General features: G+C 38.0%; 2 protein-coding genes and 1 pseudogene across 2 annotated transcripts in view; 2 read left to right on the top strand and 1 right to left on the bottom strand.

The window, feature by feature from the left end:
* The window catches only part of CCDC172 (coiled-coil domain containing 172), a 56,595-nt gene extending 10,823 nt beyond the window's left edge, over positions 1–45,772 (top strand). Inside the window, exons 4-9 of the mRNA XM_023224209.1 lie at positions 5,769–5,885; positions 7,050–7,215; positions 22,326–22,427; positions 23,100–23,202; positions 44,170–44,257; positions 45,071–45,772. Of these exons, the coding sequence (XP_023079977.1) occupies positions 5,769–5,885; positions 7,050–7,215; positions 22,326–22,427; positions 23,100–23,202; positions 44,170–44,257; positions 45,071–45,106 (612 nt within the window). The 3' untranslated portion in view covers positions 45,107–45,772. The remainder of the gene's footprint in view (positions 1–5,768; positions 5,886–7,049; positions 7,216–22,325; positions 22,428–23,099; positions 23,203–44,169; positions 44,258–45,070) is intronic.
* Positions 45,773–80,333: 34,561 nt separating this feature from the next.
* PNLIPRP3 (pancreatic lipase related protein 3) lies at positions 80,334–128,381 on the top strand. Its single transcript, XM_023224407.2, has 12 exons — positions 80,334–80,549; positions 89,280–89,434; positions 95,623–95,742; positions 96,842–96,973; positions 106,470–106,578; positions 111,734–111,853; positions 111,937–112,059; positions 116,765–116,883; positions 119,861–119,993; positions 122,440–122,551; positions 127,070–127,237; positions 127,508–128,381. Exons 1-12 carry the CDS (start codon positions 80,501–80,503, stop codon positions 127,587–127,589), a joined length of 1,422 nt encoding a protein of 473 aa, XP_023080175.1. The 5' UTR covers positions 80,334–80,500; the 3' UTR covers positions 127,590–128,381.
* Positions 91,975–92,553, bottom strand: LOC111550806 (annotated as a pseudogene).
* Positions 128,382–144,179: the final 15,798 nt, after the last annotated feature.

The following is a 144,179-nucleotide window of genomic DNA, read 5'->3' as shown; positions in this document are numbered from 1 at the left end:
ATGTGTATTTACCTATTTCTATCCTGTTCTAGTCTTTTCTGGTTGGCATCTAGCTTTTTATTACAGATATTCTTTCTTTATCATTTGTTGCAAACTTTATTATTTGTATCTTGGCTTTTTATGACGTGATTTCTAGTAAAAGTTTAGAGTTTTGTGTTGCTAGAATTTTTAATGTTTTAGTTTGTTTCTGAATCCATTCTAGGCTTGGGAAAGCCTGTCCCATTCCAAGATTTTAAACAATATCTTTTTCTAATACTTTTATAGTGGTTTTCTTTTTTTTAATATTTTAAAGAAAAATGTTGTCACCTGAGTAAATGTCACATGTTCGCCATTGATCAGACATACACTGTCTTTATGATACAGTGGTGTGCATGTGCATGCGTATGTCTATACTTGTATCTGTGTTATATATTCTATACTACTTTATCAATCTATTTGTTTTGGCACCAGTGTATTATTGGCTTAAATATATTAGCTTTAAAATATCTTTGACTCTCTGGAAGGGTAATTTCTTTTTCAGAATTTTCCTGATTCTTTTCGTGGTTTATATTTCTGGATAAATTTGAAAATCATTTTGTCAAATTAAAAAAGAACCAAAATCATTGGAATTTTCATTAAGATTGCACTAATTTCATGTTGTAATTTATGAAGAATTGATGTCTTTATAAGTCTGAGTCACATTTAAGAATATAACATATTTTTCTGTTTATTCGGGTTTTCTTTTATGTTCCTCAGTAGAAGTTTTTCATACAGGTCTCAGATATTTCTTATTTGTGTATTTTGTTTGTCTTGGTTTTGCTGTCACGAATGGGATATTTTCCATGCTTTTTTCTGTTTGTTGTTGTTAACTAGAATAGATTTTGGTATTTATTTTGTTAATAGCTTCTTTACGAAACCCTTTTTTTAAATTTCTTCACAGTTTATCTATACATTTTCTTGGATTAATATATAATAATGGGGCCAGGTGTGGTGGCTAACACCTATAATCCCAGCACTTTGAGAAGCCTAGGCGGGTGGATCACCTGAGGTCCGGAGTTCGAGACCAGCCTGGCCAACATGGTGAAACCCTGTCTCTACTAAAAATACAAAAATTAGCCAGGCATGGTGGTGTGCCCCTGTAATCCCAGCTACCCTGGAGGTTGAGTCAGGAGAATTGCTTGAATCCATGAGGCAGAGGTTGCAGTGAGCCAAGATCGTGCCACTGCACTCCAGCCTGGGTGACAGAGTAAGACTCCATTTCAACAACAACAAAAATATTTATTTGTATACAATATTTAATATGTATAAATATATGCATTATAGTTTGTATAATAGTATGTAGTGTATATTGTATGTGATATTGTATATATTATATATGATACATATGTAATAATAATAAGGCCACTGTGGCTGGAATGGGGCAAGTGAGGAGGTGACTGATAGGAGAGGTGGCTGGAGGGGGAGTGAGGAGGTGAAAATCAGGTAAAGCCTTATAAGCCATTGTCAGGCGGTTATTTTCTTCCTTGCTAACTATATTAGGATTACTATGTCATAGTAAGTTATTCTTTAAGCATTGCCTTTGTGATTTGGAAAAGTATAAAGAGAGATCTTTTTTATAAAAACCTTAATGTCTGCTATCAATACAATATTCATTAATGTACCTTAGTATTTAGAATGTCTTTTATCATGTTGTCATAATAATGATATATTTTCCCCAATTGTTATGATTTTAGGAATATGAAATTTTCTACATAACTCTTAGTTTTTTTTAAATGTAAAGTTGCCTATTATGCTATGGGGCAGAGTATTTAATCCGCAAAATGTCAGTTCCTCAAGGCTGAGGTTATTTTTAACAACAGCAACCACAACAAAGAGGACCTATGTACTTTGCTAGCTTGGACCCTAACATTAATTTTAAATCCTATGTCATTTTCAATCTTTAAGTTCTCCTGGCAGAAAAATACCTAAAGGCACCCAGACAGCAAGAGTAGTGAAAAGTCACAAATCATGGCTTTGCTGGAAACTGACCTAGTTGACCAGATAAGTCAGCTCACTGGGAAAACTATAAGTTCCATTAAAAAATCAAATATCCCAAGAGGAATAAAACAAGGAAAGGAAAAACAGTCTTTATTGCTGAGAGAAGCAGAATTAACCAGGGAGTTGGCATTACTATAAATTAGAATTTTCCAAAACAGTAATATTTTCTTACAAAGCTTGGCTATTTGATTCCAGATTCTAGAATATAACTTTTTTTTTTTTTTTTTTTTTTTGAGACAGTTTCACTCTCATTGCCCAGGCTGGAGTGCAATGGCACAATCTTGACTCACTGCAACCTCTGCCTCCTGGGTTCAAGAGATTCTCCTGCCTCAGCCTCCTGAGTAGCCAGGATCACAGGTGCCCCCACTGACCTGGCTGATATGTAGAGGGGGGTTTCACCATGTTGGCCAGGCTGGTCTCAAAACTCCTGACCGGGTGATCCGCCCTTCTTAGCCTCCCAAATTAGAGGTGTGAGCCACCGCACCCGGCCTATCACTTTAAGGCTATATGCAAATGTATTTTTTCATTTCTAGTAGGAGATCAGATAGAAATGAAAAAGAGAAAATTTTATCACTGCCATTAGGAACTTCTCACCCTTTTCTTTATATTGTCTGTATTCTTTTGGGATCTTAGTGGATAACTTAGGACACAGAAGCAATGGATTTTTAAGTTTTTATTTACTATAAAATAAATGGTTCAAGCTACATAGACATAAAATATGTCTCAGTTCAAACCTGACTCAGATATGTTTAGAAATATTTTTATATCACACTCTAACATTTTATGTATTATCTCCCCAACTCTGATCTCCACCCATTACCTTTGTAACAAAAAAGAGGTAAGAGGATTTTCTGATGATTATTTATTCATCTTTTGATCCTATCAATACATTCAGGGTTATATTTGGAATATTTACTTAAATTTTACATATCAGTATATTTAGTTTTCAAACACAGGAACATAAAAAATAAGTTAAATCAGTTGGGACAACAATAAGAACAAAAAGAACCATCTGAAACATTCTACGAACAGGAGACTATGAAAAGCTCTTTTATTTCTGAAGAGTTAGTAACTTATACTTAACAATGAGGAACTGGGCAGATTCAAAAGCTTTTTTTGTTGTTGTTGTTAGTTCCACTAAAATATAAAGTCAATATATTAACAATATAGGCCTTATCTAGCTTCTGCAACCTTGATCTATTGATGTCCTTAACAATGTGAAGCAGTATATTATAGGCCTCTATTCTTGTCGTTCCTGACTTTAACTTTCCCAAACTCCTGCCGCTTTCTCCATCATTCTACTTCTCATACTTACCAAGACTTTTTGTATTAACATTTTTTAACCATAGATCCTATGTAAATTTGAAGATTAATGTACCATAATCTTTCTGTAGTTATTGACTCTCTGGGCCTCTTTAGATCTGGATTAAAAGAGGCAAATATGGAAGTAAATGATAAAGACGGAAGGTAAGACAAAAAGGGAATGAAGAGGAGATAAACTAATACTAAAAATAAAAACAGAAGGAGAGAACTTAAAATGGATGATTTACATAAAATTTTAGGGAAGACGAAAATTATGGATGTGCCCTTTTTATAAATCTTTAGAACAGCTGTCTACTTTTTAGTTTTTGGTATATAGATTTCATTTTTTAGGTAATGGTAAAATATTCTGGTTAAGTGCCAATATGTCGCCTAGCTCTTCTTAATACTGGTTATTCTCCCTTTTAAGAAAGAAGACATGGGCTCAGTGGTAATTTAAGCTCTTAATCATTGATAGCTGAAACATAGCACCTTAATTTCTGAGTCCTTAACATAAGGCTTTTCTGAATTTGAATAATAGATTTGCTTAAGTCCGATTTAGAAATTTGTTAGTTTAGTAAGTAATATTTTCCTCATTTTTGAGTTCTGGGTTTGACATAGGTCTTTTACAACAGACCAGTGGTATACATGGACTTACAATTCATAAATTGTGTTTCTAAAGGGTACCATACTTGAAATACCTCAGTAGATTAAACCCACATTTATCCAGCTCATTATTTGGTCTTTAAAGCATTTTTTGTGGACATTCCTGGGCAATGTCAACAACAGTAACTCAGAGTTAGGTATATACTGCAAACACCCTTCTCAGTAAGCTCGGGTGGATCTAGGATTTGGTAATTTCCTTAAATGTGTATTAAACTTATATATTTTCAACTCATTATCACACCTTGAAGTCCCTTTTTAGCTCTAGAATTACCTTTTCATTACTTTGAAATAGTTCTGACATTTCCATGTGAACATCATGATTTAGAAGAAAGAAAGGCAGAAGACCTGGATTTTAATCCTGGATTTGCCTCTAATTAGTTATACAGCCTTTGTTAAGGTGTTTAACTTCTCTGGACCTCATTTTATTCTCATTTACTTAATAAGTATTAAATAGTCACGAAATATATTTTATTCTAAAAAAATGTGGTGGATTTCAAGATCATACTGTAGTTTACCCTTGTTACAAATTTCTACATTATTTTATAGATTTGGCCGTATGTTTTCTAATTTCTGTCTTCTGAGACAGAAAATACTAACCACCCTATTATTCCTTCCCCTAATCTTTAAAATGTGATCTCAGTTCCTTTGATTATGTGAATTGTACCTCTCTAATCTTTCTCTGTCGATGCCTTTCTTAAAATCGGGTTGATGAAAACAGTACCAAGTACTGAAGATATGGGCAGATGGGCTACGATTTTACATAAATGTAAGATCATATTTTCTATTTTATTTCAGCTACTTTTTAAATGTCAATATTTCTAGGACATTTTAGCCATAGTATTTCAAACTGTCTCTTAAGCCAACCCTTTTGCCTCTGGACTAGACTATTTCTAAGCTCTTTACTATTCAATATCTTCTGGGACAGAGATTTCACAACCTGTCTCTCACCTTGAGGAAGTTCTTATAACTACCATAAATCTTGCTTTCTGCAATTTAAGTTGAATTTATGTCCTTTTTCTTTTCTCTATAGAGATGGGAACAGCCCCAACCTGGAAATGATGCTTTCTTATGAGGGCTAGTACTGAACATAGTAGAAAAATTACAGTATTTCCAGTCCAGCATCATTTTTAGCTTTTATATATTAAAGCTTCCTGACTTCGTTTCAATATTCATCTCTCAGGAGATGTTATTTTTTAAGGTCCAAATGAAATAACAGTTGCATGTCTAACATTAATGTTTATTATACCTTTTGCTACTTAGAACCAAATGAAGTATTAAAATAAAAAATGAGTTCTCAAAACCCATTTGATATAACTATAATCATGGGACTGGGTTTTTGCCTCTGCTTTGTAGAGTTCATCTTATTATTTTATTAGTCATATTATGTACACGATTTATTCATTCATGTATTCCTTATAAGCTGTGAAAATAGAAACTTGTTATTTAAAAACAAACAGTCTTAAAGCAGATTTCAATGTGTGTATTGAAAAGTTTTAGTACCTAAGCTAAGAATTTTTCTAGGTATCGAGAGGAAAAAGAAAGCACATTCTCTGCCCTTGAGGAGCCTATAGTCTTATTGGGGGAAGAGATTATAAAATTGTAACTATAAAGTACTTACAAAATAATACAAGATAGTGTATATAAAATAAGATGTTTGATGCTGATTTTATTTTGCATTTTAAAGATTAATAGAGAATATATTTTATACTAGACAAATCTGTTACCTAAGGCACTCTAAAATGTCTAATGAATTGTTTTATTCTGATTTCTGTTTTTGTACTTTGAAGGTTCAACAGTTTTTTGAAAAATCCTTCCTCTTACAGCTTTTGAAAACTCATGAAAATGCCTTAGAAAAACAGTACAGTGAAATTACAAACCATAGGAATATGCTTCTTCAAACCTTTGTAAGTTTCCAGTCACCTAGAAAAATCTATTACACTAATTATGTAAAAAAGTTTTCAAATATACTTAAGTATGCTTTTAGAAAATTATCCATGTGCACATTAGCAGGTAGTCCTGCTCAGATACAGGAAAGTATTAAGTGCTATTTAAAACCAATTGGTAGAGTAATACAGTTTGAAAGAAGTGTATGGGCAGTGATGTAATATAGCAATTATTTGCAGTTGTAATAAGCACAAAAGAAACAGTGGAACTGATTTGAATTGCTCAAGCATTGAGACCTTGGATAAAATCCTTTTGAAAGGCAGAAAGTTTCACACTTTAGGCATATTTATGGATGTGGCTAAAAGGATGGATATTGTTAATATTTTTCTATTAACTCAGAGCCAACAGCCTGAGCAATAGTTTTGAATGACAGTGCCAGTTTAGAAATATGACTTATGATTAATTGACATTTTAAAGAAAATACACTTAAAGATATTAAAAATACATATCTGAAGTCAGAACCAACACTTGGTGGTTTGAAATGACATGGCCACGTTGAAAATGTGGCTTAAAATTGATTGACATAGCTTAGAAAAATATGGTGATGTTTAGATTCTAGCATTGTCAAAGAGTTTAGGTTTTTGCATTGTCCACAGTTTTTGAAAATTCTTATTTCTCTGCCATGTTGATACTCCATACAATGTAAACTATTATTTAAAACTGATTTTGAAGTGAATATATAATTTTGCCTTCATCATCCACATTTTAAAAGGTTTTCTTGGCTATCCTTGTTTGTTTGTTTGTTTTCCTGTAAGGTTTAGTTTTTCAATTTGGCCATTTAATTACTTTACTCTCCAGTTTTATGTTATAATTATATAATGTAATATTATTCTGAATTTTAATATACAAATAACAGATATAATGATGAGTGGTAGGATATCTACCTCAATAATTCTCCCAAAACTTTAAGGTTAAATCTTTCATCTGAAGATTGTTGTTACTATATAATAGCTTCAGTTTTTTATTAATAGTACTATGAGAAAAAAACATTTTTGCCAAAATACCAGGAAGTATAATTATATACTTTCATTGTTAATAATTCCAAAAGATTACATTTTAAATTATTAAGGAAAAATATAATTACAACTAACACCTGTATTTCATCTTTTATTTGTGTTTTTCAGGAGGCTATAAAGAAACAAATGATAGAGGAGGAAGACAGATTTTTTAAGGAAATTACAGACTTTAATAATGAGTATGAACTAACAAAGAAAAGAGAGCTTTTGATGAAAGAAAATGTCAAGATTGAAATATCTGACTTAGAAAACCAAGCAAACATTTTGAAAAGTGGTATGAATAAATATTATCACCTCATTTGTCTTGCATTAATGAAAATAACTTATTTTGAATGAATGAATTTTCCAAAAATTTAACTTTTTCATGAGCAAATTGGGTTACTGCATAGCAATTCTTTTACTTTAATTGATCTAATGAAGAATGTATCTTCTATTGTGAGCAGTTTCAAATGATTTAGAAGTAAATGTGACATGAGCATTTGGTCATTCATTTAAGAAATAAATATCTATTATGTGATAGGCACTGTTCTAGGTCTTGAAGATATAAAAGTAAACACTGGAGGAAGAAAATATGTAAGCAGACATTTACAGCACATTGTGATGGAAGCTACAGTAGGGGTTAGGATTGGCGCCGTAATCCTCCAGCAATCCAGTATAAGCTAGGAAATAAGTTTACACAGTGGAGTGCAGAGAGTTTTATTTCAGGAACACTAGTGGTCACGTTTGGGTCTGTGTCCCCAAACAAATGTCATGTCAAATTGTAATCTTTAATGTTGGAGGTTGGGCCTGGTGGGAGGTGATTAACTCATGGGGACGGATTTCCCCTTTGGTGCTATTCTCATAAGAATGGGTGAGTTATCATGAGATTTGGTTCTTTGGAAGCATGTAGCACCTCCTGCTTCTCTGTGTTCTTCCTACTCTGGCCGTGTAAGATGTTCTTGCTTCCCCACCACCTTCCACCATGATTTTAAGTTTTCTGAGGCCTCCCCAGCCATGCTTCTTCTGTAGCTTGCAGAACCGTAAGCTAAGTAAATCTTTCTACTTCTTTTTTTTTTTTTTTTTTTTTTTTTTTTTTATGAATTACCCAGTCTCAGGTAGTTCTTTATAGTAGTGCAAGAATGGACTAATAGAACATACAACTAGTATGTGGGTTATTGCAGTCTTTGATGAGATCCTGAATAAAAGCAGTTGCCAAGTAGGGAAAGTCAAGGATAAATCAGTTTTCAAACCTCAGAGATTCTATTATAACATTAGTTTAACGTCCAGTATTTCCTCATCTAAACTAGGTTCAATTGCACATGAGGCTCCTTGGATGTAGTTCTTTATGTAACTCCTTGAGTACATGTCCTCTTGATCTGAAGACCTTAGCCAAAGAAACAGTTGCCCTTCACATTCCCAATATACTATGGTGAGATAGGCATAGGATAATCACTAGCGATACTTCTGTTCAGAAAGCGGAAAAACTGGAGTCATTGTTACATAGCAATTCTGAAATTGAGCCAGGCAAGTACTGGACATTCTTTGATTAGGACTCAGTCATCCTCCCGCCTCGGAATGATTCCCCATGACTCTTGGCACCACTCTTTGTGCTCCTATTTCCCTTCTCTTGTCATTCCTTTTTTTTAAAAATATACATATTATATATATATATATATATATAAAAGATAGCTTGCATTTTTATATATATATTAAATATATATATAAAAGATAGCTTGTGTTTGCAATTGTCCTTCTCTGCATGCTTCCATTCTGTAAAAGTTGGGTATCATTCTTTTTTTTTACTGCCTTGTCCATTTCAGTCCAAGCTCACTGTGTTTTTATATAAATATGGTTCTCTTAAAAACTTTGTGGGTCTCACATGAATCCTACTGAGGCTCACTTCATTAGGGAAAAGCCACAACTACAAATCTCTTTGAGATAAGCCCTTTTATACTTTGGCCTTCTGCTAAAATTACTGAGACAATATTCTTAAACTTATTGGCCCTATATGGCTCTATAGTTTGACTGAATGGCCCTATCCTTTGACTGAATGGTTCTCTGAGGCATCACCTTGGATTTTTCTGAGGTCTTAGGAAAGGGTTTTTGATTTACATGCTAGATTTAGTCTTTATGATTTCTTAAGAATATTGGATTTTTTCTTTACCCTCAAGACATTTCTTAGTCGTGAGAATGAAGGCAGGGAAGGCATCTTGTAGAAAGGCTACCAAAGTTGTTTATTTTAATTCCAGAACAACCATTAAGGGAATAATCCAAAAACAAATAGCTAAAAGGACAATATAGAAATTAAAAAGACAGCCTAAAATATACATTTAATCTGAAAGACAGTGGGAAAGGGAAAGAGAGGAACAAAAACACAGAGAACAGACAGAAAACTAATAATAAAATGATACAGTTGAATCCATTTACAATCGTGCATCACTTTAATAATGGGGATATGTTCTGAGAAATGCATTCTTAGTCACTATCATCATGTTAGCATCATAGGTTGTACTTATACAAACCTGGATGGGATGACCTATTACACACCTGGGCTATATGGTATACCATATTGCTCCTAGGCTATAAGCGTGTACACAATATTACTTATACTGAAGACTGTAGGCAGTTGGAACACAATGGCAAGTATTTGTCTACCTAAACATATATAAGTCTAGAAAAGGTACAGCAAAAATGCAGTATAAATGATTTTTAAAATCTCTGTAGGGCACCTTTATAGGGTATTTACCATGAATGGAGCTTGTAGAACTGGAAGTTGCTGTGGGCGAGCCAGTGAGTGAATGGTGTGTGAATGTGGAGGCCTAGAACATTACTGTACACTACTGTAAACTTTATAAACACTGTGTATTTAGGCTACACTAACTTTGTAGAAAGAATTTTTCTTCAAAAGTAGATTAACTTCAGCTTACTGTAACTTTTTTACTTTACAAACCTTTTATTATTTTTGACTCTTCTAATAACAGTTTAAAACACATTGTATGAATATACAAAAAATTTTTTCTTTATATCCTATTCTATAACTTTCTTCTATCTTAGAAATTTTTTTTTACTTAAAATTAAAAAAAAAACCTGAAACACAAACATGCACATTAAGCCTACACAGAGTCAGGATCATCAGTATCGCTGTCTTCCACCTCTACATCTTGTCCCACTGGAAGGTCTTCAGGGACATGGAGCTATTATCTCCTATGAGAACAATGCCTTTGCATATAGAAATACAAATGACTTAACAAAAGTCAAAACAATTTTTAAAAGAATAAAATTTAAGGATTTATATTCTGTAATTTCAAAATAGACTAAAATTCTATAGTAATCAAGATAACGTGTCACTGCCTTAAAAACAGGCATATAAATAGCTGGAACAGAAGAGAGTCCAGAAATAGAAATGCATGTTGTCAACTGGTTTTCAACAAAGATGGAAAAGGCAGTTCAGTGGGAAAAGGAAAGTCTTTTCAATAAGTGGTGCTAGAAGAATTGGACATCCATTGCAAAACAATGATCCTTAACTCTTCACACCATATTATAAATTAACTCAAAATAGGCATACACCTAAACACAAAAGCTAAAATTATGAATTTCCTAGAAGAAAACATAGGAGAAAATCTTTTCCATCTTGGAATAGGCAATGATTTCTTAGATGGGACACAAGAATCATGAGCCGTAAAAAGAAAAACAGACACTTAAGAAAATTAGAAGACCAACAACAGTCTTGGAGAGAATATTTGCACTAATATATCTTCCAATGTACTGTTACCCAGAACATAATGAACTCTAACAACTTAAAAAACAGGAAGGGCAAAAAGCCAATTATAAAAGGGAAAAAAGTTGAACTTCACAATAGAGTACTAATGACCAATGAACATGTGTAAAGATAATATCTTTAGTCATTTGGAAAATACAAATTAAAACGGCAGTGATATATCACTGTATATCCACTTAATTAAAGTTAAAAAGACTGACCATACCAAATGTTGATGAGAATGTGGAGCATCTGATACTCATATGGCAGTGATGGGAATGTAAAATGAATGGTACAGTCACTTTAGAAAATTGTTTTGCAGTTTCTTAACAAGCTAAATGTACATTTACCAAACAACCCAGCCACTCCACAATGAGATACTCCAGAGAAATGAAATCTATATCCTAACATTTTGGCAGTTTTATTCACAGTAGTCAAAACCTGAACATAACTTAAATGACCATTAAGAAGTGAATGGTTTGGGAGGCTGAGGCGGGCAGATCACAAGGTCAGGAGTTCAAGACCAGCCTCACCAACATAGTGAAACCCCGTCTCTACTAAAACTAAAAAAAATTAGCCAGGCGTGATGGCAGGTACCTGTAATCCCAGCTACTCGGGAGGCTGAGGCAGGAGAATGGCATGAACCTGGGAGGCGGAGGTTGCAGTGAGCCAAGATTGTGCCATTGCACTCCAGCCTGGGCGACAGAGTCAGACTCCATCTCAAAAAAGAAAAAAAAACAAAACAACCCAGAAGTGAATGGTTAAACAAAATTGACATATCTGTGGAACGAAATACTTGGCAGTAAAAATGACTGATTCTACTGGCACACTACATGGACCCATTTCAAAATAATATGGTGATTAAAAGAAGCTAGACACGTGCAAACTAATCTACAGTAATAGCAAGTAGAACAATGGTTGCCTGGGTCAAAATGGATGAACTGTGAAGGGTCACAAAGAATCTTTTGGGGTTGATAGAAATGTACAGTTTCTTGCTTGTGGGCATTTCATAGGTGTCAGTGACTGTCAAAAGTCATGAAATTGTATGCTCTAAATGAATATACTTTATGTAAGTTATTCCTCTATAAAATTAAGGAAAAAACAGTCCCTGATATCACAAATACTATAGGAGCCCTCTAGTTTGGTTCCCTTTTTCCAGAAATATGGATTTATTTTAAAAGATTTGTTTTCAGAGTACCTGATATTGTTGGATTTTATTCTTTCAGAAAGTCTGTTTCTAGGTATTTCATAACATTTTCATATAAAACTTTAATCTCCTTAATAGCAGGGACTTTTATTTTGATTAATGTGCTGGCCCCAACAATATGAATGAGATAATAATAAATTGATGACTGCTTCAAAAGGAGAAGCACAAGATGATATGAGAACACATATAAGTAGACTTAAAACTGTCTAGGAAGTTAAGGAAGATTTCCCTGAACAAGTTGCCTTCAGACTGAGGTCTGAAGAATGATACTGATTGGCCAAGTGAGAGATTTGAGTATAGACGTCAATTAGATAGTTGTAATTTAAGTCAAGAGCTCAGAGAGAGTTCTGGGCTAGAGCTATTATTACATTTTGGGACTCACCTAGAGAGAATTTATTGAAAGAAAATGGACAGTACACTGCAGAACCTCAGGATTTTCAAAAACGTGAGTGAAGAGTCTGAGAAAGCTTCATGAAAGATGGGCGGGAGCTGACGTTACCTAGGGAGAGAGTATTTGAGGGCATGATCAGCCCATGTTGATTGCTGCTGAGCTGTCAACTAGAATAAGGACTAAGAAGCAGCAATCGGAGGTCACTGGTGGCCTTCAGGAAAAGGAGCAGATTGAGGTAATAAGCAGGGCAAAAGCCAAATTATAAGGAGTTGAACAGAAAGAAGAGCAGAAATGGGATATCTATTAATAAAATTCATTATATTAATAGATTACCGTTGGAAAAGCATGTGATTGTTTTAAAAAAGGCGATGTTGGGGGAAGGAGGGGAAAATGGTGGAGGAGAGGTGAAGGGAGAAGAAGGAGAGAGAGCGAGCTTCAAACTGGCATCATGATTAACAGTGAAACTCTAGAAGTATTTCCATAACAGTTATAAGGGAGGGTATCCAATATCATCACTATTACATAACAGTGTTCTAAAAGTATCAGCCTATAAAATTAGATACACAGTAAATATTGGAAAACAAAGACAAAATTGTCATTAGTTGAAGCTGATACAACTTGATTTCACTGGGTTTTGTATGTGTAGTTGTATCCTCCACCATTCTTCCCTCCCTCCCACTACATCTCCTTTTTGAGATGTTCATATTTCCAGCTGTCATCTATTAATGTAATGAATTTTATTTATATATATGCTATCACTAACCTTACTTAGCTGTGCACTCTTAGTCTTCTAATGTATTACTAAATTTTATTTGATAATATCTTGTTTAAGATTTTTGCATCAGTATATGTGAGATTAATCTTTGTGTGTATATTATGTTGATTTCACAAAAAGCATACCGATGCTTTCTTCTTTCTCTGCTTGGAAAAATGCACATACTATAATTACCTATTCCTTCAAAGTTCAAAAAATTTAACCTATGAAACTGTTTGTGGCAACTCTTCTTGGTGGTGGTGGTGGTGGTGGTGGAGAAATAAGTTGTTCAAATTTTAAGCAGATATTAGAGCTGTTGACTTCCGAGAGCAGTTTAGCTTCCATTTGTCTTCTTACCTGTCAGTGTTTGCTCTTCCATTCCCACTTCTAATTTGTGCCACATCTGTTATTTTCTGACACTTGACTTTTCTCCTCTTTCTTCCTTCATTCTGACCTTGCCCACTGAGCTTTTAGCCCACAACTATGATTATTAGTCAGCCAGTTTCATTGGTTTTGAATAATCTCCATTTTTAACTTCATAGCTATTTTTATATTAATACTATTTTCTGCTACTCAGTGGTTTTTCCCACTGCCAGATGTTATCTTTGATTTACTATTTTTTAACTACAGGATTAGTACCTGTTCTTACTCCTTGAGGTTGCCAAAATGTGAACATCCAGTTTTTATAAAGATATTATTAATACTGTACTATTGTATTAAGCCTCTTAGGTTATGTTCTGTTTAAATATGGCAAACCAAGCTTTTCAACCTGTTTTGCCATCCCTGCAGCATCTAGTACCTCTCCACCTTCCAGCCTCACCCAGCAGCTTCTTTGTGCTAAAGGCATGCTGCCCTCTTTTGTGTTCCTAGATTGTACCCTGTTTCTTCCTGCCTCAGGACCATTGACTGTGTCTATTTGGAATACTTTTTTAATCCTTTATCTAGTTTATGGGTTCCCAACCCCTGGGCCAGTACTGGTCCATGGCCTGTTAGAAAGCAAGCCACATAGCAGGAGGTGAGTGGTGGGTGAGTGAGCAAAGCTTCATCTGTTATTTCCAGCAACTCCCCATCACCCGCGTTATCACCTGAGCTCTGCCTCCTGTCAGATCAGCAGTGGCATTAGATTCTTGAGTGTAAACCCTCTCGTGAACTGTGCATGTGAGGAATGTAGGTTGCATGCTCCTTATGATAATCTAATGGCTGATGATTTGCCACTGTCTCCCATCACCCCCAGATGGGACGGTCTAGTTGCAGTGGAACAAGCTCAGGGATCCCACTGATTCTACATTATGGTGAGTTGTGTGATTATTTCATTATAGATTATAATATAATAAAAATAGAAATAAAGTGCACAATAAATGTAATGCAATTGAATCATCCTGAAGCCACCCCCTCCCCTCCCCCCAGTCCGTGGAAAAATTGTCTTCCACAAAAACTCCCTGGTGCCAAAAAAGGTTGGGGACTGGTGATCTAGTTAACTTCGTCATTCTTCTGATCTCATCTCAAATGTTACATCCTCAGGAAATCCTTCCGTGATACTCCACCCTCCCAATTCCATATTAGGTCAGCTCCTCTGGTTATATTCTCTCATTGCCCTCTGTGCTTTTTCTTCGAAGCATTGTAATTACACACTTGTATGATTATTTGATTCCTGTCTGTTTCTTCCACTAAAGTATAAACTTTCACAGAGAGAGGAACTACATTTGCTTACAAATGTGTTTCTGAAATGTGCTTAGTTTATTCACTCATTTGGTAATACTTGTGCACTTCTTGTGTATCAGGCATTTTTATAGGACCTGGTGTTACTGTAGTGACCAAGAAAAGAAGAAAAAAATCCCTGCCATCGTCCAGTATGAGACATGGAAGAAAGAGAGGGAGGGAGAGGAGAAAAATAAGGGAGGGAAGAGGGATAGATAGATAAGGGGTGGGGTGCAGTGGGGTGTGTGTTACAGTTTTACATAGCTGTCCAGGGAAAGCCTCATTGATAAGGCAAGTTTTGAGTAAGACCTGAAAGAGGTAACGGAATAAACCAAGTGAATACCTGGGGGAAGAACATTTCACCGAGAAGGAATAGCTGATGCAAATCACCTGAAGGGAGATTGTGCGTAATCATTTTTGAGGAAAGGCAGAGCCTAAGACATTTAGAGTAAAAAGAGAGGTCATGAGATCAGAGAGGTGACAGGAATCCAGATATTTTAAAACCTTGTGGGTCATTCTAAAGACTTTAACCGAAGTGAGATCAGAAGCCATTGGAGGACTCAAGCAAAGGAGCGAAGGGTCTCACATTTGAATAGGATTACCTTGACTGCTGTTGAGAACACACTTAAGGGAGGTAAAAGCAGAAACAGAAACCTAGAAAATGGTGGCCGTAATCCAGATGAGAGATGGTGAGCAGCTGGATCAGGGATGCAACATGGAAGTGGTAAGTGGTATTCAGGTTCTAAATATGTTTTGAAGGTAGCAAGCAGGATTTCAAGATGCACTTGATGTGGAACATGAGAGAAAGAAGTGTTAAGGTTGACTTTAAGGTTTTTGACCTGAGAAACTAGAAAGGTAGAATAATTAATATTCAATATATCTGTTTGTAAAATGACTGAATATTTATTTTAAACATCTGGTAATTCATAGATAAAAGTTCACCACTTTTGGCTTCAAAATAATGGTGGTCATAATGTTTTTCTCAAAATGTTCCTCTTACTCATTTCTCCCAGTTGTTGAATTCATTTTTCTTAGATGTGAGATAAGCAATATATGACACTTTTTCCTTGCTTGGCAATATCCTTTAATGATTGGCAATGAACATATGAGAAAAACAACTTACATGTTAAAAGATGTAAATTAATTTTGATTGTCTTAGTTGGTTTAATATTCATAACCATAAAAGCTAGCTGTTGATTGGAACATTGTGGGTTTTAGGCCATGGAAGGAATTAAAACGTGATTACCACGTGAATTATACCTAAATAAAGCTGTAAATAAAAATAACAATAAAATAATAGTGAGACAATAAACAAGTGGGAAAAAAGTTATCAGCACAAACACAGTGTTTATTCTTTTCTGTTCTATAAGCCTCATAAGAAATTGGCATATTTGTTTTATTTTTTTCCTTAAAGGGTTAATCTTTAGACTTACCTTTTTCATGTAGCCTAAAGTGTCAGGATTAAGAAAAATATATTTCAGAAATATTTAAATCTAGTATTTCTCCATTATTCTTGCCTAAGTTTTAGAAAGATATTTTTGTCATAGAATGTCTGATAAATCAATTAATAATGAATAAAATATTGTATCTTTTTTAATCTGTTGAATATTGTGTTATGGTATTCTGGATTCCCTCTATTAAATATTAGTGTGTAGTTGTATTTTAAACTTTTGTTTATTAAGGGAGCAGAAGCATAAACGTGAATGTATTTTCTTTTCATTGAATTGTCCACTTTCAGTTACCTACATTAGTGGACAAAAACATTGTGAATAATCAAAAATATTTGAAGTCAATTATATGATTTATTTTAGTGTTGTTCAACATGCTTTCTTGAGCATCTACTGTATATACTACATCAGGCACTGTACAGAAATTGAGATTTAAAGTTGAATGAGGCATAGTTCCTGTTTTCAGGGGAGCTTGTGATCTAATGTGGAAGAGAGACAAGTAAAAGGATAATTTAAATATTATGTGGAGAACTTTTACTTATCGTTGTGAGGAATAATTTTATGGAATTTTCCCTTCTGTTGCAACTGAAAGACTGAAGAAAATAATATGAAAAACTACTTTTAGATATTGAGGACAAGAGAGTACAGGAGCATGATCCCTGAGAGAAGGGAAACAAATGAGGTAAGCCCTAATTGTCCAAGCCTTCTCACTGGATACAGTTTTTGGACAGTAGCACTGGGAGGAGGAACTTAAGCAATGCAAAATGGTCTGAGTTGCGGAAACAAAGACTGAAATTTAGGGAGGCCAAGTTAGCTAGAATTTTCGGGACAATGTACTTGAGAGAACAGATCTACACAGAGAAAAAGCTCTGGAAATCTGGATTGAGATCCTCTTGAGTCTTTGGATATACTTGAACCTGCATATACAGATGGGAAACTCCACTGAGCTGAGTAAAGAAAAGCTACTGGGGAGCAATAAGGTGGACAATTCTAAGAGCTCGTATGGGAATGGAAGACATTCATGTTCCATCTTGTCATAATAGAAATATTTCATTAAACAGAAGAGCTCTGCCTTAATAGCAGGATTAAATTAAATTAAATATTCTTCTAGACCTACCCTAAAAATCTCTTATAAACAAGATTTGCACATGACCCATAAGTAGCTTACCTGCCTGCTAAAACAAACATAAACATCCTTTATGGGAAGATAACAAAACTCATTTAACAAAATAGTAAACACAACGTCTGGTATACAGTCAAAAATTACTAGACATGTAAAGAAGCCGCAAATTATAACTCAGAGCAAGGAGGAACTTTGTTCAGTAGTAACATACCTAGAAATGATATAGATGATGCAATTAGAAGGAAAAATAATTAAAACTTCTAGAAATATTCTAAATGTACTCAAGAACATGAGCATAATGAGGAACTAAATGGAAGATACAAAAATAACCAAAGACACAGAAGAAACATTTGACAAAATTCAACGACTTTCATAATAAAACCACTCAATAAACTAGGGATAGAAGGAACTTTCGTCAACCTGATAGACGGCATCTATAGAAAAACCCACAGCTAATGTCGTTCTTAATGACAATGGAATGAATGTTTCGCCTCTTTAAGATCAAGAACAAGACAAGGATATCTACTCTTACAACTTCTAATCAACATTATAGTGGGGGGTTTTAGGCAGAGCAATTAGGAATAAAAAAAGAAAAAATAAATCCATGTTGGAAAGGAAGAGGTAAAACTCTCTCTATTCAAAGATAACATGATCTTGTATATAGAAACCATAAGGAATCTACTGGAAAACTATTAGAGCTAATAAACAAGGCCAGGTGCGGTGGCTCATGCCTGTAATTCCAGCACTTTGGGAGACCAAGGTGGGTGGATCACTAGGTCAGGAGATCGAGACCATCCTGGCTAACATGGTGAAATCCCATCTCTACTAAAAATACAAAAAAAATTAGCCAGGTGTGGTGGTGGGCACCTGTAGTCCCAGCTACTCAGGAGGCTGAGGCAGGAGAATGGCATGAACCTGGGAGGTGGGGCTTTCAGTGAGCCAAGATCACGCCACTGCACTCCAGCCTGGGCAACAGAGTGAGACTCTGTCTCCAAAAAAAAAAGGAATAAATGTGTACATCCACCTCTAGCATACACGAAAATTAACCCAAAATGGATCAGACACCTAAATGTAAGAGCTAAAAATGAAAAACTCTTACAAGAAAATACAGGTGTAACTTTTCATGAACTTGGATTAGGGAATGGTTTATTTTAGATATGCACAAGCAATAAAGTGTAGATAAATTGGACTTCATCAAAGTTAAAAACTCTTGTGTTTCAAAGGATACTATTAAGGAAGTAAAAAGACGACCACAAAATGGGAGAAAATATTTGCAAATCAGATATAAGGGACTTGTATCCGGAACATATTAAAAACTCTTACAACTTAATAAAAAGATAACCCAATTTAAAAATGGACAAAGGAATTAAATAGACATTTCCCAAAAAAGCTATACAAAGCCCCTTCCAGTAGGGGCTTGTCTTCCGGGACAGTATGTGGAGGAGAAAGACAGTGGCATTGATAATCATGACCTTGTGTAGGCCTAGCCTAATTATTTACAACAAAGTTTAAAAAGAAAAACATATTTTCATACAACTGTACGACATATTTTTTTGAGCAACATGAAAAGTTGCTCACATTATTAGTTATGAGGGAAAGGCAAATCAAGACCGCAGTGAGATCCCACTAGTGTGGCTATAATAAAGGTGGACAGTAATAGTGTTGGCAAGAATATGGAGAAATTGGAGAAATGTAAAATGATGCAACTGCTTTGGAAACAGTTTGGCCATTTCTCAAAGCATTAAAACTAGAGTTACTATATGATTCAGTGATTCCACTTCTAGATATTTAAGACAATTGCAAACTTGTCCACACAAGACCTTGTACAGTCATGCACCACATAACGGCATTTCAATCAATAAAAGACCATGTATGACAGTGGTGCAATAAGATTATAATGGAGCTGAAAAAATTCCTATTGCCTAGTGACATTGTGGCACAACATATTACATGTTTTTGCGATTGTAGTGTAAACAAACCTATTGTGCTGCCAGTCATATAAAAGTATAGCACATACAATTATGAACAGTACATAATATTTGATAAAGATAATAAATGACTATGTTATTAGTTTATGTATTATTACACTTTATAATTATTAGAGTATATTTCTCCTGCTTATTAAAAAAAAGTTAACTGTAAAACAGCCTCAGGCAGGCCCTGTAAGAATTATTCTAGAAGGCATTGTTATCATAGAAGATGACAGCTCCAGGCCAGGCTTGGTGGCTCACGACTAATCCCAGCACTTTGGGAGGCCAAGGCAGGCAGATTGCCTGAGCTCAGGAGTTCGAGACGAGCCTGGGCAACATGGTGAAACCCCGTTTCTACTAAAATACTAAAAATTAGCCAGGCATGGTGGCATGCACCTGTACTCCCAGCTACTTGGGAGGCCAACACAGGAGAATTGCTTGAACCCAGGAGGCGGAGGTTGCAGTGAGCCGAGATCATGCCACTGCACTCCAGCCTGGGTGACAGAGCGAGACTCCGTGTCAAAAAAATAATAATAAATAAAAGAAAATGACAGCTCCATCCATGTTATTGCCCCCGAGGACCTTCCAGTAGGGGCTTGTCTTCCAGGACAAGATGATGTGGAGGTGAAAGATAGTGGTATTGATGATCCTGACCTTGTGTTGGCCTAAGCTAATTGTGTGTATTTGTGTCTTAGTTTTTTACAAAACAAAAGTTTCAGAAGTAAGAAATACTATATTTTACACCTGTACTGTATATTTGTTTTAAGCTAAGTGTTATTACAAGTCAAAATGTTTTTAAAAAGTTTCTTTAAAAAGTTAAAGAAAGTGAAAGTTAATTTATTATTGAAAAAAGAAAAATATTTTTAAAGTAGTGTAGCCTAAGCATAGTGTTGGTAAAGTCTAGAGCAGTGTACAGTAATGTCGTGGGCCTGTGCATTCACTCACCAGTCACTTATTGACTCACTCAAAGCAACTTCCAGTACTACAAGCTCCATTCATGGTAAGTATCTTACACAGGAGTACCATTTTTTATCTTCTATACTGTATTTGTGCTGTACCTTTTCTAGGCTTAGATATGTTTAGATACACAAATGCTTATTACTGTGTTCCAGTTGCCTCTAGTGTTCAGTACAGTAACATGCTGTATAGGTTTGTAACCTAGGAGCAATAGGCTATGCAGTATAGCCTATGTGTGTAGTAGGCTATCCCATCTAAGTGTGTGTGAGTACACTTGATGTTGTTCTCACGACAATATAATCACCTAAGGACTTACTTCTCAGAACATGTCCCTGTTGTCAGACAACACATGGCTGTACGTGAATGTTCATAGCATTATTCATCGTAGCAAAAAAGTGGAAACAACCCAAATGTCAATCACCTGGGGAATCCAAAAACAAAATATGGGCATATCTATGCAGTGGAATTATATTCAGGCATCAAATAAATGGAACACTGACACATGCTACAAAAGAAAGGGTAGTCCTTACAATCATTATGCTAAGTGATAGAAGCCAGACGCAAAAGACCACATATTGTGTGATTCCATTGTTGTGAAATGTCCAGAATAGGCAAATCTGTATAGACAGAAAATAGATTGGTGGTTGCCTAGGGCTGGCAGAGCTAGGGGAAATTTGTGACAGATATAGGGTTTCTTTGGTGGGGGGAGTGAAATGTTCCAAAATTGTATAATGGCAATTGGATGCACATATCTGTGAAAATACTAAATCCCAATGAATTGTACACTTTAAAAGGATGAATTATGTGGTATGTGAATTATATCAATAAAAATTGTTTGTAAAAGGAACCAAAGGGGCTCTAAAAGTTAGAAAATACAATATCTGGGCCAGGTGCGGTGGCTTACACCTGTAATCCCAGCACTTTGGGAGGCCAAGGCAGGCAGAACACGAGGTCAAGAGTTCGAGACTAGCCTGGCCAACATGGTGAAACCACATCCCTACTAAAAAATACAAAGATTAGCCAGACATGGTGGAAGCAGGGAGGAGGAGGAGAAGGGGGGAGGGAGGGGAGGGAAGGGAGGGAGGGAGGAAGGAAGGAAGGAAAGAAGGAAGGAAGGAAGGAAGGAAGGAAATCAATCTGATATGAAAAATTTCCTGAAAGAGATTAAGGGCAGATCAGAGGCTGCAGAAGAAGAGACCAGTGAATTTACAGATAACTTAAAAAATTGAAACACAGAGGGAAACAAAAGACTTCAAAAAACTACAAAGCTCCTCAGAGACATGTGGAACAATATAAAAGAATCTAATAGATGTGTAAGTGGAGTTCCAGAAATTATGGCAGAACACAAATAATATTTGAAAATTTAGGAAATGAGTCTTAAAGGATGAATTGGGATTTGTCATGAGAATAAAGGGAGCAAGGGCATTTTAGGTAGAAGAAACAATATTAGCAATATTGTGAAAGCTTGTAGCCATATTGTGAGTGCTATGCAATGTCATTTTAAATGGTTTTAGTTATGAAGGATAATTTTCTTATTTGGAACTTTATTTCACTAAGTAATATTACATATTTTGAATTCTCTTTTGGTAGACTAACCATCTACTAACTTATCTTTTTGTATCCAGCTGGTGATTAATAAGTTCTGGTCAGTTTCTTAAAAAGAGTTACTAGTTGGCCAGCAGAAGCTAGTTGGGGCTTAAAATTAACCATATGCTGCTTAGATTTTTACTACATGAGAAAATGTTAATAATTGCTGACATGTAAGGCAAAGCCTAAATGCTTAAAATAGATTTTTTGCATTTGTTTATTTTTCTATTTCTTTTTAGAGTTTTTAGGATTGATTTTTTTCTATTTCTGTGAAGAATACCATTGGAATTTTCATGAGGATTGCATTGACTCTGTATATTACTTTGGGTAGTATGGATATTTTAACAATGTTAATTCTTCCAGTCCATAGACATGAATATCTTTTCACTTATTTGTGTTGTCTTCACTTTCTTTCATCTATGTTTTATAGATTTTAGTGTACAGGTCTTTTACTTTCTTGGTTCAATTTATTTCTAAGTATTTTATTTTTGATGCTTTTGTATTTGTTTCTAGAAATGAAGTCAATGGAACATGATAGTAGTCAGCTAAATGAACTTCAAAAACAAAAGAGTGAATTGATACAAGAATTACTTACTCTCCAAAGAAAACTTAAAGGTATTACCTTCGTGAGTTAGCTTATTTTGCTGATGAATATAGTTATATACACATGGTAAGGGCATATTATTATTTTAAAATATATTAACCTGTTGTGATATAGTGCTATTGTTGGTACTAAAAAAGAAATAGATAAAACAGTCATCAGTGTGAGATCTGGTATTTTTAATGTCGCAAATCTTTTTTTTTTTTTTTTTTTTTTTTTGAGACGGAGTCTCACTCTATCGCCCAGGCTGGAGTGCAGTGGCTGGATCTCAGCTCACTGCAGGCTCCACCTCCCGGGTTTAAGCCATTCTCCTGCCCCAGCCTCCCCAGTAGCTGGGATTACAGGCGCCTGCCGCTTCACCCGGCTAGTTTTTTGTATTTTTTTTTAGTAGAGACGGGGTTTCACTGTGTTAGCCAGGATGGTCTCGATCTCCTGACCTCGTGATCCGCCCGTCTCGGCCTCCCAAAGTGCTGGGATTACAGGCTTGAGCCACCGCGCCCGGCCACAAATCTTTTAAAGATCTTTTTTGTGCATGTAATTGCTACATTAAAGTAGAAAATAAAAATCATTAGTATATAAATTTTATATGAACGCACCAAAAATTAGAGTAGTTTTCTTATGAGTGAATAAAGGTAATCTTTATGTTTAATTTTCAAAAGATTGCAACTGTTTTTTAATTTGTTTAGTTTTTGAAGATGAAAAGAATGAATCCATTTGTACTACCAAACATCTAGAGGCAGAAAAAATAAAAATCAATGAAAAGCCTCAAAATGACGCAGAATGCTTAAGGTAAGAGTTTCCTATTATATTTTGGCATAAATCAGGTAATTTTTCAAGTTAAATAGATTTCGGTATAAAGCTAAGTGCGTCAATTATTAATTTAAAGTTCCAGATGAAGACATTATTTTCTTCTGTGTGTATTCTGACGCGTGCTAATAAGGAAACACTTGAGAGGCTAGAAAGTGCTACACATAAGTTCATGATGCATTGGGTTGATGATTGATAATAGTGAAATTAATTTTATCTTTTCTTGAGACTCAGTATTTTTCACATCCCAAGAGATAAGACAACTCTCCTTTCTGTTATTCCTAACTGTTGGCGGCAACTGATTGAAATTACTTTTCATCTTTCTAAATTCCAGCAATGTGAGGAAATCAGACTGCTATTTTACTTGACATTTGTTTCTCTGGTTTTGTTCTTAAAAAGTGAAAATGTATTTTCTCTATGAATTATTTAGATGATTTTTGTGCATTTGGATAATAAATGTATGATATTTGAAATGACATAGTCATAAACACAAGGAGAAAAGACCTCAAGTTTTAAAATTTGACTCTCATTAATTAACAGTTTAGTGTTACCTTTGCTGGCTTAATTTTAAAGAAGTTCCTGTACTTTGTAGGTTTCATATAAGAAAAGAAACCTCATTACTGGATCTATGAAGAAGCAAAAGAAGGCTTCTTTCACATAAATTGTATAGGAAATATGTCCACTAGAGCTGAACGAATGCTTCATATTAGCAGTGTATTACCTTAGGCAATAATTTTAGTAGATTGTGAGAAAATATTTGCAATTTAATTTTATATTAAGTTTTATAAGCATAAAATTTCAATCTCTTGGGTGATATGTGTGATGCAAAATGGGTTTCGATAATGACAATCTGCTCATTGATTTTTTTTGCACTTCTAAACATGGTGATGCCTACTGGTATCATTAAAGTTAGTAGTGTGAGGGCTTCCAATCTGAACTCCAGTTTTGTGGGTTTATCACTCAGTCATAAAAATGTGCTCTGGGTTAAAATTAAACACACAAAGTCTGTTAGAGAATGCTTTTTCCTTCACAAATGACGACTTAGGAAATTTGGATAGAAAGAAGTATCAGTGCATGTATTTAGTCCATTAATTGCATTTTAGCATTTATTAAATTAAATGCCAATATTTATCAATTCCTACTTTTCATTTATTGATATGTATACGTAGTTTCCCAATTAGCATGTTTCATAAGTTTTCCCAAGTGTGAAGAGTGAAGTCAAAGTACTGAGTATAAATATTTTAGGAAAGAGGACTATCAGTCTTACAATTAATGCAATAACAGGAAACTAATGATGTCAAAAAACAATAAGACATTCAGCTTCATCATGAAGGCCAAAATTAAGTTGACTTTGTTATTGAATTTTGGGATAGAATAGTCTTTTTCATCTCTATGTTCAAATGTACATGGAATTCCATACTAGTTGCATTTCTCTTAATTTCTCAGGTTTGACTTCTAATGGAGTAGATGTTATTTTTATAGCAGGATTTCTCAAACTTGGCCTTGTTGACATTTTAGACCAGATTATTCTTTGTTGTCTGGGGCTGTTCTATGCATTGTGAGATGTTTAGTAGCAACCCTGTCCTCCACCCGCTAGATGCAGTAGCACTCTGCATTCACCAGTTGTGGCAACCAAAAAAGTCTCCAGACATTGCAAAATGTCCGCTGGGGGAGGGAGTGGCAAAGTCCCCCCAAGCTGAGAACCGGCTTTATTTTAAGGTTATTATGACTTCTATGTTTGTTAACTTTAACCAGTAAGACAGCAATTACAGAGGAAATCTGTAATATTAGTTCATCTCTATGAGCTTATTGTTTCTAGTTTTAGTAATTAGACAACTTTAATACATGTTTTATTTTGTGTATATTGAAATTCTTTTATAATGATTATGGTTCATATTTTAAAGCTTAATATGCCATGTTCAGGTTATTTGTTGGACTCTATCTTGATGTTATCCATTAGTGTAGAGAACCAGTGTTTCACAGTTTAGTGGTCTCTGCTTTAGGTAACCTCTGCATTCACAATGGTTTAATGGTGCACATTCAGAATGATTTAATAGTCTCTGCTTTAGATAATCTGTCTTTATTTATAAGTATCAAGATGTTTGTTTATTTAAAAATTCTGTTTTGAGGCGTAAATGTGTAACTAACACACATTTAAGCAGCTAACTTACAGAATATTGCTATGATTAACACTTAAGCCATAGATTAGGTTAATTCATCAGAGACCTCCCAAAGAAGTGTGACTGATTGATTATGACTGATCTGTTTTTTTTTCATATAGTGTAGGGAGAACAGAAATAATAAAGATCAGAGTCTTAGGAGGCAGTAAGCATAGTGGTTAAATCCTTTTGAATCCCAGCTCTCCCTCCACTTCTGGTTCATCTTTCTTTCAGTCTTTGCATCTTGCACAGTCCAGGGCACATAGTGTTCAATAAATATTTGTTCCGGTAATTGAGTCTACGTGTAATTGAATTTTCACTACGAAAAGATTAAAGTTCTTCTTCATATATTTTCAGTGTTACTTGCAAAGACATGGTGTATTCTAACCACTGGGATAGTGCCACTTTGGAAGGGATTATTTTCACTCCTATGTTTTTCTTCAATGTGGAAAAAGCTTTACAAGTTTAATCATGCTGACCTCCCCTTACTCCCTCATTCTCTTATCCTAATATGGAGAGGAGTGACACAGTCTGATCGGTGAATTTGGAAAGGCAAACTGGGAAATGTGGAGCCCTGCCCCTTTCTTTTCCCTGTCTCTTTGGAACATGGCCTGCCTCAGAGCGTGTTTTCCCACTCTGCTTCTCCATCTCTTAAGTTTTATCGTTGCTGGAATCTACAAGAGAAAGCCTGTGGAGTCACTGCTACCTTTAATGGAGTGAGTTAAGTTAGTCTAATACCGGGGGTTGATATTAGCAAACCCTTTCCTACATATTTAAGCCACATTTTCCAGTGTCTGCTATTTCAGTAATAAATGTGGAATTTTTGCATGCTTTCTGCTTTTCTTATTTTTTGATTGGGCAGATTTCAGGCAGGAAAGAAGAATGTTATATATTGGGCCTCAGTAAACCCCGAAACGTATTCTTCTTATTATTATTATTTGAGACAAAGTCTTGCTCTGTATCCTAGAGCAAGGGATTACAGGCATGCACCACCACGCCTGACTAATTTTTGTATTTTTAGTAAAGACAGAGTTTCACCATGTTGGCCAGACTGGTCTCGAACTCTTGACCTCAAGTGATACACCTGCCTCGGCTTCCCAAAGTGTTAAGATTATAGGCGTGAGCCACTGCGCCTGGCCACAAACCTATTATTTTTTATTACTACCCAACACCAGTGTTACCAAAATGCACAGTTCTTGATCAGGATTTTTTTTTATTTACTCCAAATTATAGCATAACAGGCAACTTTAAACATTTCAGGAATTTTCTTTCACCACAAAACTTCTTTCTAGAATGTTTGTATATCTTGTATTACTGATATTTGCTGATATTTGTGTTTGTTTAATGCATTAGGAAGCTTGTTTTGGGAATAAATCTGCATAGGCAACAGCATGAGATTTTCTTTCTGAGCACTTAAAGATAGTGTGGTTTTGTTTTAGCACCACAAGACAGGGCAACAACAACAAAAAGAAAAGAAAAAAAAGATAGTATGGTTTGTGAAGAGCATATTTGCGATGTAAACTGCACAAAAATTAATATACACCTGCTACAAGAGACTCTAAATGCATTAATGTCATGTGGTAAAGCAGTGCAGTGACCTCTTCAGTGAAAAAGTCATCTAGTTAAGTTGGTCACAGAGGTCACACTGTTGATCCTTAGACCTGTAAGAAGGCATAAACTCAGTATGGTATTAACATGTTTTCAAACTCTTTCAAGGATACATAGATAAATATGTATGTTTACACATGTATTTATTTTTTATTTTACAAAATATATATATATTTAAACTATGAGAATAGCCTATGTTGATTGAATAAAAATTTAAACACTGCAAAGATGGGAAGTGTCAAAATCTCCGTTTTCATACCCTTGCTCTGACACCCCTAAGTGTGACCACTGTTAAAAGTTTGATGTGTATACTGTCAGAATTTATTTCTGTTTGTGTGACATGTACATAGGTATGTGTGTGTGTGTTTAGCAAAAATGGGATTATGGATCACACTTACTGGTCTGCAGTTAGTTTGATTATTTATCAAAATGTAAATGTTTTCGTTTTAGTTTGTACTAATCTTCATTCTTTTTAATGCTATTATATAGAGATGCCATATTTATGTAACCAGTCTCTCATTAATAGATGTACAAGATAGTTTCTAAATATTCATAATTAGGCACACTTTTATAAATGTATCCTTAAATACTTGCAAGAGTCTTTCTGTAACATTATTTAGAATAAGCAGCATTCAGTAGAGTAATATGAATTGTTATCCAGTCTCCATTTGTAAAATAGTCTACATTATCTTTGCTCTTTGTTTTCATCAACAAAAAAGCTCAGAGTAGACAAGAGCAACAAGATCTGAGTTCTACAGTGTCTTCAAAATATTCATCAAATAGTTGTGTATCTGTGCCCTACCTATATCATCTCCATCTTTTTTAACATTTATAAAATATGTGAATCCCCATTTAATTAATTCCAGGATTGTTTTTTAGCTCTATATTTTGCTGAATATTTCTGTTGACTCTGCATCTTTTCTGGTAAAACTTCATCATTTATTCACTAACAGAAGTGTCTCTACAGCATTGATTATGTAGCCTTCAAGCTAATAGAGATCCCCTGTTTTGTGAATCCTTGGCACATACTATAGTTATTAAGCTTCAAAGCAAATACAGAGGAAATTTTTACGGTAGACTCAATTGATTATTTTAAAAGTTATATTCTGATATAAATGTAACTTTTCCCCTAAATTGTGAAATAATTTTATGATACAAGCCATACAAAATGTTACAGTGATTATTTTCTAAATTCATTGATATCTTTAATATCATACAGATTTCTTTTTTCATTTTCCTGTGTTTGTCTTTATAAATCAACCCCTTTTGGTGTGGGTTTGGGAAGATGACAGAAAATATGTGGTAAAAAGAGATGCCTACCCCAACGAACCCAGGATTCGGAGGAAGGGAGATGTTGGCAGGACCGCTCCCTCTTCTAGCCGTTTTTCTGCAGATTCCTCTGGTCTAGCGTTACACACCTGTGAAGGCTCTTACCTATCGGCTGGTGGCCTGGACTGAAGGAAAGCAGAATTAGAAAACTGATAATTCTACTATCACACATTCAACTTTCATACCCACTTTCAGAATAAATTATATATGAAATTGGATTACTGATAGTACTTTAAAAAGAGTAATTTTGTGTTTAAATGCCACTAAAATAATTTTATATGAATTAATATAGATTGAGAAATAATATGTAAAAAGTCAATCCATGGAAAAACCAGTGGAAAGTAGAAAGAACTACTTATTAAACCTCTAATGTGATTAAGAAAACCAAAAAGGACAAGATTAATAAATTTAACATACAAGATTTAAAATTCCAGCTGGACACAGTAACTCACACCTGTAATCCCAGCACTTTGGGAGGCCGAGGCAGGCGGATCACGAGGTCAGGAGATCAAAACCATCCTGGCTAACACAGTGAAACTCCGTCTCTACTAAAAATACAAAAAATTAGCCGGGTGTGATGGCGGGCACCTGTAGTCCCAGGTACTCGGGAGGCTGAGGCAGGAGAATGGCGAGAACCCAGGAGGCAGAGCTCCCAGTGAGCCAAGAAGGTGCCACTGCACTCCCGCCTGGGCAACAGAGTGAGACTCTGTCTCAAAAGAAAAAAAAAAAAAAAAATTAGCTGAGGGCGGACGCCTGTAATCCCAGCTACTCAGGAGGCTGAGGCAGGAGAATCTCTTGAACCCAGGAGGCGGAGGTTGCAATGAGGAGAGATCACGCCATTGCACTCCAGCCTGGCGATAGGAGCAAGACTCGGTCTCAAAAATAATAATAATAACAATAATAATAATAATAATAATAATAATAATAATAATAATAAAAGATGTAACGTTTCATGTGTCAATAAAAGTCATCAAGATTAAATGGTAAATTGGAATAAAATTACAGTCATTATGATAAAGGATAACAGCTTATTAAAAAAAGCAACTGATAAAAATCCATTAGAAAACATTAAAGTAATGGTTCTTTATCCATGCCTTTATCAAACATGCATTAAACACCTACTTTGTACCGTATAATATGCTAGTTGCTGGGGATACCAAAATGAGTAAGACAATGTAATTGAGCTATGCTATCAATGAAATGCAAATTAAAACCACTAAATATTATTTATTCTGTCAGTTTTTGAAAGACCAAATGATCATAATCAAAACTGGCAAGTGTGTGCTACAGAGATGACTTATACATGGCTGGTAGCAGTATACATGCTTAGATGTATTTGGAATGAAATTTAATACATACAAATTATTATAAGCATCTTAAAATGTTTATGCCATTTGACCCAATAATTCCTTTTATGAGCTCTATTCTAAGGAAGACAATGCTAAGTACAGAAGAAGCTTTATGCTCACAAAGGTGTTCATAGTGATGTTATTTATGGTAAAAAAAAAAAAAAAAGGGAACAACTGAAATGCCCTACTGTAAGAAATGATTATTGTTAATTAATGGTGTAACCACTGGGATTACTACATATTTATCTTAAATAGTATTAATTGGTATGCAATTAATGGTTAACTGGGGGAAATCTATAGAATAGCATTGAGCACACACACAAATACACACACACAAAACCAAAACTAGGAAGCAAAATTGTATAATCACTTCTATGAAAACTAGAGACTGCAATGAAATATACATACATTTTAACAGTATTGCATCTGAGCACTAGGACTTTGGGTGAAATCTGTCCTTTCTACTTTAAATAGTAGTGTGTACAATTCTGTAGCTAAAATGAGTATGTTGTTAGTTAAGGGTTTCCTGTATCTCTGAGAGATAACTGAAAAAAATTTATAATGATGCAGGAAATTATAAAAATACATGGAACACAAGTTTTTCTAAACTAATTAGCAATGTTGGCCTATCATGGTCATTTCATGAATCAGAGAAAGGTGACAATAACCAGTACAAAGTGCCCTTAGTTCGGTAAGTGAGGGAAGTCCTTCTTGACTCCTGTAGGCAATCAGTCTATGCACTGAAGCATGAGATCTACTTACCATTATATTGCTTTGGCTAGCTGCAAATGTATTAATATTCATGCTATTATCATCTGGCCTCTTTTGAAGCTAGCAACAGCAATCTTTTCTTTAAGTGCAGATCTAAATTCTACAGCTTGATTATATGCTAAATAGGGAAATACTTCCTATAATTTGCTCTGAATGCCCTCCTTAATTTCAGCAGTCTCTCATTCTTATTTTTAGTTAACTAAATGGGTGAGTGGTCACCACCTAATTCTGATAGGCATGAGAAGTCGCACAGAACCTGTAGTCAATTTGAACTGAAGAGGTGGATGAGCACGTGTTGATGGAATGGTGGGAATATCTCTACCATTTTATTTGAAAAATAAATTTATTAAAATGAAGGCTTATGTACATTTCAGTAGCAGCATCCATAGTATATTGTAACTCTCCATTTAACTTTCCACTTACTCTTTAAAAATATTTATTACAAGGGTTTTTATACATATGTAAATATCTGATGCTTAAAATTAGTTACTTGTTATCTTTCCTTATTAAGCATTCCTTTAGGTTTCTCATTTACTATTAAATTCCTAAAAGTTCAGACAGAACACAATGAACTTCAATATACATATGTGCTGCATAGTGATATTTCAGTCAGCAGCATATCACGTATCTAACAGTGGTCCCATAAGATTATAAGACTGCACTTTTTATTCCACCTTTTCTATGTTTAGATACACACATACTTGCCATTGTGTTCCAGTTGCCTACAGTATTCAGTACAGTAACATGCAGTACAGGTTTGTAACCTATGAGCATAGGCTGTACCCTATAGCCTAGGTGTCTGGTGTGCTATCCAATCTAGGTTTGTGTAAGTTCACTCTATGATGTTTATACAATGACAAAATCACCCAACTATGCATTTCTCACAATATATTCCTGTTGTTTAGCGATTATGACTGAATAGGGTATTTCACCATCCACCCTTATTATAAATATTATGTTTTTATTCCCCAGTGGTCCTCAAAATAATATATGTAAACTATATGTAATTTCTTTTTTTTTTTTTTTTTTTTTTGAGACGGAGTCTTGCTCTGTCGCCCAGGCTGGAGTGCAGTGGCTGGATCTCAGCTCACTGCAAGCTCCGCCACCCGGGTTTACGCTGTTCTCCTGCCTCAGCCTCCAGAGTAGCTGGGACTACAGGCGCCCGCCACCTCGCCCGGCTAGTTTTTTGTACTTTTTTTAGTAGAGACGGGGTTTCACCATGTTAGCCAGGATGGTCTCGATCTCCTGACCTCGTGATCCACCCATCTCAGCCTCCCAAAGTGCTGGGATTACAGGCTTGAGACACCGCGCCCGGCAACTATTTGTAATTTCTAAAGTATACAAATATAATGAGCACCTGTGAACTAAATATGAGCTAAATATGAGCTAAAAATGATTGTCCATGAAATAAACTAGAATATTACCAATAACTTGCATTAGCTATGGCTTCTCCTTTATCCCATACTCCCTTCATTACCCCAGATATCGTTGATGTCCTATATTGTATTTCATGTTCTTGTGCGTGTCATTCTATAATGTGAATCATTATATAATTTGAATTATTGTGTATATATAATTTTCTTTATTATATGACTAACTTTAGTTTACAGTATGCATTTATCATCTGTATATACATGCACAATCTATTGGTTATTTTTATTTGTTTTTGAGTTGTGTAAAAATTATACTATCTGGGACTTGTATTTTATTCAATGTTTTTTCTAAGATTTACCCACGTTGGTGAGTGTAGATGTGTGCTCTGGGCACACATCTAGTCTCTTTTTAATGGACATTTGGTTTGTTTCCAGATTTTTGCTGTGACCAGCAGTGCTGCTGTGTACATGCTGGTGCACATATGCAACAGTTGTTCCAGGATAGATGCCTGTTGAAATTGCTGAGTGTAGGGCATGTGAATGTTGAACTTCACGAGATGATGACAGACTATTTTCCAGTGTGATTAAGCCAGTTTATATTTTCATTAGCACAGTATGAAATTTCCTGTTGATCTCCACCCTTGTCAGTGCTTTTTAAAGACTTTTTAGTTTTTGCCAATCTTGTGGACATAAGATGGTATTTCATGGTCTCTAATGGCCTTGCACTGACTACATATGTGATCGAGCATCTTTTGTGTTTGCTTATGACCCATGCATTTTTTTTTTTTTTTTCTGGAAAGTAACTCTTATTTTTCTACTAGATTGTTTGAGTAATTTGTCTTTTTCCTATTAATTTCCAGAAGTTTTAAATATTTGGTCTTTCAATAGTCGTGAATTTTGCCTGTTAACGAATTAAAAATATCTTCTCCAAGTTTATGGGGTTTTGTTGTTTGCTTTAGGCTGTTGTAGTTGAAGAGTTCCTACTTTCGCTGTGGTTGAAATTTTTAATCATTTTTTATAGTTAGCATTTTTGTTTCTTGGTTAACAATATTCTATTGTGTATTTCAAAATAGTCACAAGAGAGGATTTTGAATGTTCTCATACATTGATAAAGTAATGATAAATGTATGAGGTGACGGATATGCAAAATACCCTGATTTGACTGTTGCACATTGTATACATGTATCAAAACATCATACTGTATCCAAAAAATATGTGCAATTATTATGTCAATTAAAAACAAAATTAGAGGCTGGGCACGGTGGCTCATGCCTGTAATCCCAGCAGTTTGGAAGGCCGAGACAGGTGGATCATGAGGTCAGGAGATCGAGACCATCCTGGTTAACATGGTGAAACCCCATCTCTACAAAAAATACAAAAAAATTAGCTGGGCATGGTGGCGGGCGTCTGTAGTCCCAGCTACTGGGGAGGCTGAGGCAGGAGAATGGTGTGAGCCCAGGAAGCGGAGCTTGCAGCCTGGGCGACAGAGTGAGATTCTGTCCCAAAAAAAAAAAAAAAAAAAAAAATTAGAAAATTAACAAACAGGAAATTTAACATTGGTACAGTACTGTTACCTAATAGTCTATATTAGTATTTCCTCTGTTATCTTAATAGTGTTCATTGTAGTTACTTTTCTTCTTTCTTTTTCACTTCTTTTCTGTCTCTTTTTTATCTTCTTTCCCTTCCTCCTCTCTCTCTCCTTCTTATACCTGGGAACCAATTGAGGATTACAAGTTATGTTTTCTTCTAAGCTCTTTTATTCAAGAACAATTCCTCTCCTTTCATTAAATTGACACTTTTTCTGAGGTGTCAAGGCTGGTTGTTCTATAGAATGTTCTTCAATTTGTACTTATTTGTTCCTTTGAGATTATACGCAAGTTAAATTTTTTTGGAAAGAATATCATGTAAGTGATATTGTGTCTTTTTCAGAGCGTTATATCAGGAGGCACATAATGTCAGTTAGCTTCATTTTTGGTAATGCTAAGTTTGATCCCTTACTTGAGATTGTGTCTGCCAGATTTCTCTGGTGAGAAAGCACTATTTTTCCATTGGTAGTAACAAGTAATATATAGAATGATCCTTTGATACCTTGTACATATCCTTTCCCCAATAACCCTTCTCTCTATCATTTATTATCCACTAATGATTCCTCCTTGAATCAGTTATTACAGTGGTGACTGCAAAATGGTAATTTCTAATCATGGCATTCTTTATTTATTTATTTATTGGTAAAATTCTTTTAAAAAGAGGTTTCCTTTTCCCCTCCTTCCCCCACCCTTTTTATTTCTCCTTTTAAAAAAAATTTTCTATGTACTCATGCACCTTTTAAAGTTACATGTGTAACTGTAACATTACTGTTATTATTATTTTTGATACCCCAATTGTCCCAAATTTGGCCAGAGGCAATCCCTCTGAAATTGATTTCTGTGTGGTTTTTTAAAAACCACGTTCTTTCTGGTGCAAGAAGGGGTTCCAGGCTCTTCTTATACAGACCTCCCTCAATCCTGGAACCAATTATTTTTGTCAAGAAGCCCTATTATCTTTGAGTTGGGAGTAGTATTTAGAAACTCAGACCACCTTACTAGATGTGCTCATTGCTACTGAATATCATTGCTTCTAAGCAATTTAAGTGGACAGAACTAAAATTGCCATTTTTAAATGGTAAATTTACACAATCTCCTCCAACTCAAATCCACAATGACTGGTTTTTCTTCTCCTCCCTCCATTCTGTGTGTATATCTTCTTTCTAGTTAAAACTCTGGTTCTCAATTATATCAATGTAATTATTAATATCCTAACTCCTACAAATATCACAAAATAATTTTAGAATTACTAGCCGTGTACCCCTACTAACAACAATCCTACTAAATAAAATATGAGATTCCTCTGTAATTCTTAGTGCCTTACTACACATCCCACTGAGGGTGTATAGACTATTGTGTTCAAAAAAATCACTTTAATTCTTTTTTATTTTTTCCTGTGATTACAAATTCGAAATGCAGTTAGGTTTATGCATTTCTATTTGTGTTTAACTCAAGTGTTCTTTTCATCTAACTTTAGGGCTCTTTTTCTCAGCTTTATTGATTGAATTTTACTTGATAAATAAGTAAAACATCAGCATAATTCAAGAGCAAAAGTATATAAAAAGATACATCCAGAGACGTTTCATTCCATTCTCTATCCTGCTGCATTTTCACTCACTGCTGTAGGTTACCGTTTTTCGTAGTTTTTGATTCATCCTTCCTGTGTTTCTTTTTCCAAAAATAAACCGATATTTAATAATATATTCTCATATCCCTTTCTCTTTCACAAATGTTAACACATTGTATATAGTCTTTTGTATCTTTCTGTTTAACAATATCACCTGTAATTCATTTATAATAGTTGAAAGAGATTATCTTCACTTTTATAGCTATATAATACTTCATTGTAATAGATGTACTACAGTTTATGCAACCAGTCTCATATGAATAGACACATTGTTTCCAATATTTTGTGATTACAAATAATGCTGCAATAAATAATCTTGTGTATATGTTGTTTTGTATTTATACAGTATCTTACTGGATATGGAGTGGCAGTGTCAAAGGGAAAATGCAAATGTAGTTTTGTTGGATCTTGCCACATTCTCCTCCATTGAGGTCTTACCATTTTGAATTTCCTCTGGCAATGTTTGAGCACAATTTTTTCCCGTAATCTTGCCAAAAGCGTTTGTTGTCAAGTTTTTGAAGTTTTGCCAGTGTGATAGATGAGAAACAACATTCCTGTGTAGTATATTTGCAACTCTTTATTATGAGTGAATTTGAGTGTTTCTTTATGCCTTTAAGGACTATTTGTAAAAAAAAAATTTTTAACTACCTCTGTATGACTTTTTCCTATTTTTCTATCAGGCTTTTGGCCTTTTTTTGTCCCTGATTAGAAAATTTATTTATATATTATGGAGGTTAGTCCTTTATCTGTGATATATGTGGCAAATATTTTCTTATGGCTTATCATTTATCTTTGAACTTTACTTATGGTGGTTTTTGCTACACAACCTTTTAAACATAATTGAATTTAATACTCTTTTCTTTTATTGCATTTGTGTTTTGAGCCATAGTTTAAAAGTCTTTACCTACACCCAGTTTATCAAATAATTTATTGATGCTTTCACTTTGACCTTCTATGGTTTCATTTTTTACATTTAAATCTTTGATCCATTTCTAGGGTATTCTTATATATGCTGTGTAATGTAGATCCAATTTTAGCTTTGGCAATCCATTTACATCCATTTGCAAATGACTATCCAGTTTTCTCAACCCAATTTAATGAAAAGTCTATCTCTTTTTCCCAGTGGTTTGAGGTGTCACCTCTATTATCTACTAGATTTCCATTTGTACTTGACTCTGTCTGCCTTCTACTATATCCCACTGTTCTATTTATATGCCAGTATTACACTGTTTTAATTATAAAAGATAAATAGTAGGATTTAGTGGTTGGTGGGGCTAGTCACTTCTCTTTGTTTTTTCTTTCTCAGGGCTTTCCTAAAAAGAAAAATGTTAAAGAACCTTACTTGAATGTTTATTTTTTCCGTATAAACTTTAGGATCAATTTGCCTAGCACCAAGGAAAAAATTTGTATTTTTATCAGGATCATATTCAATCTGATGTAATGTAGAAATAATTAAAATTTTTATGATGGCCTATGAAACAAAAAGTCATGTTAGTTATTATTGATGAAAATGAAGGCTATGTTTGTATGCTAATTTTATATCTTGTCACCTTACAAAATTATTTTATTATTTGAATTGCTTTCTTTCATTGATATTTTTGAATTTTCAGTTATGTCATATTACCTGAAAATTAAAATAAGTTTATTTTGTCTCTCAAACTCTTGTGCCTCTAATTATTTTCTCTAGACTAATTTTAATGACCAGTTTTTCAAACTTAATACTAAAAAGTGATAAAGGTAATGGGCATCCTTATTTCTGACCTTAAGGAGATTGACTCTCGTGTTTCCCCAGCAATAAGATGCTTACTTTGAGATTGACATATGTATTTTTTTATTGGGTAAAAACATATCTATTAATTCTGATTTTATTGAAAATTTTTTTATCAGGGATAAGTTTTAATATTTTAAACACCCTTTCAGCACCTCTGAAGATAATCATTTTGTTTTTCCCTTGGAAATATTAATATGGCCAATTATATTAATGAATTTCTAATATTTAACCATACATTAATTCCTGGAACAAATCCTAATAGATTGCAGTATATTATTTACTTAATGTGGTATTGGATTCTTTTTACTAATATTTTACTTATAATTTTTGCATTAGTATTCATAGACGTGTATGTGTATATGTATTCACTATCTTGATCAGGTCTGGTATTAATGTTATGCTTGCTTCAGGAAAAGAAATTCACTGTTTTCCTTGTATCTTTATATTTTAGATCAATTTATATAGTTTTTGGATTATCTGGTGTCTCAAAGTATTTTTGCTTTTTGTTCATAATACAGTTTTTAAAAAACCTCATCTGCAAAACAGAACAAAAACTTTCTTCATTTCAGCTATGGTTATTGGGTGAGAAATAGACAAATTTGCAGGGGCTGTGAATTTAAAGACAAGGAGGAATCAAGAAATGGAAATGAAAAGCACTGGAAAGACAAAAAGAACATCATTAAACCACAAAACACCACAACTGTCTCTCCCCAAGAGATAAGAGAGCCATTGATTGAAACAAACTTCTTCCGCCCTGCAGAAGCCATTACTTTCAACTGTGAGGCCTCCGACCTTTTCTCAGTGTTTCCCCACATGGGGAAGGACTTTCACTTTCTGAAGGTCATTTAATCTGTATTTCATCACCCTTAGGCACCCTTTTTCGGTTCTTCTCTCTACCATTGAATTCTTACTTAACTCTTTCTGCATTGGTGTAGGCTTCAGAGCTTAAGTTGGATGTTTATTTCCCTACTTACACGTAATTTCAAGTTTTGCAAAATCCTCTATTTCCTTCTTAGCTTGTATACATAACTTATAGGTGGTTTTATTTGGTTTTCATATTGAGAGGTCTTTTTTACATTATTTTTCCTTTTGGAAACTTAAAAATTTTTAATTAAAAAATTTAATTGTTATTTTATAGGAAATTTGACTTCTGTCATTGCCTTTTTAAAAACTTACATACAGTAAATTTACCTTTTAGTATACAGTGAATTGGCAAAAATATTCAGTTATGTAGCCACCACTGTAATCAAGATATAGAATACTTTGATGACCCCAGAATGTACCCTTCTGCCTGTTTATACTCAGTGCCTGCATTCCAGCCCCAGCCCCTGATCTGTTTTCCTAGTTTTGCTTTTTCCAATGTCATACAAATGGAATAATATGCTATGTATCCTCTTTGGTCTGGCTTTTTAGGTTTAGCATAATGTATTTGAGATTATATTGTTTCATATGTCAGAAATAATGTTAGAGAATTCTACAAAAATAATGAAATACTTTAGAGCACAGATACAAGAAGCTCAGAGAGCCCCAAGCAGCATTAAAGAAAAAAGGCAAACATCTATACACATCATATTCGAACCTCTGAAAAACAAAGATAAAGAGAAAATCTGAAAGGAAGGCAGAAGGAGAAAAGACAAAAAGACACATTATATATACAAAGGAATGAAGGTAATAAATATAGAAGACTTCTTATCAGAAATCATGCAAACCAAAAGACCAGGGAATGACATCCCAAAGAGTGAAAGTAAGAGCTGCCAGTTCAGAATTTCAGTGAAATCTCCTTCACAAATGGAGGCAAATACAGATATTTTTAGACAAACTCAAGTTGATTGAATTTCTTGCCAACGGACTACATTACAAAAAAGGGCTGTGTAAGTTTTTCAGAAAGAAGGACTATACCAGATAGAAATTTGGAGTTATGCAAAGAAATAATAAAACTTCAGAAATGGTTCAAATAGGTCAGCCATGGTGGCTTACACCTATAATCCCTGTACTTTGAGAGGCTGAAGTGGGCAGATAGCTTGAGCTCAGGAGTTCGAACTCTGGAGTTTGAGAACACCCTGGGCAACATAGAGAGACCCCATCTCTACTTAAAAATAAATTATTTAATTAATGAAGATAAATATAAAATTGAAAATGAAAATGAAGGTAAATATAAAGGCCCCTTTTTCACTTTTAATTGATGGAACAAATAAGTGATAACAGCAAAAAGGAACATATTTTAGGTTTATAGCATATGTAAAAAGAAAAATATATGATTATGACTGAATAAAAAATGGGAGGGAGAAATTGGAAATAAACTGTTTTAAGTTTCTTATCCTGTAAGTGTAGCAAGTGTTATTTTATTTTTATTTTTTGAGGCAGAGTCTCTCTTTGTCGCCCAGATGGGAGTGCAGTGGCACAACCTCGGCTCACTGCAACCTCCGCCTGTGGGGTTCAAGCTATTCTCATGCCTCAGCCACTTTAGTAGCTGGGATTACAGGCGTGTGCCACCATACCCGGCTAATTTTTTAATTTTTAATAGAGACGGTTTTTCCCCATGTTGGCCAGGTCAGTCTTGAACTCCTGGCTTCAAATGATCTGCCCACCTTGGCCTCCCAAAGTCCTGGTATTACAGGCATGAGCCACTGTGGTCCGGCCAAGTAAAGCAGTGTTATACTATTTGAAAGTATACGGTAATAAAGTGAAGATGTGTGTTAACCCAAATGCAAGCATTACAACTTTTTAAAAATACAGTAGTCCCCTCTTATTTGCAGTTTCTTTCTGCAGTTCCAGTTACCCACATTCACCCATGGTTCCAAAATATTAAATGAAAAATTTCATAAATAAACAATTCTAAATTGCACACCATTCTGAGTAGCATGATGAACTCCTGTGCAGTTCTGCTCCATTCTGCCCTGGACATAAATCATCCCTTTGTCCAGTGTATCTGCACTGTGTATGCTACCTGCATGCTAGTCACTTCATAGCCATCTGAGTTATCATATCAACTGTTGTGCAATCACAGTCTTTGTGGTAACCCTTATTGCACTTAATGATGGGCCCAAATCACAGGAGTAGTGATGCTGGCAATGCATATATGCCCAAAAGAAGGTGTAAAGTGCTTCCTGTAAGTGAAAAGATGAAAGTTTTTGACTTAATAAGGAAAGGAAAAAAATTGTATGCTGAGGTTGCTAAGATCTACAGTGCAATAAGATATCTTGAGAGAAAGAGACTACATTCATACAGCTTTTAGTACAGTATATTGTCATAATTGTTCTATTTTATTATTAGGTATTGTTGATAATCCCTTTCTGTGCCTAATTTTTAAATTACAGTTTATCATAGGTATATATGTATAGGCAAAGTCATAGCATATAGAGGGTTCAGTACTGTCTGCAGTTTCAGGTGTCCACTGAGAGTATTGGAGCATGTAGCCCCCATGGATAAAGGGGGACTACAGTAAGTATAAATAATAAGTCAATAGAGGAGATAAAATGCAATTATTAAAAAAATCCAAAAGCAGGTAGAATGAGAGGGAATGAAAAGAGCAAAGCACAGATAGAACAAATAGAAAATGATTAGAAAAATCTTATATTTTAAATTCAGCCATATGAATAACTATATTAAATGAAAATTGTCTAAATATACCAAGTAAAAGACAGATTATTACATTAGATAAAAGAGTAAGACACAACTATATGGTTTCCACAAGAAACCCACTTTAAATATAAAGATGTAGATAGGTTAAAAAAGAATGGAAAGCAATATCCTGTGCTAGTGGTCTGGAAGTTGTAGTTTCTTCATATCCTTATCAACACCTGATATTGCCTATCTTTCATTTTAGTTATTCTGGTGAATGTTTAATGGTATTTCCTTATGCTTTTCTTTGTATTTCCCGGATTTAGAATGAAATTTAATACCATTTCCTATTTTTATTGGCCATTGGACATTTTATTTTGTGAATAATCTGTAGTTTTGTGAATAACCTGGGTGTAATCTATTGCTTCCTGTCTCTGCTTTTACTTTATAATGGCTTTCTTTGTTGGGTGCTTCACGGAAGTTTGCTGCAAACTCATTGTTCACAATCTATGAGAGGCCTGTGGGTCTAAATTTGTTAAGGTTTCCTTTAGAGAATATTTTCTTCTTATTACTATACTTTTAGGTTCTGGGGTACATGTGCAGAACGTGCAGGTGTGTTACATAGGTATACATGTGCCATGGTGGTTTGCTGCACCCATCAACCCGTCATCTACATTAGGTGTTTCTCCTAATGCTGTCCCTCCCCTAGGCCCCCAACCCCTGACAGGCCCTGGTGTGTGATGTTCCCCTCCCTGTGTCCACGTGTTCTCATTGTTCAGCTCCCACTTATGGGTGAGAACATGTGGTGTTTGGTTTTCTGTTCTTGTGCTGGTTTGCTGAGAATGATGGTTTCCAGCTTCATCCGTGTCCCTGCAGAGGACATGAACTCATCCCATCTGACAAAGGGCTAATATCCAGAATCTATAAAGAACTTAAATTTACAAGAAAAAAACAACCCCATCAAATAGTGGGCCAAGGATATGAACAGACACTTCTCAAAAGAAGACATTTATGCAGCCAAGAAACATGAAAAAAAGCTCATTATCACTGGTCACTACAGAAATGCAAATCAAAACCACAAGGAGATACTATCTCACACCAGTTAGAATGGTGATCATTAAAAGTCAGGAAACAGATGCTGGAGAGGATGTCGAGAAATAGGAACACTTTTACACTGTCAGTGGGAGTGTAAATTAGTTCAACCATTGTGGAAGACAGTATGGCGATTCCTCAAGGATCTAGAACTAGAAATATCATTTGACCCAGCAATCCCATTACTGGGTATATACTCAAAGGATTATAAATGATTATAAATAATTCTACTATAAGGACACATCACACATATGTTTATTGCGGCACTCTTCACAATAGCAAAGACTTGGAACCAGCCCAAATGCCCATCAGTGATAGGCTGGATAAAGAAAAATATGGCACATACACACCATGGAATACTGTGCAGTCATGGAGAAGATTTTTCTCTTGCATCTGCTGGTATCCAGGAAATGCCACTAATCTTACAACGCCTTCCACTTCCCCTTGAGGGTCAGGGCTCAGCAAAGGTTCAAATCGATCTATATTTCTCACCTTGTTGCTGGCCCAGGAGTTGCTTAGGTTTGGGAGAGCAATGTTCCTCATATCTCCTCTCAGGGCAGCTTTAACCTTCTAGCTGCCCAATTTCAGCCTCTAGCTTTGTACCTCTTCAATCACAGCTCCTAGCTTTTATGTTTTTCTTTTCAGGAAAAAACGTTAGTCCTAATGCCAAAAATGGAAGACTTATTTTTACTATTTTCCACATTAAATACAGGCATAAAATAATTTTTTAAAAATTCCTCAAAGTCCATGCTGATTTGGCAATAAATTTCCAGAGCACATTTATACTCATCAAACTTGTATGATATTAGTACAATTATTGACTCTTTGTTTAAACTTATTGTTTCTATTGCCTATCGGAGCTGCTTTGAAGGGACCAGAATATACCACCCTGAAATTATGCCGCATTTTCTTAAGGATTATCTTGGCAATTGATATTCAATAAATACAGGAAAAATTCTCTACCCTTTTAGGCCTTATCTGCTTAAAAGTAAGGCATGAGAGGGTGACACTCTAATACCAGGCAGAGAGGAAGTACTGTTACCATAGAAGACAGAGCCAGTACCAAGATGAGTATGCATAAATAGATTTTAATAAAAATAGCCCTTATCTTCCATTACTACACCCATATATTTCCATATAGTGTAGTTCCTTTAAAAGTCTGATAAAAAAGAAAAACCGAAAATACAAAAAAATTAGTATAAACATTTAATTGGATTTTTCTAGAATCATTTCAAGGTTAATTTCTTTTTTTTTTTTTTTTTTGAGATGGAGTCTTGCTCTGTCGCCCGGGCTGGAGTGCAGTGGCCGGATCTCAGCTCACTGCAAGCTCCGCCTCCCGGGTTTACGCCATTCTCCTGCCTCAGCCTCCGGAGTAGCTGGGACTACAGGCGCCCGCCACCTCGCCCGGCTAGTTTTTGTATTTTTAGTAGAGACGGGGTTTCACCGTGTAGACCAGGATGGTCTCGATCTCCTGACCTCGTGATCCGCCCGTCTCGGCCTCCCAAAGTGCTGGGATTACAGGCTTGAGCCACCGCGCCCGGCCGGTTAATTTCTTATAGTCATAATTCAGAGGAGACTGCCTTATATTGGTTCAAGGCCCCTTTGATTGTTTGCTATGAATCTCCTATGTTTTGGGAAACTGGCCCATTTTCAAGATAGATCACGTGACACCTAGCTCCAGAAACTCCATTTTGGTTTGATCATGTCAAACGACAGTCTCTTGTAAACTTGACCAACTCCAAACCCTCTTTCCTTCATTAAGAGGGTAATAAACCTGAATCTAACCTCTTCAGTTCTAACCAACCTTTTCTTTTGTGATTCCCAATGCATGTTAATAAAATTTATGTGCTTTTTCATGTTAAAAAATTCAACATATTCAAAAAATTAAAGACTTAATTGGGGAAAAGAAACTTAATTGGGGAAAAGAAAGATGTTGCTTTCTCACTCCCAAATTAAGGTATGTTTTAATTATGCATGCATATTATAAAGTTATAGTTTAATTTTACATCAAGAAGAAAGCTCAAGGGTCGTTTTTTTCCCTACACTTAAAAGTTTTCAGGTGAGGTTCAGAGAAGCTAAATGTTTCAACTAAGCTTATTCAGTTTGCTAGTGGCCAGGACTCAAACAGATGTTAAGACATAGTACTATATATTTGCTATCCACCAGCTCATGTTGCTCTTTTAGTTATGATAAAATTATTAAATGTCAGCTGGGCATGGTGGCTCATGCCTGTAATCCCAGCACTTTGGGAGGTTCAGGCAGGTGGATCACTTGAGGTCAGGAGTTCAAGCCCAGCCTAGCCAACATGGCGAAACCCCATCTCTACTAAAAGTGCAAAAATTAGCTGAGTGTGGTGGCAGGTGCCTGTAATCCTAGCTACTCTGGAGGCTGAGGCAGGAGAATTGCTTGAACCCAGGAGGCGGAGGTTGCAGTGAGTAGAGGTCACACCACTGTACTCCAGTGTGGATGACAGAGCGAGACTCCATCTCAAAAAACAACAACAACAAAAATATTAAATGTCTATTAGTCAGTCTACCTTAATTTCTTTATGAAAATTTTTACCACAAAATTTTATATAATCTTTATGGAATTGTAGACAATTAAAATATGCAAATTATTTAGTCCTGAAATTCTGATTATAGAAACTATAAGCTTGTCCCTCTCTGTACAGTAATAAAATTATAGTTTATTATTAAACTAATAGGTGAAATTTTCTTTTAAAATAGACTTAAAAAAGAATTAGAACTTTATAAGGAAGATGACATGGAAAGTGTTTATGAAGCTCTCCAAACAGAAATAGAATTTTTGGAGTTGGTAAGTTATCATTGATTGTTTAACTTTTGTTCAGCATTTTTTTACCTACTGGTAAGACTGGTTTTACTGGTGTACAAATCACTGAACTAGTGTTTCATCCCGCTGCAAAAAAACAAAAAAGCAATAATGAAGATAACTAAGATCAGGATATAAATCTAAGAAGTGTTTTGAGTTCCTGGAGAGTTAGGTGCTACACGAAGCAAATTATATTCAAAGAGAATGTGTATGATTTCAAACCAAGTTAAAAAAACTTCAGATCTGACCTCATAACATTTCCTTGACTGAAACTGTTATTAGAGGATTAATGCACTGAAGGAAATTTAACTATCATAATGCCTTAAAAGCTTTTTGTTTTTGATAGGCATAAATTATACTTTTATTATATTTGATCCTAAAACTTTCTTATTGCATATTTGTATGATCTCAAAAACCTTGAATTCAATTATTGGAAACGTATTTTCAGATTGTGTAGGAGCACTTTAAATTGCTTTAACTTTGGTTGTTTATAAAATGAACACAGTATTTGCTATACTCTATTTTAGTGAAAGGCACAAATATGTTTAAACTGTCTTAAAATGTAGTTTTAATTTGATACATTGCATGTTGTTACGTGTTTATTTTATGTAAACATTTTCTTGTTCAAAAATGTTTCAATAAGTTATGTTCAAATTTATATTTTTTATAAAAACATTCAAAAATATAATTAAGAAATGCCCAGAATTTACTGTCATATTAAATGTAGGTACATTTTATGTAATTCTTTTATTAAGAATTTACTTTTCCTCATGAGTAATTACTATGTTTTCTTTTCAGACATTGGCACAGAAATGTCTTCAGGAAAGCAAGTAACTTATAGAGAATTGAGATTTGATCAGAATATCTTAGAATCAAATCTTAGTGATACATATGTGAATGGTACACATTACAACAGATCCTTGTGGAAAATATGTTTAAAATATTCAAATTGTTAATATCTAGAAATGGTGTGTTGCCCTTTAAGATAATTTTTGTCTTGTTACTCAAATTTTAAGAGTTCTTCTGTGGTTTGATTTTGTTTCTAAAAGGAAGGAAAAGGAGAAGTAGATACTGTGCTCCCAGGCTTCTTATATGACCCTGAACCTCAAGCTGTCCTGTTCTTTCTAATCTATATGATTTGGTTTGGATCTGTGTCCACGCCCAAATCTCATGTTGAATTGTGATCCCCACTGTTGGAGGTGGGCCCTAATAGGAAGTGACTGGATCACGGGGTTGGGTTTCTCATGAATAGCTTAGCACCGTTCTTCTTGGTACTGTCCTTGCCATAGTGAGTGAGTTCTCCTGAGATCTAGTTGTTTATTAGTGTATAGCACTTAATCCACTTTGCTCCTGCTGCCACCATATGAGATGTCTCACACCCCCTGTGCCTTCAGTCATGATAGGAAAATTCCTGAGGCTTCTCTAAAAGCAGAAGTCACTATGCTTCCTGTTCAGCCTGTGGAACTATGGGACAATTAAACCTGCGTTCTTTATAAATTACCCAGTCTCAGATATTTCTTCATAGCAATGCGAGAATGGACTGATAACACTATGCTTTTCATTTTTTGTTGTAGCTTAGCTTGGGTCCAATGAAACACACATAGGAAGAAACATTCAGTTTATTGGCCCAGTTATGTTGGTGCCACTTCCACTAACAAAGGTGCTTGCTTTCATTGTAATTCTTTTATAATCATAAAATGTCTGTTGACAGAGTTCCTCTGAGGACCTTCATATATAAAAGTTTTCCTACTTTTCACTGTGTGCCCATAAAGTCTGGGGCACCTGAAGCCATTTTCTGGTTAATGCCAATGTTGGTTATAAGGAAACAAATTATCCATAGGGATATGAATCCCCAGTGGATTATGAGGTATATAATCTCCTTAACAGCCATCAGGATTCATTTTCTCTGGTCGCCTGAAACACTGCAACTGAAAACAGTGTAGTTAGGGTTAGATCATACTTAGTGTTGCTACCAAATTTCCAACATCACTTATCTTTCTGCTGTTACCATTTCTGACTAGACAGAAAGTCTGTTGTCTAAAAGTGTATTGACTGATATAAGAATAGCTACTCCTGAAGTCATTGTATGAAAAAGATACTTGCACATGCATATTTATAGCAGCACAATTCGCAATTGCAAAAATGTGGAACCAGCCCAAATGCCCATCAGTCAACAAGTGGATAAAGAAACTGTGGAATATATATATATGATGGAATACTACTCAGCCTAAAAAGGAATGAATTAATGCCATTCACAATGACCTGGATGAGACTGGAGAATATTATTCTAAATGAAGTAACTCAGGAATGGAAAACCAAACACTGTATGTTCTCACTCATAAGTGGGAGCTAAGCTATGAGGATGCAAAGGCATAAGAGTAACACAGTGGACTTTGGGGACTCAGGGAAAGGGTAGGAAGGGGGTGAGGGATAAAAGCCTACAAATTGGGTGCAGTGTATACTGCTTAGGGGATGGGTGCACCAAAATCTCACAAATCACCACTGAAGAACTTACTCATTTAACCAAATACCACCTGTTCCCCAATAACCTATGGAAATTTTTAAAAATCACAAATAAAAATAAAAGTGTATTGCAACAATTCAACAAGGCCCTAGATTGGAGTAGGTTAGGGAAAGGAAGAAAACTTACTTGGGGACATATTTCAAAATACTGAGGGCTAATGTTAGAACCATGCTTTCTTTTGTGGTTGTAGTTGAATTCATTTATCTATTAATGTTAAGGTAGAATACTTAGGTTTATCTAAATCTCAGAGCAGAGCCTCAGCAAGTCTTATTTCAGAGCAAGTCTTATTTAGACATAGTTTTTTTTTGTATATGTTAACACCCTTATTTTTCAGAAATTAGCAAAGTTGAAATACTCTCCTTCAGGATATATAGCAATTGCCATGTGTTTAAATAATTTGCAATTTTCAAAAGTAATTTCTAATTTTATTTTTTTATATTGACATTAGTAATCAATTATTTTTGCTTAGGAAGAAAAAAATGAATGGTGGCAGAGAATTGCAATCTATTTTATATGCAAATACAGAGTGGGAAATGGTTATTGGGATTTGTCATGACCTCAGTTCTGTCTTATTTTAGTCTATCTGTCTACCCTCATTCTAAGTCCTGTGAATCTCTATTGTTATATATATTTAATATGCAGAATTTACACATAAAACCTTTTCCACTTACCAGTAATTTTTGCTCACTATTGGTTTCATAACTAAAATATTAATGCAAACTAGAGATCGGCCACCTATTTGAATTACTAACACAATGGCATATATGCAGACTAAACTGATACCGATACAACTGTTCTTTCACATGTGTGTCATATAGAATATCTGGATTAAATATTCAGTAACAGAATCAGTATTCAAATGCATTGAATTTGAGAATAAAACTGAAGGTTCAGTACGTTTATTATTTTAAAATGCATAATTTAAGATTTAAACTCATTTTCATATAATCAAATAATTATTTTAGCACTGCATGGTAGAGTAATAGAAAGCAGTATCCGTATGATACCAGTCAAAATAACTGAACTATTAGACTCAATGTAATTAAAGGAACAAGTTATCTGAAACAAAGGAAGTACAGCAATCGATATAAATCACAGTGTGTGAAACTAAACTGCACATCAAGATAAAACATTAGGAGTAGATTAAGTCTGTTTTTAGGTTTTTTTTTTTTTTTTTTTTTTTTAAGAATTAGTAAGTCATAAAACTCTTAAGTAGGAAAATTAACTGAACTTATCTGGGTAAAAATATGTCTCAGACTGAATTCAGTTACTCTGGAAGTAAGACTTTGGCTATACAGAAAGGCAATTTTTAAACGAATGTCCGTTCATTAAGTAAAGTCATTAAATTTTTTGTATACTTAACTATGATCAAAATGCAAACTAACCCAAAGTAACACTGATACTGCTCTGAGGTTTGTGGCTTGCCACCATAGTTCTTTAATGTAACTCAAGTTCTTTGAGAAGCAACTTTCTAACTCTCAGTACTCCACTGAGGATAATATTAAAATGTATAGATAGTTTGCTGCAGAATTTTCTGCTGATTAATGGAGCTATTACGCTAGGGGAAAAACAGCGACAAAAGCATAGGATGTGGAGCATGACCACTGGCCTAGAAATTCCTTTCTTCCTTCCCTGGCCTAATTATTGAAATGGCAGGAAAAGTAAAGAAAAGCTTAAAATATCTACAGTCAGAATGATTTCTATTCTATCATTGTTTTGTCAATAGTAGTAGTTTCTCGTTTAAAAGAAACAAAACAAATTGCCTGCCTGCCTTTTTTTTCTTGGAACTTGAAAAACCATGATGAGATTCTGAAAAGGCTAAGATAAGGTAGAGGTCATTGTATTATAATGAATTGGAATCTAGAAATGCCTTAAAACAGAATCAATTGGGATTAGTAATTTTTTGTAGAATGGAAATTATGCTGTGAAAAATCCACGGAGTCCATTCCCAGAAGGGCAAGCAGTAATTTAGCTGGGTAGCCCCAGATGGACAGACAGCATGCACTGGACAGGCCCTGTTCAAAACTCCCGTGGAGGACAAAGTCCCTTTCTATTTTATACCAATCAATCATACATAACTGTGTCACACTATAATGAATAAATCATTTATTTGCAGCCCAGGAAACAGTAGCAGTTCAGTGACATGATTAGAAATAAATATGAGACTATTTTAATGCCGGGTGTATCAGGGTAAGGTGTTCTGTGATTCAAGTATTTATAGTATAAAATTTGAAATTTAAAAGCTGTTTAATGTACTAAAAAGTATTTTAACATTTGAAGCTGATCTATTTTAGGTGAGCTTTTATGTTTCTTTTTTGACCCCTCTTCTCTCCTTTTGTCATCCGGAAAAACTTTAGTAAAGAAAATGTTTGCCTCTCAGAATCTAGTTCAGAACATTTTCTGTCAAGGGAATTTTTTTCAGGATGTGAACTAAAAATAAAAAATATTTTTTTGTCATTAGCCCGAAGCAGGGATTACGTCTTGGGGTTTTCTGGCTCTTTTATCTTAAGACAATAGATTTTTTTAAATGTAAGAATGAAAAGGATGAAGTTATCTTTGAAAATATTTGAGGTCGGAATGTATAGTCAGTTTCTGTTGTGCTTTCTAAACATTATATTTTCAAGTTAAGTAAGTTTTTTCTTGGTTTGCTAATGGTCAATCAAATCATCATAGCAGTAAAGAAGCTTTATTTGTTATTTTACTGACACTTGGCAAAAGACTAACATCAAGACAGCATTGACTGCTACACGAGGGAAATCAAGTAATAACTTTCCCCTGCTTTAAAAGGGAGAAACAGGATTTTATCTGTTTGTTTTTAATCATATGTAAGATCACATTTATTAAACATGAGGAAAAAAATTTGCAGGGCAATACTTATTGTAGGACATACATTTTGATTGGAGGAAAAAAAAAAAAAGCCATGACTGATGGTAAAGTGCTCTCCCAGCTGCTGCTATGAAAAGTATCAAGAGCAAAGCTGTCAGAATTGAATGCTGATTTAAACAACTGCTTTTGATACAGAGTGAATTTGTCTTTAAAAGGCCTCTATGAAATAAACAGCACTAGAATTCTAATGTCTGGGAAAAGAAAGAGTAGGTGAATATGTGAAATTAATAACAATGTCTGATATAAGTACCTGTTCCAAACAAGGCCCATTGATTGAGTGGGAGAATGATTTTATTTTTGTCTTACAACCAGAAGAACTGCAGTACTTGAATAATTCTAAGTTAATTATTTTCATACTTGTAATAAATTGTCATTCTAATTAGTTGGTAAATAAAACCTTGTTAAAAGAAAATCCTCTTAATCTACATTTAATAGATGCAAATACAGCTACTAATGATATTTCTGGATATGGCTTTGTGATTACTGAGAGAAAGTATTTACAAATTTAAGCCACCATTAAGTGATGTGGTTGTTGAAACAGTTTTGTAGATGCAGAAGCTCCTGATTGGGAATGGGTGACCTGAGGGTAGTCATAGGGTCAGCATAATGTCAGCTCTACAATCTGGAGCCAATTAACATTAGTAAAATATCAAGATTATATTTATAGAAGTCTTTTTATTCAATAAAATCCAAGCTCTTTATCAAGATTCTAGTTGTAGACCAATCAGATATGCCATTTTTAGAGGGGGAACTGAGGTTTTGATTGATGATCTGATTTGCGTGAGGTCACATAGAGCAGAGGGCCTCTTAATTTACAGTGTAATTGCTTGGGTTTCATTTCTAACATAGCTTAAATATGTGTTGCTTTTGAAAACTTGCTTACAATAAAATCTTACACAACAGGTAAATATTAGAAGATAAGAGAAATTTAAAAATTATTTAAATCACCCTTTGGTACCAGAAAACATTGATTAATCAGAACCAGCAAATATGAATCTTTAATTAACTAAGAATATCTTTCTACACTCCTTGAGAAGAAAGGGGCACATCAGAATAAACAGACTCAAATCAAGTGTTATTGAAAATTCACCTTCTGGCTATCTCTTGAAAGTAACACCTATTCATCCTGCTTTATTACACTTTCTACAGATGTGTTTGTTTGTTTGTTTGTTTGTTTCCAGCACTACCCTGTGGTCATTGATATTTAAAGTGATAATCTGAGGAATGGCACCTTTTTACAATATCAAATAATAAAGGTTATATTCATTCTTCAGTACTTGCTAAGGCAGGTACTGTAGACTAATAGAAAACATCCAGAAAGATCAACATGTAAAAGAATCTCTGATTAACCTAAACTTAGCGCTCTTGCTCATTTCCTTTCTCCTTGTATTCTTCTTTCTATCCATTCTTTCATCCGTCTCTCCATCCATCCTGGCTCATGCCTACCTCTCGGAACTCATGCCATACCCGCTCTCCTCCTTGTAGACTCCTCTCCAGTCATACAGATCTTTCTGCCCCCCAAATAGGCCTGACTTGTTCTGGTCTTAAGATCATTTCATGAGCTGTGTTCCCTCTGCCTTGGTCGCTCCATCCCCTGATCTCTGTATGGTTGTCAGCTTCTGTCATTCAAATGTCAAGTGAAATGTCACCTCCTCAGGCTTTCCTTTAAACAATCAATGTAAAGTAGTCATGCAGTCACACTATCACATATCCTAGTTATAAATTCTCTTCATACGTCCTATAATTTCTGACATCTTTCTTGTTTTTCTTTTCTACTTACCACCACTAAAACAGAAGTTCCATGAAAGCAGGATATTCTTTATCTTGCACATTACTTATCCCTTAGAGCCTGGAACAGTGTGTGGTATATAGGAAGTGTCCAATAAATATGTGTTGAAATATGGCTTGAATTAACGTGTTCATTTAACCTATATTTATTGCTTAAGGATTTCAGTATAAATTATTGATTCTCTAGTTAAAGAAACTGGATTCATTTATTGTTGTTTATCTTTCTTGGGTGAATTACCCTGTCTTATTTCTTACTCTTTCTGAGCATGTTTACTTAGCTGAAAAATGGTAGTTATGTTTGCTAATTTCAGAACCTCTCTATGTTGAACAAACAATAAAAACATTGGAAATAAACCAGAAGCAAGTAATGATCCCACATCCCATCATAGAAAAGTTTGTAGGTCTCTCAACGGTCACTTATAGCTTTCTGTTATCAAACTGTTGATTGGCAGATAATGGTTATGAATGCTAACTTTCCACCACCTGCTAGAATAGGAAGTGAAAATTGTAAGTTACTTGCAAGCTATGAATGTGCGTTAGAGTACCTTAAAAGCATTATCTCTCCATGGTAACAGAAAATTTTGAAATGTGTTTGCTTCTGTGGTTTATTCAGTCTTTCTGGTCTGAAATACAAAGTGTAAGCAATCCTGTTTTTAATTCAGCATCATATGTAGAAAAATATATGAGTGCCATCTTGTGGATTTCTCTGGTACCACATTGAAGAGAATGACAAATCCTTACAAAAATGTGACCCTTCCTTCCTTCCTTCCTTCCTTCCTTCCTTCCTTCCTTCCTTCCTTCCTTCATTGATTGATTGAAAAAAATCATTAGTAGTTCATGATATTTTACTTTTTATGATTCTCTGGCCCATCTACGGGTCTGAAATAAAGTTAAAACATGATGTAGTTGAGTGATGTCTCCATTTCCAGGAGACAAGGGGACTACAGAGACCTATCACAAAGACAAGGCACTTTACGGGGCACTTTAAGTTAGTGTTCTCTGCCCTCATCTCCTCCACCACCTTCTAATTGTTAAAATCTCTCTTTTTCTTTCTGAGCTTCACCCAAACACATTTTTGTGATTTTTTTTTCTTATATTTTACTTCCACTCATCTTATCTGTTTTACAGAATTTCTTCCACTCTTGGTTAGCAAGTAAAGCTGTGTTTCCTTTCTTTTTAAATGTTAAAACATGATGATTACTCCCTAGCTGAGTATCCCCTTTCTGGTTAAAAATCTTTATTCAGAAGTCTCCCTAGAGAATCCAAAACCTCAGAGTGGTCTATATAAACTAAAGCAAAAATATGCACCCTCAGCGTATCATTTGGGAAAATCATCTTGTGGGTTCAAATGTTCAGAATCTGCTTTTATTTTAAAAGATGGGATATTGTGAAATAATACTACTTCTCTGTGTCTCTGATGTGTTTTTTGTGGTGTTGAATCTCTTGGCAGAAATCCATCTAGTGACTTACTCTACCTGTCTATAGTAAACTTGAATGAATTTGTTCTTATGCAGTATTCACAAACTATTAAATATAATAGTCTTCTGTTTAATGAGTATTTGTTGAAGTTTTCTTCTGATAGATGCTGTATGAGTCACAAATAAGAAGAAAAAAGAAGGAAGGAGGAGGAGGAAGAAGAGGAGGAAGAGCTGATGAGCAACAGTAATTCCACCTAGAACTTTAATTTCATTGCCATGCAATATAACATATTCGTAGTTTTGGAGATTAGGAGGAGGAGAAGTGGAGGAGGAAGAAGGAAGAAGGGGGAAGAAGGAGGAGGGAGGAGGACACAGGAGGAGAAGAAAGGAGGAAGAGGAAGGAGCAGGAGGAAGGAGAAAGGAAGAGGAGGAGGAGGAGAAAGGAGGAATAAGAAGAAGGAGAAGGGGGAGCTGAAGGAGAAGGAAGGAAAAGAGAAGGAGGAGGAGAAGGAGAAGAGAAGGAGGAGGAGAAGGAGAAGGGGAAGGAGGAGAAAAGAAGAAGGAGAAGGAAGGAGAACAGGAGGAGGAAAGAAGTTGTCCATATCTGTAAAAAGCTTAAATTGTATTATGAAATCCTCTTGAGTTTTGCATTCAAAGTTAATATATTTATTTGCTGTTGCTTCACCTTATTCAAAATGGTCGTATGGTGGCTTTCGAATGAGGCAGACGTACAGTTCTATTCTGGCTCTGCCTTTCCTGTGTGGCCTTGGGCTGGTTACTTAACTCTTGGATTTCAGTTTTCTAATTGCTAACAAAAAAATAAAATGACACCCATTGTGTTGGGCTGTAACAGCTCTTGCACAATTCTGAAGATGTACATATGCTCAGTGAATCATGACCATTTTAATTATTGTTGGGCAAAGACAGTATGGAATAGATAAAGTACCTTAGCATACTATTAGCTTTTTAGTGTTGCTCTTTATATACAAAATGAACTTACTAGTTCACATACTTTGATTTCTTGCTTTGAATCACCAGAATTTCATATGTGTGGCTTGTTTCCTAGACCCATCATATACTTGGCTGTGGTGGAGGTGTACTCTCCAGCTGTGAAACAGCGTTTCCTATGCAAACATAATTGGCATATTTTGCCAGGCATAAAACAACTGAACTGACCAGCCTAGAGGAACTTTTAGAAATGGTTCAATTTTCTTTCAAGACAATCCTATTTGTTTTATACTCTGAGATATAATCAGAATCTGGGAACATGGGTTTTTGGAAACTAGATGCTCTTCTAAATTCTAGTTGAAAGTGGCAGAAATCTTTACCTCAACTCCTTTCCTCAAAGCCCACTACTATGATAGTAAAATTATTTCATTTTAAAGACCTAGAGTGCAAAGAGAAAATGATACAGAGGAGTTGATAACGATACAATTTTGGAAGCTGAGTAGTAGAGGGATGAGTGGGGAATGACTTAGCAAACTTAAAAAAGTGGATCCCAGGCAGGGTGCGGTGACTCACGCCTGTAATCCCAGCACTTTGGGAGGCCAAGGTGGAAGGATCACAAGGTAAGGAGATCGAGACCATCCTGGGTAACATGGTGAAACCCTGTCTCTACTAAAAATATTAAAAAACAAGCCAAGCATGGTGGCAGGCGCCTGTAGTCCCAGCTACTTGGGAGGCTGAGGCAGAAGAATGGCATGAACCTGGGAGGCGGAGTTTGCAGTGAGCCGAGATTGTGCCACTGCACTCCAGCCTGGGTGACAGAGTGAGATTTCGTCTCAAAAAAAAAAAGAAAAGAAAAGAAAAAAAAGTGGATCCCAAACTGGCAGAGGGAAAAAGAAAAAAATGTTTGATTTGCCCCTACAGAACCCTGAGAATTACAAGAAGTGGCGGTACTAGAACCTCTAGAAGTAAAGATGAAGATAGGAATGAAGACTAAGGGACTGGTTGGTTGTGCATTTAAGAAACATTCAGGCCAGGCAAGGTGGCTCACACCTGTAATCCCAGCACTTTGGGAGGCCGAAGCAGGTGGATAACAAGGTCAGGAGTTCAAGACCAGCTGGCCAAGATGGTGAAACCCCGTCTCTCTAAAAATACAAAAAATTAGCCGGGCATGGTGGCATGCACCTGTAATCCCAGCTACTCCGGAGGCTGAGGCAGAGAATTGCTTAAACCTGGAGGTGCGAAGGTTGCAGTGAGCCAAGATCGCGCCACTGCACTCCAGCCTGGGCGACAGAGCGAGACTGTCTCAAAAAAATAAAAATAAACATTCTGATCCTCAGGCCCTATTCCCCACTCCAGCTGGGGAACAGCCTCTTCCTAACCTTGGCAGAAGATTTTATGTTTATTTTCCATAGAATATAAAACAGAAGGTCTCTGGACAGAGAACAGTAGGTACTGCTGAGGATGGTAAGAAAATAGAGAAGAAAAATTTATATTCTGAATGTTGCAATCCCAACTGTACTCAGGTCTCATTTGGAGCAATCAAATTTATATCCTCAAGGCCTCTCAAATTAATATCATCTAGGAACTAGTTAGAAATGCAAATTTTAGGGCCTTATCCAAGACCTACAGAATCAGAAACTCTATGGGTAGGGCCCAGCAATCGGTGTTTTAACAAGTCCTCCAGGCATACCCTACTCTGAAGAGGCTCACAAGCTGAAAAGAAACGACTTATGAAAAGGGAGTTTTCAATGAAACAGTCCAGCCAGAGTGAAGCCCAGAACTGACAAGTATCATCCATGTGGAACTTTTCACTTAACTTAGCCTCATTCTTAAATAGAGGCAGTCAACATTGATAAGACATGCCTTTAGCATGAAGAAGACCTATCCAAAAAAAAAAAAAAAAAAAAAGGGTTGGAGAAGCAACTTAGAAGAAAGACATTTTGCAGGGAGATTAAAACTTTGGAAAAAAAATCATTGATGTCCTCAGGAAGATAACAGAAAGTACTTGCCATTATAGGCTGTTAATAAACTAAAATATGTTAGTAGAAGTTTTTTTAAAAACCTGTAAAAGACTTAGAAAGTTGAGGGAATCTCCCACAAAGTAGAGCAAAAAGACAAGAGTAAAAATCGGAGAAAAAGATAAAAGAATTAGCTCATTCTGCCCAATGTTTGAATAATACTAGTTTAGAAAGAGCAGAAAAAGCAGAGAAGAGAACATTTTCAAGAATTAAAGGACAGGTTTTTAGATTCAGAAAAACCATTAAGGACCCAGTGGCAATGATGCATTGGTCCTCTGTGCAAGTGACATCATCACACAATTTTAGAATGTGGAAGACAATGAAATGGGAAAAGTTCCCTTGTCCGCCTTTCAGGGCATGTGATGGGGATGTGACTCGCTTCTTCAGAGCCCTACTGCTCAAACCTCTAGAAGAGCATACAGATGGGTAGGCTGTGGGGCTCTGACCCCATGGCATTGTCTAGGGGTGAATGTTTACAGCTGAAGCCCCAGTGGGCGTGTGTTACAGGTTGCTCTTTTAGTTTAACTGTCCATAGGCAACTTGTGTTAACCAGCTCAATCATACCCTCTACCTTGCCGCAAGGACAGAGGACTTCCCGTGTCCCGGGTTCTTGCCTCGGTGTACCAGAAGAATCGGATCACACCAGGGCTTGGAGAATGAGTGCAAGGTTTTATTGAGTGGGATTAGCTCTCAGCACATGGGGGAGCCAGAGGGAGATGGTTTTCCCCTAGAGTCGGGCTGCTCAGCGTCTGGACTGTCTCTGACTGCCCCAGCCAAACTTTGTATTGTTCTCCTGGTCAGTGGCCTGCAGGAGTCTGTCTGTGTGCTCTTCCGCTGATGTGCTCCTCTGGACGTCCTCTCCACGTCCAGCCGCTTGTGTCTTCTTCAGACGATGTGTTCCCCTTGATGTCCAGCCGCTTGTGTGTCCGCCTGCTAGGATCTCGGGAGCTTTTATAGGCACAGGATGGGGGCGTGGCAGGCCAGTGGAGGTCTTGGAAAATGCATCATTTGGGCTGGAAAACAAAAATGCCTGTCCTCACTTAGGTCCGTGGGCACAGGCTGGGAAGTGGAGCCCTATCCAGGGACCACGCCCTTCCCTTCCCCCTTCCGTATCATTTAAGGGACCATGCCCTTCCCAGCACTTCACTTCTGTATCAATAAGATCCTATAAACTTCTGAAAGTAGGTCACCTCTAAAGGATCAGGAATCAGAATAGCTTTGATCTTCCTAACAGCAATACTTGGATGAGCAGTCCAACAACTGGTTTACCAATTCACAAGGGAGGTGCTGAGAATCTCCTAGATACAGGGCAGATAAATCCCAGGATCATAGCTTGGCACCAGGCCTAGAGAGCAACCAATCCAAACAAGAGCAGCTTCAAGGGAGATGTTTTTGAGAAGGTAAAATAGCTAGAATACATGATATGTTTGAACTATTGAGAGGAATTTTAAACAATTGGGATAGCGTTTTGGTATGAGGCTGTTATAAGTACGTAGCAAACTAAGGAAATGAAAAATAAATAAATAAGAGTATCAACTCCAGAGGAAACAAAAAGTTGTGCAAGGAAAGAAAAGTAATCCTAATATTAGGATGGCTCAGCTGCTACTTTTTTTGATACCGAACCAGGTTCTTCCTGTGCACAGTAAGTCAATCACTGTAATGACAGGTTTGCAAAAGAAAGCATTTTAATCACAAGGCTGCCAAGCAAGGAGATGGAAGAACAAATTTCAAATCTGCCTTTCTGAAAATAGGGCTTGGGGGACTTACGGGATAAAGGAGTGGTGTAAAGCATTGGGAAAGGTGCTTAGCGGGTAGGAAAGGTAAGGTAGTCGGGGTTCTGCACAAGTGTAATCTAGCTACATGGCTCTTTATAATGGCACATCAGCATGATCAGAGGGAGGAATTTCTGGCATCAAAAGGTCACTCTTCTTTAGGCACCCTGGCAGGTCCAGTTGGAGGGTTGGTAGTCGCAACTGGTTTGAACCGGACAAGAGCTGCCCCCTAGTTCCTGAAAAACAACTTTAAGCAATCATTACTATAGTGACCCACAGTCAGAGCTTTATCTGTAAGGAAGCTAGTGGCAGATTAGTTAGGTTTTACTTGGCTACATGACTTTTAGCTATCTAGGTTTTAAGATCAACTAGAAGTAAGCACTTAAAAGCAAGCAAGGCAGGTTAAGTTTGGCGGACTTAATCAGGTTAGCCCCTGATTTCATTTTCGTCGTCATAATATTGCACACTGACTGTGGATTTAACTAAAAGCATAACACTATATTGGAAAGATAGAGTTGCATGAGAGGTGTGTGTGATGGTGGCATATGTTTTATGGGAAAAGAAACTGAATTCTTATCTTTCATAATGGGAAATTAGTAGATAATGCCAAAACTGAAAAAAATAAGTAGTAGCGTGAGCATGCTATTTAGTGACATGAAGACAAATTTAAAAATAAACAGGTAAAGGGTTGAAATTATTGCTTGGGAGTAGGGGTGATGGAGAGAAAAGGGAAGTAGAAAAGGAGGTACTGATAGTGTTCATTAATACAAATAATCTGTGTAGAACTCTTTTTAGAATGTTTGCTGGTTTATTAGCAATAACTTTAAACATGACATAATTTTCATCCATCTATTGAGATCTCACATGTTGGGTATGTATGACTGACTAAATTTTTCAGCTCTGTTATGATTTTATGAGACCATGATTGTCCATGTGGTTCATCACTGACCAAAATGTCTTTATGCAGTGGATGACTGTGTTTGAGTGTTTATATATGTACCAATATATATACACATTGTTTCTGTACTAACAAGGTTTATTTTTAGGGGGGAAGATAATAAAGAAGGAATTACAAAGTGTGTGTTGAATGTTACAATACATGTTTTAAAAGGGTACTGTGGGATGGAATGATTCCTGAAGGGAGTGGTTTTTAAGATGAGGAATGAATGAGTTAGCATGATGAAGGAGGACTGGAGGTAGGTGGTGGCTGTTTCAGGAAGAACAAAGGGTATCTGGGGAACCCACCCCCAGTAGTTAACGTGGGTTCTTTTCTATTTCCCTAAGTGTCAGCTGGTTTGAGAAATAAAGGGAAAGAGTACAAAAGAGAGAAATTTAAAGCTGGGGGAGACATCACATGTCGGCAGGTTCCGTGATGCCCCCTGAGCCGTAAAACCAGCAAGATTTTATTAGCGATTTTCAAAAGGGGAGGGAGTGTACGAATAGGGTGTGGGTCACAGAGATCACATACTTCACAAGGTAATAAAATATCACAAAGCAAATGGAGGCAGGGCAAGATCACAGGACCACAGGAGGGGGTGAAATTAAAATTGCTAATGAAGTTTCGGGCAAGCATTGTCATTGATAACATCAGGAGACAGGGTTTGCCAGCACACAACCTGTCTGACCAAAATTTATTAGTTGGGAATTTCCTTGTCCTAATAAGCCTGGGAGTGCTACAGGAGACCGGGGGTTATTTCATCCTTTCAGCTAACACCATAAAGGACAGCCACCCCCAAGGGGGCCGTTCATAGGCCTACCCTCAGGGGCGCATTCCCTTTCTCAGGGATGTTCCTTGCTGAGAAAAAGAATTCAGCGATGTTTCTCCTATTTCCTTTTGAAAGAAGAGAAATACGGCCCTGTACCACCCGGCTCCCGGCAGTCAGAGTTTAAAGTTGTCTGTCTTTTTCCCTGAACATTGCTGTTATCTTGTTCTTTTTTCAAGGTGCCCAGATTTCATATTGTTCAAACACACATGCTCTACAAACAATTTGTGCAGTTAACACAATCATCACAGGGTCCTGAGGTGACATACATCCTCTTCAGCTTACGAAGATGATGGGATTAAGAGATTAAAGTAAAGACAGGCATAGGAAATCACAAGAGTATTGATTGGGGAAGTGATAAGTGTCCATGAAATCTTCACAATTTATGTTCAGAGATTGCAGTAAAGATGGGTGTAAGAAATTATAAAAGTATTAATTTGGGGAACTAATAAATATCCATGAAATCTTCACAATTTATGTTCTTCTGCCATGGCTTCAGCTGGTCCCTCCGTTCGGGGTCCCTGACTTCCTGCAACAAAAGGGCCTTTGTGAAACCCCCGAGGCAAGAGATGATACCAAGAGTTTTCAAGGAACTGAATCTCATATAGTGCAGAAACAGTAAATATAGGCCAGACCTTGGAATCCATTATACTGTGTAGGCTGTTTGGATTTTACCTTAAGGACAACGAACAAAGGGTTTTAAATAAGGGAATAACATGATAATATTTATATTTGGATTATCCTGGGTACAGTATGGGAAGGAAATGGAAGAGGAGCAAGACTAAAGGCAGGGACACCAGAGGATACTATAGTAGTAAGAAGTGAGACTCAATAGTGGCTTGGACCAAGGTTCTATGGAGAGGATAGGGAGAAAAAGACAGATTTGGGAAAACATAAGCCCTAGAAGTAAGAGAAATTCATGATGGATTGGAAGGGAGAAAGTGGAAGAGGGAAATGAAAGAGACAGAGGAATAAAACATGACTCCTGGGTTTCTAGCTTGAACACTAGACTGCATAGCGCTAGATTGCACAGCAGAACGATTTCTTGAGATCGGGTACTGTGAAGCAGTGGCAGGTCAAAGGGAAGTGAAGGTGGGGAAGCAATGAGCTCTAATTTCATTATGATGACTATGAGGTATCTACAAGACAGACAAATGGAGAAACCTAGCGGTAATTGATATATGATCTGTCATTCAAGATGAAACCCTGAGTTGGAAATAAGGATTTTTTTATCCACTTGTAGACATTAATTAAAGACTTGGATATGAAATGACCTGGAGAGAATGAAGGCCTACGACAGACTCCAGAGGAACAACCAAAAACAAAGGGTCAAGTAGAGGAGAAAGGGCCAGCAAAGGTTGGGCGTAGTGGCTCACACCTGTAATCCCAGCACTTTGGGAGGCCAAGGTGGGCGGATCACAAGCTCAGGAGATCGAGACCATCCTGGCTAACACAGTGAAACCCCATCTCTACTAAAAATACAAAAAACTAGCTTACTCATTACCATAAGGATGGCACCAAGCCATTCACGAGGGATCTGTCTCCATGACCCCAACACCTCCCACCAGGCTCCAGCTCCAATATTGGGAATCACTTTTCAACGTGAGACTTGGAGGGACAAACATCTAAACTATATCAAGGTCTATAATCCATCTCAAATTAATTTTTGTGTATGTAGTAAGAAAGGGGTTTATTAGTTTTTTCATGTGAATATCCAATTTTTTTGAGCGATTTTTTTTTTTTTTTTTTTTTTTAGAAAGACTTTTCTCTTCTCCATTAGATTGCTTTAGTCAAAAATCAGTCAGCAAACCTCACTCTCCGAAGTTGAAACAACTTACGGACAAGAAGTTATTGAAATTAAAGAGTGGCAGACATGTCAAAGGAATATTGCAGGGATTTGATCACTTTATGAATCTTGTGATAGATGAATGTGTGGAGATGGCAACTAGTGGTCAACAGAACAAAATTGGAAAGGTAGTAATATGGAAATAGTATCATCATGTTAGAAACCTTGTGATGAGTGTAAACAATGGCTGTTCAGCAGGGAAATCCATACCCCTCTCCAAGGGGCCTGTTTTATTTTTATGTAAAAACTGGATCATGTATGTTTTTATTTTAAACGTTTTTGTTAAATATAGTTTTGTAATAATAAAACAAATCAGTTATATGTACAAATCAGTCATATATATTCTCTGCCTCTTTCTTCTGTTCCAGTGATATGTCTTTTTTTTTTTTTTTTTTTTTTTTTTTTTACGGAGTCTCGCTTTTGTCACCCAGGCTGGAGTGCAGTGGCATGATCTCGGCTCACTGCAACCTCTGTCTCCCGGGTTGAAGCAATTCTCCTGCCTCAGCCTCCTGAGCAGCTGGGGTTACAGGCGCCCACCATCATGCCCGGCTACTTTTTGTACTTTTAGTAGAGACGGGGTTTCACCATGGCTTGTCTCGAACTTCTGACCTCAGGTGATCTGCCCACCTCGGCCTCCCGAAGTGCTGGGATTACAGGCATGAGCCACCGTGCCCAGCCTCTATATGTCTGTCTTTGTGTCAATACCTTGGTGTTTTGATTACTGTAGCTTTAAGAAGTAAGCCTTGAAATCAGGCAGTGCAATTCTACCAACTCTGCCTATCTTTCAAAACCATTTTAGCTATTCTGAATCCTTTGCATTTTCATATAAATTTTAGAATCTCCGTGTGTATTTCTTCACAAAAAGCCATGATAGTATTTTAATAGGAGTTTCACTGAGTATATAGATTAAGCTAGAGAAAAATCAACATTCAATACTGGACATTCCAATCTATGAACATAATACATATCCGCATTTATTCAGATGTTTTATAATTTTAGTAACGTTTTGTACTTTTCATTGTAGAAGTCTTATACATCTTTTTTGTAAGATATTTTCTAAAATATTTTGTGATTTTGGTGCGTTTATACTTAGTAGCACTTTAAATTTAATTTTATAATTGTTCATTGCCAGTGTATACAAATACATTTAATTTTTAATATTGCTTGTGTACCTTGTGATCTTGCTAAATTCTAGTAGAAATCTAATTCTAAGATTCCATAGGACTTTTTTTTTACATACTCACTGACATCATCTGTAAATAGTGACAAATTTGAAACTTCTTTTCCAATTTAGATGCCATTTGTTGCTTCTTCTTGCCTAAATGGACTGGCAAGAACTTCTAGTTCACCGTTGAACCCAAGTGGTGAGAGCAAACGTCCTTTTCCTGTTCCCGGGGAAAGGATTTAATGTTTTAACATTAAGTATGATGCTAACTGTAGCTTGTTTGTAATGCCTTTTATCAAATTGAGGAAGCTCCCATCTATTTCTAGTTAGGCGAATGTTAGCATTCTAATGATCTGAATCCTTATATATTTTATTCCATCTTCAAACATCTTCATGTACATTTTTAACAAAAGCTAAAATGAAACAAAACAAACAAGCAAACAAAAACTGCTGCCAAAGCACTGAAGCTCCCCAAGTAATTCCAGAAGTCAGCTAAAGCTGAGAAATACTCTTAATGGTTCTGGTATTATTGAGTTCCTTGGGAAAGACATTTTTGAGTTGGCCATTTCAGAGCTGTTGCCCATCGGCACATGGTATTGTGTATTTCAGATTGGAATTCCTCGATATTTGTTGCAGAAAACAAAAAGCCGTGGTAGTATTTTAATAGGAGTTTCATTGAATATATAGTCTCAATCCAGGCTTCTTTTCAAAGACCAACTTGTTAAAAATGAGTGAAGGGTAGCTACAGGCAAAGCAGCCTTCAGAATGTCTTGTGAATTCTCTAAGTTTGTTTGGAGCTGAAGTAGGAATGAGGCATCATCCCACTTGCCTTTACTGGACAGATTGTGATGCTTAATATGGAACGCATGTGCCCGTGGAGTGACAAGAAAGCTGGTGTCAATGCCAGTCTTCTTCCATGTGATAATCTTTGTTGTCTGCATCATCCTTTGAGCTTGACCATCTGCTGGAGGCAATTGCGAGGGCAATTCAGATAACCCGTTAGTTCACTGACTGCCGAATATCAACTGAGAAAAACTGATTCTTTCATTAGCACACAGCATCAGAAACTATTTTATCTAGTGATCTGTCAATTGCAAGCAAGTATGATTGTGCCATAAAGATCTATTTTGTTGCTGATTACTCAGAGCCAAAGATAATTATTTTATTTTTCACACCTTTGGATTGCACTCTTGTAGGAAGGTATGGATTACACTGCTGTATCTCTGTTTGCTGTTTTTTAAATGTTTTTCCCCATAAATCTCTCGAGTTTGGTTCTCTTGCCTCTCCCTTGTCACCCTTTTAGTTGAGGGGAGGGAGGACACTGGGTTCTGTCCTGAAATCCAGGCCACTAAGGGATGTATCCCTAAACTTGGACGTTCCCTTCTGGATCCCTCCTTTCCAGTAAGGCACTGGCATCTGATTCCATGTGAATAAGACTGAGGTTCTCCTTGCCATTCCTGTCAGGAAGGTTAAGTCTTATCTATCCAGTCACCCTTTTCTTACTTCCCACCAGGCTCAACCATTCACACTAAACCTCTCACATAACTTCACTCTGTCCATAAGTCTAAAACACATATATCCTTCTTATAGTCCGGAAAGAAGATTGTAATCAATATAAATTATACAGACATAATTATAGACACAAATCTACAATTTCTTGACTCTGAGATAGACTCAAGGGCTTCCTTTGGGGTTGCGTTTTTTGTAGACAACATTGTCCTTTAAGGATAAGTATTTGCTTTCTCAGCACTGATTTCTTAATGTGAAGCAGAAGAAAGTGTGGTTTGTGTTTTTAATGTTCTGGCACGAATTCAGAACTCAGTACCTGCTTGATATTCCAGAAGGCATCTCTGTGATGGTGAATTTAAAATCATGGAACAAATTTTTTCTAGTGAGCTATAAAATAATTCAGCAGTAGTTCACATTTATTGAACAAAAATATGGTAAAAACTGAGTAGCTTGTAAGCAGTAAATATGGGTGCTTAGGTTCTTATTTGACGGGTCACTGGTGGCCTCTCAACATGTTCCTGCAGTTTTAGGTTGGGAGCCTTTTTGAAGGGAGTTGGCATAGCCCACTGGGATTGTCCCGCTAGTGTGAGGCCCTCATTTGTTTATCACTTTGGTTGGTTTTCAGTTTTTTCTCCTTATAACTAGACATATACTTTTTAGCTTTCAAGTAAACTGTGTAACGTCTGAATCCAGGTAAAATTAGACTGGCTTCTTTGTATAAACTCCTAGTTTCTCAGATTATATTTTAGAAAATTTGTTGACAACTTGCTTATTGAACTTGCATTATTACCAGTTTATTGGATCTGGATTCTTAATGGTATGAGTCACTTTTTTCCCAAGACGCTTTTCTAAGCTGTCACCCAGCCTAGGTTGCTGTTGTTCTCTACACCATTTCTAACAATATCAGCTATGGTGTTGATCATGTGAGGAAGTGTTCACTGTTGACTGACTCAATAACTGCAGTATTCCTAACTCAGGCATGACCATCTCTGAGGACTACTGCAATGTTCCACTACCCTGAAGCCTATTCCTCGTCTAGACCCCTTGAGTAAGATAATTTTATAGGCAAGATCACAGGAATATTCTCATCCAGTCAGGAACATTATAATATTGCTGAGTCTTCACCCTAATGGCAGGTTCACTGAAAGTAGCAGTTCCTGAGAAAATGTACACATTGTACACTTATTTATAGATAAAACTTTAGATACCACACAGCCAGAGCCAGATTTGGCTCATCCTCTTGTATTCTGATGCATACGTTTTCTGCAGTCTGCTGACTGTTAGCAACAGCTGTCTCCCAGTGTAACATGGACAAAATTAATATGAGAATTCTCTTTGTTATTGTGATGTATTAGTTATTGTGCAGTTTCACTGGCTGGGGATACTACTTTAGTCAGGAAGATTTTGTTGGTAATTTCATGTTAGACTTTGCCCTGTGTCATCTAAGAAATGAAAAAAAATGAAATGCTGAAAGAGATATACAGGTCTTTAAAATAAGCAACACAGCTCTTGGTTCCATTTTTGAAGAAACATGCTCTCAGCAATGTCTGATATTATGGCTGTGATAGTCAGTGATGACTGATGATGTCATCAGTCATCACTGATGATGAAAGGCCTGCTTATTAAAATACATGAGTGGGTTCTGTAAACTGCTCAGGGACCACCATTTCTTTTGCACAAAGGAAAGTCATCAGGGAAACCCTGGGGCATATACTGATCAACACCAAATTCATCAGTGTGTCACAGCCCTCACTGAAGTGCTCATTTTAAACCAAAGGATCTATGTGAGTACCAGCACGAAGGTCAGGAGTACTGGAAATGAGTTTATCCGCCCTTTCTGGCCCAGTTTTCTTTTCAGTACAATCCCACCTTTGGCTCTGGAAAACAGATGGAAGATAAGCCTATGCTTCCATGTAGCCCTTCACCAGAGAGAAAACAATTCTAACCCTAACGTGTTCCAAAATATTGAATATCCATATACACATCACAGGAATTCAAAAGGAAGAAAAATTCCAAACATTGATCAAAATGGCCCTTGACATGCAAAATTGATTTTATTTTCTAATCTCATGGTATTTCTTTCATCCTATCCTGTAGTCAGTCATACATACCCAGCATGTGAGATCTCAATAGATGGATGAAAATTTTAGTGTTTAGGGTGATTTTTACTACTTATTTTCTGTATTTAAAATAATTGGTAATAATGCTTCTTCTTATGTTTTCCTTAGGGGTTACACTGCAGTCCTAGCTGATGAGATGGTGTCTTTATTTACCTTCTTCTTAGGGGATTTCTGGCCATTTCTACAAATTGAATCTTAACCACTGGCCTTTCATCATCCATTAATTCCTTTGACAATCTTCCTGAGCTGCTCCTCCTTGTTCTCAAGCACTGTGCTAGGTGCTGGAGGTAACAGAATGAGCAAAACAAGGCCCTGCCCTTGAAGAACTTATAGTGTAATAGCGGAGTTAGCCTTGTGCACAACCTTGTTTTCTAACACTTAGGAGCCAACAACTGAGAGGTGACCAGAACACATTATTGTTTTTTTAAATAAGTGGAGGAAAATCATTTTCTTTTACAGTAATAGAGTTGAGGAAAGACTGTTCCATTTTAGGTCCACATTTGATTTTGAAGAGTCAGAAGAAGATAATGGGGAAAGTTATTACAGTTCTGTATTTTTTAAATAATGGAATATATATTCATCATGTGTTTTTAAAATAATGGAATATATTTTCATCATGTATTTCTTAAATGATGAAATCACCTTTGCTTAGCCTTTGGTATTTCATGTTTACTTATACATTTTATAAATAGCCATAAATGCAAAAGTGGAGAGGATAACTGAATACTATGGGTTATAAACCCAAACTTTACATTTGTGAGAATTTGAAACATAATGTAGACATTTGAATCAATTTAAATTCTAACCACTTTCATATGTAATTCTTTATTTAAAATAAAAATATATATGTGTAGATTCTTAGATTTATATAGACAGAACAGAAGTTAAGATAGGGAAAGAGAAACCCAAAGATTATGTGATACAATATTCCTTTTCAAGAAAAATAAAATAGAAAAATACTTGGCAATGGTAGCTAAGCAACATATTACAGAGCACACTGATTTTGAGAAAAACAGACCTGTTCATTGTTGTATGAAAGATTTAAAAATTTTAGAATACTATTATTTAAGATAAGTGTGTTATATATTGATGATACATCACTGTTTTATTCATTTGGTACTTATTTTACCTAAAAGTCTAAGTTTATCCTTGAGGTTAATGAAAGGGAAAAAGATCCTATTAGAAAAAAAGATCATTTTAGCCGGGCGCGGTGGCTCAAGCCTGTAATCCCAGCACTTTGGGAGGCCGAGACGGGCGGATCACGAGGTCAGGAGATCGAGACCATCCTGGCTAATACGGTGAAACCCTGTCTCTAATAGAAAATACAAAAAAAAAAAAAAAAAAACTAGCCGGGCGACGAGGCGGGCGCCTGTAGTCCCAGCTACTCGGGAGGCTGAGACAGGAGAATGGCGTGAACCCGGGAGGCGGAGCTTGCAGTGAGCTGAGATCTGGCCACTGCACTCCAGCCTGGGCGGCAGAGCAAGACTCCGTCTCAAAAAAAAAAAAAAAAAAAGATCATTTTAAAAGATGTTCAGAAATCAGAAATACTCCTGTTTCTCTAGAGCAGAACATACTAAAAGTGTAAATTTTCATATTTTTTAGCTTAGATTGACTAAGTCCCTTTGTCTTCACACGATGAATATTTATATGTCATCATTTTTCGTTTTCATGCATTAGTTGTTTAAAATTAGTTCACTATGAGGCTATCAATTAAGAAAATACATAGTATAAACATTATCGTGGTTTTAGTTGTTTTTTTTTTTCTAGAAATCCTTTAAGCTAGTTTATTTTTAAGATGATAAATTCCATTACAGTGATTACTCTTGTAAAACAAATTTGGTCTATTTTGTTAAGTAGACTAATGTCTTCCAAACATTGATCATTGTAAAAACTACTAAAAGCTTTATTAATCATGTGTTAAATTTGTTAAGGAATTTTAAGAGCTTATGTACCCTACATAGTCACTATGTCATGTGATATTTCAACAAATGTGAAATTGGTTTGATAGGTAATATTTTCTCCATTTTATGTGTGAAAAAAAAATGAGCGGTTCAATGAGTTGCCTGAGACTACCCACTGAGAATGTCAATAATAGAACTGGAGGAGTTGGTCACCCAACCTGTAGAGGAGAACCCTCTGTGCTTCTGAATACAGTAGCCACTCCCTTATCTGCAAGGATATAGTCTAAGACCACCAGTAGATGCCTGAAACCTTGGATAGTAGTGAACTTTATGCATACTATGATTTTTCCTATACAAATACACCTAAGATCGTTTAATCCATAAATTAAGAATAGTACTCTTGTGATGTGGGGTCATTATTAAGTACACTAAAGGTTACTTAAACACAAGTGCTGTGATACCATGATAGCAGACCTGATCATCTAGGTGGCTATTACATGACTAATGGGCAGGCAGCCTCGGCCAAAAAGAAAATATATTGGTTTATGTAACAGGGAAGATCAAGGAAAATTCTGGCTTTAGAAATGTCTGGACTGTGCAGCTTGAATGTTACTATGACCTTTTTCTCTGGTTTTTGGCTTTGCTCTCTTCCTCCATGTTGGCACCATTTTAAGGTAAATTCTTCCCGTGTGTTGGCGAAAATGACTATGAACAATTCTAGACTTCATTGTGCTTTCAGGTAGTGAGTCTTAAGACAGTATCCCTCAAGTGTTTAAACAAAAACCTGAGGAGGATTCTGACTGGCCTGACCTAGGTCACGTGCCCATCCATAAGTCCCAGATCTGTGGCAAAGCAGCATCCACATAATATCATCTCTATGATAGTGGATGTCGGGTTATGCCACTGACATCTCTACCAGTAGGGAGAGCCTCTTCGGATAATAAAAATAAGAAATTCGTGTTAAGCCATCTATAAAAATTTTTGCAAATAGTTGAAGTGTTGGGCAATACATAGTATTCCATTCAAAGTGATTGGCATAGTTTTAGAAAAGTAAAATTCTATGAAATTTTGGAATTTTTTAGTACAGAGAGTCCATACCCATTGCCTAATAAGGCTAATCTAACTTGCCGACCTGTTCTATCTATCCTATTGATCTGTAGTGTTTTCTGTTTGTTTGTTTTCTTTTGTTTTTGTTTTTTTGATGGAGTTTTCCTCTTTTTGCCCAGGCTGGAGTGCAATGGCACCATCTCAGTTCACTGTAACCTCCGCCTCCCGGATTCAAGTGACTCTCCTTCCTTAGCCTCCCAAGCAGCTGGGGTTACAGGCACGCACCACGATGCCTGGCTAATTTTGTAGTTTTAGTAGAGATGAGGGTTTCACCATGTTGGCCAGGTTAGTCTCAAACTTCTGACCTCAGGTGATCTGCCCACCTTGGCCTTTCAAAGTGCTGGGATTACAGGTGTGAGCCACTGCACCTGGCCTATCATTTTTTTAAATTGAACTACTTTTTATCTTCTCTTTAAAAAAAAAAAATCAATTCTGACAATACTAAAACTACATTCCTGCATGGAAACTATCAGCCATCTCTTTAATGTGGAGCAGCAGCAGCTATTCCCTTCGATGGTTCATTTGCTCTCTCTTTAGCCAGAAGCACCATCACTCCCTATTGTCTCTAATGCTGAGGGCTGATTTCACTTGCCCCTTGCACTTGTTTCTCCTAGAAGAGAGAATTGTTTCTGTATACTCATATCTCTACTGGATGCGGAACAAAGAAGCTTGATTCAGGCACAGTGGAAAAGGGCATCTTTCTTGGATGAAGTAAAGAATATTCCTCCATGTGTAATATGCAAATAAAAGATGACTGTACTGAAAGAACCACAGTTTAAGAGGCTAGTATGAGCTAAACCATAATAATATGTCTAGGATATGGAGAAAATGAGGGAATGAAGAACTTAGACTGAAAAAAGGACTGAAATTTCAGTAAGCAATTGTTTTTAACTATGAATGAAATATCTGATGCTAATATAAATTAGGTTATATGTTAAGTGAAAAAAATCCTCAGATATCACAAGCTTTTACACATAGCAAGTTTATGAAAGAGCATCATAGAATACACCAGAAATCGTGTGTCTTACACTGAGATAAGCATTTGTAAATTTCAGTCTTACTGGAAATACTGTTGACAAGTACATTGAAGTTATGTCTGAACACTTACAGACAAGTCATATGAAAACAATTAAATTGGTTGCAGCATTTCCATGGCAGATGATGAAAGCACAGATACAAATAATATCACCTAGTCAGCAATATGTAATTGGTGACATTAACCAGAATTTTTATGTGTCAGAAGGTGAGAGGCCCTAACCTGAACTCAGCAAATGACTTATCTCTGTTGCTAGAAACATTTTGCAAAATGCAACATAAATTGGTCAAAACCGGTCACTGTAACTCAACTTCTGCAATGAACAGTGTTAATGTGAAAACCTAAATTCAAGAAGGCTCCATTATCCAAGAGACATAGAATTTAGGTCTCCTAATTATGTCATTTTCCAGGAAGTGCCTTGTGGCAAAGAATTTAAAAGGTAATATACTATGAATTTGTAGTAATTGACAATGTGAACAGAATAAAATCCCATGGCTGAAATCCAGATACTCCAGGATTTCTTTTTATGAATTACATGTATGGTTGCCTGTTATAGTACATGAACTTCTGTGACTGAATGCTGTGAGATGTTTCTGGGCACTTTTATATCATTCAAGAGAAAATCCCTAAGCTATCTCTAACAATGAAAAGTGAATCAAAGTATTTGATTTTTTGCGGATATTAGAACCTATGCACTTTGAATTCACAAACAGATAATGCCTTTTGATACGGTTTAGCTGTGTCCCCACCCAAATCTCATCTTGAATTGTAAGCCCCATAATCCCCATGTGTCATGCGAGGGACCCAGTGGGAGGCAACTGGATCATGAGGGCAGTTTCCCCTTACTGTTCTCATGATAGTGACTGAGTTCTCAGGAGATCTGACAGTTTTACAAGCATCTGCCTTTTCCACGGCTGGCACTCATTCTCTCTCCTGCTGCCCTGTGAAGAGGTGCCTTTTACTATGATCGTAAGTTTCCTGAGGCTTCCCAGCCATTTGGAACTGTGAGTCAACTAAACCTCTTTTCTTTATAAATTACCTAGTCTCGGGTGAGAGCAGACTAATACACCTTTAGAGAAACTAATTTGACAAGAAATAACTTGGCCCGCTAGCCTATACTACAATCATTTTCCTGAAATGAAAGTCATAGCCTGAACTACATTACCAAAACTGTAGAGATTAAAACAAAATTCCAAAAGGTTTCTCTGACTTTCAGCTTTATGAAAATACATTAACGTTGCTTAAGTTTACCTTTCTACTTTGTTATTGATACTATGAACAAATGGGCTACAAACTGAACTTTTTAAACTGCAAAGCAATGAATAACTAAAAACTAAATACATTGATGTTGGAATGCCAGAGCTGAACATATATCTCTAGATAATGATGATTGTACAAACAGAGTCTATACATGTTCTCTAGATAATGATGATTGTACAGAGTCTATGCATGTTAAATAGCATCAATGTTAGTCTACTCTGTTTTTGCACATGAAACTAGGCCAATCAAATTATTCTTCCAAGCTGAATAATTTGTGGTTTAGGTTTCATGGCCTGACTTTGATGTCTAATGGTAGATTACAATAACAAGGAGTAGCAAATTGTGAAATAAAACTTCAATAATGAAATACTTCTATTTTTTCAATATTGTTTTTACTTTAAAATTTCCAATATCTCTGTCATATATGTTTGTTTGTGCTATGTTACATGCTTGTATCATTATTCAAAAAACATACAGTATTTTAAAAAATTTCAATAGCTTTTGGGGTATAAGTGGTTTTGAGTTGCATGAATTATATAATGGTGCATTCGGAGATTTTAGTGTACCTGTCACCTGGGTTGTGTATATTGTACCCAATATCTAGTACTTTTATCCCATACTCCCTTCCTACCCTCCCACTTCTGAGTCTCCAAAGGCCATTATATCACTCTGTATGTCTTCACATATTCATAGCTTAGCTGCCATTTATAAATGAGAACATACAGATCATAAAGTAATTTTGGTTGTTTTCTAGCACTTGACTAGACTGACATCTAATCTGCCCCACTCATTTCCGTGACTGGCTGGCTTCTGTAGGCATTTGAATGAATGACCTCTGCCTTGACCCAAGCCTCTATATGGTGCTCTGTCATCCTTTGATGAAGGACTATATTAAAGAGAATAATCTATATGATTTTTATAAATAGAGAGTCCAAAGAGCAAGAATTTGTCAGAGTGTCTCCAGCACTGTCTAGAGGAAAAATGTACCCAGACCAAGGGCCTCAAGGATATTGTTACTGTGGAGAGAGATGCATTGTCTTTTCCTAGACTGATAGCAGTGACCATAAATATCATTCAACTAGCTGTCCTTGATCAGATGAGACACTCACCAAGCAACAGGAACATTAGTGATCTGGCTTTAGGAGAGACCATAATTACCGGGCACCAGAGTATCTTGTCTCTTTAGAAGTGAATTTTTTCCTTACACATTGTTACATTTTCTTTCTGTCTTATGTAGCAGCTTCTTATCAGTTTGGGTAACTAAATCAGTTGCTGGAACCTTATCACTCTTGGGCATCCTAACAAAGTATCTTGACCTCTAAACAATGGACCAAATCTTGCTATTTGTTTATATTTATAACTCAGTGTTCTAAAGACAGTTAGACGATACCCACTACTGTTCAACTGAAATGATGTATGAGTATTTGGGAATAATAGTGAGAGGCTCCCTTACTACAATAATTTAGAAATAAAATTACTATTACTTTTACTTTGGAAGTAAAAAAAAATATTTTTTATGTGAACAAAATAAGTTAACTTAAGCAATGGTGATTACATTTGGATAAATTTTGGGACTCTTCAAAGTGTTCATCAAAGTTGCTAGTAGGTAATTCAAGGAAAAGATAGTTTCTACTGATGAATTTTTTTTCTTTTGTTTTAATCAAATCCAGTGGCATTCCATCTTGAAAAATTTATCCAGTAGGCTAGCTGAATATTTAACAGGCGTCTACATGAGAGTAGATTAGGCCAAGCCTAGAGTGCTCATGCTTTCAGCCTCAGCCTGTGTCTGCTAGGGCTTTGCTAGATAATGCAAAGACAAAGTGGTTAATGACCCTGATAGACTTTTTCACAATAAATTAATTAATGTGGGTTTACATTCTTCTCAGAGGTGAATAGGCGTTCGCTGACACGCACCCATTAATATAAGTTATGAGACAAAGTATTTTAATTATATACCATGCCACATAAGGCTTTATAACTTGTACCAAGTCCGTCAATATTGAAGTCAATAAAAGCTGAGTGACTGTGAAATAAGATTCTGAAAAATTAATCTTAAGACTAAAACAGTGTGAAGAGTGAATAGAAATTATAGATGTATGTAAGTTTATTATATTCATCTAATAATTAAAATTTCCTTTAAAAAAGTCCGTCATGATTATATTGAAAATAAGTTTGTGTCTGCCTTTTAGAAATAATTTTAAATATACTCTATTGGCTTTTTCTAACTGATCGAATCCACAGACATGTTTTAAGCAAATTAATTTAGAGTGTTTGTTCTAAGAACTACTGTTGGGAAATGATAGTATATAATAGAGATACATTTCTGCAAGAAGAAACAAACATTAAACTGAGATGTTAATGAACGAGAAAATCAGACAGTCTTTTTAAAAAATCCTTACTGTAGTGGTAGTCTTAATAAAACCACAAAGCATTTGTTGGAAATAATTGAATCTTGAAGGTCATGTAGTTTAGTTTTCTACCTGATGAATAAATCTCTCTTACATCATCCCAAATAGTCATACAGCCTCTCCTTGAACATTGCCTATGACATTGGATTTATTACCTTTCTACTTGGTTCGTAAATTTTACCTTCTATCTGGCTTTAGAGTTCTTTATTTATTAATATGTGCCATACAACTTCTACTAGACTGTAGTCTCCCTGAGGGAGGAATCTATATTTAAATCCCTAAAGCCCTGTTTATAACCAGTGATGTCCCTATGATAATATTACTGAAATAATAAGTTCTAGTTTGGGAACATTCTTGCTATTAGAAGATTTCTTTTTAAATTGAGCCCTTTATCTTCTGTCAGCGGGTCTAATTCCATTCTTAGGAGTCTCTCAGCCCAAGGGTGGGACTTCTTCCTTTAAGGTGAAGCTTACAATCTTTGGCTCCTTGGTATTGCTTTCATTATCCCTTTCACAATGTGGGAAGGAGCTGATCTGCTTCCATCGTTTCAAAATAACTGGTGTTCATGACATGGCAAGGTCTTAGATTTTACTGAACATAAATCATCCCTTTATCAGCAAGACACACTGATTCTTTAGTTAATTTAGTTGCAATTCAAGTCAGTCTCTATTCCTAAAATTGCCTGAGGATATCCTACTCCAAGAGAGGAGCTTCTTTCTGGGTGGTTCCAAGAGTCGCCACCTGACTATGATGAGCACTGAGACAGCACAGGTCGCCGGAAATAATCCCACTTTCGGGTAGTTTTATGGTTATGGCATCAGCCTCATTGTGAGGTAGGAAGCCAAAATGGCCAATTTCTTTTTCTCAGAAAAGCTTACTCGAATATCTATGAAAGATATCGTTAAAATTTAAAGCATAGACTGTTTTACAACCACGAAAGACTATATACCACCAATTTCCACTTCCTCACTTTGTAGACAAGGGAGTCAAAACTCAGAGTGTTTGTTCTAAGCCAGGCATGGTGGCATGCGCCTGTAGTCTCAGCTACTCAGGAGGCTGAGGCGGGAGGACCTGTGAACAACATCTGTGATGCCTCATCGGGAAGAGAGAAGCCTGGACCAGCAATGATGTTTCAGGCAAAAGAGGAAGTTCTGAGTGTGGATGTTGACAGTGAGTCTGACAGGAGGGAATGAATGAGGGAGACACCATTGAGGGAGGATCAACAGGGCCTGGCTCGACTCATAGAACGAGGGCGGCAGGGACCTTAAGGGTGTCAACAATGATGCGAATGTTTCCAGTTCGTGACTCAAATAATAGCAGTTCTAATAACAGGAACAGAGAAGGCATGAAGAAGAAGAGCTCTTTGGAGTTCAGGAGTTCAGGTGCAGACTAGGCGACATAGTGAGACTCTGTCTGTTAAAGATAAACTTTTAAAAATAGTGTATTGTCCTAGATCATGGGAGTACTGGAAGTATCAGAAATGGAGCCCAAGACCCTTTATTTCTCTTTATCTCTATCTCCAAAGGGCTCTTGTCTCACACCACTGTTCTCAGATGTCAAATTGGATTGTGTTTTCTATGTCATGTCCTGTCATGTAAAATTTAAATATAAAAATCTGCCAGAGGGAAATAAGTGCTTTTAAAGGTATTTTGTGATTTATCATGTAAAGAGCTTAAGGATATGTATTAAACAAACCTGCAATAACATGTCATTCTATTTCAGCTCTCTCTGATGAAAAGAGAAAACCTAGTTGTCTTCAAATTACCCTGTGTTAGTCCGTTCCCACACTGCTATAAAGAACTACGTGAGACTGGGTAATTAATGAAGAAACTGGGTTTAATTGACTCACAGTTCCACAGGCTGTACAGGAAGCATGACTGGGGAGGCCTCAGGAAACTTAAAATCATGTCAGGAGGACGACGTGGAAACAAGCACATACATATTCACATGCAACAAGAGAGAGAAAGCAAAGGCGGAAGTGCTACACACTTTAAACAGCTAGATCTCGTGAGAACTCACTCACTATCAGACTGAGCTAGGCGGAAATCTGCCCCCATGATCCAATCACCTCCCACCAGGTCCCTCCTCCAACACTGAGGATAGTAATTCAACATGAGATTTGAATGGGGACACACAGCTAAAGCATATCATATCCTCAAGTCTTCTTTACTTTAGAAAATTTAAATTCTTTTAAATTGAACTGGCCATTTTGGAAATACAGAAGCATAAATAAATACTATTGAACTAGCTGATGAGATAATCCAATATTTGGCCTGGTTAAAGGTAAATATTTGTCAGTTCCAACATTAAATACTTGGCATTATTTGTTATGGGAATATTTATTTATTATATTGGGATATAATAAATTTTAATATGTTATATACTAAACACATAATATATACTTAACATAATTAAATATGTAATGCAATATGTATATTATATTACATTATAATATAGTTGAATATAACATATAATGCAATGTATATTACATATTTATTATATATTAATATTTTAATATATCAGAGAGAATAATACATAATAATCCTTGGAGTTCAGAAAAAGGGACCAGGACTGAAGTTAATTTTTAAAAAGGTGCCTAGATATACTAGAAACATGAAGAATGAAATGAATAAACTCGTAGGATGACTTCTTCCTTTCCCGTGAATTGTTAAGGGTTGTAATTATAGAAATTTGGACTCACAGACAAGTACTTTTATATTTTGAAATATTTCACCAAATCAGTATGTTTATTTATTCATATTTATTTAGGTTTCTTTCCTTTTCTCTCTCCCACTCATTTATTTGTTACAGTATTTGTTCAAAAAGTACAAAATGTCCATGTGACAGGCCCCTTACCTGGTACTAAGTAATATAAACATGACTATGAAGCATTACCTGGTACTGGGTAATATAAACATGACTATGAGATCCTTAATCTCAAGGAGGCAAATCCTCCTTGGAACAGTCCATCATGTGACTGATTATCTTGCAATAGGGTCAGAGTGAGACATATGTCTTAAGTTTGGGTGAGCCAAAAGTAAGTGATAATTTCCAATTTAGGGGTTGGGGATGATGATTTGACAGAGTAGGTAATAAATGAACGCAAGCTTCATTTGTACTACTGGTACTGGTCTGTAGCCTGTTAGGAACTGGGCTGCATAGCAGGAGGTGGGCAGCAGGGGAGCGAGCAAAGCTTCATCTTTATTTACAGATGCTCCCCATGGCTTGCATTACTGCCAGATCTCTGCCTCCTGTCAGATCACTGGCCGCAGGAGGTTCTCACAGGAGCACAAACCCTACTGTGAACTGTGCATGTGAGGTATCAAGGTTGCCTATCCTATGAGAATCTAATGCCAGATGATCTGTCACTGTTTCCCGTCACCCCTAGATGGGACCCTCTAGTTGCAAGAAAACAAGCTCACGGCTCCCACGGACTCTAAATTAATGCGAGTTGTAGAATTATTTCATTATGCCCATGCACGGTGGCTCACGCCTGTAATCCCAGCACTTTGGGAGGCCGAGGTGGGTGGATCACAAGGTCAGGAGATCGAGACCCTCCTGGCTAACATGGTGAAACCCTGTCTCTACACAGTGAGACTCCATCTCAAAAATAAATAAATAAATAAATAAATAATTTCATTATATATTACAATGTAATAATAATAGAAATAAAGTACACAATAAATGTAATGTGCTTGAATCATCCCAAAGTCATCCTCCCACCCCATCCTTTGGAAAAACTGCCTTCCATAAAACTGATCCCTGGTGCCAAAATGGTTGGGGACTGCTGTTCTACGTGATTCAGCTTGAAGGGTGCTTGAAGTGGGGAAGTGGTGAAAGAAGCACATGGGGGCAGTTTCCTAAAGGCCATGCAGGAATGCTAAGGAGTTTAGATCTTATCTCCTAGAAAAATGATCAGATCTGTGTTTTAGAAGAAAACCTGTACTAACAAGCATACAAATGTATACTCTTGGCTTTCAAGCTTACAATTTAATAAAGGGGATAAAAAATAAGTAACATAACATTGTTTAAGTTATAAAACATTAAAAATAAACAAAATGCAGTGAGTGTTCAGAAACTAGAGAAATCTTATCAGACTGAGGATGATCAGAAAAAATATTTAAGAAAGAGATTGTTCACATTTGGACTGGGGCTTGAAATTTATGAGGGGGGTGTAGGTATATAGAGAAAGGTGTGGAAGGACCATCAAAGTAGAAGAAACAGTATGCCCAACGCTCAGCAGGTGGACAGGAGCAACATGGGTGAAGGGCATGGACTTTACAGCTCAGATGGTAGACCAAGGAGAAGACAAGCAGTCCTTGATCTAAGTTAAGTACTTGGAGCTTTATTCAATAGGGACATTTGAGGAGAGTGTGATCAGAGATACGATTCCAGATGGTTTACCTGGGAACAATGTCTGTGATGCCTCATCAGGAAGACAGAAGCCTGGGCCAGCAACGATGTTTCAGGCAAAAGAGGAAGTTCTGAGTGTGGATGTTGACAGTGAGCCTGACAGGAGGGAATGAATGAAGGAGACACCATCGAGGGAGGATCAACAGGGCCTGGCTCAACTCATGGAATGAGGGCGGCAGGGACCTTAAGGGTGTCAAAGATGATGTGAATGTTTCCAGCTTGTGACTCAAATAATAGCAGTTCTAATAACAGGAACAGGGAAGGCATGAAGAGAGGCTCTTTGGAGAGAAAAGCATTTCTTAAGATTTGGATATAATGAATTTATGCTTTGGATAAAGTATCTGAAAGGCCCGGAAGATATTGGCAATGCTGGGCTGGGAGCTTTGGAAAGAGAATGGATTTCGTGATGAACTTTTAAAAGCTATTGTTAACTCCCCTATGTGACATTTTTCAGGCAGAACTACAATGATTCCAGCAAGCATTTATGGATTCACTAGTATCTGATCCTCATTAAATACAATTTTTAAAGTATGGGTCTTCATCTCCCAGAATGATAATCTCTCTAGGGTAAGAATTTCCTTGGATGATATGAGATCAATGAAATCTAATGCTATTTTTTTCTTTCAACAAGTATTGACCAAGTGCCTGCTACGATAGACCTATTGCTATGTGCTTGTGGCCCAGAGATGAACAAAACCCAGTTTGTCTCAGAGTAGTTTGATCTGGGGGAGGAGAATAAAACGTAAATACCTAACGATTCTATAATATCCTAAGTGTTATAAGAGATTCATTACAAATTGCTGTAAAAACACAGAAAAAGGGCATGTTTTAAAAAAATATCCTATGTTATCATTGTAGGTCTTTGTACTTTTTAATTTAAAAATGCTTATTAAGTACCTACTAAGTCCCAGACATTGTGCTTGTCACTTGGGATGCAGATATAAATAACATGTAGTCTTCTGAGAGCTCCTACTCATGAATGTATTAAATGTTATTCATACTTATCTTACAGGTATGGCTGAAAACATTGATTCTTGAAGTGTTGCTTGGAAAAAAAAAAAAAAAAAAAAACAACCAGTTGTAACTAGTGAAGCTTTTAGAGTGTGATTTTTCCATGGTATGGGCATCCACAGCGTGCCCAGCATGCTGCTTGGTGCTGTTGAATAGTTAATTCTCTAATTACTGCAGGTCCACATGCCAGTGTGGACTGGCTGCCATGAATACCAGGAAATGTTTCAACTAAATAAAGCATCCAGGACTTGGAGGTACTCTTGTTCATAATCTTTTATTTGTCTAATTCTTGCATAATGTAACAAAGTTTGTATGAAAAGGCTGTGCCTCATAAATCTTGAAACTTTAATATTATTACAGTGAGAAAGAAAAAGTTAGGAAAGACTAAGAAATAATGTTAGCTATTTTCTATGATCATTTAAAAACTGAGAAACTGACTAAGAATATCTGTAGATTGAATTGCTCATCACTTTAAGTTAACATAGTAGCCAAAATGGCAAGTTTCTATTACATTAAAGTATATCATGAAGCCTATGTGCAATCATGTAAGGGTGGATTTAGCTGTATGTGAACATCAGTTTGCCCATATATCCATTAACAGAGTTGAACAATGATGGTGCCAAAAATTAACATGTAATATAGTACTTACTATGTACCAGGTGCTATTCAGACAATAAATAATTCAATCATCTTATTTAGCATATGAGCTAGGAACCATGATCATTCCCATTTTTCAGGTAAGGAAAGGAATAGTGAGGCTTACTAGCCCAAGGTCACACTGCTAATAAGTGGCAGAGGCAGAATTTGGACCCAGGATTCGGGCTCTGAAGACAATAATGATAACTCCTATATTATACTGCCACACAGGAAAAGATTAGCTATGTTTGTTATTGAACTTGGAACATCTTGTAGCAGGGTCTGTTTGTATTAAGTGGGATGCTTACACACAGAAATGTGTTAGGAAAAAAAAATTCTGAAAGTGTCTAATCCTGGTCTGGAAAAAAATATTAACTTCTAAATGCTTATTATCTAGTATCTTGTAACCTTAAAGTAACTTTCAAGAGTGACTCAGTTTGTGCTTAACCAAAATATTACTAATAATGAAACAGCAAAACCTTGGAAGTTTCCATTACCAATCATAAGATGTAAGGCACACCCCGATAATTTTATTTACTTTGCAGAGCATAAGGTGGAATAACACGTTCTTCTAAATGTAGAGTTTAAACATTGAGTTGCATCATTGTGAAGAAAACCACTTAGTATTTTAATAGTAAGGTGACTTTACAAGTAAAGATCTTCAAGAAGATTCTTATGTGATTTAAAAAATCAGCTTAGATGCTTGGAATTTGGATTGTTGCATTCTTGTTCTTTGGCACATCAAGAGGTAAGATTCATAATTTATAATAAGTTCTTTAAAAATAATGAGTATACTTACATCTGAAATGTAATTGACATGAACTTATTATTTAGAAATTACTATTGCTAACTTCATTCCTAAGTAGTTTATTGTTTTTACGAATATGTTTAAAATACTGGCTGTTTATATTTCTTCGTATTTATTTATTTTTTCATTTATCATAAAATTATCAATGGACAAGTGCATCACTTAATACTGAATGAGTCTTATGAACATAAAGAAGCATCTATTTCCAACAATATAAAAGAGTTGCTGGACAGTCTTGTAGGCTCCTAGCTCTGCCACTTGCTAGTTTTTTTTTTTTGTTTTTTGTTTTTTTTTTTTTTTGAGACGGAGTCTCGCTCTGTCACCCAGGCTGAGTGCAGTGGCCGGATCTCAGCTCACTGCAAGCTCCGCCTCCCGGGTTCACGCCATTCTCCTGCCTCAGCCTCCAGAGTAGCTGGGACTACAGGCGCCCACCACCTCGCCCGGCTAGTTTTTTGTATTTTTTTAGTAGAGACGGAGTTTCCCCGTGTTAGCCAAGATGGTCTCGATTTCCTGACCTCGTGATCCGCCCGCCTCGGCCTCCCAAAGTGCTGGGATTACAGGCTTGAGCCACTACGCCCGGCCCACTTACTAGTCTTATGGGCTTAGACATTGAAGTCTCAATTTCTTCATTTCTAAGATGGGTACATAGCAATAAATGAGAAAATATACACAAATCTCCAAATTCAGTAGCTGACTCATAGTAGATACTCAATAATTGAATGAATTAACTAATTATTAGTGTCAATTGAAATGTTCTTTTTTTCCACCTGAGTCACAGTTTTCTGGAAGGATATTAGTCTGCGGACATTTCTTAAACATTAACTCAATATTCATTGACATGTTTGCTCTTTATATATGGACTCCTTAGACATTACTGTGTAAGGAGTTAGTGGTTTGGGCTACTTTTACCATCCATGTTTAATATTGTGCCTATAAACAAACACTAAAATTAGTTGATTTATTTTAACCAAACTAGAATCAAATAATTTCAATGTTGAATGACATCCACCCCTTTGTTGTAAAGTATCATGTAGTTGGTTGAAATAGTATAGTGGTAAGAAGAGAGTCATCACATCTAACATTCAGTTCAACCACCGGTTTGAATTATGAATCTTCTTGGGTTTTAGTCCTCGTTCTGCTGCTTGGCAGTTACTTAACTTTAAACAAATACTTAACCTTTCTAAGCCTCAGCTGATTCATCTGTAAAAACAGGACAGTAACCAAAATAACATTATAGGGTTGTGCAAATTAAATAAGATTCAAGTTGACCATCTCTAACCCAAAAATCTGAAATCTACACTTCTCCAAACTCTGAAACATTTTGAGCACTAATATGATGCCACAAGTAGAATATTTCACATATAAATACTTACCACAAACTTTGTTTCATGCACAAAATTATTAAAATACTGTATAAAATTACCTTTAGCCTATGTGTACAAGGTATATATGAAACAGAAATGAATTTTGTATTAAGACTTGGGCCCTGTCCCCAATATATCTTATTGTGTATAGGCAAACATTCCAAAACCCGAAATCTGAAACACTTCTGGTCTCAAACATTTTGGATAAGGGATACTCAACCTGTAATTCATGTGAAATGCTTGGCATGGGATTTGGGACATATTAGTAGTGAGCAATCAATAAGCGTCCGTTCTTATTTACACAGGTGAAGAAAACAAAACAGAGAGATTCATTGTGTAACATCTCGGCGCTAGCTGGTGGAATTGGCCAATCTTGACTTTTAGTTCAGTGTTTTTTAGTCTCTGACCTCCAGCTCTTCTCTATTGGCTAAAAAATGAAGGAGGTAGGACTAAAAAATGAAGGAGGTTAGTTTTCATATTTCAAGGACTGTATTCTATTTTGCATGATTCTCCTGCAGGACGGTCCTAATTGAATGTTGAAAGCAGTTAGACTGGTGAAGGCAGAATTAAGCAATAGGCAGCTTACCCTGATCTGCTGAGATGATGTTTAAAGCCATGAATACAGACAAGACCAACAAGGGAGTGACTGCAGGTAGAGAAGGAAGATGGAATTACTGAGTCCTAGGACACTTCCTCATTGAGAAATCAGGAAGATGAGGGCAAAGTAGCAAAGAAGACTGCCAAGAAGTACTCAGTGAAGTGTGAGGAAACTAGGAGAGTTAGCCTCCTAGAAGTCAATTTAAGATGAAAGAAATAACAGCATGTTCGTGTGAGGCTAGGAATGATCCAGTAGAGAGGAGGAAAGTTGGTAAAGCAGGAGAAAGAGAAGGGAGTAATGTTGAGCCTTGCCCCTCAGTAGGTGAGAGAAGATGGAGTCCTAATAGGATAAAGGTTTGCCTTTGTGAGGGACAAAGACAGTTCGTCTCTTGTGAACAAAGTGAAGGCAGAATAGAAGGGCAGGTATCTGCAGGTAGCTGGATAGACATGCTGGGAGCTTGTAAAAGGTCCCTTGTCTCTGTTTCTGGTTTCCTATTGAAATAGGAAACAGGGTCATCAGCCAAGAGGGTTGGTGGGCATGAAAATGTTAGAGGTTTGAGAGGGGAGAAGAATGAAATAACCCAGGAGCCTGGGAAAATGAAGGGCCTAGGAAAATATGATACGATGGCTGGGCAGCTTTAGGATCTGCTTTAATTTCATAACCACAAATTAAAAGTGATATAGTCAGTACGGTATGTGATTTCCTCCAGGCATATTCAGCTGCACAGGTGTAGGCAGGAAATAGGTGAAGTGTTGGGCTTAACCAGAGTTGTGGTTAAGCCAAGTGAAGCAAGAACAGGAGAGAAGTTCACAGGGATGTGGTTATAATTGACTGTAGGATTTACACTGGGTAAGAAGGGAATTGAGGAGAGAAATCGCTGCCTAATAAGAAGTTATTTTAACAAAATACAGTTATGTAAAATGTAGATAATACATATATTTCTCCTACAGACCACGTATCTATTACACAGCTGCCATAAATTTAACAATTGAGTCTACATTCATTTGTATTAGTACCTCTATCTCATCTATTAAATCTGTAGCAGAGTCCATTGCCGTCAGTCTTCTGGTACCTACCATTTATGCTAATGACTTCCAAGTGTAGTATCTCCAGCTGAACTTCTCCCCGGAATCCCAGTCTCATATACACAACTGCCTCTGAGACAGCTCCACTTAGGTATTTAATTCATATCGAATCTACATATCCAAAACTGAACTCTCAATATGTATCCCCAAATCTGTTCATCTCAAAGTTTTCACAACTAGTGGACTTCCAGGTGCTCTGGCCAAAACACCTTGTATCATCCTTGACGTTTCTTTCTGTCATACCTCACCGCCAGTTAGTCAGCACATCTCTTTGGATCCTCCTTCAAAACCTATGCAGAACCTGACCACCTGCAACCACCTCCACTGCTACCACCCTAGTCTTAGCCACCATTGTCTCTTATCTGATAGTTTGTTATAATAGTCTCCTAGCTGACCTCTTCCTCTACCCTTGCCCTGCTTCAACCTCTTCTCAGAATCGACTGAACAGAAGCTAACTCAAGTCAGTCCATGTCGCTTTTCTGCTCAGAGTCCTCCAGTGGCTTCCCATCTCACTTCAGAGTGAAAGCCAAAGTCCTCCCAGTGGCCTACCAAGTACTACATGCTACAGCCCTCTGTTACCGCCTAGCATTGTCCCCTGCTACTCATCCACCTACCCTGTTCAAACTCCCGGGGGCCAGATGCATTCCAAATGTTAGCTTTTTAAATTATTATTTTAGAAACATGCTATGGTAAACATACTGTATATATGTATATAATACATAATTTCCAGAAAAATCTAGGACAGCCCACCCCATATTTAATCACATGAATATTTATGTGGTAAAATACATGCCTATTATCCCACATAATTTAATCTCACATTAAATGGGATAAAGACTATAAATAGCTTTAGGTCTGTTATTGCTGCCAAATTACTGCAAACTAGAAAACAAATAAATAAAGAAACCCAAAAGCAACTATGTTTCCCCAGAGATTTTTAGATTTTGAAATTGCAGAATAAGACATTGTGGACCAATGTCTTCTCCCTGTCTCCATTCCCTGGGTCCTAGTCTGGATGCCTCCTAATTCCTCAATCACAATAGGCTCTCCGCTTCCTTGCAAAGTCTTGTACTTTCCTTCCCTCTGTCTGGAATGCTGTCCCGCATATCCGCACGTGGTTTGCTCCTCTCCCCCTCAGGTCTTGATGCAAATCCTACCCTGGACACCCTATTTAAACTGCAAACCACTCCTCACCTAAACACACAAACACCCTCATCCCTTCCCTGCTTTAGGTTCCTCCCAGCACCTGTCACTGTTTTAACGTAGCCATTTTCAAAAAACTTACTCTTATTTACTGTCTGTCTCTACATCCCCTACTAGATTATATACTCGATGAGGGCTAGAATTGTTTCTTCCAATGCTGAATTCCAGTGCTAATAGCATCTGGCAAATAAGAGGCACTCAAACAAGCAAATATTTCTTTAATAGAAATTATCGAACCTACTTTCCAGACTTTTTGCGTCTTTGGAAAAGCCTCCTCACAGTAAGACAGAGGAGTGACTCCTTTAGAAAGTGGAAATTAGGAAGATATGAACTAATGTGCCAATTTACATGATTTCTTAACCAATTAACACTAATGTGCTGTTTTTCAAATGTTTCTTTAAAGAATTCTTAGGCCAAAGGGGAAATAAAGCATTTCAACTAGATAATATATTAAAATATAAGGACTCAAGAACTGAAGAAACTGGAAATAAATCAGTAAAGGTGAAGAAAGCATTTAAGTAATAAAAATAAAAATAAAGGCCAGGCACAGTGGCTCACGCCTGTAATCCCAGCACTTTGGGAGGCTGAGGCGTGCGGATCACGAGATCAGAAGATCGAGACCATCCTGGCTAACATAGTGAAACCCCGTCTCTACTAAATATACAAAAACCTAGCCGGGCGTGGTGGCGGGCGGCTGCAGTCCCAGCTACTCGGGAGGCTGAGGCAGGAGAATGGAGGAAACCTGGGAGGCGGAGCTTGCAGTGAGCCGAGATCGCGCGGCTGCACTCCAGCCTGGGCGACAGAGTGAGACTTCATCTCAAAGGAAAATAAAATGCCAGGTGTGGTGGCTCACGCCTATAATCCCAGCACTCTGGGGGGCCGAGGTGGGCAGATCACGAGGTCAGGAGACGGCGACCTTCCTGGCTAACACATGGAAACCTACTAAAAATACAAAACATTAGCCGCGCGTAGTGGCGGGAGCCTGTAGTCCCAGCTACTCGGGAGGCTGAGGCAGGAGAATGGCGTGAACCCAGGACGGGGAGCTTGCGGTGAGCCGAGATCGTGCCACTGCACTCCAGCCTGGGCAACAGAGCGAGATTCCATCTCAAAAAATAAAAGAAAAGAAAAAAACAAAATATGCATAGGACACAAATATCTCATCCGCAGAAGAGGTACAAATCGTCAGAAATGCACAAAAGGATATTCAAAGTTTCTGATAATTAAATAAATGCAAATTAAAATAACAGATTTTCATTCTTGTAGAACATGTGAGGTTGTCATACTGGTGGTACTTACAGAAACTGAAATCTACATACCCTTCCGTAGTGTGTAGATTGTACTGTTGTTCCCCATATTGACTCTCCATCCCTGTAAGACCCTTATACACATTTACCTTTGGCCACATGACATGGAAGAGAGCATTCTAAGTCTAGGCACCTTTAAGAGCCTTTGCATGGTTCCCCAGTTGCATCCTTTTCCTCTACCCCAAGAGACACATGCTCAAAACAGAGCCTGCTCATTTAGCTTGGGTCCTGCAATGCAGAAGACTGGAAAATCAGAGCTAGGCCAAATCTAAGACCACTGCAGCCAAAGGATAACATGAGCAACCAATAAACCTTAATTTTTGTAAGCCAGTGAGATGTGGGGGGCTGTTTATTACCACAACATAACCTAGCAAAGGCTAAGCTATACCTCCCAATTCCACTTAGTGATAGAGTCACCGGCATAAGGGCTCAGTTATTTTCCTGCCACAAATAGCAATACATTTCACTTAGATCATCACTTTTTCTAAGTCTTCATTTTGTCATTTTTTCGTATGTACGACACATAAGGCTAAATCTGTTTTTGGTATTTTTTATTAGCAGTAGTAAGACAAAAAGGAAAAACCAGACTGGGCATCATTTGGTAAAGAAGTACTCTTTCTGTCCTTTTGTAACTTTTTCATTATTATAAAGGTAATTCATATTTATTACTGAAAATTTTATAACCTAGACAAGTATAAATAAGAAAATAAAAACCACTGGGATTCACCATTAATATTTTGGTACACTTTCTTTTAATTTTATTTTTTTCCATTACAGATATTATTACAAATTCTCTATAAATGTTTTTAATGGTTGCATAATATTCCTCAATACCATAATTTTAAAACTATATCCTTTATTATTGGCCACTTAAGTTATTGATCCAATTTCAATATATTAATTTTATAGCAAACATTATTTTTACAGAACTATTAATCTTTCAATTTTTTCTGAAGTAGCTTTAATACCTTATAATGTCGCTCAGTCTGCTTTATCACATCTATTTTCCTTTAACTTTACACTCTCTGTGAGTACTTCCTTATGGAAAAAAGAGCACAGTGGCAGATAACCCTGGTAAGCGATAAACACAGAAAATAAGGACTAGTTTTTAAAATCTTCATTTCAAAATCCATAGACTGAATAATGTAGTTGAGAACCTGAAGAAAAAAAGCAACAGAATGCAAAAAATAAAAGCAGCTGGGCATTCTAGGGAAAACAGAAGGCTGTTTTAGAAAGCCATGATCCAACTGTGTAGTCACTGGTTCAAATTAGAAAAGGATCAGAATAGATTCCAGGCAGGAGAAATATTAAGAAGCTGTAATATAGCAGGAATATATTGAAGAAGGCACATGTTCATTCTTCCAGGAAGAGAAAAAAAGGCAACCAGAGAATACAGGAAAACACAAACAGTACAAGAAAGCCATAATCCAAATATGGAGTAAACTACAATGACACTGATCCTGAGTAATTCAAATATTAGGAAAGACAATTCATTTGAAGTGTCTCCTTTGAAGGGAATGAGTGTCTGAACAATGGAAGTGCAGAAAAGGAAATGTAATTATAGTATGTGAGTTGACTGAAGGCAAAAATATTTATCTAGTCATAATAATATAAATTCTGTTCATTGATTCTCAACTTTTTGGAGTCAGCCTGTAGACAAAACATGGAAGGATTAATTATGCCTATAGAGCAAAGTCTGAATATTATCAATCTTGATAGCATGAAAGCAACATTATGAAGCTGACAGACCTTGGAAGCTGGAAGGGAGGCAGAGAGGGAGAGGCAGTACCACTAAAATCTTCCTCTTAGGAAACTGGGAGTCAAGTTCTAACAAACATGATGTATGGATCAAAAAATAGAAAGTTACTATTTAAATTTATAATAGAAGTCAATAAATGAGCAAACAAACAAACAAACAAAAACAAAACAGTGTTATTGACCGCGTTGGAGGAAGAGGTGAGACAAAGTGAAGAGTGGCATGTGCTGGGTTATTGAGCTGTTATCGCTTGGCTTCAAGCCTGCCCTTCTGGCTGAGCTTTGCTGGGGCTGGAATGTGGCCAGTACCATCCTAACAAGTGTGGGATGATATCTCATTAAGGTTTTGATTTACATTTTCATAGTGATTCACAATGTTGAGCATCTTTTCATATGGCTGTTGGCCATTTGTATGCTTCTTAAGGAAAATGTCTGTACAGGTCCTTGCCTATTTTTAAATTTAGTTATTTTACTTTTGCTATTGAGTTGTGTGAGTTCCTTAGGTATTAACGTGGAACCACAAAAGACCCCAAATAACAAAGCAATCTTAAGAAAGAAGAACAAAGCTGGAAGCAGCACACTTCCTGATTCAAAACTATACTTACTACAAAACTATATTAATCAAGACAGTGTGATACTGACATAAAAACAGACACACAAACAAATGGAACAGAGTAGAGGGTCCAGAAATACACCCATGTGTATATAGTCAACTAGTCTTTGACAAGGGTGCCAAGAATATACAATGAGGAAACGACTGGCTTCTTCGCCAAATGGTGTTGGGAAAATTAGATATCCACATACAAAAGAATAAAATTGAACCCTTATGCCATATACAAAATTATAAACCCATGTGTGTATGGTCAGCTAGTCTTTGACAAGGGTGCCAAGGATATACAATGATAGGCTTGTTCAACAAATGGTGTTGGGAGTATTGGATATCCACACACAAAAGAATGAAATTGAACTCTTATCTTATGCCATGTACAAAATTAACTTGGAATAAAGACTTAAATGTAAGACTTGAAATTATATAACTCCTAGGAGAAGACATAGGAAAAATCTCCTTGTTGCTGGCTTTAGCAATGATTTTTTTTTTAATGTGACAACAAAAGCATAGACAACAAAAGTAAAATAAATAAATGAGTGGGATTGCATTAAACAAAAACTTCTGCACAGTAAAGGAACTAATCAACAAAATGAAAAGGCAACCCTATAGAATGGGAGAGAATATTTTCAAGCCATAAATTCAATAAGGGGTCAATTTCCGAAATTAAAGCCTACTTTAACTCATAGTGAGAAACAGAGCCTCTCTGTAAGCCTGGTTCCTCTATTACTGACACTCTGCCTTTCTGCTGCAGGAAAAGAAGTTTGCTATGAAAGGTTAGGGTGTTTCAAAGATGATTTACCATGGACCAGGACTTTCTCAACAGAGTTGGTAGGTTTACCCTGGTCTCCAGAGAAGATAAACACTCGTTTCCTGCTCTACACTATACACAATCCCAATGCCTATCAGGTAAGCTAACTTGCAGCCTTCACACATGGATTATTCTAAAATATAAGATTTGCCTATAGATACAGAAGACATAGATACGGTAACATTTCTTTTCAGTATTATGAGTCAGATTGTTTTGTATGTTATCTGTTCTATATTATCTGTTTTGATATATCTGATTTAAATAAGAAGATTGGTCTTATGTTGTTATTTCATAAGAGGTAAAAGACATTGTGTTCAGTCAATGTACTAACTGAGAACCTTCCATCTGTAAGACTATGGATAAGCAACAATGCCTATTATCTATTGAATTGAATAAACAGAACAGTCTTGAGTTTATTACAGTGGAAGAAATGGCATATATAAACAAATACCTTTCTTGCAACACAAATTATGATCTGTGATGTAAGATGCAACTGAAAGACTCTGGGAACAAAGTGAAGAAGAGCTCACCTTGAGGTCAGGGATGGAACCAGGTAACTTTTTGAGGAGATGTGCTTGAGGTGTATCCTGCAGGATGGGCAAGATGCTCACGAGCAGAGGTCAGCAGGGTAATGGCAAAGGAAGTGGCGTGAACATAAAGAAGAGAAACCACAGGCGCATCTGATGGATGATGCATTGGGTTAGTCTAGGGGCACAGAAGGAGTCTTCAAAAGTAAGGTTAGTTAGAAAAGTAGTTGAGGAACAAATTTTGTTCCTTCCTGTGGAGTTTGTACTTCCTCCTGTAAATCATGAGGCCCCACTGAGAGCTTTTCAGAGCTGCTTTAGGGCATTTACTGTGGCTGCAGTTGCTCTCTTGTCTGAAGCTGGAAGAGATCAGAGGTGACTATGAGACCACTTAGAACTGTGCTAACATAATAGCCACTGGCCACATGTGACTATTAACAATTAAATCAAATTAAAAACCCAGTTCATCAGCCACACCAGCCACATTTCAAGTGCTCAATAGCCACATGTGGCTAGTGGCTACCATACTGGACAGTACAGATATAGAATATTTCCATCATCACACAAAGTTCCATTTGACAGTGTTAAATAGAAAGCTATAGTGCAGTTTGGATCACACATGGGAAACACGCCTGAATTGCAGTAATGAAAGTGAGTATGATAATAGAAAATCAACATGATAAACATCATAAACTAGTCTGAGATTTCACATGTAAATGATTGGGAAAATGATAACCCTCTTATCAAAAAAATTGAGGATAAAAGAGGAGTTAGATTCTGGACAGGTGAGGCTTGAGCAACCTATTGGAGATGTTAGTCTGACAGCCAAGCAGGCAGCCCAGAACTGGAGAAAAAGACTCAAAAGTCTTCTGGCTGGAGTTGAAAATTGAAACCCAAAGAATACATGAAATCTCAGAAGCAGAGAAACGAGGGCAGGACTAGGAGTGGATGGAGGATCTATATTTAGGGAGCAGGAAAAAAGGGGGCCAGAGAAGATCATTTCCAGTCTTTACCTGTATCTGTAACCTTGGGGCTTACTTTCCATCAGGCCCATCACATACTAATGGGCCTTGCCAGCCAAGACAGCCTTCTCCGATGCCTTCCTGCCATACAAATATGGTCCGATTTGTAGCTCTCTACTCACCAGACACACATACATATGTACACACTACTCTTTACTGAAATTTGCCATCTGTAGATGAGTATTTCCCTAAATAATGTCCTTCACACCTTCTCCACTTCCCTCCATTTGGAAAGAATCATGTGTAATTAAACCAGATCTGTACCTGAATTTTGTAATGGATACAAGCCCGATTGTTTGCTGTTAAAGTGTTTTTCAACAACTAAGATATAGGATAAATCAAGTTATGTATTTAAAACAAGGATTTCCCCAGACCTGACCCATATGCTGTATGAATTTGACCAGTTCTGTAGATGTGACTGTCTCTAGAACAAGGAAAAAAGGTTCTTACTAAGGGTATAGAGACCTTATAAAGAAATATTCCTCAAAAGTTTGAGTTTTATAATTATCAAGAAGTAAAGAGAGGAATATTACTTAGCTTTAAAAAGAAGCGAAATGCTAATACATAATATAACATGGATGACTCTTCAAAATATTTTGCTAATAAGCCAGACACAAAGGGACAAATAATCTATGGTTTCATTTATAGGAGATACCTGGAGTAGGTAATGGAGAGTTCCTGTTTAATGGGTACAGACTCTTAGTTTGGGGTGATGAAACAGTTCTGGAGAAAGATGGTAGTGATAGCTGCATGACAACATGAATGACTTAATGCCACTGAGTTTACCCTTTAAAATGGTTAAAATGTTGATTTTAATGCTATGTATGTCTTAACTTTCTTTGCATTTTCATTTTAAAAATGTTTGGAAATATGTACAACTTTCATACAGTTTCAGGGTGCTCCAGATACCTGTGGCCACTTCATGTAAACCACTGACTATTTCTAGAGCACTTTCAGAGACTACAATAGGATCATGATCAAACTTTGTAATTAAACCTAATGAGGGCAACAGACACTTCTCAAATAAGAAATGTGTCAATTACAGAGCTCCCCTACTCTAAGTATTCACAAGGAGACAGATAAACAGTTTCTTTATTCCTCCTCCTCCTCTTCCTCTCCGTCTTCTTCATCTTCCTCTTCCACCTTTTCCCAGGCAACTTTAGCAGGACGCTATGTGCCATCAAACTTTACTTTCGACTTAGAGTCAGCAACATCCTTCTCACACTTCTCCTTCAGCTTTGCTGCCTTGTGATGTAAGGCTGCTTTTTTGCTGTCATTTAAGTTATTCTACATCTCACCCAGCTTTTTTGCCACGTCTCCAATAGAGATGCCAGGGTTTGTGGATTTGATCTTGGCGCAGAATTCTGAATAGAACAGGAAGAATCCAGATGGTGGCCTTTTGGGGGCATTAGGATCCTTCTTCTTGCCTCCCTTAACTGGTCTATAATCCTTGATTTCCCGATCATAGCGCACTTTAATCACCTTTGCCATTTCATCAAATTTAGATTTCTCTTTCCTGGACATTGTCTTCCACCTCTCAAAGCACTTCTTGGAAAATTCTGCAAAATTGACAGGGACCTCTGGGTTTTTCTTCTTATGTTCTTCTCTGCACATGTAAGAAGGCATAAACAGACATCTTGCCCTTTGGTTTCTTGGGTCACCTTCAGCCATCCTGACTGTGTTGTTCGCTAGTAGATTAACTTTTTTTTAAGTGAAGAGAATCTATGCTGAATACAAGTATTTTGGGGCAGCTTCTCTGCCTTTTAGGACGTTCAGGGCATATTTATCCACTTAGGACTAACTCTATTCCCTGATCTTCACTCTTAGGGCTAATCAGGCTCGTGGATCCTTTTATCCTTTTATATAAGTGGCTATGCACTTGAATTCTGTGGAGCATGGTCAGTAAAACAGAAGGTGATAAAGACAGTGTTTTGGGGAAGCTGGGTCCTCTTGCCAATGAAAAGAAAGTTGGAAAACTAAATACTTCCCTAAATAATGTTCTTCACATCTTCCCCACTTCCCTCCATTTGGAAAGAATCCTGTGTAATTAAACCAGATATGTATCTGAATTTTGTAATGGATGGAAGCCTATTGTTTGCTGTTAAAGTGTTTTTCTAACAACTGTGATATAGGATGAGTCAAAGTGTGTAATTAAAATAAGGATTTCCACAGGCCTGACTCATATGTTATATGAATTGGACTCATTTATAAACAAATCAGAAATTAACTCTACACAGTTAACATACTCCCTTCTCCAAGTGAGGAATTGTCAAAGGTAAATGTGGTGTGGTACAATAAACTTGGTCTCCTGGAAGTCACAGGTCTTTACAGTTACCTTTTTACCTTTCTGTGAGAATAAAACCAACCTACTTCACCCATGAATCCATGACACCTTAACCTATAGTGACTTATGCAGTCACTGGTGGTGACGGACATGTTGCACACTTCCAGTAGTTTCTGTGTCTGCAGCTTTAGTCAAGGTTAGAACATACCTAACTGGTAACTATTTGTACTTGCTAGAGATGATACCACTGGAAATGTAGTCTTCAGAATAGATTGATCTCATACCTATTATGCTTCATGTCTACTCAGTCAAAGAATGCTAAAAGGCCCAGATAAACCTTGATACTTTAATTAACTCTTCCTCTCGATAACCTATTCTGTTCGGTATTGGCATCACTTCCTGGTTTCTATCCTTGTGGCAGCAGAATCTAAGCTGTCTTCTTTTGATCCCATGATGCTGTATTGAGTTTCCCATGTTTATGTTGACAGGCTACTTTAGAGGGTTGTGCTGGAGTGAATGTGAAGTGAACCAAAGTGTTTTCTCCACCTATGCTACTTGATGAAACTCCTCAGTGATCTCAGACAAGATTACCCATATCAGCATACCTGGATGGACACCAGATGGCAGACAGACACGTGCAATGCATGATGTGAATGAGCTCCTCTTTACACTAGCATGACAACAGATACTCAGACCCCACAATATCTCTTAGAATGCCACTTGGAAGTTTGCTTGAGGTCTCACCTATTCAAACTATTCTCATGTTGAGAAAAGAATAAACAATTTTTTTCAGATTAAATTCCCTCCAAAAGGTTTCTCTGATGTAGAAACAGGACTATAGTAGGTGTTTGAGGCACTCCAGCTGGGCCTAAGAGAGTTGAAATGAGTGAGCATCTGGAGTCTTTTAGATACGTAGATGGAATCATGTTTTTGTACTTGGATTGGATTATTTAGCAGAAGAGAATGCTTCCTAGAAGGCCTGAAGACAATTGATTTTATTGCCCACTTCAGCAAATCCCACATCTGGTTTGGGCCCTATCAGCAGAGAAAACCATAATCAGAGCATGACTTGAGAGCCCAGTGGTTAAGCACCTAACTTCAAAGGCCATGTGGATTTGAACCCTGGCTCCAGGATTCATTAGCTGCAGTACTTTTTGGCAAGTTACTTGGCCCCTCAGTGTCCCCTTTTCTAATTTTTAAAATTAGTAGCTACCTCACAGTGTTGTGAGAGTTAAATGAGCTACTCCATAAAGTGCTTAGAACAATGCCTGGCAAATAGACAGACAGGAGTGTTAGCTATTATAATTACTGAGCAAGCCAGCTTATGACTCTCATAACCATTAGCTTACAGTCTTGGAGACACTTTACCTAGCCAGCAAATTGTATGATTAATTGCATTACTATTAAACACAGGTAGCCAGAAATAGGCTCTTTGTTTGAATTTCATAAATATCTAAATGCACTGCTTCCAGATTATAGGATTCACCACTGTCAGACTTGCTATTTGCTGATTTAAGTACTCATTTTTTCCAATAAAATCGCTTATACCTGTGCCTTTTATTGTTTTAAATAACAAAATCACTTAAATATATAGTCTCCTAAAGTCTTTGAGAGTTTTGTTGTTAAGGCAATCCAACAAAATACAAGAAATACAAAGGAATATTTGACATAGTCATATAAAATTGTCTCTAATATGCTGGTATATTTCATGTGATGAGATTCTAACCTCAATTCCTTACTCATAAAGTGGGGTGGACAACCTCCATTTTTGCCATGTTTTTGGCATGCTTCTAGGCATGTTTTAATTCTCATGAATTACACTGATCACTGAGAAATGTTATACAAAAGTAAGATTTATTGAAATTCTAATTTAAACTTCCCTACGTTGTCTTGCAAACATTACTTTAAAAATAAAAGATTTTTTTCTCTCCTTGTGTTGAATTTGTATACTGCATTATATGATGCATTAGTTTTTTGAGCTAGATGTGGTGGCTCATGCCTATAATCCCAGCGACTCAGGAGGCTGAGGTAGGAAGATCACTTGAGGCCTGGAGTTCAAGATCAGCCTAGACAACAATAGTGAGACCCTGTCTCTAAAAAAAAAAAATTGTTTATAATAAGCCATGTGTGGTGGCAAGTGTCTGTAGTCCAACTGCTGAAGAGGCTGAGGCGGTCAGATGGCTTAAGCCCAGGAGTTTGTAACTGCAGTGAGTTATGATGGAGTCATTGCACTTCAGCCGGGGCAACACAGTGAGACCCTGTCTCTAAATAATAATAAAAATAATTTATGGTACTTTTATAGTATGTAGCAGTAACTATTTAGTAAAAATATATTAAAGAAGGTTGTTAAAAATCAAATTTAGTGAAACACTTTTGAGCAGCTTTGGAATAGGTCTACTAACTATTAAATAATTTTTAATTACTATTTTTCCTTAATCTCTTTCTGCTTGAAACAGGAGATCAGTGCGGTTAATTCTTCAACTATCCAAGCCTCATATTTTGGAACAGATAAGATCACCCGTATCAACATAGCTGGATGGAAAACAGATGGCAAATGGCAGAGAGACATGTGCAATGTATGACATGAATAAACTCCTCTTTACACTAGCATGCGAGCTTTATGTTTAACATGAATGTACTTTGCAAGGTATTGATGTATATTCATGGAAATCTTCCATTCAGTTATCCACAATTATCCGTGTTACAGGGCCTCAAATGAGTTATCCATTTCCCATTTATTTTTATTATAAATTGCACAGATTACAAGGGGAGCAAATTTGTATAATCACTCTTGAATAAATTCTTCTCTTGACAGAAGATTAAATGGTATGATCAATTTCTCATTTAATTTAAGAAAAACAATTTCCCAGTTAACTCGACAAAATTAATCTTTCTCTCCTATACTTAAGATTAATAGACTACTAACATTATAAGCAATTAAATATTTATAAGGCCATATAGTGAAGATAACATTAGTACCTATCTCACTGAGTGAGAATTAAATTTATATATATGTATTTTATATATACTGAATATATGTATTTATATATATAAATTTAATTCTCATTCAATGACGTAGGTACTAATGTATAGGTGCTAGGTACTAATGTATAGGTGCTAATTACTAATGTGTGTGTGTGAATATATATATATATATATATATGGGTCAGGACAGAGCCTAGCCTGTAGTAGTTCTCTATTAATACCTATGTATTAGTCCATTTTCATACTGCTATAAAGAACTGCACTAGACTGGGTAATTTATAGAGGAAAGAGGTTTAATTGACTCACAGTTCAGCATGGCTGGGGAGGCCTCAGGGAACTTACAATCATGACGGAAGGCACCACTTCACAAGGCAGCAGGAAGGAGAAGTGCCAAGTGAAGGTGGAAGAGTCCCTTATAAAACCATCAGATCTCATATGAGAACTCACTAGCAGGAACACAGCGTGGGGGAAATCGCCCGTGATTCAATTACCTCCACCTGGTCTCTCCTTTGACACGTGGAGATTATGGCGATTATGGGGATTACAATTCAAGATGAGATTTGGGTGGGGACACAAAGCCTAACCATATCAACCTACTAGTAGAATTTCTTATTATGGAATCAAGTGTGAAGACACGTCGGTTTCCTTGAACACTTATTTCTTTAATATTTATGTGAATCTTTGTGCCAGGTGTTGCTACAGCTGGAAGATATAAACTGCATTAATTTAGATTGGATCAACGGTTCACGAGAATACATCCATGCTGTAAACAATCTCCGTGTTGTTGGTGCTGAGGTGGCTTATTTTATTGATGTCCTCGTGGTAAGAAGACTTGATTTTTTAAAAATTATATTGAATTGGTTTTGGATATTAACTCAGAAGTTGGGACAATTGAATGTCCTTTTTTATTAGCTTACACAAGTACTGAACACGTGAAATAATAAGCATTTGTACATGGTAGACAGAAAAGGAAAAGTTTCTTCGTAGTAGAGTCTGTGGTTATTTGAATCACCACTAGGTGGCAGTGTGTCTACACAGGCTCATCACTAAAAACTACCCCCGCAAGGTCAGTGCCCTGGTCAGCATGTTGGACCATCTCAATCAGTTTCATCACATTGTAAATCTATCCTTAAAATTATAAATTGTTACCATCTTACAAATAGTTTTTGTTTAGAATATGACACGTATTTTCACACAAAAAGAGGGTTCTGTGCCTGTGAATTAGTTAGGTCTGCAAGCCAGTTCAGACACAACTATTTAACCCACATATTCTCTAAAAGAATAAAACAGAGCTTGCTATTTATTAGGCCTATACTCTGCGACATTCACGAATCTCCAAATGCTTTCCAAAAAGTAATTTCCCACCCTAAAATGCAGGGTAGTAAAATCTGAAGGTGCATAATCCTTTCAGATTTTCAAGGAGGGTTCATTCATTCATTCAACAAATATATATTTGACTCTTCACTTACTGTGGGCTGGGCATGGAAGATATGACTTGTAAGTAAGACAGTGTTTCTGCTCAGACAAAATGTACACTCTAGTAAGCAATGGAGGCACACACAGAAACCAATGAACAAGAAAATGTCAGTTGGTGACAAGTAGTGGGTGAAGAAAATGCAAGGCAGTAGAATGGAAAGTGGCAGGAGCAGAAACAAATTGGATGAGCAACCAGGTTGGGTGATATTTGAACATCGACCACTATCAGTAAACATCCTGAAGAAGGAATTAGGGATCCAAAGACTCATTTATGCCCCGACACTTCTCTACTCTTCCCACTCTGTCAGGGAAGACTAGGGTACAAGATCTTTAGAGACAGTCTTTGTGTACAAAGGATGAAATCAGATTCATCTTCATCTTCTCTTTAGAAAAAAAAAAAAAGCCAGCTGTAAGCTTTTGTGAATTTCTTCATTGATCTTAGGGCCTGAGCTATGGGCTTTCCTATGTCCGGTAAATAAATAATATTGGTTCACAGGAAGCTGACAGATGTTTGCAGAACTGAGGGGGAAAATGTTTGTTGAATTAAATGTTCATTGAATTGAATAGGCCACCTTGGAGTGGGAAAAGGGTTTAGGGTGAGTGGGCTCCGGGGCCTCTGGGGATAATTCAGGATTCAAGCTTAAAGAAGGAGCAGCTAAAAAGAACAGCTGACACTCTTCTTCACCTCTCTTTCTGTCATCTCATCACAAGTTACTAGGCCACCACAATTCACCACCTGGATTGGTTCTGGGGCAAGCAGGTGCCTGGGAATGGGGTAGGAAGATGGAGAAGAAGAACAATGAAGGGGATAAGGGCTGAGAATGATCTCAAATACCAACCTACATAAGGAGATAGGAAAGAAAATAGACATTTAAAATAGTGGCGACAGCCGGCCAGGCATGGCGGCTCACACCTGTAATCCCAGGACTTTGGGAGGCCAAGGTGGGTGGATCACAAGTTCAGGAGATGGAGACCATCCTGGCTAACATGTGAAAACCTGTCTCTACTAAAAACACAAAAAATTAGCCGGGCGTGATGGCAGGCACCTGTAGTCCCAGCTACTCGGGAGGCTGAGGCAGGAGGATGGTGTGAACCGGGGAGGCAGAGCTTGCAGTAAGCTGAGACGGCGCCACTGCACTCCCGCCTGGGGAGAGTGTGGGACTCCGTCTCAAAAACAAACAAACAAAAAAATAGTGGCAACAGTAGAGAAAGGGACGTCCTAATGACCATGTAGCATTCATTGACAGTTATTCACATATGTAAATGAGAAAGAAAATATTCTTTATTCTGTGACTTATAAAACTGTCATAACTAGTGGAAAAAAATGGAACATTTGATCAAATGAAAAATGTATGCAAGTAAAATCAATTGTTTGATTTTTGTGATAATTATGAGAGCCTGAAACTTAGGTGAAACTAAAAGATGCTTGCTCAGGAGTGACATTATTAAGATAATAGGATAGGAAGACCTAGATCCTTATTTCTCCAACAAGCACACTGATTCAACAACAACATGCAGACAAATTTTCTTTGTGAGAAATTCAGAAACTAGTTGAAAGGCTCTGACATCCTGGGTAGATATAAAACCAGCTACAATGAAGGCAGGAGGAAAATTTGAGATACCTTCTTGTCTTAACTTCTGCCCCTGACCCAGCACCATATGATCTGAAGGAAACTTGTAGCTTCCCACTTCACCTTGTGGATGGAAAAAGTGGGACTTCATACCCAATGTTTCAGTTTTTCTGGGGGCTGCTCAGGGTAATCACTTCAATATCACATGTCTTGGAGCATTGATAGAACCCAGAATACTTTAGTGCCTAGGGGCCAAGGAGAACAAAGATGGGAAGAAAGATGGCATTCAAGGAGTCACTATAGCCCCTTCCCCTAGCTCAGTGCAGACAAAGTGATTGGGTAGAATACCCTCGATCCCATGTTTTCCTTGGGAGGAAAAGAGTTAGACTGCAAATCAAAAGTTCCAACTTTTCCAGGGGCTGCCTGAGAGACTGATTTCTGTCTTAACTCTCTTGAAAGTGCTGATGGCACTCAGCTTACTCCAGATGCTGAAGGCTGCTAAGAATAAAGATAGTGATTTGGACCAGCACAAAGGTTTGACAGGTGCCCAGAATTGTTGGCTAGGTTGATTGGTGAGAGTCTTCTCCCACAAAGAACAATCCATGAACACCCTGGCAGAGGTGGCTATTTTTTCTAATGTGCAAATACCAACATAAAGAGTCAAGGAAAATGAAGAAACAATATATACCAAAGAAACAGATTCATCTGCAGAAACAAACCCTAATGAAACAAAGATATATGTTTAACTGACAGAGAATTCAAACTAACCATCATAAAAATGTTAAATGAGGTCAGGAGAATATTGCATGAACAAAGTGACAATTTCAACAAGATTAAACAAATATGAAAAGTACCAAACCAATCTTGGAGCAAAAGAATATAATAATTGAAGTCCGGGTGTGGTGACCCATGCCTGTAATCACAGCACTTTGGGAGGCCAAGGCAGGCAGATCACTTGACATCAGGAAGCCGAGACCAACCTGGCCAACATGGTGAAACCCCATCTCTACTAAAAATACAAAAAATTACCCGGTCTGGTGGCGCAGCTGTAATCCTAGCTACATGGAAGGCTAAGACACAAGAATCGCTTGAACCTAGGAGGTGGAGGTTGTAATGAGCTGAGATGGTACCACTGCACTCCAGTCTAGGTAACAGACTGCACTCCAGCCTAGGCAGCAGAGTAAGCAGCACTATACACACACACACAAAAACATTAATTTGAAGTAAATTAAAGACAATCATAACACCTAAAACTATAAAACTCCTAGAAGAAAACATAGAAGAAAAGTTTTATGACATTGGACTTGACAATGATTTCCTGGATATTTCACCAAAATCACAGGCAGTAAAAGCAAAAATAGACAAGGAAGAAGATGTGGTTTGGATGCATGTCCCCTCCAAATCTTATGTTGAAATGTGGTCATAAATTTGGAGGTGGGCATAGTGGGAGGTATCGAATCATGGGGGTGGATCCCCCATGAATGGCTTAGTGCCATCCTCAGTTAGTTCACATATTATCTGTTTGTTTAAAAGAACATGGAACCTCCCCCCTCACTCTCTTGCTCCTGCTCTTGCCATGTGATAGCCCAGCCCCACCTTTGCCTTCCACCATAATCATAAGCTTCCAGACATAAGCAGATGCTGGCACTATGCCTTATGTATAGCCTACAGAACGATGAGCCAATTAAACCTCTTTTCTTTATGAATTACCCAACCTTAGATATTTCTTCATAGCAACACAAGAATGAACTAACACACACACACACACACACAAAATAGTAAAAAGGAGCAGGGCATTGCTATAAAGATACTTCAGAATGTGGAAGTGACTTTGGAGCTGGGAAATTAGCAGATGTTGGGAGAGTTTGTGAGGCTCAGAATAATACAGGAAGATGAGGGAAAGACTTGTTAAATGGTTGTGACCAAAATGTTGATAGAGATATGGACAGCGAAATCCAGGCTGATGAGGTCTCAGATAGAAATGACAAAGTTATTGGGAACTGGAGTAAGGGTCGCCCATGTTACACCCTACCGAAGTGCTTAGCTGCATTATGTCCACACCGTGGGGATCTGCGGTATGTTGAACTTAAGAGTAATGACTTCAGGTATCTAGCAGAAGAAGTTTCTAAGCACCAAAGCATTCAAGATATGATCTGACTGCTTCTAACAATCTACAATCAGATATGGAAACAAATAAATGACTTAAAGTTGGAACTTATGTTTCAAAGGGAAGCGTAACATTGAAGCTTGGAAAATTTGCAGCCTAGCCTAGCCATGTGGCAGACAGAGAAAAAGCTTTTTCAGGAGAAGAATGTAAGTGGGCTGTGGAGCAACCACTTGCTAGAGAGATTAGCATGACTAAAAGGGAGTCGGGTGCTACTATCCAAGACAATGGAGAAAAGGCCTGAAAGGCATTTCAGAAATCTTTGAGGCAGCCCCTCCCATCACACGCCCAGATGCCTAAATGGAAAGAATGATTTCAGAACCCAGGCCTAGGGTGCCACTGCCCTGCTTAGCCTTCAGAACACTGCTCCCTGCATCCCAGCTGCTCAAGCTCCACCCTCAGCTCCAAGGGTCCCAGGTACAGCTTAGAACACAGCTCTGGAGGGTGCAAGCCACGAGCCTTGTCAGTTTTCAAGTGGTGTTAAATCTGCAGATGCTCAGAATGCAAGTGTGAAGGCAGTTTGGCAGCTTCCAACTTCATTTCAGAGGATGTATAGATAAGTCTGTGTGCCCAGGCAGAAGCCTGCTGCAGGGGCAGAGCCCCCACAGAGAAACTTTACTAAAGAAATGCCAAGAAGAAATGTGAGGTTGGAACCCCCACACAGAGTCTCCAATGAGGAACTGCCTAGTGGATCTGTGGGAAGGGGCTCCTGCCCTCCAGACCCCAGAATGTTAGATCCACTGGAAAATCCATGATTATAAAAACTGGCAGGCACTCATCTCCAACCCCAGAGAGTAGTATGTGGGTTACACCCAGAGAAGCTACAGGGGCAGGGCTGCCCAAGGTCTTGGGAGCCCACTCCTCACACCAGGATGTGGGACATGGAGTCAAGGATTATGTTGGAGCTTTAAGATTTAATGCCTGACCTGCTGGGGTTCAGATTTGCATGGGGCCTATTACCTCTTTCTTTTGGCCAATTTTTCTTTTTTGGAATGGAACTGTTTACCCAATTCCTGTACCACCTTTATATCTTGGCCTTGAGTCTCAGATGAGACTTTTGACTTTGAACTTTGAGTTGATGCTAGAATGATCAACATTTTGGGGGAATAATAAGAAGGGATGATTGTATTTTGCAATGTGAAAAGGACATGAGGTGTAGGGGGGTGGGGTGGAATGATATGGTTTGGATGTGTGTCGCCTCCAAATCTCATATTGAAATGTCAGCCCCAATTTGGAGATGGGGTTTAGTGGAAGGTATTAGTTCAGGGGGATGAATCCCTCATGAATGCTTTAGTGCCACCCCCTTGCTGATGAGTGAGTTCTCACTCAGTTCACACAAGATCTGATTGTAAAGAGCATGGTTCCTCCCCACTTGCCTCTTACTCCTGCTCTCACTGTATGACACACCAGCTCCTCCTTTGCCTTCCCTGATGATTCTAAGCTTCCTGAGGCCTCACCAGAAGCAGATGCCAGCACTGTGCTATGTATATAGCCTGTGGAACCACGAGTCAATTAAACCTCTTTCTATAAATTACCCAGCCTTAGGTATTTCTTTATAGTAATGCAAGAATGAACTAACACAGGGGACTACATCCAACTAAAAAGCTTCTTCCCAGGAAAGGAAACAATTAACACAGTGAAAAGGCAACCTATGGAATGGAAGAAAATATTTGCAAACTATATATGTTATCATATATCCGATAAGGGCTTAAATCCAAAATATATAAGGAACTCCAACAACTTAATAACAAAAAGACAAATAACTTGATTTTAAAATGGGCAAAGGACTTAAATAGTCTTTTTTTTTTTGAGACAGAGTCTTGCTCAGTCACCCAAGCTGGAGTGCAGTGGCATGATCTTGGCTCACTACAAGCTCTGCCTCCTGGGTTCATGCCATTCTCCTGCCTCAGCCTTCCGAGTAGCTGGGACTACAGGCGACCGCCACCACACCCGGCTAATTTTTTTTTTTTTTTTTTTGGATGTTTAGTAGAGATGGGGTTTCACCGTGTTAGCTAGGATTGTCTCAATCTCTTGACCTCATGATCTGCCCACCTCTGCCTCCCAAAGTGCTGGGATTACAGGCATGAGCCACCGTGCCCGACCTAAATAATCATTTTTTAAAAGAAGACATACAAATAACCAACCGGTTTATGAAAAACTATTGAACATTACTAATCATCAGGGAAAAGCAAATCAAATTCATGGTGAGATACCATCTCACATCTTTTAGAATGGCTATTATAAAAAAAAAAGCTTGTAAGTGTTGAGAATTGGGAGAAATTGAAACCCTTGTACACTGTTGGTGGGAATGTAAAATGGTACAGCCATTATGTAAAACACTATGAAGATTCCTCAAAAAATTAAAAATAAAACTACCATATGATCCAGCAATCACACTTCTAGGTACTTATCCAAAAGACTGAGATTAAGATCTAGAATAGATATCTCCACTTCCATGTCCATTGCAGCATTATTTACAATAATCAAGACATGGAAACAACATACATGTCCAAGAACAAATGAACGGATGAAGAAAAATGTATATATACACAATGGAATGTTATTCAACTTTAGGAAAGAAGAAAATCCTGTTATATGCAACAAAACAGATGAACCTGTAGGACATTATGCTAAGTGAAATGAGCCCGTCACAGAAGGACAAATATTGTATGATTCCACTTACATAAGGTATCTAAAATAGCCGAACTCATAGCAGCAAAGAATGGAATGCTTCTTTCCAGGAGGTGGGCAAAAGAAAAGGGAAATAGATTGCTATTCAATGGGTATAAAGTTTCAATCATGCAAGATGAGTAAATTCTAGAGATCTTCTGAACAACATCATGCCTGTAATTAGCAAAACTGGGTCGTACAATTAAGATTTTGTTAAGATGGTAGATTTCACGTTAAATTTAGTCTGATATTTAAAAACATTTTTAAATGCTTGCTCCTTTGTTCCCTATCACACTTTTGTTTAAACTCTAGATGTATAATCTGTTTGTGAATATTCTTTTTTATTTAAGATTTTGTTTTTAATTGACAAATAATAATTGTACATATTTATGGGGTACATTGTGATGGTTTGATATATGTATACGTGTATACATGGTGGAATGATTACATCAATCTAATTAACATATCTGTCACTTCACATCTTCACAGAGCATTTTTTTTTTTTTTTTTTTTTTGAGATAGAGTCTCGCTGTTTCACCCAGGCTGGAGTGCAGGGGCGCTATCTCATCTCACTGCAACCTCCGCCTCCCGGGTTCAAGCGATTCTCCTGCCTCAGCCTCCCAAGTAGCTGAGATTACAGGCACACACCACCAAGCCTGGCTAATTTTTCTATTTTTTTTCTAGTAGAGACGGGGTTTCACTATGTTGGTCAGGCTGTTCTTGAACTCCTGACCTCATAATCCGCCTGTCTTGATCTCCCAAAGTGCTGGGATTACAGACATGAGCCACCGCACCCAGCCGACATAACATTTTTTAATAATGAGAATGTTTTAAATCTACTTTTAGCAATTTTGAAATATATAATGCATTATTATTAATGCTAAGCAATAAATCTCAGAAACTTACTCCTCCTGTGTAACTGAAGCTTTATACCCACTAATCAATATCTCCCTATTCCCGACACCCCAATCTCAACCCCTGATAACTACTATTATCCTCTACTTATGTAGTCTGACTTTTTAAAATTCCACATATTAAGTGAAGTTATGCAGTGTTTGTCTTTCTTTTTTTTGAAACAGAGTCTCGCTGTGTCACCCAGGCTGGAGTGCAGTGGCACAATCTCTGCTCACTGCAAGCTCTGCCTCCAGATTTCATGCCATTCTCCTGCCCCAGCCTTCCAAGTAGCTGGGACTACAGGCACTTGCCACCACATCCGGCTAATTTTTTGTATTTTTCTTTTAGTAGAGACGGGGTTTCACCGTGTTGGCCAGGATGGTCTTGATCTCCTGACCTCAGGATTAACCCTCCTCTGCCTCCTAAAGTGCTGGGATTTTCAGGCGTGAGCCACCACGTCCAGTCCAGTGTTCGTCTTTCTATGCCTGGCTTCTTTCACTTAGCATGTCTTCCCGGTTCATCCATGTTGTCACAAATGACAGAATTTCCTTTTTCATCATGTAGGTATAACATATTTTCTTTATCCATTAATTCATTGATGGACACAGGTTGATTCCACATTTTGGCTATTATGAATAATGCTGCAATGAAATGGGAGTGGAAATATCTCTTCTTCAGCATAATGATTTTGATATCTTTGCATGCATTCCCAGAAGTGAGATTGATAGATCATATAGTAATTCTATTTTTAGTTTTTCGAGGAACCTCCGTATTATTTTCCATAATGGCTCTACCTATTTATATTCCCTCCACCAGTGTACAAGTTTTCCCTTTTCTCCAAATCTTTGACAGCTCTTGTTATCTTTTATTTATAATAGCCGTTCTAACAGATGTGAGGTGATATCTCATCGTGATGTTGTTTTGCATTTCCCTGATGATTAGGGATGTTCAACATTTTTTCATAAATCCGTTGGCCATTCGTATGTCTTCTTTTGAGAACTATTCGAATCCTTTGCCCATTTTCTATTGGATCATTTGCTTTCTTGACATTGAGTTATTTGAGTTTGTGAATATTCTTAAAAGCTCCTGTTTTAAAACCAAAGTTATCTCATACATTTTCTAGTGTTGCCTTAACCTGAAGGATACAGACACAGGCAAGGTGGATAACAGTGTAGGAATGAGCTGCCTTTGATGCGTGTTGTGAGCATGCTCAAAGGATTGGGCCTCAGGAAGGATCAGCATGGAGCTAGAAGCCACAAATATAGTTGCTGGGGCTGTTCTCCTGTTTCCAAGGACCACAGGCCAGCCCCTTAGCACAAGCAGAAGAGCTCCTACAGAAGGCATTCTTCCAAGCCCATCTGTTCTCCTTTAGTTGGATAAGGATGTAGGCAGAGGTGTCACTTTGTGACTTTACCAGTCCCCATCTTACGTGCAAAAGGGAGAACCATATTCATCCTTTTCTTTTTTTTTCTATTTTTAAAGCATATTTAAGCTATTCCACCGCTGTTTTAAAAATACTTATTCTGTTAAACAATACTTTCAGAAAAATTTTGGATATTCCCCTTCTAAAGTGCACTTGATTGGCCACAGCTTGGGAGCACACCTGGCTGGGGAAGCTGGGTCAAGGATACCAGGCCTTGGAAGAATAACTGGTAAGCATGCCCTGCAGTTGGGCCTTGAGTATGTTTCAATATTATTTACACACAGTATCAAGTATCTGAACACCAAGTAATACTGCAGAAGAAAATGTGAGATACTACAAAATGTGATTCCGATGAAATAAAAAATGAAAGTGTTTTCAAAGCAAAAACGTGCGGATTCACTTCAAGGGTGTTCATTGCAGCATTGTCTTTGGTGACAAAGTAAGAGAAACTATGTGATCCCTCACCCACAACTGAATGGTTGAATGAACTATAACACATTCCATCCGTTGGGATTTCATACCGGTAATGCAAAGTGTGAGGTTTACGTAGAGGTAAAGAGTAGAAGGGTGGTTATGAGAGGCTGGAAAGGGAAGAAGAGAGGGGAGGCTAAAGAGAAGTTGGTTAATAGGTACAAAAATCCATAGCTAGAAGGAGTACGTTCTAGTATATGATACAGAAATCATAGTTAACAATAATTTATTACATGTTTCAAAATAGCTAGAAGAGAAGGACTGTAATGTTCCCAACACAAAGAAAAGATGAGTGATTGTGGTGATGGATATCCCAATTACCCTGATTTGCTCTTTACACATTATATACATGTCTCAAAATACCACATGTACCCGCAAAATATGGACAACTATTATATATCAATTTTTAAAAGTTATTTTTCAGAAAGAATGAGTTTGAGTCCCACTGAATGTCCTGGACGTTCCTGACACACCTGAACTGCAGCTTACTCAGTTGTTACCATTTTTAATATTACCCCAGGATATACTGTTAAGTCTAAAAATAAGTTGCAGAGTAAAGTATATAGCATGCATTGGGTTTGGGGGTATAATAATTAATCATGTCTCCTCCCCACATTCTGTTTTCCAAACCAATTGTGTGAGGTGGATGAAGGTCAAAGCATTAGCTCCTTTACCGACAGGCGGGGCTGGCCTCTCCCTCTGCATCCCCCACCAACAGCCAGTAAGCAAGCCCCATGTCTCCTTCATCTGCCTTTTCCCTGTCCATCCCCTGGTCATTGTCCTCACTCAGTCCCTCATCTCTTGCCTGCATTTTGGCCTTGGTCCCCGCTGGTGCCCCAGCCTAGTCTTCTACAAGTACTGCCAGGCTTATCTTTCCAGGTGCAGACCATGCCACTCCACTGCTCCAAACCTCTCAGGATGTCTCCTTGCCTAAAGCCTCTTAGCTTGTCCCATAAACTTGTCATGTTTCATCACAATTTTTCATGCTCTGTGCCTTCGCACATGCTGTTGTCCCTCTTCCTGAGTGTTCACTGTCCATTTGTCAAGATTCACTTCAAATGTTTCCTCCTAAGGCAGGAATTAATTCTCTGTGCTTCTCATACCCTTTGACATGTGCCTCTTTTGTATTTGAAAACATAAATATTATATTGCATGGTCTTATAATTACGGATGAGCCTGTTATTTTTAATGGAAAGCCTCCCTTACAGCACTGAGTCCAGGCTTGGCCGGAGTAGCACATTTTCTTTTTGTTAAACTCCTGTGCTCTGTGTGCATGTGTGTGTACATGTGCTGTCTCTCACACACGCACACACATACATGCACACTTTCAACTCAAATCTCAATTTAGAACAGAGTTTTTAAAAAATATCTAGGAAGTCCAAATTGAGATTAAAGTATTTTGTCTCTGCAATCTGTTGATATAACAGGCTTATTCCTGCTATAAGTCATCTCTCTTCTCCTAGTTCTCTGCTCCTAACTCCTCCTCACTCACCTCCACCACCACCACCATTCTTATTTAGAATAATAAAAATTGAACTTTTTTTGCTGAAGTCATTATGTGACCCTTTGCGGTCAATTTTCAAGCCCAGAAAAAAAGAAAACATGAATTCCTCTTTTGAAGATGGAAACTCATGGGGCCTCACAGCCTCATGCGGGCTGTGAGATGACCTGGCCTGAGTGAAGCAAAACACATGCCTGCATTTACAATTCATACTGGGTTATGATCAATTCAAAGAGATTTTGTTTTTATTAAGTTTTTTCAAAAATCAGATACTGTTTCACTCTAGTTTTCCCCATCAGATGAATTATCCTGCTGGGTAAATAGAAAAGAGATTTTTAAAGGCTTTCTGAATGTCCAAGGAATTAATATCATGTGCTTGTTGTAATCTGTATTCCTCTGAGAAACTAGTTTTGGGGTAATCATGTTCCTTGAGTAACAGAAGAACTGAGACCTCAAAAACAGATTTTAGCTATATAATAAACCGGTTAAAAACAAAATTAATATGATAAACACATTAAGAACATACATAAGTTTCTATGTCTTTGGTATTTATGTATAAGTGATAAGTAGTTTTCATTATAACTATTGTTAGGGGGTTACTCAGCTGATTCTGCTTTTATTTATTTTTATTTATAAATAGTATCAATGCTTTTCTTGTTTGAGGAAAAATTACCCTTATTATGCTGACACACACACGTACCCAAATACACACACATACTACACACTCAGATCCTAAACGATTAGTTCTCACTCATATAGTAAGAGGTCATAGCTCTCTCCCTAAGGTTAATTAATAGGTCGAACCTAATAGTTCTCTTCCCTTCTGTAGACTTTTCTCCTGAGATATCCTAGAACAACAAATCCAATGTTCCCTCTTCCCTACGTCTTGAAAAGACTATTTTTTTTTTTTTTAATCTGATTGCCTTGTCCTCCAACCTATCTTGGGATGTTTCTCTCCAGGAATCCTGACTTTATTAGACAGTTGTGTGTAGTCACACTGGTAAAATAAAAATTCTTCCAAGAGTTGAAGATTAATTGTGAGATAAATACTTTTTCCTCTTTCTTTGTTAAGCGTGAATGGTTCATTCATATGCATGTTGCTTTACTTCATTGATCTCTTTGTCTAATTGTCTTTCCACCTGTGCTCTGAGTTCCACCGTCTTTGTGGACTTAAGTCATTTGTTTACCTTTTCTCAGATCTTGTCAACAGAAGCACTGTGCTGAAACTCACCCCTTCCTTCCTGGCCTCCCGTTTCCTTCTAAATGATGCCCTAGCCTATTGCATTCCTCTAGACCCAAGCTCCACAAAAGTTGAAAGTGGAGTGATTGCCTTTCCTTAGTTCATTCTCTCCTTGACCCACTGCTACCTAGCTTCTTTCCCCAAAACCACTGTTACCAGATCACTAGTGGCTTTTTGTGGAACTCTACCAGACCTTTTGACTCTGTGTTTTACTTGACCCCTTTGCAGAATGTGTCCCAGTGGGCCCCTCCCACCTTGCTGAAGTGCTCCCTCATCTTAGCTTCTATAATTCGGCTCTTCTTGGTTGTCTTTGTTTTTTTGACTCCCTCTCTCCAGGCTACTTCATGAGTTTCTTTTCTTTTGCCTTTGCCTATATGTTGATGTTCTTCAAGGTTCCATTCTAGACTCCCTCTTCTCTCCTCCTCTTTTTCTATAATTGCTCTTTTAGTGATTATATTAGTCAGAAAGATAAAAATTTAAAAACACACACACACAAATCCTATGACAAGCTAAGTGTGCTGAGCACATATCCCAGAGCTGTGAGACAGACATTCCTTCTTTGCTCATGCCACATTCCCAGAGGGGTCAACGCTGGTGCTGCTCTGCATCCTCCCCACTCCGGGATCCAGCCACTATATCATAGCAAAGGTATTTTGCTAAAATGTAACTCTGATCATAGATCTCCCCTGCTTGCAAGCTTGCAACAGCTTCCCGTTGATGACCACATCATGTCCAAACTGCTTGACATGGCTCAGCTGACATCTGGCTTCTGCTGGCAATACTGCCTTCATCTTCCAACAAATCCTAGAAATGTACACACCAGCCTTAGCAAACTAGTTACAGTTTCCCAAATGTGCTGCTCTTTCATCTGGAGGCCATGTACTTCTCTGTCCTCCCCTGGGTTGCTGGCCACCTTACCTTTGCCCTGGCCAATTATTCTGGTCCCTCAGATCTCTACTAGCATTCCTTTTTCTGTTTTCTTTTCTTTTTTTTGAGATGGGGTCTTGCTCTGTCACCCAGGCTAGAGTGTAGTGGCACAATCTCGGCTCATTGCAACCTCCACCTCCCGGATTCAAGCGATTCTCCTGCCTCAGCCTCCCAAGTAGCTAGGCTTATAGGTGTGTGCCACTGTGCCTAGCTAATTTTTGTACTTTTAGTAGAGATGGGGTTTTACCATCTTGGCCAGGCTGGTGTCGAACTCCTGACCTCGTGATCCACCCGCCTTGGCCTCCAAAGGTGCTGGGATTACAGGTGTGAGCCACCGTACCAGGCCGTGTTTCTTATCTCTTGCAGAAGCACGTCCTAGTTTCCCAAGACTGGGTTATATGCGGCTTCTCTGTGCTTAGATAACACTTAGGATCACCACTGCCTCTGTACGGAGGACACTGATTGGGGTGCCTTTCCCACCAAATGGAAAATCCCTTGAGGACAAAGCAAGGTCTATTCCTCATATCTGAATGCTCAACTTAGTTCCTGGCACATACCAGTTGCTTGACAAATAATTGTCAAATACAGAAATGATTGTATATATGAAAGATCATAATGTTTTAAAGACTTCCAGCTATCTTGTCCTTATTTTATGAAACATTTGAACATGACACAATGGGATGAGAGTCTGGACACCTGGCCTCTTAGTCCAGTTTGCCTCTAACATATGATAACCTTGTCCAGTCCCTTCACTTCCCTGGGCTTACAGCTTTTCATTTGTATTACTATTAATGAAAAGTAGAACAAAGTGAGCCATAGTTCAGGACAAAGATTCTGCTGTTTTAATTGTGTTGCTTTGTAGATTCATCTTTACATATTGAAGAGTGGTTTTTTTTAATTTGATTTAATTTTTTGCCTACAGATGTTACTTTTCAGAAACGTTTGTAATCCATAACCTTATTGTATATATGGTACACCATATACAGATCCTAGAATAGCCACTGTGATTTTTTTTAGTTTGTTAGCTGTTTTGGCATTGTCTCAACATAGCATTACTTATCTGTAGAAACTTGACATTGCAATATATAGAGACCCTAGATTTATAGATTTAGATTATGCATCTGTACGTTTTGCTGAGTGATCTTTGATTGATAGAAATAATGTAGGAAAGGGCACATGTTTCCAAAGTAACAACAACATTAATGTGCACTTCCACACAACATGTCTTGGTTGTGCTTTCTCTAGGGTTGGACCCAGCTGGGCCATTTTTCCACAACACTCCAAAGGAAGTCAGGCTAGACTCCTCGGATGCCAACTTTGTTGATGTTATTCATACAAATGCAGCTCGCATCCTCTTTGAGCTTGGTAGGTTTTTAACAGAATCAGAAACTTCATTGAAGCGTTCAGGAGATTTGTAGAGGCATTTACCCCGTTTTTATTTATTTCAGGTGTTGGAACCATTGATGCTTGTGGTCATCTTGACTTTTACCCAAATGGAGGGAAGCACATGCCAGGATGTGAAGACTTAATTACACCTTTACTGAAATTTAACTTCAATAGTTACAAAAAAGGTAAATAGTTTCTAAACTATGAATGCTGCTGATATATATTTACTGAGCTCTCTCCTTAGATGGGATCCACATACTTTTATGTATAACATACATATAAAATGTATTTTCTCCCAAAACACAGTTGCATATAAGAAGCTCTCCCACCAGTTGTAAGAACCGCAAGATCGGGTACTGTGTCTTAGTTAACTTTGTATCCCTGGTGCCTTATCAATGTCTAGCATATTAGTCACTCAGTATAAACAAGGAAGGTGTGTTATTCACTCAGCAAATATGTATTGAGTGTTTACTACGTGTTAGGCATTATTCTAGGAACAGCAAACATGGAAATGAATACAAAAGACAAAGGTCTCTCCCTGATGGAGTTAATTTTCTAACTTGTTAGGAAACCAATAGATAGTATAAGAGCTAAGGAGACAAAATAAAGGATGGAAAAGGAATATGATGTGTTGGTGACAGAGAAGGTAAAGTAGAGGAAGAAAATTGTTGATAGGATGGTAAGGGAGTCCTTACTGAAGAGATGACCTAAAGGAGTAAGCCTTATAGACACTGGGGGAAGAGGCATTCCAGGCCAACAGGGGGAAGCAAGTGTAAGGGCTGAAAACAGGAATCAGCCTGGCAAGTTCATGACAGTGAGGAGCCTGTTGTGGCTGAAACTAGGTAAAAGGAGAGAAGCAGTGTATAAGGTTAGAGAGGGAACCAGGCAGAGGGCAATAACACAGGAGTTTGTGGATGGTAGAAAAGACTTCAGCTTTCACTCAAATGAGATAGGAGCCATGAGTGGGTTTTGAGCAGAGAAGCGACGTGGTTTTAGTTACTTGTAAAATAATCACTCTGGATGCTGTAATCACAAATTAAACAAATAGTATTTAACTTTTTATAGTAGTTTCCAATAATAATAATTGTAATATCTATACGGCATTAAGTTATAAGGCACCAAAAGGTTATTATTTGGGAAATGTATTCTTCCCTGTCTCTACATTTCATCACATAAGTAATGAAATATACTATCCATAATATGCAATAATACATAATAATATATATGTATGATGATATGATAATGGATACTTGGATGATTCTAAATATCTCACAGCCCAATCCCATGTAGTCAAGGTATCAAGGGCTTGAAATTACTTGCTTTTTTCATTTGGCTGTTGTGCAGGAAAGATACACAGATCACATTATTGAGAGTAACTCAGGTATCTACTTCACTAGAAATAAATTACAAAGGTTTAATATTTGCTCTGAAAGAGTAAATGTGATCAGAAGTATATATTTGTAATGACTACATTTTAAAAACCCACACAACTGTCTAATCTACAGGTGCAACAAATAAGAAATAAAGCCAATTTCACCTAGTTCAGATAAGCAAAATTCATACAATAAAGGCATATTATTAAATTGATTTTCCTCATTATTTTCTATATTATGACTATGAATCCTTTCTATTAGAACAAAATATAGATCAGAAGACTTCATTACATAATTAATTGTTATACACAGATCATATGAAATTCTATAAAAGAGGCCGGGCGCGGTGGCTCAAGCCTGTAATCCCAGCACTTTGGGAGGCCGAGACGGGTGGATCACGAGGTCAGGAGATCGAGACCATCCTGGTCTACACGGTGAAACCCCGTCTCGACTAAAAATACAAAAAACTAGCCGGGCGAGATGGCAGGCGCCTGTAGTCCCAGCTACTCGGGAGGCTGAGGCAGGAGAATGGCGTAAACCCGGGAGGTGGAGCTTGTAGTGAGCCGAGATCACGCCACTGCACTCCAGCCCGGGCAAAAGAAATTCTATAAAAGATTAATTCAACTAAAATATACATTTATCATAAGCTATCATTTTGAGACATTTTAAGATTTCCCATAACTTTATTGGATTAAAAGAACATTTATCATTCACGTTAAACCTTTGGATGAGTTTTAAGACTTCAAGGTGTTCTATTTTACTTAAATTTATTACTAAGAAACCATTACTTTTAAAATTAATAGTTTGCTATATTCTAACGAACAGTCTTGTCTAAATCACAATTAATTGTGAATATAAATCTATAGATATACAGAGACCTAATGTAAAAGAAGTCTTTGTTTAATAAAAATGGATGATGTCAATTATTAATTTGTGCTGACAATATTACATTATTTCTGAAACTATGCTGTCTCAGTTCTCTATTGTATAACAAACCACAGTGAACAATTACAAGAAAAATTATGTTATTGCCAGCATTCTGAGGGTCAGAATTCAGGCAGAGTTCTGCTGAGACTCTGCTTTGTGTGGTGTTGGCTGGAGTAACTCAGGTGACTGCAACCAGTTGGGGGCTGAGCTGAGCTAAGCTGGATGAGGAGGTCTGAGATCACCCTCCATGTCGGGAACCCTGGGACTTGTTCTCCTCTGTTAGATGGTCTGTCATCCTTCAGGAACTCTCTCCCCAGCCAGGTAGCCTGGATTTCATAATATTGCAACTGGGTTCCAAGACAGTAAGAGTGAATGCTGGATGGTCTTTTAAAGCCTTAGAACTTAAGCAGTGTGAGTTTCTCCACAGAACTGATCTTGGTTCTTAGCTACTGGGCAAAGCAAGTCACAAGATCAGCCTGTAATGGGGCAGGGGTATGAAAACATGGCCTCCATGTTGAGAGAAGGAATGGTTACATAATACTGCAAATGGGTGAGGACCTAGGAAGGAGTCATTTGTTGGAAGCAATTATTACATAATAATTATACTGCATATGCTAAAACCAAAATCTAGTTTCTCAAAGATTGGCTAAGCTGTGTAGGTCATTGAAAGAATAGTCCATGCCATTCAGTAAAAATATTGTTATGTAAAATAAAAGAAAGCATAAATGGCTGGGCACAGTGGCTTACACCTGTAATCCCAGCACTTTCAGAGGCTGAGCCAGGAGGATCGCTTGAGACTTGAGGCCAGGAGTTCAAGACCAGCCTGGGCACAACAAGGTAGTGAGGTCTCATCTCTAAAATAAAAAAGAAGAAGAAGAAAGAAAAGAAAGAAGAAATGACTACAATGTTATGAAAATTTTGGAATATGCAGATGTATTTAGATCTTATTATTATTCTAACAATCCCAACTATTGATGGCAATAATGTCGTGCTTGATAGTGGTAAAACTAATTCATCTTTAGCATTCTTTATAAAACCCCCTGCCTGTTACACATTTAACTCAGCACTGATTAACAGTGCTGAATATTTTGTGGTTGAATAGGAGGAAGTTTAGTTATTCCTGCAGAAACAGAGAGGCAGACTGTTAATTGGTCTACAGTGGAGATACTATATGCACAGGGATACTGTGTCAGAGATCCTAGTGATACAGGATTTTTTCCGTGCTGCTTCACCAGCCAGAGACCTCCACAGCCTGCAGTGCCTCTGCTTGAGTTTCACTTTCACCTGCTGGGCTCACCACTGGACTTGTCTCACCCACTTGGCCTGGCAGCCTGTGCTTAGCTCACTCTGCTGACCTGGATCTCACACCTGCCAAGGGTGAGCCAGGCATGCCTGCTGCTGTGGTAGGGTGGGTGGCTTTAGGCCAGTACAGGCACTGGTTCCACATGAGGCTGTGACTGGACCAGGCATACTGCAAGCAGCTTCCACCTTGGATGCCAGCTTCTGAACGAGGGAAATGTGGTGGTGCCCAAAAAACTCAGAGATGCCAGGAACCACGGAGCCCCAAAGGGGATGTTACATACAGCATGTTACCAAGGCTTAGGGAGCCTTGAGGTTTGAGCCCCCAGGAAACTTTACAGCTCATTTGTGTTACAGCTCATTTGTTCCCACCTTCTGCATAGTTCAGCAAACAGGGATGTGTCCCAGATTGTTTGATCCCATTGCCATACTCCAGCCCACAGCTCTTGGGCTGTCCCAGCCCCACCACTGCTTCCTGATGTATGGGGTGGGAGGGCTACAGTGTTTCAGCAGCTCCTTTGGCACCTGCCATTTGGTGGGTCTCAGGTTCTTGTCCCACATCCAGGAAGAATGAGGTTACACAGACAAATGAAGAGTGAGCAAGGCAGAGAAGAGTTTTATCGAGTGACAAAACAGCTCTTGGCTGAGAGGGGAACCCAAAGTGGGTAGCCCCTACCTGAGGGCAGGTAGTTTCCACCCAAAGGCAGGTAGTCCCCAAAGTGTGGCTTAGTCTGGGTTTTTTATAGACTCAGAATGAGGGAGATGTGGGCTGTAGGTAGCCTTGGAAAAAGCAACATTTAATTGGTTAAAAATCCTTGTTCAGGAAGAACCAAAAATGTTGTTCAGGAAAGACCAGGCAAACAGGAATAGAAGTTCTCATTCTGGTCAGGGACTTTACCCAGAACTGGCAGCTTGGTTTTCAGGCTTCACATTGTTTTTGGCTTGAAGGGTGGGTTTCACTGGTATACACTCCTATCTGCCTAAGAAATTGCCTGCCTCCTGCCACTGTCACTAAGAAGTGATTCAGTATATTAGTGTCAAAGCACAAAGTCATCACATTTGCTTTTGTTTATTTCCACTTCTTGAATGTCCCTTTTGAGTCACATAATTCTTTGGTACAAATAAAATTATATGTAACTTTCATAAATGTTGTACAATATCCAAGCCTAGACAAAAGGTCTGGCCCTCGCAACTCAAGAGACTGCCACTTACAGTTACTCTTTCTAAGAAATGGTTTATGCTACCAGTTATCAGTTAATTGCTATCAGTTAATTGGGAATTGTTTTCACAGAAATGGCTTCCTTCTTTGACTGTAACCATGCCCGAAGTCATCAATTTTATGCTGAAAGTATTCTTAATCCTGATGCATTTATTGCTTATCCTTGTAGATCCTACACATCTTTTAAAGCAGTAAGTAAATCATCTTACTTGGAATTTAATTATAAAGTAATTTTTTGAAACACAATCGTCCAGCTAAACATTAGGGTTTTGAGCAGGTAGCAAAAAAAATGCACCTGCCATTTTGGGAAATAATGGATTATTTCTGTGCTGAGTACTGAACAGTAGCTGGGATTGCTGGAGGGTTGAAATAACTCAACCAACTATTTATATTCTGGTTGTTTCAGCTCTTTTGAAGATTATATACAATTTTGCTTTTTTGGCCATTTGTTATGCAGTAATTAGGTGCTACTGTGTAACAGGCATAAGTCTAGGGCAAAAATATTTCTGCATATATATTTTAAATGTCATCTTCAAAGATACCTTAAGAAGGCTGAACCAATCAATAGCTACAACCAAACATATTACTATTTACTTGGAATATGAACATTATTTTATTAAAATGTAATTATTTATACAGAGCAGAACTAAGGCATAGATAGCTCAGAGGAGTTCCACACAGATCAATATGTGACAAACTACCAAATCTGATTTTACTTGAGTAAAAGAAAGAAAATCTATTTTGTAGTGGGAAGTGGAAAAGATCTTCATTCTTGTGCTTTAGAGACCTAATCCCCTGTTTTATCATGGTAGAAAATGTGGGCTGTTCAGTCAAAGTTTATGGTAAGTAGTAGTACTTTGCGAATAAGTGCTGTGTTGTGACATGAAGAAGCATTTCTCTCTTGCTACAGAACTTGGCAGATGGATGAGTTTAGGCCATCCTCTCAGTTTCCTGCCATTCTCAGAAAGCTTGACAGCCAAACAGTAACATTTCCCACATATCCTCCTTCTCCCCTCTCTTCTTCCTGCCGTGGCTGCTGCTCTGAGCACCCAAGGGATCCTAGCATTTACTTCTAGTGGAAGCAAGGCCTTGGAGTCATTGTATATTTGGAGATAAGAGTTAATCTGCCAAATTGGAGAACACTTAGAAGCTAGCTCATGCCACATGGATGCTACATGTGGTTACAAACTATTAGAATGAATCAATTTCCTCGACATATTTTATTGTACTGTACCCAAAGAGTCATACAATCAAAGTAAGTCAGAGCCAGCAGTGGCATGCACCTGTAGTCCCAGCTACTTGGGAGGCTAAGGCAGGAGATCTCTTAAGCCCAGACATTCAAGGCTACAGTGCGCTATGATCATGCCTCTGAATAACAACTGCATTCCAGCCTAGGTGACAAATTGAGACTCCATCTCAAAAAGTAAGTAAATAAATAAATAGGATGTTACTGTAGTCCTAGCCTATAAAAGAGCAAATATTCAAGCACTGCTACCCATTTTTTTTTTTTTTTTTTTTTTTGATGGAGTCTTGCTCTTTCACCCAGGATGGAGTGCAGTAGCGTGATCTCGGCTCACTGCAAGCTCCGCCTCCTGGGTTCACACCATTCTTCTGCCTCAGCCTCCTGAGTAGCTGGGACTACAGACACGCACCACCACACCCGGCTAATTTTTTTTTTTTTTTTTGGTATTTTTTAGTAGAGACGGGGTTGCACTGTGGTCTTGATCTCCTGACCTGGTGATCCGCCAGCCTCAGCCTCCCAAAGTGCTGGGATTACAGGCATGAGCCACCGCACCCGGCTGCTACCCATGTTTTTTAAATGTTCACATTTCATTCCTCTTCCTTTAGATTTTTAAAACATACAAATAAAATTAAAGAAGCCAAGGGCCTTATATTCCCTTCATTCCTGCCCCTAAGGCAGAGTTGAATTTGATATATATCAAATAAATGCTATCATGTGATAAGTACATTTCTGGATTTGCTGTTTTCATTAAATATCATAAATATAAAATTTGAAATCTACATTGATGTCCATAGATCTAATGTATTTATTTTATGGGAATCCGTCGTAATTTATTGATTCGTTCCCCTACTAATGTGAGTTTTGATTGTTTCCAGTTGTTGCTATTAAAAGCAATGTCTACCAACTCTGCCATCTTTGTATGTCTCTTTATGTGCTTGAGTGGAATTCCTTCATGGCATACAACAGAAGTGAAATTATCAAAGCATACATACATTTCCTTCTTTATTAGACATTACCAAATCACTGTTTAAAATGTCTATTGATTGCTAAAGAAAAATACAAATGAAGGCCACAATTTAGAGATAACCCAAGGCCACCCACAACCAAAGAGCCAAAACCAAGTCATGCTGATTTCCCAGAAACACCAGCTCTAATCATAAATGAAACAAAAAAACGTGAGCTTTACCTGCTTGTCAGCATGATTCAGGGAAATTAAACCAATCAGCTATAGACAAATCAACATAAATATCTCTACTTGCCCTAGAGAAGAATGTTAATCTATAATACCCAATCGCAAAAAAAGGTCAAAATATTTCCGTCTTTATAAACTATCCTATGACTGCTGTAAGCAGAGGCTTCTTACCGTTTTCAGTTTGAAGTCTCCCAGCTCAAAGACTGTTCTTTTGTGTGCACAGCAAACTTTTAAAAATTTAAAAATTTGATCTGATTATATTTTTGATGTTTTAAAAATTATATTCCAGACTGGGAATGCAGTGAAGAATAATACCGCTTTCCAGCAAAAGCGAAGGAGAATTTCCCTATTACACGTATTCAGTGTAGCCAATTGCTTTAATGTTTGCAAATCTGTTGAATATGAAATTATACCTTGTTTTAATTAACACATTCCTGACAACTAGTAAGATTGAGCATCTTTTTTACCTAGTTACTGACTATTTGAGTTTCCTTTTCTGTGGATTGTCTTCATATCATCTACCTATTTTTCTAACAGGGAGTTTCTCTTTTTCCCTCACTTGCTTTTGTTTTATTTTTGAAAACAGACATGGTGGCCTGTTAGGCACTTTTAAAATGTGTATCCTCTATTTAGACACTTGAGATGTATTATTATTTAATAATATATCACGCATTTTATTGAAGGGCAACATTTCTAATTATGTAAGTAATCACCTTTCATTTTCTGTCATCAGGGAAATTGCTTCTTTTGTCCCAAAGAAGGTTGCCCAACAATGGGTCATTTTGCTGATAGATTTCACCTCCAAAATATGAAGACTAATGGATTATATTATTTTTTAAACACAGGGTCTCTTTCCCCATTTGCCCGTAAGTATTATAGCTAAGTTTTATTGTAATGCTTTAAGGTACTTATCTTTAAAAATTCAACAGTTTTTATTGAGTGTCTACTAAATAATTGGGCATTGGGCCAGACTGGGAATTCAGTGAAGAACAACACAGTGAGGTCTTTAACTGAGTTTAGGCTAATGGGAAAGACAGCAAGTAAAATCTCAGTTCCAATCCTGAGTAATAAACTTTCTCTTAGGAAACATTCGAGATATGTGCAGAGCATAAAGGTCAGGGAGCCTTTCTAAGCTGACTCCTGTAGGAGGAGTAAGAGGGAGAAGGAAAGTAGGAGTATTCTAGGCAGAAGGACCACATCTGTAAATGCCTGGAAGTAAGAGAGAGCAGAAACTGAAAGAAGCCCCTGCCAGGATTGTAGAGACTGGGAGGACAGTGATAGGAGATGAAGTGGGAGAGACAAATTGGTACAGATAATGAGGGACAGGCCTTGTGTCCCAAGTGGAAAGGTTGGGCTTTGTCTGTGGGTGAATGAAAAGCCATTGAAGGGTATTAAGAATTACCAGACTATTTTTATTTTTAGAAAAATCACTTTAGTTTCTGCATGGATTAGAAGGCCACAAGATGGAAGCAGGGTGCCTGTTAGATAATTATTGCCACAATTCAGGCAAAAAAAAAAAAAAAAAGAAAGAAAGAAAAAAGAAGTAGAGAGTTTGCAAAGATAGAAGGTAGAAGCAAAATGGGTCTAGGTGAATGGATTTTAAAATGCAGAAAAGCAAGGAGTCAAGGACAGTTCTGGCTGTGGATGATGTGTTATTCTCTGAGCTTGACAACACAGGAAGAAAGGCTAGTTTGGAGCAAGATGATGGGCTAGTTTCTCACATGTTTCTTTGGAGCTGCCTTTAGGGTTTGAGAGTATGTGCGCCCCATGAGGCAGGTAGAGATAGGGATCTCAGCCTCTGGAAATGGATGTGTTCTACAGAGATTTGGGAGTTACTCAGCCTGTGGTCAGTGTGGTGAAAGTGGATGATGTCCTTACCAAAGAAGAATGTACCAGTTGAGAAGGAAAGAAAGCAGAGAAAGAGGCCCCTGCAAAGGAGACTGAAGAATGGGCAGGGAGAAGGAAGACCAGTGAAGGTTATCGTTAAAACAGCCAAAGAAAGAAAGATGAGGAGGAAGAGAGGAGACATACGCCACAGCAAATTGTTTTTTTTTTTTTTTTTTTTGAGACGCAGTCTCCCTCTGTTGCCCAGGCTGGAGTGCAGTGGCCGGATCTCAGTTCACTGCAAGCTCCGCCTCTCTGGTTCACGCCATTATCCTGCCTCAGCCTCCGGAGTAGCTGGGACTACAGGCACACGCCGCCACGCGTGGCTAATTTTTTGCATTTTCAGTAGAGACGGGGTTTCACCATGTTAGCCAGGATGGTCTTGATCTCCTGACCTCGTGATCTGCCAGTCTCGGCCTCCCAAATTGCTGGGATTACATGTGTGAGCCCCCGCTCCTGGCCCACACCAAGTATTTTTATGACTTCTAAGAATGGAAGTCCTGTGTCTTCTTTTGTCTATTTCCTTTGTATTGTGGTCAAATGAGACAGGGCACCACAGAGGCTCATTGGGTGAATAAACGATTCAACCCTTACTGAGCTTGGCTAGGGTGGTTTCAGTGGAGAAAGAGCAAGGGGACCCAGATTCCAGTAGAGAGAAAGAAAGAGAAGAGAAAGAAAATTCTTTGACAATGATTAACTCAGGAATTAAAATTCCTCTCTGGTAGGTTTCTTTCCCTTTTCAATTCTTTTTCAAATAATCATATGAAGAATTGCATTGTTTTAGTTTGTTATTAAGCATACAGTAATTTTAGAATTCAATAAAAAAGATCTGTTTAGCTCTAGATGTAAAAATTTACATTTGACCATTTACAAGGGAATGATCCTACTGACAGATACTATATTGATCTGTATCTATGTGTACTGGGCATTCTTAGCACATATCCCTGCAGGAGAAGAAGAATGACTCACTTTGCCTCTAAATGATTAGAAAAGCACACATCTTCTTGCCCAATAGGTTTCCTAGATTTTTCTGGATTAATTGTCACACTACGGCAAATAAAAACTTGGCTATAGAAAGTATACATGCTATATATATGCCACACAATACAAAGGAAATAGACAAAAGAAGACACAGGACTTCCATTTTTAAAAGTGATAAAAATACCTGGAAAAATAAAGAATGTTCTTTTAAAAATATTATTAAACTCTTTTTTCTGGAAAATTAAAATGTGGCCCATAATGTGTATTTTTAAATGTAGTTTTTCACCAAATTCACTGAAACTAAAGTTGTATTTTTGCATGAATATGTGCAGCACTGTTCAAATACAACCCTGAAAATTGTATCTCCATTAAAGGATCCAGGATGTCATACTTCCCATGTGTTTTTAACTCTTTCTCTCCCTTTCTTTCTTGTTTCCTTATATCTAGGTTGGAGGCACAGATTGTCTGTTAAACTCAGAGGAAGCAAAGTCACTCAAGGGACTGTCTTTCTTCGTGTAGGCGGGACAATTGGGAAAACTGGGGAGTTTGCCATTGCCAGGTAGGCACGGTGAGAAACTGACGCTTTGCACCGTGCTGGGGGCTCAGTAACACTCAGTGAGACTGGCTCAGTAAGCTGTTCAGTCTTCTCTTTTCCTATAATTCCACAGGCTACCATGTTACCTTTGATTCTTCTTTTTACTTCACGTTTTCCAAATATAAAGTAGAAATCATAATATGTATTTTCTCTACAGTTCCAACTAGAAACAGAAAATGTTAGAAAATGATAACATGAAAATACAGATCTAGAAAATAGAGCAAGTGGAAAAAAAACTGACAGTATTCAAGGTATATTTTTAATCCCATTCACTTAATATTATACAAATAAAAGCATATATTTTTATTTGTGTAAGTAACAAATGAGACATTTATATAAATTGCTAAATTTCTAATAAGCTGTCTAAGCATTAGCCACAGATACCAGACATGTGTTAGAATAGTCAGAGGTTAAAAATAATCCAGTTCAGATGTTCCTTTTGTATCTTTTGCTAAAGCCTCCTTTTATCTTGAAATTTTCTTAATCTTTTATTTACTCAGCCTTAGCATTTTTGTATTATGTTCATGTCCATTATTTTATTCTGTAATTTATGTCAGAATTAACATTATACATACTAATTAGATGCAACCTGTTTTGCAAACAGATGAAGGGATTTATCTGTTTGTGTTTTATCTCTGTGATTTCCATCATCCTCAAACACTGGGCAGAGGCACGAACAGCAGAGATTTTTTGGTTATTTTGTCAGTTGAGAGATGCATCAGTTTTATCACTGGCAGAGTTTCTGCACGTCATCTCAGCTTGGTCCAACTGTCTGTAAATGTAAGCTCAGTGAGTGATGATCTGGATCCCGGTTGGTGCACAGGCTCCAGCCCACCATTCTTCTAGCCATGTCTCCCACCATTTGGCTTTGTTCCACCTTCAGTTCAGCAAGGCTACACTGTTTGCACTACCCAGCACTGAATAGATCCCACCCTTACCTTTCTTCAGGACTTCACCCATGCTGTTCCTTTGTTGCAGATATTTTTTCCTGTCTGCTATTTTGTTTCTGCCTGTTCTTCATGGCTCCATCAAGCCTCCCTCTGAGAGCAGTTCAGCACAATCATGTGCCTGTGGTTTTGAGGCTCACAGGACGCTGGATAAAAGCTGTGTGATTTGTGCCCTGCACAGAGGCACCTAACCTGGGGCAGCTGGCGATGAATATGCAGTTTCTGCCTCTTTTAAGATTTGTGAGAGCGTTTCCACATCTCTGTTCTTTTGATAACGGCCGAAGAAGCTGTTTGTAATGCTGTTGCATAGTTACCCAATCCTCTTTTAAGAATAAGTAAGCATTGAAGGTTCACAGCAGATTTCTCATCTTGAAATGAAGTCAGCTAGCTAAATTTGTATGCTGGTCTAGTTCTATTCTTCAGACAAGTTTTATACGTCCAGCTTCTCCATGCTCATGGATAGGAAGAATCAATATCATTAAAATGACAATATCAATAACATGAAAAGACAGATCTAGATAATGGAGCAAGTGGAAAAAAATTGATACCATATAAGGTATATTTTTAATCCCGTCCATTTAATACTATACAAATATGAGCATATATTTTTATTTGTGCAACTCACAAATAAGTAAGACTGTTATATAAATTGCTAAATTTCTTTTTCTTTTTTTTAAGATGGAATCTCGCTCTGTCACCCAGGCTGGAGTGTAGTGGTGTGATTTCACCTCATTGCAACCTCCCCTTCCCAGGTTCAAGTGATTATCCTGCCTCAGCCTCCTGAGTAACTGGGATTACGGGTGCCCACCACTATGCCTGGCTAATTTTTGTACTTTTAGTAGAGGCAGGGTTCACTATGTTTGCCAGGCTGATCTCAAACTCCTAGCCTCAAGTGATCCGCCCACCTCAGCCTCCCAAAATATTGGCATTACAGGCCTGAGCCCACTGTGCTTGGCCAAATTGCTAAATTTCTAATAGGCTATCTACTGCCCAAAGCAATTTATAGATTCAATGCTATCTATATGAAACTACCATTGAGTTTATTCACAGAACTAAATAAAACTATTTTAAAATTCATATGGAACCAGAAAAAAAAAAAAGAGCCCGAATAGCCAAGACAATCCTAAGCAAAAAGAACAAAGCTAGAAGCATCATGCTACCCGACTTCAAACTATACTACAGGGTTACAGTAACCAAAACAGCATGGTACTGCTACAAAAACAGACACATAGACCAATGGAATAGAGTAGAGAATCCAGAAATAAGGCCACATACCTATAGCTATCTGATCTTTGACAAATCTGTCAAAAACAAGCAATGGAGAAAGAATCCCCTACTCAACAAATGGTGCTGGGATACCTGGTTAGCCATAAGCCAAAGGTACTGAAACTTGACCTCTTGTTTACACCATATATTACAAGAATTAACTCAAGATAGATTAAAGACTTAAATGTAAAACCCAGAACTATAAAAACCCTGGAAGACAACTTAGGTCCTTAGGCAAAGGACATCAACAGACACTTTTCAAAAGAAGACATACACATGGCCATCAAGCATATGAAAAAAAGCCCAACATCACTGATCATTAGAGAAATGCAAATCAAAATTATAATAAGATACTATCTCACATCAGTCAGAATGGCTATTATTAAAAGTCAAAAAATAACATACTGAGGTTTTGGAGAAAAAAGAACACTTATACACTGCTGGTTGGAATGTAAATTTGTTCAACTATTCTGGAAGGCCTCAAGGACCTAAAGACAGAAATATCATTTGACGCAGCAATCACGTTACTGATTATATACCCAAAGGAATAGAAATTATTCTATTGTAAAGACACATGCATGCCTATGTTAATGCAGCACTATTCATAATAGCAAAGACATGGAATCAACCCATATGTCCATCAATGACAGACTAGATAAAGAAAATGTGGTACCTATATACCATGGAATACTATGCAGCCATAAAAAAGAATGAGATCATGTCCTTCGCAGGAACATGGATGGAGCTGGAGGCCATTATGCTTAGCAAACTAATGCAGGAACAGGAAACCAAATACTGAATATTCTCACTTATAAGTGGGAGCTAAATGATGAGAACACACAGACACATAGAACGAAACAACACACACTGGGACCTATCAGAGGGTGAAGGGTGGGAGGAGGGTAAGGATCAGGAAAAATAATTAACGGGTACTAGGCTTAATATCTGAGTGATGAAGTAACCTGTACAACAGAACCCCATGACACATGTTTACCTAGGTACCTGCACATGTATCCCTGACCTTAAGTGTTTAAAAAAAAAAAAAAAAAGTCCAGCTTCACCATAGGTTATGTCTTAGCTAATTGGACTTCTAATGACATAAAGGGCTGCATTGTATGGGCACTGAGTGAAGATAGTTCTTGGAATAACAGAAAGATTACCCTTAAGAATTTGGAAGAACGGTTTCCTCTGGTAATTAAATCAATTAATTCTACTAGTAATATAATAAGACAGACCCTAGAAATAGCAATATTCGTTCGTTAATTCATTCAGCAAATATGTAGGTGCCTACACTGTGCCAGGAACTGCTCTAACTGCTGGGGATGCAGACACAGTTCCTTCTTTCACAGAGCTAATATTGCAGTTTGAGTAGATAAATGATACATTAACAGAAGAATAGTTTTAAGTTATGAAGAAATAAGGAAAGGTGATACAGTATGGAGCAACATGGGGACAAATTCAGTTATGATTGTAGCTTAATCATTTACTAACTATAGTTTAATTTATGTTGCCAACACAACAAAAAAGGGACTGTTTCATCCGAAGGAGAATATTAGCAATAGCTATAGGAAAGGGGAGTCAGGAAGCTCTTCTGGAGGTAAGAGATGTTGGTTTGGGTGCCACGACCAATTTGGGTCACAGTGGAGAATTTTTGCATGATAGGGAAGAAACATGTCATTGGTTTCACTTTGGCTTGGATGGAACATACCTTATGCCTGGAGATATGGCACCTCTCTCTGCTCTATTGCTGTGATCAACAAAATGTCTTTTGATCACTAGTTTGGTTACCCAATTCCTTCTGTGTGGTTAAAGAAGGTACCAGAAAAAGGGCACGGGAGCTTTTTGGTTAATCAAAGGGAGGCATTTCCACACTGTGAATTGGTGAACAGGCTTCTGGCTCATAGATAAGTCTTGTGTAAATTTAGTCCACTATTGAGATTTCTTGATTTCCTGGTATCAGTATAATCTGGTTTCTGATACTACAAAGCCAAGACCAGATCTTTCACTGTGGAGAAATCACAATAATACCTCTCTAGAAATTCTCTAAAAATCACCTAGCCAAGCTTTCCATTGACTTCACCCTTCTTTCAAACTTCAGAACCATGCTATTCTGAGATGCTGATCAATACACATGGAAAGAATAAATCTCCTACAAGCAAATGCTAGCAAATACAAGTTTCTCTTCCATAGTGCATACACAGATGTGTTTTCTTTCATTCAGTGCTGTGAACAGCCAGTGCAAACTTATGAGTCTTATTTTTGTTTACAGTGGAAAACTTGAGCCAGGCATGACTTACACGAAATTAATCGATGCAGATGTTAATGTTGGAAACATTACAAGTGTTCAGTTCATCTGGAAAAAACATTTGTTTGAAGATTCTCAGAATAAGTTGGGAGCAGAAATGGTGATAAATACATCTGGGAAATATGGATATAAGTAAGTATTGCTTTTTCCTTTTCATTTTAGTACTTTACATTTTATAAATGGTGTTTAAACCCACAGATACTTTGAAATGTGCAAGTAGTATAAAAATTCATAGACTTTGAAATTTTGCAATTAAAGAAAAGGAAAATTTAAGAAACCAATGCTTTATTTGCAGAAGTGTTCAAAAATAAGAATGACTAATTAAATCGGGGGATCTACCAATGTCTTTTTCTTCCCTGGCGTCAGGTTAAAATTCCTTTTTTTTTCCTTAAAAACTTTCAGATCTACCTTCTGTAGCCAAGACATAATGGGACCTAATATTCCCCAGAACCTGAAACCATGCCAACCTCAGATGCAGTCATGATGGATTTCTTTAGTAGGAGCAGTGAAGAAAAGTGTCTCCTTCCACCTGGCATCCAGACCAAATGTAACCCTTGTAAATGACTCCCAGTCCTTTGCAAGGTTCTTACTCAGAGTCAAGTACGGGTTTGGTATTTTTTTCTGTGTAGAATGCTCATCTAATTGCACCTTAAAAACACACTGAACCCTGGGACAAAAGATAATTCCTGTGGTCTCTAGGAATCTGGATGTCAGTGACAAAATAGAGCTGTTTTGGAATTTTCCTGAATGAGAGGAGGTGATGCAAATGTACGGTGAGTGTATAAACTCACTGGAAAAAAAGTGAGCCTCTGGTTTGCTGAGTTTTTGAAGTACATTTTCAGATATAATAATCATTGTTCTAAAATTATATAAAACTATTTGTTATGTTGTTAAATCTTGCTGAGACAAATTATGACTATAGTGCATGATATATAGTAGATTATAACCTTGTGGGTTGATGTGTCTGTCTAGTAACAATAAAAACTAATGAGATTGCACTAGTATTTCCAAGGTGTTCCTTGGTGTTCAGGGTATGCATAAGAGAGATTTTAGAGTTTATCTCTTGTGTATTCATCAGTTAGCAATGGGACCTGAAGTTCAACAACCCAGGGTATAGCCCCCTTCCTCCAAAAGTCCCTTTCACAGGAGAATTACTCCTCTCCGTGGGTGTTGAAGGCTCTATGGTGAATTTGTATTTAGTCTCAAGGCAGCATTTCATTTGTAAAGCACTTGGATAACCTTTTGTTCTTGCAATGACAATATTACAATATTTAAATGTGTCCATTGTGGTTTTTTTTCTTTATGTTGCTTCAATTTCTTCCAAATGAGTTGTCCTTAGCCAGCGAAAGGGAGAAATTTTATATTTTCATTTGCTCTGTTTTCTATCACTAGGCTCAGTGTTTAGCCTATAGGTCTGTGCTATAAATATTGTTGGAGAGAAATGATGACAGATACTCCGCAGAGGGTTTCTCGATTCTCCTTGGCGCCTTGCTGCCAGCTGAACCTTCAGAAGGACCCGTGGATGTACATAAATCAATCTGTGCTGTGGCGGAAAGCAGAGAAGCAAGTGGGATACTCTCCCATTTTGCAAGTAAGGGATGGAAGATTACTGGGGAGAAGGAGGAACACGGGTTCAGGGACATTTGGCATGATCCGGCGGTGTGTACTGTTCTCACTGGTGGGCTGCACATATTCACACCCAGGCCAATCCAGGAGCAGAGTGGCTATGAGTAAGCTCAGTAGAAGGGACTGAGCCGTACTGAGTAATCGTGTCACAGTCCAGCATTCATTAGCAAGCTGGTGGTGAAGTCAGCACAGACCCTGGGGGAGAGAAGTCTTCTGAGAGCAGCTGTCCCGAGCCTGCGCAGGTCCCAAGGTGGAGGAAGAGTTATGGATCCGGCCGTGGCATTAGGCAACATGAGTACTAGCTGCCTCCTCGCCCAAGAGGTCTCTAGGCTGGCTCCTTCAAGGCTTGAAAAGACTAATGGTAGTCAATTAACTTCCGAGAACCCTATTTTAATAAAGTATAGACTTACCGTCCTGTAGTTCTTAATATCTGTCCCCTTTTTTGCATTATAAGAACGTGTGAGGATGAAAAATAGTGCATGAGCTATCTAGGCAAAGGAATTCCAAAAGTTCAAGGTGACGCCGTTATTTTCTGTGTGTGCTATTCCCTAAGGAAGCACTAAAAAAATGATTCCCTTTCCCTCTGAGTGCCCTGCACTATTGTATCATAGCAATTATGGCCTACTACTGTTTGGGCAAGGACTATTACTGAATTGTTCTGCTTCCTGAGTGAATGCTGAAAATGCAGTCCAATTACCCAATACTCCCTCCACTCTGTGACTATTAACTCACACTCATGCCTGGTCATCATATCACTCACAAATGCCCACCTCCAACTCGCCAAGCGGAATGTCCTCTTTGACCACAGCTGCCTCCCCTTCCGGCTTGCTGAGTGACATTTTTTTTTTTTTTTTTCTGTTAGACAAAACCTTAACCTTAAATGCTTTCGGATTTCTTTTCTCTGGGCCGGCACCTGAAGTGCTGTTCAGACAGTGGTACCACAGAGAAGATGGCTGTAATTAGAATGTATATGATATGATGTATATTGTGATCTGTACTGTCCTGAAATGCGTTTGACACCTACTGCCCCAAACTCTTCTCCTACTTTATATAGAAAACAGATGCCATGATCAGACAGCAATCTCTACTCTTTGATCCAAACACATCAACTGCTTACATCTGCATCCATTCTATCCTTTTTTCTTTCTAATAGGGAAGCTGCCTCTTCTCTCCCAGGCTAACCCCTGCCTCTGGGTGGTGGACTCCACCCTCTCCTGCTTTCTTGGGAACACTCCCCTACAGGTCACTTTTTCTTTCTCTTATATGTTCAACTTCTCATTGCATCCAGTTTTTAAAATCTGAAGTCCCTGCCATTAGAAAATAAAATAAATCCTTCCCAGTCCTAAATTCCTCTCTGCTCCCATCTGACTTTAGAACAGCTCTCACCCAGATTTCCAATGACTACCAGTCACTAAATCAAATAGGAAATTCTACTCATTTGCTCCGTCCCATGGCAGAGTTCAACACTGTTGTCAACTCCCGCCCACTCTCTCTTTTTAAAAATTAAAAAAAAAAAAAAAAAATACTATTTTTGGCCAGGCACGGTGGCTCACGCCTGTAATCCCAGCACTTTGGGAGGCCAAGGTGGGTGGATCACGAGGTCAGGAGATCGAGACCACAGTGAAACCCCGTCTCTACTAAAAAATACCAAAAAAAAAAAAAAATTAGCCAGGCGTGGTGACATGTGTCTGTAGTCCCAGCTACTTAGGAGGTTGAGGCAGGAGAATGGCGTGAACCTGGGAGTTGGAGCTTGCAGTGAGCTGAGATCATGCCACTGCAGTCCAGCCTGGGCAACAGAGTGAGACTCTGTCTCAAAAAAAAAAAAAAGAAAGAAATTTATTTGTAGAAACTTTTAAATATTCACAACAGCAAAGAAAGCAGTAAACTAGCACCCCCAGGTGCCTGTCAACCAGTTTAACAATTTTCATATATTAACAATCCTATTGTGTCTGGAATTGGTGGGTTCTTGGTCTCGTTGACTTCAAAAATGAAGCCATGGACCCTAAGGGTGAGTGTTACAGTTCTTAAAGGTGATGAGTCTGGAGTTGTTCATTTCTCCTGGTGGGTTCGTGGTCTCGATGGCTTCAGGAGTGAAGCTGCAGTCCTTTGCAGTGAGTGTTACAGCTCATGAAGACAGCCTGGACCCAAAGAGCGAGCAGCAGCAAGATTTATTGCAAAGAGCAAAAGAGCACAGCTTCCACAGCATGGAAGGGGACTCAACCAGTTGCCACTGGGAGGGTCAGGCAGCCTGCTTTTACTCCCTTATCTGGCCCCACCCACATCCTGCTGATTGGTCCATTTTACAGAGAGCTGATTGGTCCATTTTTCAGAGAGCTGATTGGTCCATCTTGACAGAGTGTTGATTGGTGCGTTTACAATCCCTGAGCTAGACACAGAGTGCTGATTGGTGCATTTACAATCCTCCAGCTAGATATGAAAGTTCTCCAAGTCCCCACTAGATTAGCTAGACAGAGTCCTGACTGGTGCACTTACAAACCTTGAGCTAGACACAGGGTGCTGATTGGTGTGTTTACAAACCTTGAGCTAGACACAGAGTGCTGATTGATGTATTTACAATCCCTTAGCTAGACATAAAGGTTCTCCAAGTCCCCACCAGATTAGCTAGCTACAGAGTGCTGATTGGTGCATTTACAAATCTTGAGCTAGATACAGGATGCTGATTGGTGTATTTACAATCCCTTAGCTAGACATAAAGGTTCTCTAAGTCCCCACTAGACTCAGGAGCCCAGCTAGCTTCACCTAGTGGATCCCACACCAGGGCCGTGGGCAGAGCTGTCCGCCAGTCCCGTGTTGCACCTGCACTCCTCAGCCCTTGGGTGGTCGGTGGGACTGGGTGCCACGGAGCAGGGGGTGGCGCTCATCTGGGATGCTCGGGCTGCACAGGAGCCCATGGTGGCGGGAAGGCTTGGGCATGGCAGGCTGCAGGTCCTGAGCCCTGCCCCGTGAGGAGGTAGCTGAGGCCCAGCAAGAATTCAAGCGCAGCGCTGGCAGGCCAGCACTGCTGGGGGATCTGGCACACCCTCTACAGCTGCTGGCCTGGGTGCTAAGCCCCTCACTGCCCAGGGCCAGCAGCATCGTCCAGCCGCTCCAAGTGCGGGGGCCCACCGAGCCCACACCAACCCAGAACTCGCACTGGCCCACGAGCACTGCATGCAGCCCCAGTTCCCACTCGCACCTCCCCCTCCACACCTCCCTGCAAGCAGAGGGAGCCAGCTGCGACCTCGGCCAGCCCAGAGAGGGGCTCCCACAGTGCAGCGGCAGGCTGAAGGGCTCCTCAAGTGCAGCCAGAGTGGGCGCCGAGGCCGAGGAGGCGCCAAGAGTGAGCAAGGGCTGTGAGGGCTGCCAGCATGCTGTCACCTCTCAATCCCCCCTCTAAACACGACACCCCAACTGCTGTTGGGAATTTGGCTGATGACCACTGTAGCTACTTCCTGCTGGATAGGGGCGATGAAGGGGCCCTGCAGTTATAGTGTCCTCCAGAGGGGAGCTCTCTAGGCCAGTAAAAGTGCCAGCAGGTCAGTCCAGGGGTCCATGGTAGAAGTTGTTACTTGAACTCATTTGGGGTTCCATTTGTAAGACCATCTGTAGCTTGATGGCCTTGATTCTAGAGGAAACAAATTTGACAAGAAGGTTGAAAATACAGGACCCAAAGACTAGTAACAGCAAGATGGCTGCCAAGGGACCTAGAAAGGGGAGAAACCATGTTGCCCAACTCCAGAGGTTGGTATAAGAGTTTGAAAGGCGTTGTCTGATTTCAGAAGCCTTTTCCTGTAAATGCCAGGTGGCATCTCATACTATCCCTGACTGGTTAGTGTAAAAACAACTCTCTTCCCCCAAGAAGGTGCAGAATCCTCCTTTCTCAGCAGTTAGGAGGTCTAGATCTCGGTGGTTTTGGAGAGTCACTGCTGCTAAAGAGTCTATTTGTGATTGTAAAGTAAAGATAGATTTTGTTATTTCTTGCAAACTGCCTGAGAAATCCTTTAAGAGTGTGTAGTAGTAGGACAATGAAGTAGATAGACCAGCTATTCTGGTTCCTATAGCAGTAGCCATTCCTAACCCTATAAGAAGGGGTATTGGTTGTATGGCTCTGTGCTGATGGACTTGAGCTTTGAGGGGCACTAATAAGGTCTGATTTCCTGGGGCAATATTGATGTTGGGACTTAGAAAGACTAAGGTGCAGGTGCCTGTCCAGTTAGTCTGGGATGTTTCTTTCCAAATAGGAGGTGCAAGTCCTCCAACAGTTCACAGGTGTATCAAGGCTGGTCTGGCTGATCTTGGGACTCCTGAGCTGACGGTCCTGCAGGTTCCTCAGGGGATGTCCAAAGTTTAACTCGGGTGTAGTGAATCCAAGATTCCACTCCTGCCACCTTAACTGCAGTGGTAGTAGAGAGGATTACCGAGTATGGTCCTTCCCACTAAGAGTCCATAGATGGGGAAGTAGAGGGGAGAGATTTGAGCAATGCTAGATCTCCTGGTTGAAACAAGTCTGTTCCCTTTTCTCTGTGACATCCTTCAGGTAGATTTTTAAGGTTTTGTTGATATTTTGCCAAAGTAGTTATATCTTTGACCAAGTTGGCCGTTTCCTGATCAAGTAGGAGGTCATTTGTGAGAAAAGGTCATCCATATAGCATTTCATATGGACTGAGCCCTATTTTGTGAGGAGAATTTCGGATTCTCAACAGGGCCATGGGCAAAAGGGTAGGCCATGGGAGATGAGTTTCTTAATTACTTTCCTTAAGTGCCTCTTGAGTGTTTCATTTGCCTTCTTGACCTTCCCTGAGGATTGTGGCCTCCAGGAGCAGTGAAGGTGATATTGTATCCCTAGCGCCCTGGAAATTCCCTGAGTTATCATGGCTTTAAAAGCTGGACCATTGTCGCTCTGTAAGCTTTAGGGAAGCCCAAATCTAGGAATTATTTCATGAATTACGACTTTAATCACTTCCTGAGCCTTCTCTGTCTTGCAGGGGAAAGCTTCTATCCAATTTGTAAGGGTATCAACTCAGACCAACAAATATTGAAATCCCTTTGACAGGCATATGGGTGAAGTCTAACTTCCAGTTCTCTCTGGGATAGTGACGTATTGTTTGTTCCCCCAAAGGGGCCTTACGATGAACCAGGGGATTATTCTTTTGGCACACCTCACAGGCTTTGACTACCTGTTGGATGATCCGGAGGAGATTTGGCCCTGTAAATGGGATTTGGCCATTTGATTAGTGTTTTCAATATCCATATGAAAAGTTTGGTGGAGGGTTTTAAGTATTTTCCACTGGCTGGCTTCAGGTATAAGTACCTTTCCTTCTTCTGTCACCAACCACCCTAAGGGGAGAAAACTATGCCCCAGTGAAAGTCCCCACTCTGCTTCAGTCAGGGAATACTGGGGCTTAATCTCTTGGAGGGGGTTGTTCCATACCAAGGGTCCTTCTGTAGGTATTTCTAATGGGGGGTTCCACCTGGCAGCAATTTTGGCCTCAGCATCTGCCTGAGGGTTTCCTTCTGCCTTCTCTCCTTCACCTTTCTGATGGCTTTGGCAGTGTAAGACTGCCACCTCCTTGGGTGTTTGCACTGCATGCGATAACTCCATAATTTCCTTGTGGTATTTAATGGGGGTTCCCCCAGAGGTTAGGAACTCCCTTTCTTTCCATATTGCAGCATGGGCATGTAGGATTAGATAAGCATATTTACTATCTTCATACACATTTATTCTTTTTCCCTTTCCCAGTTCTAAGGCTCGGGTAAGTGCCACTAGTTCTGCTAATTGGCCACTGGTCCATGGGGGAAGAGGCTTACTTTCAAGTATGGTTACATCACTAACTATGGCATAACCTGCCCTTCGTATCCCATTCTCCACAAATGAACTTTCATCAGTATATAGGTTAAGGTCAGGATTAGCTAAGGGGACTTCTAAGAGATCCTCTCAGGCAGCATAAGTCTGGACTATAATTTGGTGGCAGTCATGCTCGATTGGTTCCCCATCCTCTGGGAGAAAAGTGGCAGGGTTGAGGGCCATGCACGTGCGTATTTGAAGCACCGGTCCCTCAAGGAGTAGCACCTGGTATCTAAGTAGGCGGTTGTCTGATAGCCATAAACTTCCTTTGGCACCTATATGCCATTTACATCATGAGTAGTCCAGACAGTGAGATCGTTTGCTTGTATTATTTTGATAGCCTCTGACACTAAGCTGGCCACAGTTGCAACTACCCATGAGCAGTGAGGCCAGCCTTTGGCTACTACATCAATTTCCTTACTTAGGTATGCCACTGGTTGTGGGGTTGTCCTGTGAATCTGAGTAAAGACTCCAAGAGCTATACCTGCTCTCTCTGTGACATATAGAGAGAAGTTTTGTCCTGTGGGAAGGTTTAAAGCTGGAGCTTGTACTAGGGCCTGCTTTAAGGTTTTGAAGGCTGGTTCTGCCTCTGGTTCCCATTCTACTAGATGAGTATTTGCTCGCTGGGTCTCCTTGATTAGAATAGAGGGGCCTGGCTATCTCGCTGTATCTGGGGATCCATAGTTGGAAAAAGCTGGTAATTCCAAGGAACCCCCACAACTGTTTTAATGTCTTAGGGTGATGATAAGCCAGTATAGGCTGTATTCACTCCTTGCTGAGGGCCCTGGTCCCTCTGGCTAAGATTAGGGCTAGATATTTGACCTGCTGTAGGCAAAGCTGGGCCTTGGACCTAGACACCTTGTATCCTTGATTAGTTAGAAAGTTCAAGAGATCTAGAGTAGCCTGCTGGCATGAGGCTTCCGAACTGGTAGCCAAAGGTAAATCATCCACATACTGAAGGACCAGAGTGACTGGACTTGAGTAGTGGCCTAAATCTTGGGCCAGTGCCTGACCAAACAGATCAGGGCTATCCCTAAACCCTTGGGGCAAGACTGTCCACATAAATTGGGACATGTGGTCTGTGGGATCCTCAAAGACAAAGAGAAACTGGGGGTCAGAGTGCAGGGAAATACAGAAGAAGGCATCCTTGAGGTCCAGAACTGTGAACCATTCTGCTTCCCTGGTATTTGAGAGAGCAATGTATGGGGGTTGGGTACAACTGGATATAGAGGAATTACTGCCTCATTGATGAGTCTAAGATCTTGCACTAGTCTTCACTGATCGTTTGGTTTTTGTACTCCTAAGATTGGGGTGTTGCAGGGACTGCTGCATTTCCTTACTAAGCCTTGAGCTTTTAAATGTTTAATAATATCCTGTAATCCTTTATGAGCTTCAGGCCTTAAGGGATATTGCCTTTGATAAGGAAAGGTGGTGGGATCTTTTAACCTGATTTGAACTGTGTGGGCATTTTTTACCCTTCCAAATTGTCCTTCCAATGCCCAGGCTTCAGAGTTGATTCCCTCTTCAAGTAGGGGACAACAAATGGGTAACTTGTTCCCCATATTCATGCAGATAATAGCTCCAGCCTTTGCTAATATATCCCTCACTAATAAGGGTGTGTGACTTTCAGGCATAACAAGAAAGGCGTGTGAAAAGAGCAAAGTCTCCCAATTACAACTGAGGAGGTGGGAGAAATACCTGGTTACAGGCTGTCCCAGCATTCCTCAGATGGTAACAGACCTTGAGGGCAGTCATCCAGGACAGGAGATTAACACTGAGAAGGCTGCGCCAGTGTCCTGGAGGAAGTCAATTTCCTGGCCCTCAATGGTTAAATGTACCCAGGGCTCAGTGAGGGTGATGACATGAGCTGGCACTTGCCCCAGGCACCCTCAGTCCTGTTGTTGGATCATCTGGTTGAGGGCTTCTGACCCAGAGAACTTTTGTCCTCTAGGACAGGGCACCTTCCAGTGATGGCCTTGGCATAGTGGACATGGACGAGGGGGCAGCTTGTTTCTCATGGACAATCTTTTCTTTAAAAGTGTCCTTGCAAACCACACTGGTAACAAGCCCTACTGGGTGATTGGCCTGCTCCCTTTTCTGTCCTCTCTGAACCACCAAGGTTTGTTTGTCTGAGGGCCATGACTCAGGCCGTGGCCTTTCTCTGATCTCGCTTTTCCTTTTGAGCCTGTTCCTCTTGGTCCCTATTATAGAACACCGAGGTTGCCAGGTTTAACAATGCCTCCAAATTTTGTTCAGGGCCCAGGGCTTGCTTTTGGAGCTTTCTCCTGATATCTGTGGCTGATTGGGTAATAAACTTATCTTTCAGAATCAATTGACCCTTGAGTGAGTCAGGTGAAAGGGGAGTGAGTATATTTTCTTAAGGCCTCCCATAGCGGCTCAAGGAAGGCAGAAGGATTTTCTTTTCCCTGAGTTATGGTGGACATCATTGAATAATTCATCGGCTTTTTTCTAATTCTCCTTAGTCCTTCTAGAACACAGGTCAACGGATGTTTACAACTCCAGTCCTCATGATCTGAGTCAAAATCCCAGTGGGGACCCATACTGGAGATGGCTTGCTGACCGGTAGGGAATTTATCCCTTTCTTCAGCTTTCATTGTATCATTTACTTAACTAAGATAGCAGGTATCTCCAAACTCTCAGGCTTCAGCTAAAGCCACATTCTTTTCATCAAAGGCCAGGGTTTGATCTAACATTAGCATGACGTCTCTCCAAGTGAGGTCAAAGGTTTGCCCTAGATTCTGAAGGACATCTATGTACCTATCAGGATCATCTGAAAACTTCCCCAGGTCTGCCTTGATCTGCTTTAAATGAGAGAGGGAGAAGGGGACATGTACCCGGGTTGGGCCAAATTCCCCTCCCCCTACAGCTTGAAGGGGATATAACCGATAGCCTGGGGGCTTTTGGTGCTTTGGCAATTTCTTTGCTTATTTCCTTCTGGGCAGGGGAGATTAGAGGAGGATTACCATTAGTAGGAAGGGGAGCTATAGGAAGGCTAGGATATGGGGGTAAGCTGAGAGGTCCTCCTGTGGGATGTAAATTGTAAGCTTTGCATAGTTGTGGATTCTCCCTCAGTGAAAAGAAAGCTTGGACATAAGGTATTTCACTCCATTTGCCTTCCCTCTTACAGAAAAGGTCAAGCTGCAGGATAGTGTTGTAATTTGTACTTCCCTCAAGTGGCCATTTTTCCCCATCAGAGAGAGAATACTGGGGCCAGGCCATTGTGCAGAAAAAAATGAGCCGCCTCTTTTTCAGGGTTTGTGGATCAAATTGGTCCCAATGGCTTAGGATGCATTTCAAGGGTGAGCCTGTTGATGCCTGAGTGTTTCCCATCTGAAAGGCAAAACCACCCACAATTTTTGTTTGTTTTGTTTCTCCCCCTGCCCAAGAACCCAAAACGGTCCCTGGACCCTGCTGATCGGAATAGTTGCGCTCATCGACACAGCAGCAGAAACACTAATTTTCCTCCCAGAGCACAAGGAGGACCGAGGAAGATCAGATTTAGTGGCCCTTCCAACGTATTCTCGAAAACCTGCACCCTTGCCTGTCCTCCTAGACCACAAGAAGAACCAACAAAAATTGGATTTAGTGGCCCTTACCGATGCATTCTTGAAAACCTTTTAGAGTCCTAAGCATTCTCTTGTTAGTATTGGGACTTCACCCCTGTCCTATAAAGATGTTATGCCCCAAAAATGAAGTGAAGGGCCATACCATGAGGGAAAGAAGGGATCTCCAGGGTTGGAATAGTGACTTTGTACTCACTTATATGAATAGGAAGGATACAATTTCTAAGGCTTCCCATATCCTAGCTTCAGCAATAGCTTTTGTTAGGCCTGTTTGTCTGAGGAGGGATCCTAAAATTCCAGATAGTCTCTCCTAAGATGGGGCTTTGGACAAAAATTATGTCTTTCTGGTTGGTAAGCCTAAAGAAGGTAAGAGAGTCCTGGAGCTTATACTAGAAATCATTCTTATAGGAGAAACTAGAAAAGCACCAGAGACAGGTACTGATTTTTAAAAGCTGGACTAGCTCAGAAAACAGAGGTGAGAGGAACTTTGTCTGACAGGCATTAGGACCCAGGGGGCAAGGGTCAGGATAAATAGGATAGATGGGTGAGTGTGGCTTGGAGGACATGCCTTTGAGAGTTCCACTCATGGCCACAGGGTCAACCAACTTGTCAGAACCCCAGAGCTGAATGGCTTTCCTCTCTGTCGACCCTCAGCTCAGCCCAGAAATACAGGAAAAGCGGAAGCTGGTTCTAGGCAAACCAACGCTCCCAACTCCGAAGAGTCAGGGGTTGTTAGAGAGCCCTTTCCCAGAAAGCCTGACACCCATGTCTTTAGTCCAGTGGCCGCACTGGTCACTTTTAACTGGCCAACAGGTGCCCTGTATTTAGCCCCCAAATTCTAAGGAAAAATAGGACAGAATAGCAAGTGAAAGGTGTCCAATGGTACTCACCGCTTGGTGATAGGAGATAGTCTCACTGCTTGGCGATACATGAGGGTCCCTTCGTGGTCGCCAAAATGTGTCCAGCATTGGTGGGTTCTTGGTCTCGCTGATTTCGAGAATGAAGCTGCGGACCGTCACGGTGAGTGTTACAGCTCTTAAAGGCAGCACATCTGGAGTTACTCGTTCCTCCTGGTGGGTTCGTGGTCTCGCTGGCTTCAGGAGTGAAGCTGCAGACCTTCGTGGTGAGTGTTACAGCTCATGAAGGCAGTGTGGACCCAAAGAGAGAGTAGCAGCAAGATTTATTGTAAAGAAGGAAAGAACAAAGCTCCCACAGTGTGGAAGGGGACTCGAGCGGGTTGCTGCTGGTTGGCTCGGGCAGCCTGCTTTTACTATTTTATGAGTGTGCACACAAACACACTTCCTATTTTTTGTTTTGTTTGTTTTTGCTGGAGTATTTTTAACCAAATCCTAGACATAATGCTGTTTCTCCCATTTATACTTTAGTATGTATCTGTAAACGATAAACTTGCTTACCATAACTACAAAATGAATTTTATAAAAATTAACAATAATCATTTGTAAGTGAATTTGAGATTAATGGAAAAATTAATAGTAATTTTAAAATATCATTTTATATTCAAGTTGTATTGAAATTTCCCAGATTGCCTCAAAAATGTCTTTTGGCAGTTAGTTTGTTTAAATTGGGACCCAAGCAAGGTCTACACACTGTGTTTGATTGACATGTTCCTAAATCTCTTCCTCTGTAGCAGCTTCCCCTCCCACTTCTTCCACACTAATTATTAAATAAACCAGGTCATTCGTCCTATAAAAATGCTCACCTAAAACTGATGGAATGATCTTGGTATCATTGAACGTATTTCTCTATCTTGTATATGCACTGTAACTAGTAGCTCGTTTGAGAGACTTGGTGAGATTCAGGTTCATCTTCATTAGGCTGCGGGGTTTGGCTGCATGCCCAGTAGCCTACAGCCCTGGTAATTTTCACACCTTGCTTACTGCTCGCAAGTTAACTGCTGATCCTTTTTTTTTTTTTTTTTCTTAAAGGACTATTGTATATAATAGCATTTTACACATTTCAAAGGGCTGTACCAGTTTGAGTTGTAGGTAAAATAGAATATTGAATGGCTCAGAACCTGGTTGCTCAATGGCAGGCTAAGAGGAGAAAGGTACCTGGGAGAAGGTTTACAAGGGTTTGTGCTCCAGGACTGGAGGAAAGAAAGGGGCAAATATTAGAGCTGTGTAAAGATCCAATCATGTCAGAAGCACTGACCTCTGCACTATGCCTAGGGCTAGGGGAAGTAAAGCTGAAGCTAAAGGAAGATTCTGACACCTGGTTGAGTTGCATGGCTATTTATTTCCCCAGGCTCATCAGATGGGAGTGAATAATAGAAATTCTCCGTTCAATAGAGCCTTCAGATTTTGTTGATTCTGCAACTCTCCAGAAGAAGCAGGGGGGCCTTAGGAACAGGAGAATAATAAATCATGCCAAGTTATTGTTTCCCAGCCTTTTAAAACCTAAGTTCATGTTAGACAAACAAAAAATTCTCATGTCCCTCCTGGGGTCTTCTCCACTTGGTAAAAGCAATCTTTTTTTCACAGACCCTCTGGGCAAGAAGATTTTGTAAATCTTCACTTTCTATAGATCATGTAATAAAAATGATATATGTAGCTTGTGTTGTGTTGTGTTATATTTTTTTCCCAAAAATACATACTTATAATACTAGATGGGCTTCTTTATTTTATCCATGCTTTTCTGTGAGTTCTGCCCTATGTGATTTGAGTGTTATACTCAGGAGAGTGGAGTCTACCAGATTTTATTCCAATAAGGGAGGCCAAATGTCTATATAGGCTGGGTCAAAGATTCTTGGCAGATGTTTTCTTCCTTATACAGCCTACTTTCTATGCCTGAGTTTTGCAAACATTTAGCCTTCACATACTCCTATATTTCTATTTTCTTTTATAGACTTTCATCCCATTCATTTATTTAACAAACATTTATTGAGTTATCCTTATATGCCAAGCACTGTGCTAAATAATGAGGCTATTTAATAAAAAGATATATAGTCCCTATTCTCAAGGCACAGCATTGAAGAGGTCACAGGAGAGGAGATCACTGATTATAATACCACATGACAAGGATTATAACAGAAGCAGGCACAGGGGTGAGAGAAGCACAGAAAAGAACCAGCTTTCTCGGCTAGTCTTAAGACCTTTGCCCTCCACACATTGATCTCCTGTGGGACAATAACTACAAAGAGAGTAAACAGTGGGTTTTCTTTCCTGAATTCTGTGTTTACCACACATATGTTGTCATAAGCAATCTCACTTTGGAATTCAGAGTCCTTTATTTTTCTGGAAGCTATGGTCCTGGAAAAGAGAACTGACATTTCATTCATCCGTTCACACATACATCTACCCATCAAGGATGTATTGACTGTCATCTGAAGCCAGAGGAGCAGTAATTTCCTTGAGGGTCCTAGACCAAGGGAGCAAAGGCCATGCCCAATAGATTTAGAACAAATCCAACCAGACCATTACTAATCCACTCATTTCAGGCTCCTCTCGGACACAGTCCAATGGCCTTAACTGGCTCAATTGCAAAACAGTGTCCATTGATCATGGAGACAGATGCAATTACCAAACTTTAATCCATCATTTAGGAATAATCACAGCAAACCTAACATTTAAAATAACTTAAGACTAGAAATGTGAGTGTGTGAAGGAAGAAAAAAATGTCACTTAAAAATAAAGAAAACATCATTGTTTCCTCTCTCTTAGCTCAAAGACCATATTGGCAGTGGGCAATGCTTCCGGACAGTTCATTTATGTGAGACAAGTCTCTCAAGCTCTGTATTCAACTAAGAACTCAATCCAAGTCACTATATTGCAAGTGTGGGAAAAAGGAAGAGAGTGATTCTCATCTGGCTTAAAAATGAAAATATAGGCATACATATAGCTTCTGGAGAGCAGAAAGGAATTTAAATTTTATTTCTACCGCAAAACATTTTTAAGTCAACCAATCAGAATTAGACCTTTTATAAGATGAGGGCTACATTCATAGACTATAACATCAATATCTAAAGTCCAGGTGTTTTACCAAACTCTTTTTAGCATTTGGAAATAGCATTTCCAGCAACATTTTTATTATGCATAATGCCATTTACCTTTTCTCTGAAGCTGCAGGGGAAATATGCAACATTTTCTGTCTTATTTACAGAAGTTTCTTGCACCAGCACTTACAAACACCCATGAATTTTCGAGGCCAAAAACTGTAATTCCATTGATTATCACAGAGAAAGAAACAGGCCCAAGGCACCCAAAACAAAAAACTTGAAAAAAGAAAAATGCATTAGACAAAATGGAACATTTGGCCAGAAGACAAATGGAACATGTTGATATTTTGTACCAGCAATGCAGATGACATTGTCTAAAATCTTAGAAACAGAAGTTTATTTCCATTTGAACCTCTACAATATCTTAGAATCTAATACAGTGAATAGAGCATAGAATTGTGAATTAAAGGATCTAGGATCTAGTTCTGATTCCAGCATCAATTAATGAAGTGGACTTGAGCAAATCTGTTCTCCCCTTTAACCCTCAGTGTATCCATCTGTAAAACGAAGATAGTATTCATGATTTCTGGAGTTATTTTCTTACTGTGAAATCCTTGAGGAAAATTAGGTCAGGATATGTGTACAGGAGTGACTGGACAGATGGATGGATGAATGAATGAATAATGACTCAATCAATACAAAAGAAGCTTTGGATTTTCATGTGTGGTCATAATTCTCCCCAATCATATACAGCTATAATTACATATTTTTATGTTTTAATTATGTTTACTGATAGCACCAAATAAATTCTAATTTTCCAAAAGTTTGATTTGTCTTTTTATTGTGGAAAGCCTTAGTTGACTTTAATAGATTTATTACAGTGCCCTCTAGTGGAAGAATGAGCATATTGTGTCATCCAGCGACTGCTTAGTAACCAACAAACCTCTACATTTCACACATTTTTGATGAATCAAACCTCTATGCTTCTTGCAGGGAAAATTTCAGTTTCTAAGATCTCACTCGGATTAAAATTCTGGTTTATAAACAATTTTGAAATTTAGCAACGACAACAAGTATTAAGGTAGAATATCATTTTTTAAAAAACCCTCTCCTGATTATTGGCTAATGCTCTTGGAGTAAGTGTACATTGGGTTATATAAAACATAAAGGACAAACCTCATAGCATTCTCCAAATGCATGAATTACAACCAGTAAAGAAAGAAGATTCAGCTATCCTGAACTCTTTGCTGGTTTACCATGTATGTTTCTGTCACATGTTTCAGGTGGGACAGGGACAGTACCTGTGGAACGGAGAAGAGGAACACCAGGATGGAGAAACTCTAGCCTCACAGAATGTTTTGAGTGTGAGAGCACAGGGGGCACATGCCGTGGGCGTTCTTCAGCTATCTGTCCTCAGGTTACATAGGAACTTACTGTCTTACTCACTGGCCTCGGTTTCAATGTAATGACTGTTGGTGTAGTAATCAATAGACATTTCTCTCCAGAAATTGAACTTTCCCCTTGGTTGACTAGCAACTGAAAGCATACGAGGGAAACATTTAAGCTCTGCCTACACGCCAATTTCACACAATTAACTGGTCAGTTTTGTTTTTAGAAAGTGACAAAGGCATTTTAGTCAAGCAACAAACATGATGTTTTAAAGTAGAATTTCTCCAGTCATTTATTTCAATTTATATAAACATACCAGATACCAACATACCAAAATATCACATTGGTTTGTATGTACAGAGAGTGTTATGGAGTAAATAAAAAGCTAAAAAGAGATGTGGTAACTTGAATTCCATAGGATTGAATAATTACCTTAATTAGTACTTTCTAGGACAACATCTGATGTGATTAGTTTCTATAACAACTCTTCATGTTAAATTTAGATCACTCCTCATAGCAAAAGGATGCATTTGCATTTTTTAATGTAACTATGGAAAAAAATCCATGAGTAATAAATCTTTGGGGTGCTGAAAATTCTTGCATTGAACAGAGCAAAATCCTGCCATCTCTACATTTGTCACCTGTGTAACTCACATTTCCAGAGGTTCCCTACAT

The sequence above is a fragment of the Piliocolobus tephrosceles genome, chromosome 9 (genome assembly GCF_002776525.5).
Source record: "Piliocolobus tephrosceles isolate RC106 chromosome 9, ASM277652v3, whole genome shotgun sequence".
NCBI lineage: Eukaryota > Metazoa > Chordata > Mammalia > Primates > Cercopithecidae > Piliocolobus > Piliocolobus tephrosceles.
Note: the sequence above shows the minus strand (reverse complement) of the source record. Positions and strands in the feature narration are given on the sequence as shown.

Coding starts and splice junctions, on each gene's coding strand:
- PNLIPRP3 (XM_023224407.2), top strand. CDS start 80,501: ATGCTTGGAATTTGGATTGTTGCATTCTTGTTCTTTGGCACATCAAGA. Junction 95,743..96,841: donor GGCAGAGAGACATGTGCAAT/GTATGACATGAA, acceptor TCTTTGTGCCAG/GTGTTGCTACAGCTGGAAGA. Junction 122,552..127,069: donor GGGGAGTTTGCCATTGCCAG/GTAGGCACGGTG, acceptor TTTTGTTTACAG/TGGAAAACTTGAGCCAGGCA.